This window comes from Betta splendens, chromosome 2 (genome assembly GCF_900634795.4).
Source record: "Betta splendens chromosome 2, fBetSpl5.4, whole genome shotgun sequence".
Taxonomy (NCBI): Eukaryota; Metazoa; Chordata; class Actinopteri; order Anabantiformes; family Osphronemidae; genus Betta; species Betta splendens.
This window is the reverse complement of record NC_040882.2, coordinates 26,246,005-26,378,920: the sequence shown is the minus strand read 5'-3', so window position 1 is coordinate 26,378,920 and position 132,916 is coordinate 26,246,005. Positions and strand designations below refer to the sequence as shown.

Genomic DNA, 132,916 nt, shown 5'->3' with positions numbered 1-132,916 from the left:
CCAGTCCATGCACTTTATCAGGCTTCACATTGTGGCTTTACATACAAGAACACGTCTCCTGTTGGTGGGTCACATATTTTAGACCCACTGACATTGATGATGTTGATGTTAGAAGCAAAAGCAGCAAAATGAGGCACTATGAAACTTGAGGGAACTTCAGTAAATGATTTTTGTGCTTGTTGCCACTTTGACGGATGACTTGTTGTCTCGCTCTGTTTCAGGCAGCAGCAGCAGCATCGGCCGCTGCCTGGTCTTCGTTCCCATGGCCGTCTGGGTGTTAGCATGATGGTCACAGTATGCCGTGGAAAAACGGGTGTTCTGATGAATCTGTGAACGGATTAAAGCTCATCCTGTTTAAAGTCTGGTCTGGTACTGAGCGTCACATACGCGATGACACAACACACCTGTGAGGCTGCGCTGGTCACTGGACAGAAAGAACCCAACCTACTTCCTGTCTGACACCCTAAAACACAAGGGTTCGGATACTTTCACAGTAAAAGTTTTATTAGAACCCGTCTGTGGTTCTGCGATATCGCTTCCTTAGTGTGTGACATGAGCATCACTTACACCCTGATAAATGCTAGTTGGCCAAACATCCTGTGCTTCTGCGGTGCATGAATCACTTCCTGACGACTGATTGGCAGCGAGAGGCTCAGGGTGAGGAGACGTAGAGGCAGTGGGCGGTAGAGAAGGGTCAAAGGTCACGGGAGCTGCAGCACAGCAAGCAGACATGTGGGAAGGATGTTCTGGTTCTGTGTGTTGAGCTTTATTACTTTATTTACATTAAGACGCACTTTGTGAAACGCGCTCCCTCAACCAGCGCTACGAGGCTGGACGCCACCGCTGTGCCAGACGTTAGCGAGCGGCCTGATGTGAAGGCACATTCAGATATAAAATATCAGAGCATCAACGTTTAGCTTCCTGTGGACTGTCCTTCATCATTTATGCACTTACTCACTGTCAGACATGAAACCACTAAAGCCCAGATGTATCTGAGCCTGACATCCAGCTGAAACAGCTCAGGCTAGCTAACGTTAGCCTGTTACCGTGACTACCGTGCCACGGTTACAGTGAAGGTGCAGTGACTCATCTGAAACCAAGATGGACGTGTAGATAAAGAAGGGAGAACCCCCAAAACATAAATAGATTAAGAAACAGCATCAAACTGACTACTAAATCTCAGGGAAACCTGATAAATGATAATCAATCAGCTGCAAATGTTTTTAACATTTTATTATTGAATCAGTTCGTGAATTAGCAGATAAGTTTAATAATCAACAGATTATTTCAGAAATTAAACTTGATAATACTGGCTTCCTTCAAATTAAAGAGGTCTTGCATGATAAAATTAAGTAAATCATCACAAACACGAGCAATTCCATGTCAAAAGTAAAAGGTGAGTAACTTATGAGTAACCAAAATAAATAAATAAATCAAACTAACAACAAAACTTGGAGCGAAGGAGCAGCAAACCTGTAAAGGTTGGTCGACTTTCCTCTGACTCTGACATGTTGGAGTCAAACTAAAGGAGCCCAGACTAAACATGAGACACGATGCAGCAACGAGAGCAGCGGAGGGAAAGTAAGAGAGAGCGAGGAGAGGAAGGTCGAGAGACACTGAGCAGCAGCAGGTGGAGAGAGGAAGTGAGAGAGCACAAGGCAGAGACCTCAGACGAGACGTGAGAGGAGGAAGGGGCGCGAGAAAAAAGAGACCGAGTCAGTGAATCAAGTCAGACCTGCTGATGAGCACACACCATATTTAAACCTCTAAATTTGAGAGCGAAAGAGGAGGAGAGAAGAAGAAGAAGCCCCGTCGTCAGGATGATGAAGCTGTGGAGCCGCGTCTGCTTCCTGGGTGAGTTCAGCCTCTCAGACCTTCACATCCGAACCCGACCGCGTTTCTAGACACACATTCATCTGAATCAGGTTCTGCACAAATGTTGCGATATACTGCTTTGATCTTTTTTACTGAATTCAAATCCACTTAAAAAACTCTAAAAGCTTCATTTAGTCCCGAATCTGCATTTATATTTGTTAAATTCATTTAAGTTCATTTAAGGATTGAGGACACGTACAGGAAGTAATACAGAGAACACACACACACACACACACACACACACACACACACACACACACACACACACACACACACACACACACACACACACACACACACACACACACACACACACACACACACACACACACAAACCTAACTTCCTGAATGACTACATATATACTGAATACTAATAGATTCATTTATAAGGAGATCCAAATATCAGTGATCAACAAGAACTTTATTATAAACTAAACGCTCATCGGTTGTTTGTTCTCAGGTTTCTAGTTCCGTGCGTCTGAGCTTTTTTCTGTTTCTGCCGCCTCGTTGCATCAAAGCTCACTGCTGCAGATGAAACTGACCTCTGACCTCTGATGTTCAGACCTGCTGCTCGGTGCTAACGTGCTCCTGTGATCTGTCAGTTCTAGTTATTTCCAGGACGTCCAGAGGACAGACCGTCACCATGACGACGGCACACAGCGATGAAGCTACAGGTACGGCGGCGACAGCGGGTCAGAGTTAGTCCAGAACAGGAGGCTCAGAACTGTGTGTGTGAGTCAGAACATGTGAACTAGTCAGACCTGAGCTGAGCCTCATGTTCCTTAGCCCAGTACTGTAACCCTCTGGCTCTGGGTTCTGTCAGAACCGAGTCCTGTCCATCAGCTGCTGTTTCTCACGTGTCCTGTACAGACGGTTCTGTCTGTGTTGGACCCGTGACCGTCCTACTGTGTGTGGTACCGACCTGCACCAGGGTCCAGTTTGCTCCTGTAATAAACAGTGTGCGGTACCACCTCAGCCTGTACTTTCCTGCGGTACCGACCTGCACCAGGGTCCAGTTTGCTCCTGTTAATAAACAGTGTGCGGTACCGACCTGCACCAGGGTCCAGTTTGCAGTGTGTGGTTGGTCGGGTCCTGAACCGAGCCCCGGCACCTGAACTCTTCTACTCCTTGAGGGTTGTGATGTGTTGTTCTGTACGTGCTGTGTTCTGGGTTCACCAACGTGGGCCTGGGTCAAATGTCTAGAAACATCTGGCTGATTCTGTTTTTCTCAGGCACAAACTCATCCATGAAAGCTTTCGATGAATCTGCGAATCAAACTGAAGCTCCCGCCACAGAGACTCCTCTACACGTTACAACTGATCTGGTAACAGCTGGCCCCAAACATCCTGGTCCCAGTAACTCAGGGTTCTGCATCTTCGGAACATGTCTAACCCTGCTGTCTCCAACAGAGTCGCACACTAGCAAAACATGTCACCTCCAACAGAACAGAGGAAGTCAGTGGCAGCACAGTGGCACCGAACACAACCTCACACACTGAGGCGGAGGCTGACACCAAGCCTGATGACGTCACAACGGTTTCCATGACGACAGGAAGCCCGTCAGCTAAGCCAGGTACTGCAGCCCGTGCGGCCTCGCATGCATCTTCCTGTGTGTTAACCACAGCGCTCACATGTTCTCGGGTGTCACACAACATGAACACCACCGTAGCGAACCATCGCCGCGGTTCAACCCATGGCTGCGCTCCAGCAGCTTGAGGGTTAAAGCTGCACAGCTCAGCTGTGGCCTCACGCAGGACACGCACCCCCTGCAGGGCCGACTGTAACGTAGGCCTCCATGTGATGGATCATCAGCATAGAACGAACAAAGATGTTTGTGCATCAGACAAATCAAACCTAAAACAAGAGCAGATGTTTGTGGGAGACAACGATCAGCCACAACCACTGAACTGGATGAAAGATCATCAAAGACAGGAAACGTGGTTACGCTATGCAAACATTATCCCCAGTCAGAGACCGTCCCGTCAGTCTGTGGTTAAAGGTTTACCTGTAGTGGCTGCTGTTGTCCACCAGAGGGCAGCACTGAGGTCAACACTGTCTAACAGCTCTGTGTCTTTCAGCGGCAGTGTCTTCATCCTGGGGTGAGTCCACTTATTTATATACAGATGCTGCTTCTTTGGCTTTTATTTGTGTCCAGCATGGGGAATATTGATTCTTTTGTCCGTGCTCTAAAACGACTGCGTGTCCGACTCCAGGTTACGTGATCCTGGTGTTGATCATCCTCGTGATCGTCGTCCTGTGTGTCATCCTCTACTTACTGCGACGCGTCTCCAGGGTGAGAGGAGAAACCGTCTCCGTTCTGTCCTTCCATCACCTGTGACTTCATGTTTCAGCTAATTGTTCGTTTGCAGACGTACTCGTTTGACCTTCAGCGCCCGAGTCCCAGTCACCACAACGAACCCACGGGCACCTTTGAGCCCGTTCACCTGGACGACCTCGGTGTGTGTCGCTCACATGAGGCCATCGACACGCGGCGCGTCCTGACTTCTAGCTTCTGTTTCATTTTCTCAGATCGTCCGGTCCCTAAAGACGAAATTCACGCCGATGACCTTTCACCTCCTCCAGTAGCCAACAGCACGAGTCCTCCATCAGAGGAGAAGGCGCCTAATGGAGAGACCGGTACAGAAGGAGCCTGTAGCTTTACACAACCCTATTAAACCACATCCTGGGCTCTCGATCCTTATAAACACGTTTGACCTTCAGTCCGTGCTGCTGTCGGACCGAACGCACCAGCTGATGGTTGCGGCTCGCTCACCTTCCTGTCGGCCTCCTCCACAGTGACTCCACCGGAGCAGCCTGATGGGAGCGGCGTGGAGCCTCCCCCGGTCGGTACCTCCAGCCCCGCGGCAGCAGAGGAGCCCGCGGACCCGGCCTCCGGTGCCTCTGACGGAACCCACGCGTTCTTTGATGATGTGGGAAAAGAGCAGCAGAATGAGAACAACAACAACCCCTGCACCAGTAAGAGCGAACAAACCAGCTGAAGCTGTGGGAGCTTTGGGTCGGACTGCAAACACAACACATAGAAAATAACAGCGACGCGTCAGTCGTCCACAAACGTTTCACATCGCGTTTAACCAAACATCTGCCGCAGCTGAATGAACACGTCTGTATTGGACTAAAGGCCTCTCCTCTCTCTGCAGCCGTCGGCTCCAGCGGTCCGTTTGTTGAGATAAACCTGGACGAGCCGGCGCTGTGTGACCAGCTGCTGACTTCAACTGCAGCTCCGTCCTCCGTCCTCCCGTTCTCACCGTTCTCCTTCTCGTCGTCTTCTTAGCACTAAGACCAGAACAAAGAGAACATCAGGACATCAGGACATCAGAACAGACTGAACATTAACCCTTTCATTTGTTTATCGGTGCTCAGTTTGACTCCTTTTCTTCAAACAGAGGCTGTTTATAAAAATTACAAATGTGTTGATTTACCAGTGTGACTGCTGACAGATGGTTTCATCATCAGCTGTTGTCTGATGCTTCTGTTGGGACCAACCTGCCTCTGATGGGAGTCGGTACTGAGCCTGAAGCCTCTGATGTAACAACGTCTGTGTGCAGCGTATATTTGCTGTGTACATACTGTAAACTCTGATTCAGTGATTCAGTCTCAGACCGTTTTACAGTCGTAGGTTTTTAGTTTTGTAAAATTGTTTTTATTAAGAAATTGATTTTTGTAGAAAAAGAAAATAAAAAAGAAATGATGACACATTTCATATAATTTCATATTGAATATATGGATCAAACAGAGGCTGAAAGAACAATGTCTATCGGCTGACGGTGAACTGGAGCTTCATATTATCGATGTTTTTGTCCCTAGTGGCCAAAATTAATGAACACGTTATAATACGGAGGATTTTAACTTAACTGTGTGTTTGTCACAGTTTGTTATGAGCTGAGCTTCTGCAGCTAAAACACCACGAACACATGAACTATCAGACAGTTAATAGAACAAATGTACTCATCTAAGCTCCTCCCATTACGTCTACTGTACATTCACTGGCCACGTTATTACATGAATAAGGCCAAACCTTCCACCATCTCCTCCATAATGCAGTGCAGTGTGTCCAGTACAGAGAGGCTCTGTGTTACAGACGTGGTTTATGCTTCAGTTACTCATGAAGTTAGGAATTTGCAGAGCAAGAAGAACATGCAGAGTCAAAAACACAAACATCTACCGTCAAAACCAGGATCTGGTGACTTTTTCATGATGCATCAATGTCTGACTGTCCTCCTCCTGCTCCTCCTCCTCCTCCTCCTCCTTCCTCTGCTTCTTCGTTGGTCTTACTGCCATCTACTGGGCTGAGATGTGAAACAGTTGTCAGCAAAACAAATGTTCATCAATTTTAAAATAAAAAGATGCTTAATAGCTTAAATATTTACTTGAGATACAGTAGAAGCACTTTCTTCATTCAATAAACAATGGAACATGTGTTATGTACAGTATGTGTTAGAAGTGAAGTTTAGAAGTGACTAGAAGTGAACCCTTCACAGCAACGTGATGAAATGTGATGTATGCAAAGGTTTCGTTCCACTTTGAATAAAGAGGGTGTGAGCAGAAATGAAAGAACAAGAAGAAAGAACAAAGAACACGTCTTTTTCCAGAGGAAGATAATTTAATGTCACAAATTGTTATTGACGGACTTTGGATGTTGGAGCTTGAACTCGCTTTCTAGCGTCTCTCTGCAGGAGCTCTAGTTCTGGCTGGACGGCTCAGGTTCTTCTTCACTACTAATGGACACTACAGGCTGCTGTGTAAGTGTTTTCAGTAATGTGATACTGAACGGAAAAACCCAGACATGCGAGACCAGCACAAATGCTATCAAACAGAGAAGAGCTGACAAAGGATAGCTGAACTCTAGGCTTATATTAGTGAGTGAAGGCTGAAAACATACAGTACAGACAAATATGGAGCTGCTGATGTGACTGACGACTCCAGGTAAAGTTTTTTTTTGCATAATTTTAATGAGAGACGAAATGCAAAGAAATAATGAACAATTCGAGTTTTCTGTGGCTGAAGCGTAGCTCATTCTTAACGACTGCTGTTGTTCTGAGAGAGGCTGCCAACAATCTCCAGTCACTGTCTGTGACAGAACCCACGTAAGTGTAGAACATAACAGATCTTCTGTTAAAAGTGTGCAGGAACAGATCCATTATCAGTTTTTTTTCTGGGCCCAGACTTGTTACTTTATTGAGGAATTATTTTTCTGATGTGTAATGTCCAAACAGACCCAACCAGGTTAACCAAGAACCTCACTTCACTGCGTCCATACAGTTCATACCAGTGGCAGTCCAATGTGGCGCCATGGGCAATATCACGATTTTATGCCCTCCACTCACTCACCTGTGTGTAGTTACTGCATGTGTATAGAAGCAATTAGGTGTCATAGTTTCTATGTGCATGTGTTTAGAGTTGTTAATGTCTTTTATTGCGTTAAGTGTTAGTAGCTTTGCTCCGCTTCTGTTCACTCAAGGCTCTTAAAATGAAAATAAATAAATAAATAAATAAATGCCACAAGGTGACACAAATATTACACAATTATTATATTGGTCAGGTGAACTGTTTGCCTTTCGTTCCTACTTCCCCTATTTTGATACTAATCTCTTTATGCCTGTGCTGTTCTGCTTTGCTGTCGTCAGGCTGCTAACTAAATCTTAATACTTGACTCCAGGTAAAATGTAATTTATTTGTGTTGGTTTTTTCACATGTTCTTGTCTGAAATGATTTGGCTTAACTTTTGTTTTCCTGTGTCATGTTTAGTAGTTAGTTTTAGTTCATTTGGGCATAAACGCACCTTTTTTAAATTCAGCAGGAGGAATTATCTAGACCACAAACTCTCAGCCTCTGCAGTTTTATCTCTAAACTCACTGACTGAAGATGAACCTCAGGATCCTGCTGCTCATCAGCTTCGTCTCATGCGTCTATGGTTGGTTGACTTTTATCTGTTTGTGTCTCTGCATTAACATGAAAAGATCTGAAAACACCTGAACCTGAGGTTCTGTCTCTGTGTTTGCTCCACAGGATCATTAGAAGTGGATGTGACCCAGACCCACTATCAGGCAGAGCAGAACCACAGCATCACACTGGAGTGGACCTTCACACCCAAACCTGACACCATCACCTCAGTTTACATCTACTGTCAGCTGCTCACTGGTCTCAGAGCCTCAGTCCTGCTTCATCTTCATGAAGGTGTTGAGGTCTCAGAGTCTCAGGATCAACAGTTTTCAGGACGAGTCCAGTTTGACAGAGACGAGCTCAGAGACGGACGGATCAGACTCCAGGTGTCCAGACTCAGGACTGAGGACTCAGGACTGTATGAGTGTAACATCAGGACATCTGATGGTTGGAACGATGGAAGATGTCAACTCAACGTCACTGGTGAGTTGATTCGTTGAAACAAAAAGCTGTATAATAAAGAAAAAATGATGTAGACTTATTATCATTTATTATATCATACTCCACTGTTCTTCTGGAAATATGTTTACTTCACGTTTCTTACCTCATTTCTTACAGAAATGTCTCAGATGTGTTCTGTGTCTCCAGCAGTGACTGATCTGTCTGAACCTGAGACAGAACCTGAACTAAACACCACAGTAAATAGAGGAAGGGTCAGTCTGGCTCTGGCAGCAGCAGCAGCAACAGCTCTTCTCTCTGTTTGTTGTTATTTATTAACTCGTTACAAAGTAAACAACGTTTCTGCTCAGACTCCGGTGATGGATCAGAGGAACCAGTTTGAGCAACAACAGAAAACAAACTGTTTTAATTTTCCACTTTTATATGATGGATTTAAAGACCCATCACACAAGCAGGTAACCGTGGCAACATGACCACACACTGTGTTCTTCAATAAACAACCATTGAGTTGTGCACATAATAATAATAATAATAAATTATGCTGGAGAAAAACTCAAATACTCATTCAGATGGTGGACTGAGGCTCAAAGGCTCGTATGACCTTTATTCCATACAACACAACAACAGATGATGGTAAGTATGGAAAGTGAATTTTTTTTTCACAGTTTCCAAAGCTGTGAGACCAAACCCAGGAATTTGAGGACATGTTGGACCTTCAGCAGCTCTACTTTTTTCTACTGTACATCTGGACTATGAAGATCTCACACTGTGAACATGAGGTTGAGGCTCTGAGCAGCATCAGACGGTTTATTTTGGTTTATTACCAGTAGCACCAATTCTTCATAACAGACACTTGAGAACAAAAGAAAACCCAACAAACTACATCTACTAAGTATAAACCCTGAGTTCACAGATAGAGGAGAAGGACGGATGATGCTTGGATCCACTGGATCCATTATATATAGCTTTCAACTGAAGTCTCTGCATGAAACACGACAAACGTATTGAGTTAAAGCTAAACTTTTGATGAAGTCTTAATGTGTGTTCACTATGTACAGTAAAAGAGAGTGTATTTATGTAATGTAAAACAATTCACTTTGTTCAAACATTTGCTTTGACTTGTTGAAATGTACATGTTAAGATGAAACACTAACAATAACAAGATCAATTTCTACTCATGACATTTAAAAAGTATGAAAGTATGAACACAAAGTGCCGTTAGTGTAGCATTAACGTAATTAAACACATTCACTTTACAGTCAGTGAACGGCACCCGCGTTTAGTTCTGTCTTCCACTAATGAACTACAGGTTCATTAAAGGCAGCAGAGCTGCAGAAACACAATGATGTCATCAGTCAAAGTTCTCATCAACTAGTTTCAAGGCCTCAAAGCTTTCATCAGGAAACAGTAAAGTCTGAGTTCTGGATAAATTCTGCTCATTGCTCACAATTTTGCAGTTTTTCTGAAAGCAGAAACATGATGATGTCATCAATAAAACATGTTTCCTGCACCAGAGGCTGAAGGAGACAAACGAACAGCCAGTCTGGTGATACGTTCTCATCACTACTGTCAAACAGTAAAGTTTGAATTCTGGAAAGATTCTGCTCATTATGCTCATTGTTACAGTTTTTGCAACATTAGACAATAAACTAACTTGTGTTTGCTAAAAAAGATCAGAGTGGATCCACCAACACATGAGGAGCGTCAGTAGGTTGGCTGGTTTTGTATGAAACTGATCGAAGACCTCAGGTTGCTATGGTTACCTGCTGTATGTGGATGGCTCCCATCAGCAAAACCAGGGATTTCTGTCCATCACATAAACTAGAATTTAAAACCGTTTGTTTTGTGTTTGTGTTGAAACCTCTTCCACCAGTTCATCACTGGGGTCTGAAGGTAAATGTGGTTTTCTGCACAAGGAGTTAATGAAGAAATAGAAACAAACAGTCAGAGCCACTTGTGCCATCAGTCCCATCCCAGTGTAGAGACTGATCCATCTTCTGGGTCTGTGGCTGTTGGTTTCAGTTTCTCTCTCAGCTTCAGGAGGATCAGTCACTGCTAGAGAAAAACAAACATCTGAGTCAGAAAAATAAAAATCGTAAAGGTTTAAACAGTTTCTAAGTTCTACATTTTTTTAAGTTCACGCTGTCTTCCCATTTATCAAAGCAGCTGCTGATGTGCTAAAGTTTCACTCACCAGTGACGTTGAGTCGACACTGGCCAGAACCCAAACCATCAGCTGTTCTGACTCCACACAGGTACAGTCCTGAGTCCTCAGTCCTGAGTCTGGACACCTGGAGTCTGATCCGTCCGTCTCTGAGCTCGTCTCTGTCAAACTGGACCCGTCCTGAAAACTGTTGATCCTGAGACTCTGAGACCTCAACACCTTCATGGAGATGAAGCAGGACTGAGGCTCTGAGACCAGTGAGCAGCTGACAGTAGATGTAAACTGAGGTGATGGTGTCAGGTTTGGGTGTGAAGGTCCACTCCAGTGTGATGCTGTGGTTCTGCTCTGCCTGATAGTGGGTCTGGGTCACATCCACTACTAATGATCCTGTGGAGCAACCACACAGGACTTTAACATGCGAGCTTTGTGGTTCATGTCTCATATAATACACAGATTATTTAATGACAGTTGCTCTAAAGATCTAAAAAATCACAAAACCCTAAAATCTAAACACTGGTTTTTCAGGCTGAAGTTAATTCAACTTTGTTTTAAGAGTGAACTTTTCTTTTACATCTTCTTACGTCGAGTTTTTGTCTGTGGACTTGTTAATAAGTTAAAACTTGATGACAGGAGGATCATATGTAAAATAACAGCTAGAAGTGTGACTTTGGCAGGTTGTAAAAGAGGACGACTCCAGTTTCCTTCCGGTCGTTTGGAGCCGCAGTCGTGTTTGTTCACATGCGTTTCACGTGCGCAGCGTAAAGAAGCAGCTCTCCTGTTAAACTTCTTACCCATTGATCCGGTTCGTGACCGAGAGCTTGATCGTGGGATCAGGCTGAGGAGCAGCATGACGATGGAGATCATGCTGTGACACAAGAGTCATCAACAGGAGCTCCACGCTGCAGCAGGACAGAAGAATCAGTGATTTACCACCACTGGAACAGACGATTCCATAGAGAAAGTAAAAGCTTCAGCTCCAGTTTAGACAAATAAAAGCCTTTTACATCATAGAACATTACCTGTTGTGTGTTCGGCTGAATGAGGATTGTTTTGCAGTTATTCATCAATGACACGTTACTGGACTGGGTGAAGATACGCACCTTATATAGAGTCTGTGCACGGCTCCACCCACGACCTGCACTTACTACACAGAATGTTTGGAGCCAAAGAGAAAGTGACGCTCTTTTGTTCAAAACCGGTGTCACTGGAAGATCCAGCCAGTTGCTGCGCATGCATCATTCACACACACTGTGTTTACCTGGACCCGCCTGCTCCGAGCAACAGCAGGTGCCTGTTCCTGCTACAGTCACACCGTCCACGCTTGATCCTTAGGTTCCTGCTGTTTCATCAGTGGAGATTCTTCACATCTCCAGACCACAGGATTCTGTCTCCTCCTTCACATTGGGTGTTTCCACCTGGTTTTCATTGACACAGCCTGTGGATCCCATCGTGGCCCCAGAGGAACCGGGCGGCACCACATACAGTATACTGTCCAGCAACCAGACGTTATCCCACAGACACCCACACACAGTGTCATCCACAGACACAGGGTGGAGACTGACAGGAAGCGTGAGCAGCCCAGTCAGTGAGCTCAGGCTCCAGGTGTCAACTTTAAATGACATGTTTATTTATTAGTCACTTAGTGATGTCACCTAAATGACACATCAGCAGCGTAAATAATAAATGACACATCAGCAGCGTAAATAATACAGCTTTACAGCTCAACGTTCAATTCAACGTTTCATTTTTTACTTGTTGAATATGAACCAAACATAACTTATAATTCATTCATTTTGTGATTATATTTAGTGTTTACTCTATAAACTCTATAAACTATAAAAACTATATTTGTTTTGTCCTTTCAGGCTGTTTGATCCTTGGTTTAAATACGTAGTGGCTGTGAAACGATCTCTGCAGCCCTTAATTGTTTTTTCTGTTGTACTGGGCAAACAACTCAAGTAACATTGGTTCTAATCTTATTCATTAAATTCACTGATCAGCTCGTGTTTTTGCCAGTTTCACATTGTTGTCACACATAAACAGTCACACAACTCTCCGTGTGGTGACCTTTGTAGAACTGGGAACCTAGAGAATGATTAGAGGAAATTGTTGCTACTTTAATGCTGTTCTACACAACAAATGTTTAACAGTACGTTTACCTGCACAAAGTTAAATACGATATAGTAACTTACACCCTAAAGTAACAGAGTGATGTTTTATCAGGTCAGATGTGAAACCATAAGCCAATTGAGCTGTTTTGTTCTGACAAGAATTCACTGGACCATTAGCAGCGTCTCAGCATCTTAAAGCCACTCTCCTCAACATCCTCTCAGATAGTTTATAGCAGCTTGGATAAAGAGTCCAGTTTAATCACATGAGGGAGTGAAGCTCTGCAGGTTTGTGTCACGAGTCTAAAATCAAACTGCTAAGGTTTATGCTCATTCAGAACCTTTAATGTTTATCAGCTGTGATCGTAATTAAAACAAGAGAGACCGTGACTGATGATGGTTTTGTTTTTAAATTGTTCAGTGATCAATGCTTAAACTTTGAATCCTGCTCAATAAAGATGAACAAAAAAATCTAAGTGTGGAATATGTATCTAAACAGACCGATGTCATGTGCGTTACTGAGACCTGTATGATGGGCAAGTGTGCTGCCTGCTGGTCTTACTATACACAACTAAGCATAGATTCAAATATGATCAATAACTGAACTGAAAACCGTACAATCCGAGTCACAGCTTTAGTTGTTAATATGATTTATGATTGTTCTGAGGCAACATCATCTGCATGAATAACAGACTTGTAGTAAACTGGAGCTGGTCGTGGGTGCAGTTATGACTTCTAAAGTAGGACAAAAAGCTAAACTGGACGATTTAATGATGACACTGATAAATACTTGAATCATACCCAGTTCAGCCACATTTTAGGAACACAAGTGTGGTCTGTTTACAGTGACTGCAAAAAATATGAACAATAAGAAACAAAAATTAAATTTGTGACAGAAAATTAAAGGGCCTGATACAGATGATATTATTGCAGTTGGAAAGTAGCAGCTCAACATACAACAGCCCAAGATCAAAGTCTTGGAATCACTGATTGACACAGTGATGACGTGCAACATCATGTGACTGTGCCATTCGCGGTTCTGTCCACAGGAGGTCGCCGTTTAGCTTTAGATTGTAAATTATGGAACACAAAGGCATGAGGTCAGTCGTTTCCTTTTACATACTGGAATCAGCAAAATGTTGGGAGACTTTACCTGATTGGAATTATTTATTAGTCTGACATCGATTTTTGTAGTACACATTGTTTTAACAATGTGCTCAAGGGCAGAGTGTTCAAACCCCCATTGGAGCAGCAACTGCGTCCTAGAGTAAGACACTTGTCAGCAGCTCCCCGGGCGCCTGCACGGCTCCCACTGCCCCCCACAGGGAGGGGTTACATGCAGAAGACCACTTTGTTGTTACATTGTATGTGACAACAACCAATAAATGATTTCATTCTTTCTTTCTTTAAAGGGTACATTTTAAAGATGAATATAAAACCTTTTGTTCAGAACATGGTAATGTTAAAACATGGAGGAAGGTTTACTTCATTCAGTTCAGTTTTTAACTTCACACCCGTCACATCCAACATTGAATCAAACTCCAGCTCTGATGCTCCAGCTGCTGTGAAACAGACCCTGTCAGCGTTCAGTGAAGGCTCCGTCAGACTCATTGTGTGAACATCTCACACACAGACTGAGTGTTTTGAGGCATCAGACCTCGATGTGGAGCTCGGCTCATCTGAACAGAGCGTCCACACCTGAAGACTGAAAACACAGTGATGTTAACATGCAGTCTTCTCCAGGAAGCAAAGCAGTGGAAGTAGTTTGTCTCCATCTGTCTGCAACAAACAGGAAACAACAGGAATGAACAGACAGTACAGGCAAAAGTAGATAAACAAATTAACTGATCAGCTAGCTAGCTGGTCTTGATAGCAGTACTGTTAGCATAGCATAGCTCTACTAGCTCCACTACCTTAACTTTCAAAAATATAAACACGACCGCGTCTCCGTCGTTACGGTGCGTTCTATTAGAGGCCACAGACCATTAAAAACCAAATACCGGTAAATGTGGGTTAGCCGTTAGCCATTAGCTATGATGCTAACGTCAACATACTGACCACGTGACAGCATCGGCCCTACTTCTCCTTCGTAGCATCCTGGACCTTCTTGATCTTGTCCTCCTCAGTTAAGGCGATGTTATTCCAGAACCGCTCCGGACCGTCCGGACCGTGTTTTCGGGCCTTCTCGTCCGCCTCGCCCCAGGTCGGAGTCGCGTCTTTGTGTTTACACTCGTGGAGCCGCCTCTTCACCGTGGACCTGGACAACGACACGCCGGCCTCCTGCAGCGTCTGCTTGATCTGACTGGACGTGGTGGACGGGTTCTTCTTGACCATCGACTGGATCCTGCGGTCATCCACCCTGGACGTCTTCCGCGGTCTTCCGGGCCGGTGGCTGTTGCTGAGTGTTCCCGTGGACTCCACCTTCTTCAAGATATTCCAGACGGTCGTGTTGGCCACTCCCAGGGCGACAGAGATCTCCCTGATGGTTTTCCGCTGGTTCTTGAGCCGGACGATGGCCTCCTTCACCTCCATGGACACCTCCTTGGACCTCATGATGAGAGACGCTTCCAAAACAAGCGTCAGGCTCACGCGTTGCTTCCAAAGAGTCAGAGGCGGTGACGTCATATTCATAGAACCAATCAGTGAGAACGTCTCGCTGCGTGCGCACGTAGATGAAGCTTCTTCAGGTAAGTTTAAGCAGCACAATGCGTGTGCTAGTTTTTAATGTTTCTATGACTTAAACGATCGAAGAAAAAAATCACATTAAACCTTCCCTCAGAAATACAGTCTTCATCTTTGCCGGTTGAATGTAAGGATGTCTGTCGAGCATGACTCTGCTTAGACAGGGTTCATCATCACAGAGCCACATGTACAGACTACAGTGTTATGTGATGTTAAAGACACAAAGAACAGCTGTTGGTTTCTCACGAGCTTTAATTAAAGTTAAAACAAATTTCCACATGAAGCTCAGATTACAAAGATGTAAATGTCACTGTCTGTGTTTTTTTCAAGTCCAAACAAGTTCAGGACTGTCAGCACGTAGGACATTTGAAAGAATTCATCACATGGTTTCATGGAAATGATGCAGCTCAGAGTCACGTGCTCTTGTTATTGTTCACACATTCCACATCAGCCTATGAACAGGTAAATGCTGTGTCCATGTGATCTTAGGTGGATCTCATTGCATCAGATTTCTGCTTTGCTTTTGCTTTTGTCCTCAGGTGAAATACTGCTGTTACTTCCTGGTGCAATGATTTAGACCAGGATCATGATTCTTGCATAAACAGTTTATCTCTGCAGCTCTCAATATACCACTTAATGAAACAGGTTGAAACGTCGCACTGTTCGATTGCCTGCAAACAAGTAAGTCTCAGATGTATTCAGTATATTATGTTCAGTACATGTGATTTTGACCGTTGTGTTTTGTTTGCAACACTAAATGTTGTTTGTTTATGAAGAACTGATGAGGCACTAGCTCACAATCATCAGATTAAAGATTAAAAAAACGAATCTATAGTAAACTCAGTGTTAATTTAGGTTTTGTCACAATTAAGAAAAAAACAAGTATTTTTAATAATGAAAATTATTTGAAGTGACATTACATTAGTAAGTGGTGAGACACTGGTGGCTGGATGTAGTGTTCATACTCTAAATCTCTACATACCTTTTTGCTTTATTTAAAACTAAATCACTGAAATGAACGTGTCTTTGTTGATCAAGTGCAAATAAAAGCTGTAATGATGTTACATGTTATGTTATGATTTTACATAATGATGTTTTTATTCACATGGCCCCACCCCCTGGACCTTCCTGCTTTTGTTTTGTTTGTTAGACCTGTATCTCCAGTTGTATTGTGTGTATCACATGAACCATTGTAGTAGTTTTGCTTATGTTGTCTGTCAGTAGTGACCCCCAGAGATCAAACAGACAATCAAGTCTCCACTAGTGCTTCAGTTTCAATAAACTCAATGAACTGTTTGTCTCACAGGGAGAAGATGCTCTGAATCCTTTTGCTTGTTGTTCCGACCTTCGCCATAATCTGTGGTTAGTACAGAACCATTCATTACTGATCCTACTGTTGATTTTGTTTTTCTAATGGTCATTTAGTTCATTTTACTCTAGTTTTTAAATAAAAAAATTAAACCTTAATCATAACTTCTCAAAGTGCAAAAGTGTAAACAAGGTAAAAAAAATATATTTATCATAATGTTTGTTATCAAACTTTTGTTATATTTAAACCTCTCAATATACTGAATTAAATGTAATGTAATGTAACTTTTCCCTCTCTCTCATCTGCAGTGATGACTGATGTGTCTCTGACTCTCTATCCGATAGAGGAGAACAACAATGTCACCGTTACATGGGACACTCAAACCCACATTGACTTGTCTCTCACCCACCTCACGTGCTATTTTGATACTACACCTCTTAAGGTTTTCTACAAGGTGATAAAGGTGACGAGGACTCAAACTCTCAGCATCAGCAGTTCTCAGGACGGGTTCAGTTGGACAAAGATGCTCTGAGAGACGGACGAATCCGACTCCACGTGTCCACAGTCACAGCTGAGGACTCTGGAACCTACAGGTGTTATGTGGCTGCCAATTATGACCAGAAGAAACAAAAATGGCAGCTCTTATACTCTGGTAAGTGAACGAGAGCAACACACAACTGTAACCATGACGATGTGAAGATGATTCATACAGTACCTTCACTTTTAGAAACGTTTGCTCTGAATGTGAGTCAGCTCAGAGATGGAAACAGCAGTCACCTGTCCCTCAACACGACATCTGGACCAACATCAGCTGAGGGTGAGTCAGAAATTCCAGATTTAGAACTGTCACAAGTATAGTTCTGTAAATTACAGAGTGTGATCAATAATGCAAAGCCTGAAACAGCAAACCTTCACTGTGATGTTATCTTTGACTTCATACAGGCTCTGGATATGAACAAAGGAATTCAGATGGCAGATTCATCATAGCGATCCTTGTTTTGGCTGTTCTTGTGGCTGCACTAGTTTACTCAGCGCTCAGAAAAAAACACCATGGACCAGTGATTCCCTGTGTGTCTACAGGTTTGATGCACCACTACCACAGAACGGTCATTCGTTGAAAACTAAAGAACTACAAGTTTCTGTCCACATTTACTCTTGTTCTGTATTAACAACAGTAAATATGGTAATTTTATATTTTACAGTATTCAGTATATTAACATGACTGAATTGTCATGTAGTGGGGTTGATCATTACTCTGTTTGCTTGCTTTGTTTTAACATTGATGAAATAACCTATAATCCATTTATAAACAATAATCACTATAATCAGCCTGAGAACCTTGTGCCTTTAAACCTGAATAAAGTCCAGCAGGAAACCAGACGGTTGTTTCCTCCAGTCTTTATGTCAACGCAGATTCTAAAGCAAGAGGTGATGAAAGAACTGAACAAAACTGAACCGGTAGTGTTTGCTTTTACAGTCAGCGTCACTATGAAGTAATAAGTACTAACAAAGACTGCTGCTTTGCTTTGTCCAGTTTGATACCAGAATATATATATTGATGTCATGTTTCACATCAGTGACGTGAATTCAAATCTAAGACAATTGGCTCATTCCTTTGTATATTTATCAGGTATATGTATTTAAATGACCCGGGTCCCACGGGATGGGTAAAAGTACATTTCCCCAATGTGGGATCAATAAAGCTCTATTATTTGTCAGTCTGTTGTGTTGTTGTTATTCTTGTAGAATATGTGGCTTTCAATAATTTACTTTGGTTTGCTTTCCTTCATTCTTGTCATTTAGACCTTTGGAGGTAATGAAGCAGGCTTTTGGTTTTTGTCATATCAATTGTCAAATATCAAACTGTAAGAGATCGACGGCAGCTCCTGATTTTATTCAGTCCACAGCTGATTCCATAGATGTTATGAAAACTCTTTTGTTTCTTTTGAAGCTCAGTCAGCTTTGACCTGCTCACATCAAGGTGTTGACTCACAATATGGACGCATGCTTCCATCAGACTCATATTGGCCACTCTGAAAAGCCTCTTGTCACCAGGTTCAGATTCTGATCCGTCCATCTCCGTGGTTTCAGAGCTGGTGCTGGAGTGTAGGAGTGGAGGCTGGTTCCCAGAGCCTGAGCTGCTGTGGCTGGACGCTGAGGGAAAGCTCCTCTCTGCTGGACCTACAGAGACAGTCAGAGGTTCTGATGACCTCTATACTGTCAGCAGCAGAGTGACTGTGGACAAGAGACACAGCAGCAGATACACATGCAGAGTCCAGCAGACCTTCAGCAGCCAGAAAACAGAGGCTCAAATGATAATCAAATATAATAATTATTGAACTTTATTGATCCCACATTGGGGAAATTACTGTCTGCACTCAACCCATTCCCCGGGGGAGCAGTGGTTCTGCCCTCTCTTGATTGCTCCGGGTCCACTGTTGTGGGTGCTTGTTGCAGGGCTGTTTTATGGGCATGTAGGTCAAATATTGGTTTTCCTTTTCTGTCAAGTTATTGTCACTGTTCACATTTAATACTTCATCTGTCACTGTCACGGAGTCAGGGCTCTTTATGTAGCGTTTGTTTAATACGAGGCGAGGTCCAAGATACAGGTGTAATACTCATGGAGAGTAGGATAAAAGTGTACAAATGGGTGGAGTGCATGGGTGATGTACATTATCGTGGTTGTAAATAACCTGTTTGAGCGATCGGCGGTTGCCGCAGGAACTTCACTTGTCATAAAGACGATGCAAGAGGAAGTCCACGTCGAACACGCTTCATTTTATTCCTCCCTCTTCAGGGTGTTACACAGGTGATGGTCAAAGAGGTAAGTCACAGGCAACAGAACAGGTGAGGAGCAGGCAGAGGTTCAACATGGGCTACTGTAGATGGTCAAAAACAGGAAGAAGCACTGACCCAAACACAAGGCAGCATCAGGAACAAAACGCTGGAAAGTGGTGAGTACACGCAACAATCTGGCAATGAGTCCGGTGTGTATTAGAGGTTAAACAGAGACCAATGACAAATAGGCTGCAGCTGATGAAGTCACGAGTGAGCGACAAGTGGAAACTAGACACAGGTGGACCAGAACCGGAAGTAAATACAAAATAAAACAGGAAGTTGCTAAGACAACAGTTCGTGGATGTGGAGCCGTGACACAAGGAAAATGAAGAGGATGTTAACTCAAGGTGCAGAGGAATCCAATCAGGATGAACTAAGGAAGTGGACGACCTAAGAATTTCACCAATTCAATGAGGAGACAAAAACAACATCAACTGATCCGCACCAGGACAAAACATCTGCTAAGACCAAACCACTGTAAGTTGAGACAATGAAATCAATCTACATACAAAAAATATGTAAAAAATACATTATAAACAATTTTGTTAAATCAATATAGTCACTAAATAATAAAAGAAAAACTGATTCACATGTGTGATCAGATTTTAGCCACAATACACAGTTCAGCAGTGGAAGGAAGGAAGTACCGAAGATGTATCACACCAGGTTATATATACAATATATATAATATAATAACTAAATAATCTGTCATTGTTTTTATTTATTTTTACTAATATTGATTCACCTGATGGGTTCTGTAAATCTTTAGACTTGGAAACATAATGAATAGGAAAAATCATGATCAAAAGAATGAAGACTGGTTTATTACTGTATATTTATTTGTTATAAGTTGTTTTTAAACAACACTGTTTTAATAGAAAAACAATAAAAAATACTAATCTGTCTTCAGTAGACTGCATCATTAGTACGTATCGTCACACAGTTCATACATACAGGGTGGTGATGACTGCTACGTACCGACTCCTGACCGACTGGGACCCACCTGCAGTGAGAACCAGACTGGACAAGTTGTTTCAAAATGATGGATTAACAAAACTGGTTTGTAACAAACAGTTCAGAAAAAAAAACAGCTGAAAATCTTCTACAGGCTACAATGAAAGGTCACTGCTCTGAGCAGGAACTAAACGATAAGGTTTTACAAACAGCACAACACAGAAACTAATCCTGGTTTGGTAAGAAACGAAAAGCACTGAAGCAGGTGATAAAAGAGACTCTGCACTGACTAACTTACACACAGCGACGGAGACAGGGACCGATCCACTACAGCGATGACTGCTGCTGATGTCAGTTTGTCCACAAAGGGTTTCAATTAACCATAGTTGAATACATTCTGTTTGTATTTGGAGGCATAAAAGGCGACTCATCGTGCAGTGAACAGTCGACCATGAGTTACTGGTTTATCGTTCGATCATTGTCTTTTTTCTTCTGTTTTTGCATTGTTTTTTATTAGTTTCTGTTTGTAGCATTACACCACAATCAGTTAGTAATATAGTTAGTAATATATGTAACTTTCAAGATAACTATAATAAAATACATTTCCAGCCTCAACTAACATTGGAACCTGTCAACATGTCGCCATTGGGGAGTGTTGCATCGACAACAATTCTGTACCTGCAGGGTTTAGATCATTATATGATGCGCTCATAACCAAGTGAAACTAAAAAACGTCTCAAAACCCACACACCTGTCAAACATTTTCATCAAAGCACAACAATGACTCACAGCAGGAATGAAGGAAGGAATGAAGAGAAACACAAACAACCTGCTGCTCTAAATGACATCAGCTTTTATGTTGAAGAATTTTCTGTACTACATGATTAGACATACATCAGTATAATGAAGTAATGTCTACATTTATTAATTCCAGGCTACGTTCTACATCACATATATCCAATCAGATATTATCATTACTGTATATATTACACAGAGTACAGAGTGAGCAGTTTTCTTTCTTTCTTCTTTCTTTTGTACAGTTATGCTTACAGCAAATGCATTTTTAAGTAATTTTACTTTATTTATTATAAATTGTAAAACTGTGTTTATTTTTTCTTCTTCAGTACATATACACAAAAAGTACATAACTGTAACTACAGTTTTTAAACATATGTCTCACCTCATGAAACCTTCCCACATATGGACTGTAAATAGCATGAAGTCGTGTGAACACCATTGTTATGCTTCAGTTCCTTGTTTATCCCCTTGTGCTGTTGTATAATAGGTCATGTTGTAGTTTTACGTTCACTCCTGCCTCCTCATAAACCGCCTTGCTTGTTGTCGTTCTTGTTCCTGTTGAAGGCACCACAGCCGTTGGACCTCTCCCTCAGAGAGGGAGAGGTCAAACGTCTGTATAAACGTCTGTATTAAGAAATGTGAATAAACACTTATCAGAACAGCTGTTTTATAGACTTTCATATAAATATTGTTTATATTGTTTAATCAGATTTTTTGTGGTTTGAAATGTTCACGTAATTTTAATCACATCCCTGTTTTATTGACACAAAAAAGCATTTTCCCGCTTAAATTATATTGAGAGATACAGATACAGAAACTAAAATAATGGAGCCAAGGTCAACAGAGACCTGTCTCAGCCAGTATCCTGATTTACAGGTTTGATTACTGCACCTGAGTCTTCTTTACACACAAACACTTGAATAGTAGAGTAGGACTTCATTTTAATCCTTCAACTACAGTATTTAGTTTATTCACTTGATCTGTTTAAGCTTTGACCTCTTACCATTTTTTTTTGCCTTTTACACGGTTAGAAGAAATGCAACCTTTAAAGCACTAAACTACACGTCTATGAGTCTTAATCGTTACAGACATCAGCAAAATATTTTACTACTCCATAAAATATGTACTAAAGCTTCTACTGAACAGATTTACAACACAGGTGATGTTTGTGTTAAAAACAATTAATAAAACCTGACCATATTTGTTTTAATAAAAGTGTTTCTCACAGGGAGAAGATGATTTTGATCTGTTTACTATTTGGCCTGACCGCCTCTGCCTTTGGTAAGTGTCATAACCGTAGGGGTCATTGTTAATCATGTTAATCATTGGCAAGCATTTTTGAAATGTAGTTATTAAAGAACCAGAGTTTTGATGAATATTGCATTTGGTCACTCAGTGCAGGTGCTCATGCTCGTCCTAAACAAACAATCAGTCCAGAGTTAAACTCTCACTCTACTTGATCTGACACACTCTCACATAAAACATTAAGTCTCTCATTTTATTTTTTTGAGAATTAGAATCTCAATTAAACCACAGTACGTTAAAAAACCCACCAAAGAAATGTCCAAAGTACAACCTCATTTACAGTTGTCAAGTTATCGCATCTTATCCAGCTCAACCCAACTTGAAATGTTCAGGTTCACTCCAAAGGACGCTCGGAACAACTCATTCATGTTCTTTATAGTTTATTTCCATCATCAGCAAAGTACCGAACAGGTGGATGGTTGAAAAGATGATTATATGAATAGCATAGCTGAATAGGTTGATAACCTTAAAGAAAAATAAGCACAATATGCTTAGTTTCAAACCAAAGTTAATAACAAAATTAATATTTTAAGCTTTAAACACATTTTAGTTAAATTGTTTAATGCTCAACTAATGGAACAAACATATTACTATATATAAAGTGCTTCTCTTAACAGTTCTCAACTTATCCTTATTTTTACAATACTTTTACATGTCAGTTTCATATTACCAGTGGCGTCTTTGGGTCAAACCTGGAGCTGGATTGCTTCCTCCTGCACTGTTCGTTGCAGTCTAAAGAACCAGATCCACAGGTGTCTGGGGTTTTTATTATAACAGGCCTGAGTATCTTGGAGGGAGTGCTTGGTTGCTCACTTGAACCTCTCTGGTGGGTGGTGCTAAGATGGACTGTGACATTTGAACACGACACCTCCCACTTGAGCTCCTGGTTCTTGAACCCAAGGAGCTCACACATTCACCTCATTTGTAGACTGTGTCCGCTGTTCTTCCACAGGCACTATGACAATCACACGTCTGACGTCTCTGTGAAGAATTGTGGCAGGTATTCTGGTGGCCGGCCTTTTCCCTTGTGTGACGCCTTTCACATGTGGAACAGGATAGCTGGGAAAGGTCCTCACGTTCACATCTCTGACAATTCCCTTCTTGTCACTGTTCGCACTGATGACTCTTGCAAGTCTGTACTGACCCCTCAGGGCATTTTGGTCTGCAAGCCAGACAACATCACCAACAGCTACATTACGTTCTCTAGTGTGCCACTTGCTTCTGATGAAAAGATTTGGGCCAGCCAATTGAATCCATTTTTTCCAGAATTTATCCACCTCTGTTTAAATAAATTTCAGTCTCTTGAATGGGTAGCCTTTGAAGTCAAAACTGCAGGTGTCACCTTTAGGGGCCGCTCTGCCCACCAGCAAGGAGTTTGGTGTAATATAACGTATGCAGTCTTCCCGACTCTGAGTTCTTGCATCAATGGGTCTCTCATTGGCCAGGTTAGCTGCCATATAGAGGAAGGTTTGAAATTCTCCCCATGTGAATGTCCCATCTCCTCCCAGATTATGCAAGGCTCTTTTCACAATCTGAACAGCTGCCTCAGCTGCTCCATTCCTGTGTGGCGAGTCTGCTGGATGGATCTTCCAGCTCCAGCCGGTTCCATGCTTGGTGGCTTCATTTTGAAGTTCTGACATTTCCAATTGATTTAGAAACTGATAAAGTTCTTTGAGGGCTGGCCTGGCTCCTACAAAGTTTTTCCCAGGATCAGACCACAATTTTCTTGGATGGCCTCGGATGGCTGTGAACCTTTTATAGGCCAACAGGAATCCTTCAGTTGACTGGTCACTCACAAGGTCTGTATGAATAGCTCTGGAAACCATTGTTATGGGAAAAATTGTCTCTTCCTTATTTCTATGTCTCTTCCTTATTTCTATGCAGTTATTATATGATTTATGACTTATGTTCTGCAATTAATATCTTATGTTTTGTCTTACTGTATGCATTTGACATTTGACCTACATTGTTCAATGGTTGTCTCTGCCTGATAGACTCTCAACTCTAGCTCCCAAACCCAAGGTCAGGGAGTTGTGTCTCTGTCTGTTGAGACTTGGTGCTCCTTTCTCACAGATAGTTGGACGTCAGCGATGCAGGTGTGAGAATGTAAACATCTTCACACACACTGCGACAGGGAGGAGATGGTGCATGTAATTTGATTGGGTTAGAAAGACATTCCACCCTAGTCGGACAGAGAAGCTAAAAGGCAGAAGCAACTTTAGGATCGTGGGCTCTTTGCATCACACCTTCGTGGTGTGTGCAATGATCTCCCCAGCTGGTTTTTGGTTTGTTGATGTGCACGATCAACATCCATGCTTTTTATTTGCTTTCCCCATTATTTTTATTTTCTTTATTATTTCAATAAATCGCACAAAAGGACAACTCTCTCTCATCTACTTCTTTATGGAAAATTTCCACCACAGAAATTGGCGTTGTCGGCAGGATCCCGCGGCAGGTCGTCTGGACGGTGTGACCAGGGACGATAGTCCTGAGGACTAGGGTCGCTCAGCCTCCAAACCTCTACAGACATTCAGAGCTGGGAGGACTGCTCACCCGTCTGGATCGCCTCTGACGAGATCCACGAACTCAGATTCAAACTCAAATCCTAATTTGGCTCGGCTCGGTGAGAGAGATTCCTTTTAATTTGGGAAAAAACAAAAAGAAAATATAATTAGGACTAGAGATGATAATATTTCTAAAACAACTATTTGGCTGAAAACATCCAAAATATAATATTAGAAAAAATTATAATTTTAAAATTTAATATTCGGGTAAAAAATTAATTAGGTCAAAGTCTGCCCTGGTGGTCGAGACGGTGGTTGCTAAGGGTTGGCTCGTGGGACCGAGCTTGTTTTGTCTGTACTGAGGATACAGACCAGTGTGCAGATCTGAGCGCAGTCCAAAGGGTGTGGACAAGGAAATAAAAGACGGCTTCTGTAAGACGGAGCGCGTTTGCAGGGGGAAGTGGTTTCGAGATACGAGGGACCCGGGTCTTAGAGGGGCCTGACGGTGAGGGACCACTTCCGAGAACCCTGTCGCTGATCTGAGCGGTTCCCTTTCTACGGAGACGTCCGTGGAAGAGAAATTTCGAAAAAAGGTTCCGGCCGGAACACATAAAAATCTAAGGCAGAAAACCGCCGGGACTCTGAAAGATGGGTTCGGGGCGATCTAAGTCTCCACCACCAGACTGCAGCATTACAAAAGTAAAAGTAATTAAAAGTAAAAAGTAAATATGGTTAGTAGTGCGTTTCATGTTTCCATGAGTGGGAAACTGGTTATGGGTTCAAAAGGAGAATCACTTAGTGTAAAAGGACATACGCACCTTAAAAGAAAAATTAGAGACAAAAGAAAATACTTGAAAAAGCAAAACTATCAAAACTAAAGCCCTAAAAGAAAAGAAAGATGAGAGTAACAGAAAAAAAAGGAGATAACAACTCTGGGGAAGAATTGTTTGCACTCTGCCACACACACACACCACACACACACATATCATGCCAAGAGCAAATGCTCCCATTCTTTCTGCTCTCTATTCTAATGCAGAACTGAGCGCGATGAGGGTAAATCCGGATCTGGACTCCTTTCCCACCATCAGCAGAAGAACCGAAGGAGAAGAAGCGCCAACCAACAACCAGAACAGGGTGGAAGCTCTGACACCACAGCAGCTGGAGGACACAGACCACAGCATGGACGCCTCAGCGACTCTCACAACGTCTGCAGCCATCACGTTCTGGGCTCATCAGATGAACCAGCTACTACAAGGCCTGCACCAGCATGAAAGGACTGTGTCTGAAGCTTCTGAAGCCGTGAAAGTGTCATACATGCGTGTGTGTCTGACAGACACCTGCTTATGACAATCAGCAAAGGAAAACAAGGACAGAGCAACAGCAGAGAAGACGTGCTCTAACAGAGACACTGGTTGAAACAACAGGAGAGGCTTCAGACGTGATCGGCCCAATAGAGCTGCATCTGAGGATCCAGGAAAGGTCTGTCATCGAGGAACAACTGTCCCATTGAAAGGCTTCACCCACTGGTGCTCACATCAGACTGATGGTTGGGGAAGGAGGAAGGTGACGGTTCCTTTTCACGTGACGTACAAGACGGTACCGCAAAAACACACACACATTCATACACGCAATTAAGAAACACGCTTACAGCTGATACACGCTCAAATTCATGTTCATGCTTATCTGCTCGCAATGAAGAATCGCTTTTTGCTCAAAAAAATCCCACAGAGTGATTTGAAAATGATGACAAACAGCTAAATGACAACTGCTGCATGACTTTACAGTCTGATGGGTTCAAACTATTTTAACTTGCAACAAATTCAGTAATAAAATCCTTCATGTTTCTAAAAATACTTGTGCACAATATAGGTTTGTCTGGCCAGACTATAGAAAAACAAAATCAGACTATAGGAAAACAAAACAGACTGTAGAAAAAAAAAAAACAGACCATAGGAAGACTGAAACCGACTGAAACAGACTATTAATGACTATTAAAGGGAAGACGACTATTAGAGAGAAGTAATAATAATTACTGTACGTACCAGACTATTAAAGAAAAACTTATTCTTTCACTGTCTTGTGCAACATCTGACAGCAAGACACCGTAACATTCATTTTTGCTTTCAACCTTATGCCCAGTTACATTTTTAGGAAGAGATCTCATCTGTAGTTTAGGTATTTGATTGATTTCCACTCCAGACGGAGTGCAGGTTACATCTACAGACATTCTAAATAATCCTTCTTTTGTTGGTGTTAACTTCAGCTCAGCTGTGCTCTTATCATTGGCTGCTGAGGGGGGGCTGTAACTGAGGCCCTCACACAGGCTGCATCACAGCTTGTTTATGATTTCACACACACACTCTGACAAACTGGCCTCAACTTCCCTCTTTTGGGATGAACACAGGTCTGCGCTTGCGATTTCTTTTACTAACGAACAAAAAGATTTTTACTTTTAACCTACAGTTCCACACGTCCCTCTGTGAAAACATGATGGAGACAGATGCAGGACGTGGGTCCTTTCGTGAACAGATGTCAACGGGGTGGAGACTGGTGAACGACTTCTGACCCCATGTGACGTATTTACCTACTTTGCATACTTTAGAAAACTTTTTTTTTATTCTGTCTGTCATGTGCAGCAAACAGTAAACTGGGTACCTCCACATTCTAATGACACACATTACACGCTTTTGTTTTTATTTTTATTTTTCAGAGGACGCTCTGACCCAACACTCAGCCTTACGGGAAGCCCTGCTTCCCTGTGGCTCACACACAGACATGATGTAGGTTTGATCAGAGGATGTGAACCAGTGGTCATCACACCTAAATCTGACCACAGACCATGTAAACAACAACACCCTCTTAAAGGAAGCCATAGATGGCGTTACTGCAGACACCACTAAGCTACTGAAACATTGGATGCTACAGGCCACAAAGAGAGCCTGTTTAAATTACACTTTGTTCAGACAAAGGTTATTTTCTGGGTCATTGTAATTACAGCTGATGGCAAATCCATCTCACCCAACAGAGTTAAAGCAATTTGAGACCTGCCTAAACCGTGCACGTAAAAACAGCTGATATCTTTTCTAGGTCTTTGTTCTTATTGTAGGACCTTCAGTCCTAACTTTACTGTCTTTGAGGCCCCACTCAGGGTTCTGATGCAGACGTCTTCATCGTCCACTTCTTGTCTCACGTGGACGTCTGAGGCTGAACAACGTTCACCGACCTCATGCTTGCTCTTCAGGCTCCTACTTTGGGTCTCCCTGATCTGACCCTATGCGACCTTTCACTCAAACAGTGGATGAGAAATCAGGTTGTACGACTTCTGTTCTTTTGTCCTCATACTGTGTCTTTGATTCTTTTGGAATAGATCACATCTTTCTACAGCCTGATGGCTTAGATACAACACCACCTTGCTCAACATGCTGAACATTATTATCAAGAGGTCGTCTTGAAGTCTGGCTCTTTGCTAAGACACTACTCTGCTCAGGCTGCAGAGTTGATTGTGTTGACTGAAGCTAGTAAACTAGCAGAAGGAGAGTCTGTTACCATCTACACAGACTCCACAGGTTCTCTGTGGAAGCATAGGAAGCTTTTGAAGTCTGATTGCAAACCTATCTCACATCATGATTAGTTTCTGCTTTGCTGGACGCTGTCCTGCTGCCTACAGCTAATGCTGTTTGTAACTGTCCAACATCAGTGACGACTTTGTTTCTGCCGACATGCAGCTGCAGACGCTGCTGCGAAGGTCGCTGCCCAACAACCCCTCCCTCTCCTGATCCTCGTTTCCTCTCCTGATCCTTGTTCCCTCTCCAACTCTCTCTATCCTTTCCTTCCTCATCTCCCTGTGCTTTAAACATTTTGTACCTCACAGGAACTCAGACTCTGGCTGACGAATGGTTCCACCTGTAGCCATGGAGTCTGGTTTGGGCCTGATGGCAGCCGTGCCGCCCAAACACCTTTTTCCCCACAATTCAGATTTCCCAACAGGTGAAAACAGGCGACAGGACCATTACACCATCCAACGAGGGGACTGGCGATCGTTAAGGAGTTCAGGAGGAAGCACTGGGACTCCAAACGGTGGCGAGGCCCCTTCCAGGTCCTTCTGACGACCAACACGGCTGTGAAGATCACAGAGAGTGACTTGGATCCACTCCATCTACTGCAGGAAGGTCCCGGATCCGACAGACGACCCTCCATCTACACCACACGAGAAAACCACCACTGACGAAAAGAACTAAGAAGGACGACCCTCGCTGTGCTCACACACGCACTGAGGCGAGGCTGCGTTGACCGTTCAGCTAAAGGTGTGAGCCAAGCGCCGCCTGAAGCTGCGCCGGTGAATCACACTATCAGACCATACATCTACACACACGCTCCTGAGAAAACACACACACGAGCAGCCTTGAGTTGCCGACGCTGGACGACGTGTAGACTCTTCACATCACGGGAGTGACAGTGACTCAGAGGACATTGGGAGGAAACCTGGCGGTGATAACAAATCCCAAGTGTCTCTGTGATCAGCTGATCACAACCTGAAGAACCCCAACGAACAATCAATACTTCAACACACAGGTTGGAAACAATCTAACGCTACTGTTCAACAGGAAGAAGCAGATTGTTACGAGACATCAATTGTAACCTTGTTGCGTTGGACATTTTATGTTACTCTGATTATTGCCTTGATCATATGATGTTTCCATGTAAGTTCGCACACTACTTTTGAATGAGAAAATTTCACATAATTTACAACACTGAGTTTAAATATCCTAAAGTTGACTTGGTGTTTAATTTGCTCACAATCACTTATTCACTGCTACAATTAGTTTTTATCCTTCATCTACAGATGACAGAGGTTATGAGACAAAACGCATCATCATTCTGGTTAAATCCCTGAATCTCCTATTCGCTCTAGACGCAAATGTACAATTAAAGATCCGAAAGCATTAAATCTATCTTAAGAATATATGAAACAGAACCCCACCGGAAACCTATGGCTATCATACATTAATTGTCTTTATTACATTACTATTGAATGGCCGTAGACACGTTGTTAGCAGAGAAAAGAGGCGTTTGTGTTATGTTTGGAGAGGCATGTTGTACTTACATCCTGAATAACACTGATTCTAATGGTATTGTGGCGAAGGCGCTACACGGCCTTCAGAATCTCAGCTAACTCTGGTATAGGTTCTTTCCCTTGGAATTGGCTAGACGAAATGTCTGGAAAATGGAAATCTGTGCATGTCCGCAGCTGTTTCCTTTATCACTGAGATGGCTGTGATTCTCTTGTTTGGTTTTTGCGTTATCCCACTGGTTAGAGGTCTCATCATGCGTGCGACCCCAGCAACACTCTCATATCAAATGACACAATGCACTATGTTCAAAAACCCCAACTCTAATTCACTTAATGACTTTGACGATGGTCTTAGGCTATCGGATCAAAAATATAACATGATACAAATATGATAATGAGCTTATTTTCTTCACATGCCAATACAGAAGTTATTCTTGTTTAACTACCCACCAAAACAGCTCCCAACCTTTTGTCCCTTAGTTACTTCCATTTTATGTGAAGGTGTATTTTGAATCTTGATGAGTTAATACCCTTATTGTTTCATTTGCAAGGGTCTTTTATTATTACAGAATGTGACGTTGACAATTTTTATTCTTTTATGGGTTGATTAATGTGTAATCAAAAGGGGGGAGTGTTATGGGAAAAATTGTCTCTTCCTTATTTCTATGTCTCTTCCTTATTTCTATGCAGTTATTATATGATTTATGACTTATGTTCTGCAATTAATATCTTATGTTTTGTCTTACTGTATGCATTTGACATTTGACCTACATTGTTCAATGGTTGTCTCTGCCTGATAGACTCTCAACTCTAGCTCCCAAACCCAAGGTCAGGGAGTTGTGTCTCTGTCTGTTGAGACTTGGTGCTCCTTTCTCACAGATAGTTGGACGTCAGCGATGCAGGTGTGAGAATGTAAACATCTTCACACACACTGCGACAGGGAGGAGATGGTGCATGTAATTTGATTGGGTTAGAAAGACATTCCACCCTAGTCGGACAGAGAAGCTAAAAGGCAGAAGCAACTTTAGGATCGTGGGCTCTTTGCATCACACCTTCGTGGTGTGTGCACTGATCTCCCCAGCTGGTTTTTGGTTTGTTGATGTGCACGATCAACATCCATGCTTTTTATTTGCTTTCCCCATTATTTTTATTTTCTTTATTATTTCAATAAATCGCACAAAAGGACAACTCTCTCTCATCTACTTCTTTATGGAAAATTTCCACCACAACCATGCAGGAAAAGATGATGCCCCAAACTTTGAGCCGCACCTTCTTTTTGACTTCATCCTTGACTTCATATGGGCCAAATAAGTCAACCGTGGTGTATTCAAAGGGTCGCGCCGGACGTGTCCTTTTTATAGGGAGGTAAGCCATGATTTGTCGACACCTCTTTGCCTTGGTCTTCCTGCATATCACGCAGCTGTCAACAACTTTTTTAGCCAGTCTTCTCCCTTTTACAACCCAGGCCTGTCCTCTCATTTCCATGAGTGTTCCAGCAATCCCATCGTGGTTTACCTTGTGAGTCTCTTGTGCCAGAAGTGTTGAGACCCAGGACTTATATGGGAGGATGGGAACAGCTGTTTTGTCTTCATTGAAGCTTTGAATCCTTCCACCACACATCAGAAGTCCCGATTCTTGATCTTTATACACAACAAGCCTGTTGAGAGTGGTATCATCAAATATTACACCCTCTTGTTCGGCAAGGAAAACATCCCTGAGTGCATCATCATACTCTTCCACAGTGAGTGTGAGTCTTTTGGCTGCAGATCTCACCTCTTCTTGTGTGAAAATCACTTTAATTTTCCTTCCATTTGTGTTCATGTTTCTCGCCTCCTGTTTCCACTTTGTGGCAGCCCTCCATACCCAGGCAATAACTCTGACTAGTCGGGTTAAATTGCTGAATTTTGTTGGGTCTATGAGATGTTTGACTGCTGATCCAGCTGGTGTTCTTCGGGCAGGAATGTTTGCTTGAAGGCCTCCTGGTTCCTTCTCTTTGCACAGAGTGTTCTCCCTCTTTGACTGAGCTCTTGTGACAGCACTGGAGAAGGCTTTCCTTTCAAACTTGTTGATTCCTTCTTTGGCAATAGCAGCAATTTCTTTTGCTGACTTTACTGGCCATTCTTCGACAGGTTGCTTTAGAAATCGTGGCCCTTTTTGCCACTCAGAGTCACTTGAAGATCTTCTGGTCCAGCACCTCTTGTTATGCAGTCAGCAATATTAAGATCACCTGATATCCACCACCAGTCTCCTATGTGTCCAGCCTTTTGGATTTCTCCAACTCTATTAGACAAAAATGTTTGATACCCATAACTGTCCCTCTGAATGGCTCCAAGTACAGTTTGACTGTCCACTAGGTGGTACCAGCAGTCTATTTCCATTTGGCTGTGCTTCTCAATGTATTTCCGAAGTCGAGCTGCAAAAACTGCACCACACATTTCTGCCTTAACTGGGTCTCCTTTTTGATCAAGTGGAGTGAGCTTTGCCTTTGACTCAACGAATCTAACTTGGACACCTTGGTGTGTTTCCCACCGGAAGTACGCCACAGCACCGTAGCTTTTGTCACTTCCATCCGAGAATGTTATTCCCCACGGCTTACCGATCCAACCAACTGGTGTGAGGCTTCTATGAAAGGTAATGTGACCAAGGCGTGCATACTCCTCAAACAGTTTGATCGCTTCCTCTCTGAGGCTGTCAGACAGTGGTTTGTCCCAAGTGTCTTTGGTCCTGCCCCCACCTCCACCTTCTTGGAAGGCTTTCCTTACCAGAATGGCTCCTTTTTGTTTAGTTGGTGTGACGAATCCCATTGGGTCATACAGGCTTGCCACTTGGCTTAGTAATTCTCTTCTGGTCAAGGGATTAGGAGTTTTCGTTTTTACCTCATCTTTAAGAAGATTCTGACCAAGTCTTATTTTCTTTTTCTTCCTTGAAAAATTAATGGCTGTCATTACATGGAGCTTGTCCTCTTCCACCAGGTAGCCGACACCAAGAGCCTTGTTGTCCTCCTCTCTCCTCTGATTCGGTAGTATGAAGACTTTCTCCTTTCCCAATTGTGCTTGTGTCTGCCTCCCACTTTGCCCTGATCGAATCCATTGCTTGAGGAAAAACCCTCCCGCATTCAGGATTTCTTCCACTCCTTTTGTCGTCTTGTCTAAACTTTTTAGATCATTGCTGGATGTTAGGATATCATCGACGTAACTGTCTTCCTCTATAACTCGTCGTTCCTCCTTTAGGTGGATGAACGTTGGTAACTTTGCACTCTCCCGCATTGCCAGTTGTGCAATACACCCTGCTGGTCGATCACCAATATTCACTCTGGTTATAGCGTACGCCATAATGTCCTCTTCTTGGTTGTCTCTCCAGAGAAACCGATGGAGATGCATCTCTCGGTCCTCCAACCACACTGAGTTGTACATCTTTTTTATGTCACCTAGAGCTGCATACACTCCTCTTCTAAATCTCAGCAGAACTGCCCGTATGGGATTCAGAACATCAGGCCCCTTCAGTAATAGGTCATTCATGCTCAGCCCCTGAAACTTTTGGCTGCTGTTCCACACAAGGCGCACTGGAGTCGACACAGAATGAGGATTTGGCGCCACCAAGTGGCTCACATACCATACAGGTCCTTTCCAACTGTTTAGGTCCTCATTTGTCAGTCTTATGGCAGCTCTCCTCTCCACCATCTCGTGGACTTGGGCAGTATAGGCTTCCCTCCACTCAGGTTCTCTGTTGAGTTGTCTCTCTGTTCTCAGGAAAGTTGCTTCCACTCCTTTCCTGTTATTAGGAAGACAGAATGGATCTGCAATCCAGGGGTATTTTGTGTCCCAGTGGGGAGCACTGCTATGGGAATCTGATGTGACATAGGTGAGGCCTTGTCTTATAACTTCAAGCTCCTTTTCCTCAACTAGTGACATTTCCTTCCCTCCTGGTGGACATTTACCACAGAGACATCCCCCACACTTGGGCTCACAGGCTGCTCCAATACTCTCCCATTTCCACCTGTCCAGGAACTCTCTGGCAGCAACTGCTGTCCTACTGTCAGGTGCACTGGGGATTTCCATGTACTTCACTGCAGTTGTTCTCATGGAGTGGGCAAAGTGTGTTTTGCAATTGTGAGCGGTGACATCAACACCTTCAAAGAGGTCAGGGTGAGCCCCACCCACAGTTTTCCCCAGAGGACTATCCCAGAGAACAAGATCTCCTACCATCTTCAGTCTTTGAGGGGCCAGTCTCCCTTCTCTGTGACTGATGAGAAGGTCTATGGTTTCTGGTCTTCTCAGATCCTCCAGTTCAGTATCCGGGAAGAACTTCCTCAGCTGCTCTGGTTGAATAACTTGATTTACTTTGGCAATCTCGTTAAGGCCGTAGCAGATGAGTTGATGAGCCTTCTGTGTTCCCTGGGGGGTTTTGACTCTGACTCTTAAAAGGTATCTTCTTGTCTTTACTTTTGTGGTCATCCCTCCATCTCCATGGACAACTAGTGTGATCTTCTCACTTTTCAGGTTTAGTCTCCTGGCAGCTTTATGAGTGATGTAATTAGTGTCAGATGCCAAGTCTATCAAGGTTCCAATTTTCTGGCCCGCTGGCAGTGATTTCCAACAACATCAGGATGACTGGTAATTCTCTGCTTTCAAGTCTTCTTTCCATGACGCTGCGTTGTCCACTGTCAATCTGGTTTGTTGCAGCAGCCACATTTGAGAAGGCTCTTTTGAACTTTTCTGCCATTTCAGGTGAGAGTTCAGACATAAGCTGTTCTTGCTCTTCTGTAAACGTTTTCTTCATCCTGTTCTCTCTAATGCTTTTATCTGCTTCACGTCTTCTGATTTCTCCTTTTGGACAGAGAAAGAAGTGATGATCTGGTGAGCTCCCTTTTCTGCAGTCCTTGTTTCTGCATAAGTAGTTAGTGGTTAGACACTCAACATCCTCCTTATGGCATTCCAAGCACTTTTTACATGCTCCTAGTTTTTTGACAGCATTTAATTTCTCAGATGGTTTGAGTGTTTTGAACTGCTTGCAGAAGAATAGTTTCTCTTTATGTTTTCCATCCCCACAGACAACACATCCGTCATCTCTCTTCGTGGAACGAGTGAAAGTGTGTTTCCTTTCAAGTCTTCTTTCCGCCTTCTCCGGCACCTCAAGCTGCTCCATCTTCTCAAAGATTTTCTCCTGTGTTTTAAGGAACTTGAGCAGACTGTCAAAATGGTTGTCGGGTGTTACTCCATTTGCAGGGTTGACCATAAAAACAAGCCAATCTTTCTTAACACTGTCCGGTAGCTTGCTCTCTATGGACTTGGTCACAAGGGGGTTCTTGAGGGCACTTGCGTTACCGAGCTCTGTGAGGTCAACAAGAGCTTTTTCTACATTTTGGATTAAGTCGATAATTTTCCTAGGTTGACTGCTTCTCAGGACGGGAGTCTTGTCCAAGTCCTCAATTATCTCTAGGGCGATAATTGACTTATTTCCATACCTATTTTCAAGAACTCTCAGGACATCGTCTGCTGTGTTGTAATTTGACAGGCGGAGCTCTCGACCAATCTTCTCATCCACACTTTCCAGCAACTGCAGCTTTTTAACTTCAGGTGAGCCAGTTGGTTCTCCCTGATGTTGTAGATTCTCCCAGTCTTGTCTCCAACGATGGAAGCTTCTCTTGCAACCATGGAATCTTGGCAAGCTGGTTGGCCTTATCTTCAAGGCAGGTGTGGCATGTGTCGTCCCAACACTTGCTGCTGCAATTGCCTCAGAAGCACGACTGCTTTCTTCCACTATTGCTTTAGCAGTAATGAACTCAGATCTTCTTGCTTGAAATGCGTTGCTTAAAGCTTTTAACTTCTTCACTCTGCCTTCAACATGACCTTTTTCTGACTCTGGTATCCACAGTTCCCAAACTGCTAGGCTGCAAATTGCATCTTGGACCAGTTTCTCCACAAGAGTCAGTCGTGCATCATATCCATCCTTATTCACAGCAGTGACTGGAATTGTGTTGATACTATCACAAGCTTTTTCAGCTTCCTCAATTGCAACATTTATCTCTTCATGACCATATCTTGACCAGAGGTTGGATTGGATGACTCTCCTTACACCTTCAAGTCTTGAATCACAGTCAGTCATGGTTCTCTCCAGCTCAGCTTCCTGCTGCTTGTCAAGCTCAACTTCATCTGTGATGTCCATTTCTGCTAGTAGTCCGGCTCTGTAATCATCAATCGCCTCACTGACATTCCTGGCTTCCAGAGTGAGCTTCTTAAACTCCTCCCGCAGTTCAATTTCTGCCATACTTCGGGCATTTCTGCTTAGAAGGTTGGCTTGTTTGGCAAAAGTATTCTTAGCCACGGTTCTTTCCCGCTTTAGTTGTTTTAATGTCTTCCCAAAAGCCTCTTCAGCCATGTTTGGAGAGTGTTATTTTTTATTTATGCTTCAGTAGCTTTCCAGCGTCAACAGGTGGTCTTCTGACCTCATCAGCTTTGGGTTTCACTGTCACACGTTGGTTATCAACTGTCAAGTTATCGCATCTTATCCAGCTCAACCCAACTTGAAATGTTCAGGTTCACTCCAAAGGACGCTCTGAACAACTCATTCATGTTCTTTATAGTTTATTTCCATCATCAGCAAAGTACCGAACAGGTGGATGGTTGAAAAGATGATTAGATGAATAGCATAGCTGAATAGGTTGATAACCTTAAAGAAAAATAAGCACAATATGCTTAGTTTCAAACCAAAGTTAATAACAAAATTAATATTTTAAGCTTTAAACACATTTTAGTTAAATTGTTTAATGCTCAACTAATGGAACAAACATATTACTATATATAAAGTGCTTCTCTTAACAGTTCTCAACTTATCCTTATTTTTACAATACTTTTACATGTCAGTTTCATATTACCAGTGGCGTCTTTGGGTCAAACCTGGAGCTGGATTGCTTCCTCCTGCACTGTTCGTTGCAGTCTAAAAAAAAAAACAGATCCACAGGTGTCTGGGGTTTTTATTATAGCAGGCCTGAGTATCTTGGAGGGAGTGCTTGGTTTGCCCACTTGAACCTCTCTGGTGGGTGGTGCTAAGATGGACTGTGACATTTGAACACGACAACAGTTTTTGTTTTGGTTTATCCTCAACTCTTTGTTTCTTCTGAAGGAACATTTGTCGTTAATGGGAACCACTATCAGGCAGAGCAGAACCACAGCATCACACTGGAGTGGACCTTCACACCCAAACCTGACACGTCCATCACCTCCTTGAACATCCTCTGTAACTTATTCACTGGTCTCAGAGCCTCAGTCCTGCTTCATCTCCATGAAGGTGTTGAGGTCTCAGAGTCTCAGGATCAACAGTTTTCAGGACGAGTCCAGTTTGACAGAGACGAGCTCAGAGACGGACGGATCAGACTCCAGGTGTCCAGACTCAGGACTGAGGACTCAGGACCGTACCTGTGTGTGGAGTCAGCACTGAATTTGGTCAGAGCTCCGGTGTTTGCAGAGTCAAGGTCACTGGTGAGATGATTCAATTGAACTGAGTAGTAAATCATTCTTTTATCATCAGGGTGATACAGGTTGTTTTAACTTGATGGGACTATAAATGTTCATGTTCCTACAGAAGCTGTTCATCAGATGCTTGAAGCTCTCAGTTCATCAGTGGGTCCACAACCAGAAAGTCCACAAAGAACCCATCCCATTGGAATTATACTTGTACTGGTACTGGCAGCAGCAGCAGCAGCAGCAGCAGCAGCAGTAGCAGCAGTAGCAGTGATAGGAGTCAGTAAACTAAGGATACACACTCAACACTGCTTTGAATACGTTATACTAATATAAAACAATCTGCCTCTACACTTGGAAAGGTTAATTTCATTAGAACCTTTAACCCAGTAGGACACGATATAAACGTTACTAAGATCACAATGCTCAAAATTTAAGACAGAGGAGGTCAGAGCAACAAGCAGACAGACCCAGATCATCTTCACCCGATGGAAAAACAAAGCTCAATGTGCATTATTGACATGAATGATGTCACAAATAAAAAATAAAGGAATAAACAGACTCTGTGTTCATGATTCATTACAAATAAGTGTTTTATACTCAAAGAAAAAATGTTTTTACATAATTTCTATGTTCAAATATTTTATCTAGATCAACAAAGTTAAGGTCAGTTTGAGGCTTTAGTCGAGTTATTAGTTGTCACAGACTTCACTGTCTTTATTAACACTTAAGCTGCTGATGGAATGTTTTCAGTGTCAAAAGCTTCAGTATTCAAGCAGAAATCATTTCCTGTATATTGTGACATGTGTAAATGTAAGTTTTTCACTTTTAGTTCCAAACCTACAGCACTCAACTTTTACCAAACCTTTAATTACAATTCTTTAATTGACCTCCTCTGTGTGTGAGGCCTGTGAAGATGAACCACTGGTTAAACTAACCTGAGGCTTCCTCAGCTGTTTACTTGTGTTACAGGCTGAACCGGTTTCATTACATGAAGGTGCAACTTAAGGTCAACTGAGACACAAAATGAAACCAAACACTGACGAGTCATTAAGCAACTCATGCTAAAACACAGACAGACTGAGAGACGCCGCCGTTAGTCCTCTTCACAGTCCTCTTTACTCTTATTAAAGTCAAATTCACTATCTTCACTTTTAGCGTATTTTTTGATAAAAAAGACGATGGTGCATTTACTGTTAAAACCAACAAAGGAAGAGTTTAGCATAGTTGATGTTGACAGGATATTTACACACAAACCTATGATTTAACCACAGAGTTAAACAAAAGTTAGACACAAGCGACTGTCACCATCGACAAGTGGTCATGTTCTGCACGTTCTCTGTGTTTATGAAGAAAACCCCATCACAACGTCACCATCTGCTACAGCTGCTTCAGCTGATCCATTAAACGAGGACCCCAGTGGCTCAAAATGAATGAAATTATAAAAACAATAACACTCATGTCAGTGGGGTCAGTCCGCTGCTACACAGTTTAACAGTAGTTTAACAAAGCTTCCTGTGTGAACCAAAAGACAGTCAGATTAGATGATTTACAGTCTTATTATGTTCTTACACAAACACAGACAGAAAACGTTACTCATTGACTTCACTTAATTAATCAGCCACTGTAACGTTTGAACGTTGCTGCCGTTCCTCTGCAGGATCGTTTCAGGCACCTGTTCCCTCTGATCTGTTAAAATGAGCAACAAGTAACTATCCCTCGTCAGGTCAGATTATTCCTGTCATCACAGTTAACCTGCACTAATAAACTGGATCATTGTACATACAGTATTACATAATGAAAACCTCACTTGCTAAAACCAGATATTCCAGATATTTGGACCCATCGTTGGCTCATAGCAGTAGTAGTTTTCCTTTCAAATGACTCTAAAGAACTATCTGTCTTTGTATCCTCATGTGACGTACACTTCACCTACACTATATAATCTGAGCTGAGCAGGTAAACTCTCACTGCTGAGCGCTGAGTCGTGAGGAAATCGTTTGACTAGGACAACCTCACTGCTGAAGTACAGTAAGTAAAATATGGAGTATGATTAATTATCAATTATTGTGATTGTGTTAAAAGTTTGTTTATGTGACTGAAGGCACAGAAGCAAATTCAGCATCTGAATAGATAATCAATAATTGTTTTGCTTTTATATGCTAATAATATACAGTACACTAATATTTTTTGAATGATAATTTTTTGCTGATACGAGTGATACAGAAATGATTTTCCTACACTTCGTTCACAGTATTTACTGTGTTGACACAGGTTGAGGCTGTGACAGTTTAGAAACACTTTTTAAATGAATATGTTTAATTATGTTATAAACTGTTCAATAGGCAAAATTTGTAATTTCTTTTCTCTCAGAGTGTGAGACCATGACTCCTGTAAAGTCATGTTTCCTGCTGCTCCTCAGCGTCCTGTTCATCGCTCCCACAGTATCTGAGGTGGTGACATCCATGTCAGACTGTGAAGGGTTTCTGCTTAACAACAAACCTCCTCAGGTTCCACACGTCGTGGAGGATGATAAAATACAGGACAACAACCGATACAAAGTCATCTGTCAGACTTACAAGGATGAGAGGAGGTTTGTGACGCTTTATGACACCAAGAACAGGATCCCTGTGTTTTCTGCTTATAAGTTCACAGGAGCAGAGACGGGAAGACCGGACGATAACTGGAAGATGGAGCCACAGATACAGTGGGTCTGAAATATCATCAAGAATCTCAGAAATTATGGTGGAAAAAGGCACTGCTGAGTGATTTTAATTTATTGCATCACACAGATTGAATGTAATCACAGTTCCGCTAACTGCCTCTTTCATCTTTTGCAGCTTGAAAACATGAACGATGACAAAAACATGAGGAACCGCAGAAATCAAGAATACAAAAACCAGGCTACTGACACTGATTATTCAACAAGCACATACATGTATGACAAAGGTCATTTGTTTCCATCTTCTTATGCAAAGACTCTAGTTGACAAAGAGACTACATTCACTCTGACAAACGCTGTTCCACAAGTTCCATCTTTCAACCAAGGCAGCTGGAACAAAATGGAGACCTCTGTCAAATGTGTCATGGAAATGTTCTGTATTAACAATAATGACGTCATTGAAGCCTACGTAATAACTGGAGCAAAGCCTAGTGACAAGACAATTAATAACAGGGTTAATGTACCTTCACTGCTCTGGTCGGCGTTCTGCTGTTACAGTGAGAACCTGAACCAGTGGATGGCGGGCGCGTACTGGGGAGACAATGTTCCAAATAGACCTGGTAGTCTGAAGCTAGTCACACTGAAACAACTCCATGATCAGCTGAAGAAGGGAAACAAACCTTTCCAAGCTTTTTCAGAACCAAATTGTCCACTAGACCAGATCCTTTCTGATTCTGACCCACAAATGAATCAGAAGCGCCCAAGGAGGGCCCGCTAACCCAGGTCATTCCTCTCCACAGCCATCAGACTGTACAATACAGCACTGCAGTGACACAATTGTCACATTCTCTTGTTGTGCAGTGTCTCAGGTCTTCACCATCCACATTACATTTTTTGTGTGTTTTTTTGTTTTTTTTGCGTTGGCAGAACTCTATGATCAGGTAAAGAAGGAAATTAAATCTTTCCAAGCTTTTTCAGAACTAAATTGTCCACTGAACCTTTCTTTTCTGATCTTTACCCGCAAATGAGTCAAAACAGCAAATGTGTTAAAAAGTTGACTACTTCTCCCAATAAATCCCTCATGTATTTATGTCATTTGATTACAAACCTACTGGTTGATATTTTTTTTCACTGTATTTATTATTTTACTTGTAATATGTGCAATTGAAATCACCTTTAGGAAGAAATGGGTTCATTTATTAAATTGAACTTCCTGATGTCCATTGTGTGTCTCTATCCTTATGCTCCACTTCATTCTCCTGCCCCTCACCAGCATCACCATTTCTCACACCAGGTCCTGTAAAATGACTGACTCTGTTCCTCCCTCTGTCTCCCACCAGTTTCATCACCTTAACACACTCACCTGTGCCTCAGTAATGTACAGTACATTTACACTGCTTGTTTCACTTATGTCCTGTCAGACCGTCAGTCCTCATGCTGCACATTCACCATCACAAGATGTTTAGGAATACCATGTTATTAAGAAGTGGAGCTACAAACGCCGATGGGGTCCATGGTCACTCGGCTGATGGAATTACACCAGAGAACGACCCGGATTGCAGAACTGACTAATAAGATCTCAGCTCGTTCAGAGGAAGACAAGAGACAGACGGATAACATCTGCAGACAGACTGAACACTTGGTTACTATGGTGACAGCCTTGTCTGACAGGCTTGAGGAGATGTCACGGGAGACCCATGGTCCCACAAGAGGCGATGAAGCCCTGAGTTCTGAACGATTAGAGTATTGATCTAGACAAATTAGTCATGGATTGTTAAAATGTATTAAATTTGGCTGTGTATTACTCTGTCCCTTCTCCCTCACCCCTCCCTTCCCGGGTCCAATCTAGCTCACCAGCTGTGCCTCTATCTATCCTCTTCCCCTTATTGTGACTCCCTTCAAGGACAACTGTTGGACTGACCTGTAAACATCTTGGTCGGCCTCGGTCATACTTCTATAAACAACACTTCACTACACTGATTCAGATACACCCCCCCCCCCCCCCCCCCCCCCCTCCCCTCCTTACAGTCTCACTGTCTGCTCTACGACCTTATCTATCTGTCCTGATGAACCCATGAAAAAATTCCAGCAAGGTTTCCACTTGTACTGTGTGCCACTGTATGTGCGTGTGTTTTTGTATTGTATTGTTTTGTCCTGCAGCTTGCTTCCTCTGTCAGATGGAACGTGTCACCATACGTGTGACACCACCAAACCATTTTAGCAAAGAAGTAAAGTCTGAACAAACAGAAACAGGTTTGAGTCTGTCTAAATATTCTCTGCAGGTGGTGCTGGATTCACCCAGGTACTGATGACATCATGTCATCTCTGCACTGTGATTGGCTGCTCTGTGACTGAGCTGAGCTGCTGCTGGATTTCATGTCAGTTTGACAGTTGTTCTCTCAGGTTCACACACGACTCACACGAAGCTGATGATGATGATGAGGATGAAGATGATGATGATGATGATGAAGTTGTCAGAGCTGGTCGTCGTTGTTTCCTCTGTTCTCTGTGTCTCTGCCGTTGGTAAGAGTCAGTTAGGTTTAAATTTGAGTTTGTTTAGTGTTTGATCACTGTCAGTAGGTTCATCAGCAGCTTCTCTCTGTTCAGTTGTACATGAGGACCTGGCCATTAAAATGTGGCCATGGTTCTTTCTTCTACATGTGGATCATAAATAAGATTCCTGCAGAAAACGTTTAAACAGTTTAATTTAGTAGCAGATTCAAAAATATGGTTTCTGAACATTTACTGTACTAAGAAAAAATATCAACACAAAAGAAGAAAATGTGAAACAAAACCAGCAGATTTAACCCTTTGTGATCTAGATGTTAGAACACAGTATTAAATCAAAGGGATAAAACATTACAGTAGTTCCTCCTCATTACAGCCAATAAGAAGAGGGAAACCACCCTCTGCTCCAACCACCAACACACTGCATGCCTGCTGTCCTTCACGCACGCACGCACGCACGCACGCACGCACGCACGCACGCACGCACGCACGCACGCACGCACGCACGCACGCACGCACGCACGCACGCACGCACGCACGCACGCACGCACGCACGCACACATCTCCACACAAACCTCCTCCCACATGTGTAAAGAGTTTGTTGCTATGACTTTTTGTTGCATTCACCTGTTGGTTTGTGTTGCAGGTGTGTAGTGGAACACGCCAGCCTGAAGCAGCCTCTGGTCGTGGACTGGGGTAAACACCTTTCTGTTTAACACCTGTGTATCTACACCGGTCTGTCGACTTCATCTCCATCTACTCTGTCTGTCCTCAGAGCCTTCGATGCCCGAGTCAGAGAGAAACCAAATCGCCATCGGAGCCTCTGGACTGATTCTGGGTCTGATCTTATCTCTGGCTGGATTCATCTACTACAAGAGGAAGGCCAGAGGTCAGAGTGGGACTAGTTTATATCAGCTTACAAACAGTGTGGAACCAGTGTATATGTGATGTGGAAACAGGTTAAAGTTCCCACACATGTCAAATCCACTCTTTGGGCTTTCTGACAGGAACCTGCTCCAGCAACACAGAGCTACTGCTGTGTTACAGGGTTCTGTGTGGGCTCAGGTTCTCTATAGCAGTGGTCTCAAACCCCTGGTACCAGTTCACGACCTGCTGCCAAAGAATTCTTAACTTACATCATTTCCCTTTTATTTATTGTGTGATTCCAAGCGACATTTTATTTTGGTGCATTAACGGAATCTCTACACTAAATCCGCCTGCGTCTCTTTACTCACGTTGGTCACGTGTCCCACCTACAACCACTACCTTCTTAAACAAGCTGCTCTGGCCGCTAACACATGACACGTTACTGCTAAACAGAAACCTCCAATCTAGCAAAAAAACGTCTTAGGAAAGTGTCACAATCCGGTTCCAGTTCTGCTTTTATTTTGTAAGGACTCATGGTCATCCATGTCATCATGTTTTGGTTCCAGTTTTCATTTCCTGTTTTATGAGCAGTTTACAGCAAAGGCAACTTCCTCTCACTGAAGAGAAGACAAGGATTCAGTTCATAATATGTATTGCATTCTGGGAGGTGCATAGTCACACAGTACGTGGGAAATATTCTCTGCACAAAGCAAGCATTGGGCTCATCAGATAAGGGTGCTACTTCAAAGCCATAGCACAGCTAACGAGGCTTCAGCAAAATATGTTTCAATGATTGAATGCAGTATTTTTCCAACAGAAGCTGATGCTAAAACCACATCTCTGTGATGATCTCTCGTTTCAAATGCTACAATAACATACAATAATTTTGTATAATAATGTACAACCAAAGACAAGGAACCAGGGCCAGGTTACAACTAGCTACGTTCCTCAAAACGTGTAGCAAATATGGCATAAATGAAAAAAATGACCAGGCAAAACATCCAACATATCAGATTCAGAAAATGCTCTACTGTCTGACTGTCTGTGTCTCCACAGCTTCCTCCTCTTCCTCTCCTGACTCCCTCCAATGACTCACTACACATCAGACCTACTTCTGCTTTAACTTCGGGTCTTCCGTGTTCCTGTCGTTCACTGGGCAGATGTTCTCCCACTGCCTGACCTGTGTGCAGCGCTGTCTGGCTGTCGTTCACCCCGTCACCTACCTGGTGCTGAGACGCTCCAGAGGTGATGGGATGAGGAACAGCAGCATCACCTGTGTCTGTGTGCTTGAGCTGGACGGGCATCCTGTCCCAGTACTACCCCTTTGATTTCATGACAATAACAGAAACAGATTTAAAGGCCGGTCTCTGAATTTCTTATTTCTATTCACACTCAATCTGTACGTTTATACAAATGTCTGCATTTGAATGTGTTTTGGTTGCATTTATTGACACTGGATGATGCATGCGTGGTTGACAAGCTGTTGAAACAGTTGCTTCACTGACTGATCAGTCGCATGAACTAAAGGACAGACGGCAGCAAGCAGCTGTTAAGTTTAATTTATTGTCTGAAAAGCATGAGACACAAAGGAGTTATGGAGCTAATGACCTAATGTGACTTTTGTGTGTGAATATGTCCAAGAACTCTTCCATCAGTGACTTAAACGCAGGCTTCACTGCAGGAGACACCATCTTCATCCTCTCTGCCATGACTGTCAGCCTCCTCTTCATCATCTTCATTCTGGCCTGTTACCTAGGTTACCAGCAGTGGAGCCAGACTTGGGCCTTTCCCTTTATTTTTGTGGTGAATACAAGGAGGCAGTTACCACCTGTTTGCTAAAGCCTTAGACTATTTACAGTCTCTGATCTCATTATTGTCTGAATGTTGTGATGGTCAACATGTGTGAAAACGAGTTTGTGTTGTAGATTAAGAACTGGATGTTTGTTACATTGGTAGAAGTCACTTCAGAGATTTCATGTTATTTAAGGGATGTAATATAATGTTGCACTATTTGAATGAAGCCAGAATCGTCCTACTGTTCATTTGAATGTGTCAGCATCTAAAATCAGAACACGGACAGAGGACGGGACTGGGCCCAGGTGGGTCAGAATACGCCTGTGTGTGATTGTTATTAGGACCACTGGTCCTCAATACGTGGAGACGGAGACACGTATCATTAACTCTGGTTTGAAGTCAGTATGAAACTTCAAAGGGCCTGACACAACATTGTGACATAGTGACTGTTCAATTTAATTAAAGAAACAAAGAAGTGTGGAACATTGGAAGCTCATTGTCCCTCCAAGTCAGGAGGCGTCCATCAAGGCAAATCTCTAAACCAGGTGACCCCAGCAGTCTTTCCATACATTTGCCTGCTTTCATGTAATGAACCGTAACATGTACCGTGAAGTGTGCGTCAGTCTTGTAACATGCAAACACGCCTCATGTTCCTCACGTCCAGTGTTTGTAGCAGTCGGAGACAGGAGAACATCCGACGACGCTCTGCTGAGGTGGGTCCCAGTCAAACCATTTGGTTCTGGATTTAAAATGAAGCACACGCTGGTTTGTGTTTGGTTTTTATCACACCACCAATGTAAATGTGAGGAGCATTGTTTTCACCAACATTGACTGACTCTCCTTTATTATGATGCAGAAATCTGTGATGAAACAGCTGAGCTCTACATAAAACGGTAAATCTGATTTTCCTCAATTTTTATCATAATTTCATGAAAATAAGGAACTAACAGCTGTTATTTTACCATAAATGACCTCATTCCTCTTCTTTGATGCCACAGAACCCCTCAGTGAAGATGTCCAGCTCTTCCTCCTTCAACTCTTCGCTGGAACCGCAGACTGAGCTGTGTTTGGCCTCTGAAGTCAGCGTGGTTCTCCTCTCTGCCATGACGCTCACCAACCTGCTGCTCCTCCCCGTCTTCATCCTCGTCCTCTTCCTCGGGTACCAGCAGTGGAGGCAGCGTCGCAGGGCGCCAGCGACCGCCCCCTCCAACGTCTTCACCTACCACGCCGTCGCCCTGCAGCTCCTCGCCTTCTTGGCCGTGGTCCTTGTATTTTACGGGAGTCGCAGCCGCCTGTGGAGCCTCACGTCGGTGGGCATTTGTTTGCTGTCCGTCACCTCTGCTGGACAGGCTCTGTTCCACATCCTCACCTGCGTGGAGCACTACCTGGCTGTGGTCCACGCTGTGACCTACCTGCGTGTGAAAGGCGCCGGCGAGGCCGGGATCCGCCGCGTCTGTGCTGGATGCGTGTGGCTGCTGAGCTTCGCGTGGCTGCTGCTCATTGCTTCCAGCAACCCTGACTTCAGTTTTATTTCCTATTGCGTTACTGTAGCCGTCAGTTTAGCTGTCATCTGTTTCTGCAGCATTTCGGTTCTGTGTGCTCTGAGGCGTCCGGGGCCGGGGGAGGGGGGCGGGACCAGGGCGCAGGCCGACCAATCAAAGCAAAGGGCCTTCTACACCATTCTCATCATACTGGGAGTCCTCCTGCTTGGGTTTGTGGGGAATGTGATTGTTAGGACACTACCCAGTTCACCTTTTAACGATTGTGCATTGTTCCTGTCCAGTATGTGGTTGAACTTTCCCAGCAACCTGCTGCTGCCTGTGTTGTTTCTACATCGAGCAGGAAAACTGAGATACTGCCAACAGAAGATCACAAGCTGCCTGGATGAGGCAGGAGCCACTGTCTAGGATGTGGCCTCATGGTTCCTGAGCTACTCCTTTGATTTGACTTTTAGCATCATGAATCGAGTTAATCAGCTGATCGTTGTTTGGGTAAATAAATTGACAAGAACTTAAACGAGGCAAAGCGTCTTCACTGAAGCTCTGCTCTAGTGTTAGTGGTCTGAAGTTAGTGTTGCCAGCATGTGTTTCTAGTATAGAGACATACGTGTGTGTATGATTTCTATATACGGTAATAAAACCATGTAACACCTGTTTATCATTTAAGGCACCATTATCATTGTCTGTACAAACTGCTAATTCAGCCTGAACACATTTAAGCTGTTAACACAACACACAAACACTGATGGGCAGTGAGCTGGATGGATGATATCCTGCTGAAACACATAGGAAGCGCTCACGAATAGAGTTCACGAAATTGTTTCACAAACCACGCAGGAGGTGCTGCGCTCATCATCTGTGTTTACCAGTGGCACCAAGCTCCAAGCTTTGGGACACAGCTCCTTTGTACAAACATAAGCACCAAGGCTCTAATTCCCGCCATTATATTATATTTCATGATTTATTTACATCATCAAGCTACAGACTATCATCATGACTATTAGTGGATCAGTACAACTTGTAAATGTACAAACTCACTTTTTCAACCACACAATCAAAAAGCAACAGTCCAGCAGAAACTGTCTGCGTGAATAACGTGAAGTTTTGCTCCAATGAGCGACCCGCTGAGGTCCCAGAACCGGACCATGATGGACCTCAACCACAGCTTTGAATGAAGCCGATATGCTGGAAGTTGAGCCCAATGTTTGCACCTGATGAAATGATTAATGTTCTACTCAAATACTGGTTCTGGACTTTGCTCTGACAAACACATTTACCTTTGAAATCGACCATAGACATTAGCATAAAATATGAATTGCAAAATGGAACGCTCACACAAAAAGTGACAAATGTCAGATTCACTCAACACCCAATGAACCTCCAGGTATTTACTGTATAGCTCACATATTAAACAACAAGCATTAAAATGTGGTACCAAACAAACATTCCATTAAATTAGTTTTTGGGATCAAAGAGCATTTGTTAAGCTAAACTGTAAACTTTTAAACTCCCGCAGCTTTAACATAAAGTTAAAGCTGCAGGACTTTGAAACGCCGCCTCTCGTGTTTATTGGGGGACGACTCTATAAAACCACAGCGTATCACCAATAAGATCTCACGTCTCTGATGTTAAATTTACAGCTGCTAGATTGAAATGGACAAACTCAAACCACCACTAGTTACATTCAAACAGATACATCTCAAATTTAGTACAAGTGGTGACATAATATTATCAGCAAGGAAGAAAGGACAGAGCAGCGGTGAGAGGTCGCCTGGTCTCCGGCAGGAGTGAGAACCCAACGTCCCAGACAGCAGGTCCTCCATCGGTCTGTGGGGCTCTGCCCCTTTAAGGCTGAGGCACGAGCTTATAGACCCTGATCCTACGTCAGCTACACATCTGGTTTCATTCTAACTTCTGGCCTGATACCAGTGAACAACAATAAGTGTTTACTCAAAGGTAATTGTCTGTTTTCTGGAGTCTATCCCAGACATTCCTTATACAACGACTCTGCCTAAATACAATTGATTGGACTCTCCATCGGCTCCAACGGCTCCTTTGGCTCCATTGTCTCCTCCAACTTCCATCACGGTTGTACTGGAAGCTGTGGCACTGCACCCTCTGCGTTGTCCTCGGAACCTCATCAATGCCCTGCCTTTCCGCTAGCGACCCAGTTGGCCCAGCTCGCTTGTGGCCTTCACATCATGTCCCTCGCTTCCAGAACGTCCAAAGATCCAGCTCTGCTCTGCGGCACCATCCTCTGTCCCCCTCGGACTGGTGCTCCAGCTGTGACCTGAGAGCTGATAGCTGAGAGGCAGAAAGATCTGCACCATAGTGCAGCATAAACCATCCTACAGAGCTAGGGTTAGGGTTAGGCTGAATAGAACATATAGTTTGCTTTTTGTTTCAGGCCGTCGCTGTAGAAATCAAATTCTCTTCATCAGAGAATATAAAAGAACCATTGTCGTAGCAGGTCAGAATACACACCTTCCTCTGATACTGATGTAACCTGTGGACAGAGGTTAAGGGTAGGAGAGAAATCAGTTAGGAGGGAAAATTAGTTTGAGTGAGATGTTTATGCTGACACAGTTTCTCCACTGCTGCTCTGTGTAGAGAGAAGGGTTGAAGTTGTTAATGTGAGCTTCCTGTGTGCAACAACACACTGAGATGCAGAATGAAAATGGTTAAACCCTCATTATATAAAATCAACAACAATTAAACATCATGTCATGAGGTCAGGGTTTTCGTCGTGCACGTGAGCTAAGAGATAAACGCTTGCTAATGAGAACTATAATTTAGAAATGCTAGCCTGTGACCTTGATCTGCTAAATGAGTCAGCAGTGTCACTCAGGCCCATCAATGATCCAGAGTTTGATCTTCTTTGTCCTCTTCTTTACTGCAACAGAACAGCACAGCACTCCTGCGTATGTTAATCATCTGTTTCACATAGAAACTTGGTTTATGCATTAACCCCTATTCTGTCGAGCAAAGCTCATGCAATGAGCTACACACTCAAATGCATTATTCACAGTATTTCTTCATTCTTTGATTGTCAACATTTACACTTTCCCTTTTATTCACTCCTTGATTTCCATTAACCCCTTTCCTCCCTCACACACCATGCTACCGTCTCTTTTTCTCTCACTCCTACGAATCCTGCTGTGAGATCATACTCTTCTCTGTAGCGCAAGCTATTTACACACCAAGTCAGGTTTTAAACCAACTCAACCACAAACTTGCCCCAACCGATCAAGTTCACCAACACAATAACTAATAAAACACAACCAGGGTAAAAATCCGCCCTTTCTGTCACAACTCCGGTGGGAGAGGTACAGGAGAGAGGGTGGATCTTTACCCTGGTGTGGGATGTGTTTTATTTCTGTTTATCAGAATAAACTGGAAACCATAAATCCTGACTGTGAGTCGATCCTTAAAGAGACTACACAACGCAGAAAGCCACCGGTCACATGAACACAGATGTGTCTCCCTCTGTGAGTGTTGGTTTGTTGGTGAGGACATCAAGTAAACAAAGAACTGACTCAAAGCATGATGATGCATGACACGAAAACCACACTTAACAAACACACGCGTGTCCGCTGATAAGGTCTGTTTGAGTTCAGTTCGGCAGCAGACAGGCTGGTGATGGATTCTGACAGCTGTAGGAGGAGGATGTGAGTTATTCTCAGGGAGCGTCCCTGGGGTTCAGCATCTGACCTTAGCAGCAGGTTACAGACATGTTTTCATTTAAAGGCTTCTTATTTTTGTGTAAACTTTGTTTTTCAGTGATGATGAACCCAAAACTAAATATCTGGTGCAGACACTCTATAAACTAATACTAAAGTATTTAGTGAAGCTGGGGCTCGATGGGTCTCACTGCCATAAGTACTGAGTTACGCTTCTTCCAACTAAGACAATGATCTACATCAGCATCATTGGTGCTGTTGTAGATCAGGCCTCAGCTCAAAGCCTGTTGTAGCTTTAAATGTTAAAACCAAATGAATGATGACAAAGAGCTGATCAGCAGCTGGTTGCAGGCAGAGGAACTTTAGTTGTCGGTTCAATTTTCACTACTGACAGAACCGGTCTCTGCTTCCTTTCACACACCTGACAAAGCTCCCACAGCCTATTGTCAAGTCCACATACTCGCTCAAAGCAACATCTACGGTTGATGAGTTCACAGTAAAATGTCTGTTTAGTCTCAATCTGCTGCTGAATGAGACAAAGTGGAGGAATTTACAAACCAGTAAGTAACTGACACTTCATTAATCTTTGTGTTTATACTGTTTTAACTCCATTTACTGTAAATTGTTCAGCCTGAAATCAGATGCTTTGCTTCCTTATAAATAACAATAGAATCTGAACTCAATGTGTGATGTGTCCTCGTCGTCAAAGCAGCTCAGACGTTTACAGCACAATGAAACAAGTCAAATGGAGAAGTCATTGGTGGAAAAGCATGTCAACATGTCTCTAAAGGCTCGTCTAAACAAACAAGACAAACAAGTTCAAAACAGGAGCAAAACGACTCATTGTAAAAGCTGAATGTGAGGATTCATGTCAACACATTAAAGGTGGTGTCTTCTTTGCTCCTCGCAGGGAGGACATGATCCGGGTCCTTCTGCTCGTCCTGACCTCTGTCTGTGGTCAGTCCAGCTCCAGCAGCAGATAAATACAGCGCGGCCTGAGCGGCTCTGGTGTGAATGATGTCATCATGTCTCTTCTCTGCTCCACAGGACGGTTCGCCATGGAAACAGCTCCAGTCTTCTACCAGATGGAGGAAAACGACCACATCACTGTCTCCTGGGACAGTCACACCAACACTGACCTGTCGCTAACCAGCCTCATTTGTCTTTCCCGGTTGGACGGCATTAAGGTCTTATACCAGATGGTCCGAGGTCTGGAGGACCCAAAGTCGGTTCACAAGCAGTTCTCCAGACGGGTCCTGTTGGACAGAAACGCTCTGAAGGAAGGACGACTCCGCCTCCACCTGTTCCTACTCACAGCTGAAGACTCAGGGGATTACTGGTGTGACCTCATCGCTCATTACAACAGGAAGACGAGGAAATGGGGGATCCAGGCCACCGGTAAGTGGAGAACAGGTTCAACCCAAATGTGTCATAGGCCTAATATTTGTGTTGTTTTTTCACAGTACATTTTATTCTGAACGTGACCCAGAACATTTGTGAAAAGATAAAATCAAGTGAAGGTGAGTAAAGCACCATGTGCCGTAGATAATCAATATGATGGTCAGTGATTATTGATACTGAACCTACAGACATGAGTCTTGAACCAGGCGCTACGTGGCAGCTGCCAGAACCACAGCAGACGCTCATTTGGGTCGTGATTTTACTACTGACAGCTGTAACTGGAGCAGTTGTGCTCAGGAGACAACGTGGCTCCAGAAGAGAAGTTCTCTACAAATGGAGGAGAGAGGCGCCGGTGTAACAAGTCTCATCAACGGAGCTGCTCCAGATGTTGGAGGGACTTTGTCTGAGTCACTGATCTGGGATCTGAAATCAAACAAGGACGTCGTAACAGTAAGAGATTTAGAGACATAAAAGTGTGATGTGGTCAGAGGACTCAGGCAGTTAACTAGTGTTTCATTAAGTGGATGTTTTCAGTTTTCCTCCATGCAGACAGTTACAGCAGTTGTACATGTTCATCATGTGCTGTGATGTATTTCTATCACAGGGTGGCGCCACCGAGCGTTGTTAGGTTAAACCAATGAGTCTTTACAGCCATGAAGCTCATTTCACTCCTGAATTTCACCGCAATTTGAATGTAAAAGTAGGTGCTCCAGACGCAGACTGGGACAGATGTTTACAGGTTTATCTTAAGTTGGCAGTTTGGGAAATGTTACACATTATTTTTATCTGATGTTTATTTGTTGTGATTTATTAATGTTACAATTGGCTTTGGTTTGTTCGACCTTGTTTTTGGCTCCAGTTTAAGGTCCAGACTTAATAAATGTTCTTTAACTGCTTCCTAAACACATGTGGTGCCCCAGAGTCAGTCATTTCTGGAAATGCACAGTTCGACTCAGTAGTTTTACAATTATTATTATCTATATTTCTTCTTTAATAACTAGACTCTGATCTGATTTCATCTGCACCCAATACATACACAACATATGAGATGTAGTTTTGTCTAAAAGCTTCTGATTCTGATTCCATGAGGAGATTTAATATCAAGACCCAAATATATTGGAATGACTATAAAAATAATTACATTAATTGTTGTACTACTTCAGTTTGGGATAATTGTGTTATTGATTACGTATAAATCTATGTTCAGCCTCACCCAGTTGTCACTGCATTGGGTCAAGATCGTAGCTTGAATCACATTTGTGTCTTTGCTTCTTTACAACTAAAACAGATTCTGTTTTTCCTTTTCTGTGATTCCAGAGTGATGTAGCTCTGATCTTTTAGGAACTAGAGCCATTTTTATCTTAGTATATATTTTAACTTGTGTCAAGTTTAAGCCAAGCAGTGAACAAGCAGGTTGGTTTTGGTTGATTAGCTGAAACCGGTTTCCTGCTGAACCTGTGACTGAGCAAAACTGTAAAACCTCTTAATGGCTCTTTCAATGTGCTGAACTTAAAAACATACATAGTATGTTTACATATACAAATATGAAGTTAACATGACAGAGTTTGTCAGAAATATTTGCTCCCTATGAAAGTGTGAGAGTTAAAAGCATCTGGGGCATCATGCATCATTAATGCAGGTGATGTCATTAGACTGATCCGTTGATGATGTCATTAACAGTAATGGGTCAGCACTCTTCCACCACCAACGCTGGGCTTTTTGTACTTATGAGCTAATTTACTTTGCTTTATCTCACTTATTCACAACCACACAAATCAAATAAAATAAAAAGGATGTGTTTGTTTTCATCAGCACAAGTAAAGACGAAGGAAACTGAAAAGGAAGTAAACATAAATCCATCTGAATTGACCAGAACTCATTGACCTTCCTGACCCGTCCTGCACCGAGGGCGTCCACGTCACAGTGCACACGTCCTGAGAAGTGCTGGTGCTGAGGCTCCTTCACACTTTGGTCCAGATGGTAGAAGACCTTCAGCTCCGGCGTCAGCAGACAGTGGATTTTAGGTGAAGGGACGAAACGTCCACTCTGGAGGAGAAGCACCACTCAACGGTGACGTTATGGTTTTCCTCCACCTCATAGGTTTGAGCCTTTATATGATGCACATGTTCCCTTGACAGGAGGAAATGAATTAAGTCGAATTATGATCAGATTCCAATGAATTACAAGAAAAGTATTCACTTTTGGTGAACAGATAACACTGTGTGACCTAGAGTTGAAATCGCCCACGTCACTCACTGGCCTCTGTTGTTTGTTTGATTTAAATGTGAACCTGTCTCTCTGCTTTTGCCTCAAACAGATGAGACTGATGACACCTTGTCACAGTGCGAAGTTGTTAGAGTGAACTAAAGCTCTAATTTACCACAAACACAGAGGGTCACAGAAACAATTAGCGGCTGAAATCATCTCTTATGGAAGAAAACATACAAAGCAGCGGCTTTGAGAACAGAAACAGTGTTATACATGATTCAAACTTGCTCAGAAGAGAAAACAAACAGCAGCCTGTGATGAACTCACTGTCAAACAGGAAAACGATTAGCTCTGACTGACACAGCAAACACAAACACAACAAACTCAAGCTCTACTTCATTGGGAGAAAACCGGAACCTCGCTGGTGTATCTTAAGAACATGGTTCAACAAAAAGTCATCCTGCTCCTCACCCCAGACTGATAAAAGTATAGGTGCGAAGACAACAGGAAGCAAAAGCAGGTCTGGGCCTCGTACTCACACATCTTATGAGAGACACATTTGAGGTGGCAGCTGCTGATAAGAGCATTTAGATCATATGTAGATATATGATATATAGATGTAATTTTACTGTGAACTGACAGCTTTAAAGGTCTTGGCAGCAGTGATGAATATATCAGGATCAACCATCAAACACCATTCTTTAGATCATACTGATGTTGTATTTAAAGTGTGAGACAGAACTATACCTGGATACGTTCTCTTAAGTTAAACTTGTCTTTTAAAGGTAATATTGGTCATTAAGTGTGAAACAACCAGCCAAAACATTTGAATAACTTTAATATTCATGTAGAAATAAGCACAGGGTCCGTTACACTTTGGCAACAGAATGTTCACAGTATTCATCTCGATCTCCACCTTTGAAGCAGATGTGAGCGTTGCCACAGATGTTACTAAATGCTCAGCTCAAAGCTGGTGGATCACTGCTGCTGGGAGTTCAGTGACCCCAGCTCCACCTCCATGTCTCTGATTGGCTGTGGAGGAGCAGTCAGGTTGTGCTGGGCAGAGCAGCATGTTGTTGACCACATGATCCATCACTGCTTCCTTTGTCACACGCTGTCCAGTGGTCTCCCAGCACCTTGGCCTTGCTGACGCTGACGTAGGTTTGAGGCAGAGCGCCTCCTGCTGCATGTGGCTCAGGAGGTCACAGTAGTAGTTTGTGGCTCAGTAGATCGAAGCTTGGCTCCTTCTTATCAAAGCCTTTAACGGTTTTTGCCTCCAGCTCTGACAGAAAGGAGCAAAACATGAAACATCAAAACAGAGGAAAACCACAACATGGATGCAGTGACTTTGAGTCAGGGATGAAGGTATTTTAACACTGACAGAACTTATTGCTCTGGGCGTCTGAGACACAGTGTCAGTGTCTTTGTAAAGGACTCGGTCCAAGCTATAAACTGACGTACAGCACCTTTAAACACGTGTCTGTCACCACTGAGGCTTGTCTCAAACTCAAGGCCTCTCTGCTGCTGCTGCTCTGTGATCGCTGGATTATTGCTTCCGCTGAGCTTTTCTGATCATATCTGGCAGAAACAGAGGAAGAAGGAATCAACATCTACAGCGTGATACAGAGCAGCACGACCACAAAGACAGAAATGACATGAAGATAAATAACATGAGGCTGTTTGAGGCGTTTCTGTGTGGTTAAGTGTTAAATGCTCATTTACACTGGGGAACGGCCTGCGTTTCACAGTTCAAATGCTGATCCAGGTCAAGTTCAAGCAACAGCAAACGTATGTGGAGCTGCGTGAAACTGAGGGAAGGTTGGATTCAGCTCATAATATGTATTTCATTCTGGGAGGTGCATAGTCACACAGTACGTTATTCGTACGTAATATTTTTTGCACAAAGCATTGGGCTCATTAGATAATGATGCTACACACCGGTATTCTTTCTTGCAGAGCAGAATGGAGGAAACTGCAAGGCCACAGCACAGTTAATGAGGCTTGAGCAGATCAGGAAAATAAATTCCAACAATGTTTCAATGATTAAATGCAACATTTTTCCAACAGTTACATCCAAGGATTCAGGGACAGGGACAAGACAACATTCTGTTGGTTTCTGCCAGTTTGTGCTGATCACCAACATGTTTTTTTTCTGACAACTTGTCAAACATTGCTAAGACGTTTGAATTAAGCTGCAGCTCCAGTGTTCAAGACAGTTATCTCTGATTAACACTGTCCTGCAGCTACTGATGTGCTGACAAGAGCTCATCTGTAACTGTGACGTCACTCAGGCTGTCGTGGGACGTGATAAAGTGAAGCTGGCACTAATGAACCAACTAAGAACTTCCTGTTCTTAGTTGAAGCAACTAAAAACATCCACCTTTGACAAAACAGCAGAAAAGCAAAAATCATTTTTGCAGCATGGCCTTGTTTCAGACTTGACATATTTTTACACAGAGCAGAATATTTCAGGTTTATTTTTTTGTAGGTAGTAACACTGTGGTTTAGGGTTCACTTCTTTACTTTAAATGTTGCTACTGCCCGTGACCTGAACTTTGCTTTGACTTAACGATGGTCGTGTTTAAGTGGTTTCTTGTTAACAGATCTTTATGAACAGCTTGTTCTCTGAATAAACCTCATAGTTGTTTTCCTGCCTCCGTTCTGGTGAAATCGTTTTTCCACTCGCTTTTCACTGTGTCTAGCTGATAACTAGATATTAATCACATGTGGGCTGAACCTGGCTAAGACGGGTCAGGGTTATAGCTAGAGATGTCGAAATCAAAGCCTCATGAATCACTGAGCAACTATGACACAGTTGGGCTGAAATCGACACATTGCTCGACACCATTTGACACATTCAGAACAGCGACGTCTGCTGGTTGTGCGTGAGAACTGCATCAGAGCAGATGGACGATCAAACCCTCGCTGATACGTGGTTGTTCAGGATCACAGTCCATGTTTTATTGTCAAATAAAAGTTATTTAATCAAAGGTGCGTAATTGTGTTTCTCTGTGGATAATAATATATCAGTAGCCTTGATGTGGTGAATATTTTTGACAGTCAGATGTTATTAGAGCTGTATTTGGTTCTACTGCAACTCTGTTTTTTACTACATTGAGGAGACATGTTTGTCATTTAGTTAAATCAAATACTTTTTTTTTATTTTCCACAGAACATGACTTTAATCAGCTTCTCACCACCTCTCCAGCTTTGGAGAAGAGCCGTTTGCACTGACGTCTGACTAATAAAGATATCATATTGAAATTGCGACTTGTCAAAATGTAGTTCTAGTCTTTAATTACATTTTGAACTTGTCATAAATACATTACAGATATCCGTAATGTGAAACATGTCGATCTTAAAGATCGTCTATCATCTTATAGATCATCGGTCCGTTGCCACGTTTATAAAGCTCTGACATATTAAAACAACCGTCCGTTCAAACTGCACATAAGCCGCTCGGCAGTCACGACGTATCGACGCCTCTCGCTCTCATTGGTCACGTGATTAGGGACGCGCTGAAGATTCTGCTTGACGACACTTCCGCTTCAAAAGAGCGACGCTGAGTCGAGTGGGAGGTCTCGACTTGGACATCTCTAGTTAAACCTGGAACCACCAAGCTGTCACTGATCAGGGGCGGGTTCACCTGGACAGGTCGCCGTCCGTCACGTACTGTACCTGTGGAGACACAACTGTTCAGTCGTACTTGTGGTTTTGAGTCGCCACTGATCTGAGCATCGTGACTGAGGGAGGAACCAGAGAGAAGCCACAGTGATAAACATCAGCACCAGAGTCTGACAGCAGCTTCTTATCAGATCCACTGTCAGATACACACTCAGATCCAGGACCTCAGACCTGCTGCTTTAGTTTCTGCTGTCTGAGCTTTTATGAGGATAGTGTTGACAGAAGTACTGTCCTTGACCTGCTGGTAGGAGTCTGTTCATGCAGTACTTTTAGTGGTACCAGAGTATGTGTCAACTATAGAACTGCTTCACTAGAGTTGAGCCTCAGAAAGACTCAGACGTGTTGGAGTGAAGCTTTACCTGGTTCTGGTCCAGATCTACTCTGAAGACACGAGGGTCCGACAGGCTGAGACTGAGCTGGACATGGACCACCTGCTGCTGCTGCTGCTGCTGTGGAGCTCAGGTACAGTTACTGCTCTGCTCCAACCATGAATGAAGTAAAGACACATTCAGGCTTTGACCCAGCAGATTTTCAGTTAAACCCGTTTTATTTGTACTTGTTGACCGTTTTCATGTTTGTGAAAGCTAACATAAGGTTCGATTCCTGGGTTTCGCATGGGCTCATCCCACAGACACACACAGACTGACATTAGGTTCATTGGTCACTCTGAATCACGATGCTCTGCCTCTGTGCCCTGCGATAGACTGGTGACGTGTGCAGGGATAGGCCTGGCTGGGTCAGAGTGTGTTTAACGTGGAGCAGCTGAGACTGTTCTTTGGGAGAATGTGTCTTTAAATATTTAGATTCCGTGTCTCTCAGGTCCACTCTGCTTTGTGTGTCCTCTAGTACGTCAGTGTTTGAAAACTTATCATGTGCGACACACATTAAAATGAGTTGGTTCCAATCAGGTCGCTGCTCTACACTGAGGTTTATTCTGTGATTCCCTCCTCAGGAGCTCAGGCTGAAGGAAATCACACGTCAACAGGTGATAAAGAAAGAATCACAAATGCAGACGATCACAGTTCACTTTCATATTTTAATGATGAATCTCTGCTTTCTGTTCAGAACCTGATGAGTTCAGGTTGGTGGAAGGAGACAGTCGCTGTGCAGGTAGACTGGAGCTGAGACATGAAGGAGACTGGAGACCAGTGGAAGGATATCACTTCACCCTGAAAGAAGCAGCTCTTGTCTGTAGAGAGCTGGACTGTGGTTCTGCTGTTTCTATACAAAAGAGATACGATTCCTCAGGCAGACCTGGATGGGGGATCAAGACAGACTGTGTACGGTCGAAATCTGCACTGAGAGGGTGCGTAGAATCAGATTATGCTCACCACACCCTGAACCTCACCTGCTCAGGTAAGATCATCAGTGACATCATCAGGTGACAAAGAAACACACATTCAGACATTTGATTTTAGGACTGAAACATTTGTAGAGATATTATTTCAGGAATCTGATCCTGGATCAGGTCAGAGTGTGGTTTTTCCCATCAGACCTGTGTTTGTGCAGCAGGCAGAGACAAAGTGCACCTTTGGTCTTACAATATGAGATTATTGTTTACAGCCTGTTAGATGTAAGAAGTCTCACTTTCAGCATCACAGCCGTCTCTAGGTGCTAAAGCTGTTTAGCCAGTAGCATCTACTGCAGGCAGAATGGTTCAGGTTAGTTCACCTGACAAATTACACTACTCTAACCTTACAAAAGCATAAGGTCAATGACAAATAATAACAGTATAAACAGTAATCATGTATTTTTTTGTATTTTGAAATCAACATTTAACAATAAGGTTTAATTAAATGTGTAGTAAACGGTTTTAAAGTGTAAATCTTAGTAGTAGTAAAATTGTCAGTGTAAATGACAGCAAAGAACTGTTAAACAGCAACATTTATTTCATCATTTTTACAGGCAAAACATTACAACACCTTAATAACTACACTTTATTACTGTTAATTAAACATAGTATGTAGTAGTAGTTTTTACTGTAATTATGTAAAAAAAAGTTTTACCATTAAAACAAATATTTAGCTAACAATACTGTAAGACCACAAAGAAGTAGATACTGTACATTTAAAATTATTATTTGGTTTTAATTACAGATTTTGTTGACGTATTTTGTTGATATTTACCGTTCTGACCAGAGCTACAGAAAACTCACACAACCAGAACTACATGCTGTGATAATCAGAACCATCCTTGTACATTAACCTGCCGATGCTGCTTTTAGTGAACCTTTAGCATCATCAGACAAATTAAATGTAAATGTGCTGTTAAAGTGCTGCTGCAGATGATGAATTGATTCTACGTCCATTTGGATTCAGTACATCTCTTTACTGAACATCTGCTGTCTATTCTTTTTGTCTAATGTCTTTAGACTCTGTCAGGCTGCTGAATGTTATGTTAGCACTAAAACTATTTGTTTTTTTTTTACTTCACAGGAAAGTAATAGTTACAGTGTCACTGCCAAAACAGTGTTTTGCAGTTGCTCTGATGGACATTTTGTCCAGAGTCAAGAAATGTTCAGACATCACTGTGGACACTAAACACCACCTGGTCCAATGTGTCCCTTCTGATCAGAGCTATGAAAAAACTACACAACTACAAACTACACCAAAAACACATGCTGTGATAGTCAGAACCATTCTTGGGGGTTTTCCTGTGGATGATATACTGATATTGCTTCTGAGCCTATTTGGTTTCAGGTTAGTTTTTGACCTTCCGTCTGTTCTTTTCTCTCTTTGTTTCATGTCTCCAGACTCTGTCAGGCTGCTGAATGGGACCAGCCTGTGTTCAGGCAGACTGGAGGTCAGGTCCAACCAGGGGTGGTCCTCAGTGTGTGAAGCTGACTTTGACCAGCAGGATGCAGAGGTGGTCTGTAGGGAGCTTGGCTGTGGGGCTCCTTCAGCCCTCCAGGGGGCGCTCTATGGAGAAGTGGAGGCTCCAGTGTGGTCCAAAGAGTTCCAGTGTGGAGGCCACGAGTCTGCTCTGCTGGACTGTAGGAGCTCAGACTCAGCTAGAACCACCTGCTCACCTGGAAAAGCTGTTGGACTCACCTGCTCAGGTAGACGAGGAGCTGCAGCTCGTAATTGCTTTATTTCTGCTCTACAGGTTCCTTCTTTTTTGTTTTAATGATGACTCTGCTTTCTGCACAGAACCAGTCAGGTTGGTGGAAGGAGGCAGTCGCTGTGCAGGTACTCTGGAGGTGAAACATGAAGGAGACTGGAGACCACTGGGAGAATTAGGCTGGACCCTGAGGGAAGCAGCTGTTGTCTGTAGAGACCTGGACTGTGGGTCTGCTGTTTCTATAGGACACAGAAGAAGGGCCTCAGAAAGACCTGTGTGGCAGATCATGGCAGACTGTGTACGGTCTGGATCTGCTGCGAGGGAGTGCGTAAAATCACCTCAACCATTCCCCACCCTAACCCTCACCTGCTCAGGTAGGATCATCAGTGACATCATCAGGTCACATAGAAACACAGTCAGACATTTGCTTTCAAGACAGAAACATTGTAGAGATATTATTTTAGGGATCTGATCTTGGATCAGGTCAGAGTGTGGTGTTTCCCCTTGAGGCCTGTGGTTGTAGCATGTAGCCTGTTGCATGAAAGCAGTCTCATTTTCATCACCACTGCTGCCTCTAAGTCTTAAAGCTTTTTAGCCAGTAGCATCTACTGCAGGCAGAATGGTTCGGCTTAGGCACAGTTTAGTGCTGTTCTGCCCCATTTGCCACAGTGACTCAGGCTAGTTTTAAAGACAGTATCTTCTTTTCATCAGTAATGAACTATTGCTGCCATCAAACACATACTGTACACAACATTTGACATCACTGTGGACACTAAACACCACCTGGTCCAATGTGTCCCTTCTGATCAGAGCTATGAAAAAACTACACAACCAAAAACACATGCTGTGACAGTCAGAACCATTCTTGGGGGTTTTCCTGTGGATGATATACTGATATTGCTGCTGAGCCTATTTGGTTTCAGGTTAGTTTTTGACCTTCCGTCTGTTCTTTTCTCTCTTTGTTTCATGTCTCCAGACTCTGTCAGGCTGGTGAATGGGACCAGCCTGTGTTCAGGCAGACTGGAGGTCAGGTCCAACCAGGGGTGGTCCTCAGTGTGTGAAGCTGACTTTGACCAGCAGGATGCAGAGGTGGTCTGTAGGGAGCTTGGCTGTGGGGCTCCTTCAGCCCTCCAGGGGGCGCTCTATGGAGACGTGGAGGCTCCAGTGGGGTCCAAAGAGTTCCAGTGTGGAGGCCACGAGTCTGTTCTGCTGGACTGTAGGAGCTCAGACTCAGCTACAACCACCTGCTCACCTGGAAAAGCTGTTGGACTCACCTGCTCAGGTAGATGAGGAGCTGCAGCTTGGATCTGATTCATTTCTGTTCTAGAAGGTAATTCTGTTGTTTCTCTCTGCTTTTTGTTCAGAACCTGATGAGTTCAGGTTGGTGAGAGGAGACGCTGTGCAGGTAGACTGGAGCTGAGACATGGAGGAGACTGGAGACCAGTGACTGCATCTGAATGGACCCTAAAAGAAGCAACTGTTGCCTGTAGAGAGCTGGACTGTGGCTCTGCAGTTTCTATAGGACGAAGAGAAGAGTCCAGAAACAGACCTGTGTGGTGGATGATCCCTGAATGTGTTCAGTCTGGATCTGTTCTAAGGGAGTGTGTATCAGCCTTCACTTTACCTTCCTCTAACCTGGGATTTACCTGCTCAGGTACGCAATCAGTTACAGTTACAGTTACATTGTTACAGATTTGACTGGTACCAGAAATCAGATTAGTTGTAAACTGTAAAACAGTTTGGAAAAAGATGAGACAAACAATGATGTGGTTTTCTCTGCCCTCACCTTTATCAGTCTAAAGACACCAAATATATCCAGTCGCTGCATACATGCATTTTAGACTCCTGTTACCATTTTCCATACCAATCAAAAACACACATTTCTGCTTATCTGTTACCTCTACTTCTTAAAAACATGTTCCTTATTCTCCCGTAACTGACACCACCAGAGGTGTTCCGCTGTCTGGCACGTGAACTGTTGCACACACAGTACTGCATTCTGCAGAGGCAGCTAGTCTAACCAAAACCCCTCAGACCTCCTTCCCCAGCTTTTAGGGGAAGATCCCACTCCAGACTGGAGACAGAGGAGTTTTTCATTCTTTTTTATGTATTGTTCTTTGCTTATTCATAATCAGAATCAGTTCAGTGTGTTTTCACACAACTGCAGGTTGTTTATGTGCTATGATCCTCTGATGGCTCATGACCACAGACTCCAACCCAGAAATGTGAACATATCACCAGTTGTTCCAGTGTTAAAATGTTAAAGTGTGTGGTTTTGCTGTAGATGATGAAATGATATTGGTTCAGTTCAGTCCAGTTGGTTTCACTACATACTGAGCGTCTGCTGTCTTTTCTCTCTTTGTTTCATGTCTCCAGACTCTGTCAGGCTGCTGAATGGGACCAGCCTGTGTTCAGGCAGACTGGAGGTCAGGTCCAACCAGTCCAACCAGGGGTGGTCCTCAGTGTGTGAAGCTGACTTTGACCAGCAGGATGCAGAGGTGGTCTGTAGGGAGCTTGGCTGTGGGGCTCCTTCAGCCCTCCAGGGGGCGCTCTATGGAGAAGTGGAGGCTCCAGTGGGGTCCAAAGAGTTCCAGTGTGGAGGCCACGAGTCTGCTCTGCTGGACTGTAGGAGCTCAGACTCAGCTAGAACCACATGCTCACCTGGAAAAGCTGTTGGACTCACCTGCTCAGGTAGACGAGGAGCTGCAGCTTGGATCTGGTTTATTTATCTATTGAAGTTTTTTTTGTTGTTCTTGTTTTACTGTAGAGTCTCTGCTTTCCTTCCAGAATCTGATGGGATCAGGTTGGTGGGAGGAGGCAGCCGGTGTGCAGGTAGACTGGAGATAAAACTTGGAGACTGGAGACCAGTGGATGGAACTGACTGGAGGGTGAATGATGCAGCTGTTGTCTGTAGAGAGCTGGACTGTGGATCTGCTGTTTCTATAGGATGGAGAGAGGAGTTCTCAGACAGACCTGTGTGGTGGATCTGGTCAGAATGTGTTCAGTCTGGATCTGCTCTCAGGGAATGTTTAGGAGCATACACATCCTCGTCATTCATCCAGGATCTCATCTGCTCAGGTGAAACTAAACAACAACTCGATTTTACAAATGTTCTGGGAATCAGTAAGATCTGATGTAATCTGGATGCACTCAGTAGCAAAAGGAGATCAGATTTAAACACATAATAGACTTTACTGATTTATGTCCACTGACGTTACAGTATTTAATTCAGTCGCTCAGTGACTAGACCAGAGAAAGTCGGGAAGTGGAGAGAGGATACAGTGCCATAGGAGAAGATTTCAGAATAAAAGAGAAAGAATAAATCTGTCTGCCAATCAGCGGAATAAAGACCCAGACAACTGAGACATTGGTGCTGGTTCCAGCTGTGTCCTGAAAGCAGAGGAGGATGTGATAGCTTATCGTGTTAAGGCTCAGATTTTCAAAATAAAAACAGTCAACCAAGATTTAAAGTCTCCAAGAAGTTAATCTCAAAACTGAAAAGAGATTTAGCTCACAAAGTGAACATAACAGTCAGAAGGATAAAATCTCATAGTGCATCAAAGCAAGGAGCTGCTCCAGCACAATGCATCATGGGAACTAACACTTTTACGCAAGAATGCAGCTCTATCCGTTAGTTTCCTTTTCTTTGAGTTTTTTTAACGTTTCTTTCCACCTTATTTGTGTTTTTGTTTCATGCGACTAAGGGCACAAACTTCATTAGTCTTGCACTTTGTTTTATTATCTTTCTACAACTTTTTGAGCTGGTGTTCCTTATTAAGTCGCAACCACATTAACTGATGACTGTGTCATCAGTTAATGTATGTCAACGTTTTGTTGTAATGTGTTGTTGTTTACAAGTTTGAACGCTGCTCGTGTTATAGTTACGTAAGTAGCTAAAAGAAAGTGCAGACTGAGTGAGTCTGCTCCTGAATTGCTACACTCTGCTCTCAATAAAGGATCAAATGTCAAACCCCTGCTTTTTGTCTTCGGATCCTTCATTGAGTTTAATATTCATCAATTATCAAAAAGATTCACAAATACTTTTCTATGTTGGTGCCAGCAGCTGTTATCGTGTGTCTGTTGTTACTGTGTTGTCGGATCACACTTTAACTCGTCTTTTGGATTGTGTTTGTGACAAAGTCAAGGTCGCTTCAATGTTGTGCAGAAGCGGAGCAGCTTCTCATTCATACGTTTGATCTAGTTCTACATATAAACAACTCGAGCTCGCTATTGGTTTTCTTGTCCATCAGCACCACCGAATAGTTTGATGTAATACAGAAATGCTCACGGAAAAAGTTAACGTGGTCGCGACTTAATTCCAGGGGCGCAGAGCGGCGAGAGTAAAGATGGTTTTTCTGTGGATGATATACTGATATTGCTTCTGAGCCCATTTGGTTTCAGGTTAGTTTTTGACCTTCCATCTGTTCTTTTCTCTCTTTTTTTCATGTCTCCAGACTCTGTCAGGCTGCTGAATGGGACTGGTCTGTGTTCAGGCAGACTGGAGGTCAGGTCCAACCAGGGGTGGTCCTCAGTGTGTGAAGCTGACTTTGACCAGCAGGATGCAGAGGTGGTCTGTAGGGAGCTTGGCTGTGGGGCTCCTTCAGCCCTCCAGGGGGCGCTCTATGGAGAAGTGGAGGCTCCAGTGGGGTCCAAAGAGTTCCAGTGTGGAGGCCACGAGTCTGCTCTGCTGGACTGTAGGAGCTCAGACTCAGCTAGAACCACCTGCTCACCTGGAAAAGCTGTTGGACTCACCTGCTCAGGTAGACGAGGAGCTGCAGCTTTTTTCTTTCCACTTCTGTTCTAGTGAAGGTCATTCTGTTCTTTTACCGATACCCCTGCTTTCTGTTCAGAACCTGTCAGGCTGGTGGGAGGAAACAGTCGATGTGCAGGTAGACTGGAGGTAAAACATGGAGGAGAATGGAGATTGGTGGGTGGATTTGACTGGACCCTGAGGGAAGCAGCCGTTGTCTGTAGAAAACTACACTGTGGTTCTGCCATTTCTATAGAACTGAGAAAAGGCATAAATGTGTTGGGGATCCTTTCTAACTGTGTTGAGTCTGGATCTGCCCTAAGGGAGTGTCTAAGATCATACCACTCCTCTACCTACTTTCTGAATCTCACCTGCTCAGGTAAATCTCATTAGCGACATCATGTCTTTTTCAGAAGGATTATTCCTCTGTTACAGTGAAAGTTTTGTTATTTCTTTGGATTGTAAAGATTCTAGACCAGGGGTGCTCAATCCTGGTGGTGGTCCTCGAGAGCTACAGTACCGTCCCGCTTTTTTTCCAACTCTCCCGGCTGATTACCTAGATCAGGTGTCCCAGTAAGCTGCTGACTGCGTAAACACACCTGGTCAAGGTAATCAATATTTACCTGGGGCAGGGAACAGGACCGTAGCTCTCGAGGACCAGGATTATGCACGCCTGTTCTAGACCAATTTTGGTCTGGAAGCTTCAGACATCAGGTGAAGGTCAGCATCGATACCTTCACCTAAGGCAGCAACATCTTATCTCTTTTAGTGACATCCCGCCAGTGGTACTGTATAACCTGACACAGTTACTTTTCATCATCTCATTGTTTACAGACCTGCTGCTTCAGCCAATCATCTCTGTTTCCTCCATGAACGGGGTTTCCCAGTCCCATCAGCAGGGGTTTCAGGTGTTCAGAGGTTTCAGCTTCACAATCAGCTGCTCCATCCAGCCCCAGTACCCAGGAGGCTCCTTCCATCTCACCTTTACCTCCTCCTCCTCCACTGCAGAACACAACTACACCCAGCCAGCTGTCAATGATTCTACCCACTTCCCGTTTCCTGTTGCAGAGCCCGCCCACCAAGGAACCTACACCTGTGTTTATCAGGTGTACGTTTTTTCCCAAAACTTCTCCTTTGAGAGCGGTCGACTGCCTGTCATTGTCTCAGGTAAAATGAAGCAAAGAACCTTCCATGTCACTGACCATTTTAACTGTAGCTTTAGATCAACTTTAGATTGACTGAAGAACAGACAGTAAACACCTGAAGTAACATGAAACTACAGGGTTAAGAGGTCAGACCATATAGGAGCATCAAGTCAATCCAGTTTCATGAAGCTTTTTGACTCATGATGACTGTGAACATGTTTGATCAGATCCACCAGAGTTTCCCCTCAAAGTCGTCATCCTGCCTTTTACTTTGCTGCTGCTCAGCGCTACCCTTTACTTCTACTGTAAGGTACTGGACACACCTGCAATTATGTGAACGATCAGAGGAGCCATGAAGAAAGTCACATTTGTGCTGTCATGTCTCTCCAGACGACCAGGGGGCAGACGTCCAACAGACAGGAGGACACGGAGCCAGGTGTTGGTGCAGCTGAAGAGGAAGTAGACGTCCAAGGAGTTCAGGCCACACCCTCAGGAATCTGAGACTCTTTTGATCCTGATGTTGTCCTTTTAATCGTTCGCTTTCTTTACTTCATGGTTTCTTTATTCATCTGCCTTTGGTGGGTTGTTGTTAATAAAAGGGCTGCAGTGAAAAATGAAACATGGACATAAAGTAGAGTAGATGTGAGTGTGTGTAGATGTGTTAGCATTCTTATTTTTTTCTCCCTACCATCTTTTGTGTACCTCTGACACAATCAAAGTGTGCAAAAATAATTTCCTTTTGGGATTAATAAAGTTTTTTGAATCTGGAAAACATACATATAATACTAGAAGCAATAAATAGATATTTTCAGAAAACAATCATGTTTGCTGGCGCGGTGCTGTGAGAGAACGTGAGACTCTGCAAGAACAGTACAGAGGAATTCAACAAGGCGGTGCGCAACCGGCCTTAAACAACAGCTCGATATAAATTGCTACCACATCCTGATGTAGCCGGCGTCACCTGGTGAGTGACGTGAGTGACTGATTGGGAAGGAAGGGGATAAAAGCTTGCAGGTGTTCCCCGTACTGGTGATTCTCGAAGGAAAGGACGCTGGTTTCAATCGGAGTGTGAGTGAAAGCTGCACGAGGTGAGGGATTGATGGATTTGAGTGCTAGCAGTGCTATGGTTTTAGCAAATTGAAGTCTTGTTGTTTTTATGTTGCAGAAGCTTGCGAGGCGGCCACGCAGTCATGCATATGATAATTGACAGGGCAGGTGGTTATAACTACTGTGGTTTTACAGTAAAATATTAAAATTGGTAAATTTATTAAGGTTTGAATAAATGTTGATTTCAGGTTGTGTTGCAGGGATTGCTGGTGCGGCATATCGCTGTTTCCTGCTGTACGTTTGGGTTTATTTAAGGTTTTTTCTTTGGTTAGTCCACTCGGCCTTGCACGGCCTGTTGTCATATGCGGGAGCATATTCTGTAAGGGATAATTTTAATTTTTTTCTTTTATTATTTTTGTGTGTCGTTCAGTTTGTTTTCAGTTAGTGACACCACTGTTCAGTTTTCAGTTTGCCATTTCCCTAGCCGTCCCCTGAGGGTATCCGTTGCCTGGCCCATTGATCGTGCTTATTTGTAGTGAGTGGGGTCAATTGAGCTGCGGGCATTGGGCCCTGGCGGAGGCTGGCCCTCAATGCACAACCGCAGAGTATGTGTGTGGGTTTGAGTGTCACACTACACGGGGCGAGCATGGGCATACTTGAGCGAGAGAATGGGTAAGTGTGAAAGAAGGGTGAGGATGGCTCTGGCTGTGCTGCGTGTGGCGCCTGGGCAGTAGTACTGCGGTCCCTGGGTCTCGGCTGTCCCTTCCTGGCTGGGGGTTGTGGGGGGTGGTGGGATAGGTAGCAGAGCCAGTCGGGAACCTGGCTCTGCGGACCCTGGAGCTCTGGTTCCCAACTACATTTCTCCGCATTCATCCACTTAGGTCTGCAAGGGGCGTCCTGCTGATGGAGGGACCAGGGCTACTGGGAAGTGGTTCCGTCCCTTCCAAGTGGGATGCTCTGCAGTTTTAATTGCATTAGTCATACACACTTGTCCAGGAATCTGGGGGCTCCTTCCGGGGGGGCCAGTAGACTTCCCATTGATGGCTCTGTCTGCTGGACCCGCCGGAGAATTGGGTATCTCCCAAAGTTCCTCATACTTAGCTACATACACATACATTTAGGGCCGGGGGTGGGCTCTTTCACTGGGGCCTGGGGCTGAGGCCAGTTGTGGCCTTGGCCACTGGCCCTGATGGAGAGATCACCACCCAGTTTTAACTGCAAAAAGACATTTAGGGCGAGGGGGGGCACTGTCCGGGGGACACACCGTCAGCCAGCGGTTGTGCTCCTGGAGGTGTCACCCACCTTCAGTGCACTTTAGTTCCACACACTCAGGTCCAAGCTGGGTTGCAGGGTTCTGGGGTGTCTTTTTCTACTGCCCTCTGCCTCCCCCGGGTGGGGGGGTTGGTCGGGGCTCGGGAGGAGCTGCGGTCCCTGCCTGGGGCCACATGGACGGCAGGCCGGAGACCTACCCTCCCCACGAATGTGATCAAGCGAATGGTGTGGGTGGGAGAATGTATCTGAGAGTGCATTGGTTCACGTATGATTGACTAGTTTGTTGTGAGAGAGTCTATGGTGTGTGTGTGTGTTGATGTGATGATGTGTGTTGCACATGTGGGTGGGTGTATGCGTCTGTGTTTGTGTGAGTTGGTATGCGTGTGGTGCGGTTGAAGTGTGGGGGGTCCGGTTTTTCGCCCGGGGTACGGTGATCGTCTGCCTGGGTGGTCTCTTTTCTGCTGACCCCACCAATTGCTGGCCTTGTGCTGCAGGCCGCTGTAGCGCCAGGGGATGAGGTCGGGCCGATGGGGTAGGCCCCGCTCCGCCCGTGCGGGGGTGGTGGACTGGGGGCGGGCCCCACTCTGGGCGCGGGGGCATCTTCTGGCGGGCTCCCTACGGACCGTGGGTCCTCGGGCTCTACTCTTTCAGGCCGACCCTCCCGCCGGGGGGAGTGTTTGCCCCTGGTTCTCATGGGGCGGACAGCGTTGACCCCCGGTGGCCCACTCTGGCCTCGGGTGCTGTCTCTGTGGCTGCTGCAGCTCTGCCTGGGGGGCTCTGTGTGGGCGGCTTGGGTCGCAACACCTGCCCTCCTGGAGCTGAAGGTGTGTGTGCTCCCTGGCTGCTGGGATTCCTTCCTCTGCTTGCTGGATGGGCGTAGTGGCCGAGCCCCTCACATCACCCTGGCTTCCACAAGTGGCATTGTTCATGCACCAACGTCTGCCTCACCCTTTGGGTGAATAATGTTAAGCTACAGCCTTACTAACCTTGTAGTGGGACACTTTCCAAATCCAACTGTAAGTATTATTGATACTTATCACTACCAATATGAATAATGTGTGAATATGGAATTTGTGGTGTTGTATGTCATGACCTTTATTAAGTAGTATGGGATATGTATAATAATGCACATATGTATGTATATTGTATGTATATGTTTGTATTAGTATGTGCACATACCTTAGCACTATTATTGGTATTAGTATTAATCTCCAAGGTAAACCACAGCACAAAAATTGTTTAGTTATGAATGTGTTAGCCTAAGGTACATCCATGCTTCTTATTTATTTATTCTATTTATTTATTATTTTTTTTTTGCTCCGATTGTTTACTTAACAGATTTGCTTGGTTTCAGCAGCTGGTTGCACCCCTTACCCCCCCCCCCCCCCCCCCACCCTCCCGCATACACACCCTAAAGCAGAAACCTAACCTGTCCACCAACACAGCAACATCACACACATTTTGGATTAGCTAGAAAAAAAAAAAAAAAATTGAGCTGCGGGCAACACTATCTTACCACACTGGATAACGTCTGGTAATGGGGGAAAAAAGACACGGCTCCGAACAGAAGGTTCCGTCCGTCTGACTCCCTGTTACTAAAATCCCTTCTACCCCACTCTGCTCAGGGGACATTAGATACTTCTTTTTATTAGATAGACCGTCAAGGCTATCAGAGCCTATTGATCTACACCTGTGTGTAAGTGGTGCGCTGTATGAGCTAAGCAGACACACACCAACACCCCCTCATCCCTTTTGCTTCGAGATCTCACGTGACTCAGCGACTCGGGCCAGCGAAGAAAAGCAGGGGGACACAGACAAAGGATGGAAGCAGGAAAGAGTAGCAGTGTGTGGTTATATTTTCAAGCCGAAAATGAAACAATTATGCAATCTGCAAAAAGTACATGTTAATGTTAAATACAAAATGGTAAATACAGTGGCAACACCACCAATATATATTATATATTTATATAGTCGTAGCACTTAAAGGTGTTAGCCTTTACTGTACCACAATCTGTTTGCATTTACAGCGCGGTATCATCGGGTTTTTAGCGCGTTGGAGCTGTGTTACGTCTTTTTGGCCTATAGATGGCGATCAGCCCCCAGATTCACAAAATGCTCGGTATAAGAAGGGCCAAAGTCGCCTCCACCTGCTGAGGAGACTGAGATCTTTTGGAGTGTGCAGGATGGGGAGCAGCACAGACAGAAAAAGGCCAAAAAGCTGGTGAGGAAGGCCAGCTCTGCCTTGGGCTGTCCATTGGATTCTGTGGAGGAAGTGGGAGACAGGAGGATGTTGGCAAAGCTGACATCCATTATTGACAATTCCTTTTATCCACTGCACCAGACTTTGGGAACTCTGAGCACCTTCAGTGGCTGACTGATCCACCCCCAGTGTAGAAAGGAACGGTACCACCACTGTTAGACTAGACAATGTAATGGTCTGACAGACACAAATCTACGCTCAGTTTTTTCTTTGGACACTTTATCCTGGACACTTCAAAGCGATACTTAAAAGCAAGTTGTGTTATAAAAATTTTACATTTTATTAGGAAGAATATGCAACAGCATCTAACATTGATGGTCCAGAGAAAACAGAAAATTGCAATTGTGGATGAAAATGCTAATGCTCTGACGAATCTCCCAAATCTGAGTGCCCCTTCATTCTTAAATACTACTCAATATTGTTTTGGTCAACCCCCTATTGAAAATCATTTCCTTTAACTGTTTTATTGTACTGTATGTGAGTTGGAGATCTGTTCATGTTTCTTTACGTGCTACATGTCGTTACCAAGCACAAAGTTAAGTACACCACATGACTGAGCTGTAAATATGTTTTATGTTTTCATGTTCTATTTTGGCACATGTCTCTCCACTCTTGCTGTTTTCCTGCGGCTGCTCTAGCAATCAAATTTCCCCACTGTTGGATGACCAAAGTTTATTTGTCGATGATCTCAGTAGGTGTAATTAATGTCATCTTCATCATCGTCTTCATCATCATCACTGCTGCCCCTGGTGCAGTCAGAACAACATGAAAGGGATGTCAGCAGAGGATTACTGTGCTGTGACTGGCCTCTACTCTCCATCAGAGGTCTCTATGGAACTGCAGGCTCCGGACACTACACCTGCTCATCCAGCGGTAGCTCCTAATTAACTGTGATTGCTTAAACTCCACCTGGACTTCTGCTTGTTGCTTGTGTGTCATCCCCTGTTCATAGGTTCATAGGTTGTGTCACTAAATGTTTCTCTCATGTTTTCATTGGGGGCGGCACGGTGGTGCGGTGGGTAGCACTGTCGCCTCACAGCAAGAAGGTTCTGGGTTCGATTCCCGGAGGCGGACCTCGTGCCTTTCTGTGTGGAGTTTGCACGTTCTCCCCGTGTTTGCGTGGGTTCTCTCCGGGTTCTCCGGCTTCCTCCCACAGTCCAAAGACGTGCGTTAGGTTGATTGGCCTCTCTCCATTGCCCGTAGGTGTGAGTGTGTGAGTGAATGGTTGTCTGTCTATGTGTTGCCCTGCGATGGACTGGCGACCCATCCAGGGTGTACCCTGCCTCTCGCCCGTAGCCAGCTGGGATAGGCTCCAGCACCCCGTGACCCCGCACTAGGGAGTAAGCGGTTAAGAAAATGGATGGATGGATGTTTTCATTGGGTACATTCCAAAAAATACAGACAACATGACCTGATGCCCCATTTTGAAGTTGAAATGTATTTCATTCTTTATTATTTACAAATATGTGAAACTGTTTCTTGTACTGTTATAAATCTCAACTAAGGGAAAAACCCATGTGCGCTGAAACTACTTCTCTCCGAAATGGGGCACCAGGCCATGTTCTCAGCCCTTTTTAGTTTCTTTGTGGTGTCTAGTTCTGCTAGCCAGGTTTTAAAACTAAAATCTTTGTAACCTTCTTCAGCTTCATTCTATCTATTTTTGCGTCACATTTGAGCTAGTGAATATTAGAGCAGCTTCAGTAGCAGACTGATCCACCCTCGCTGTGTGAAGGAGAGATATCGTAGATCCTTCCTACCTGCTGCTGTCAGACTGTACAATCAGAACTGTTGACCACGTCCCACCACAGTCACTCACCCACTGCATCAGTGGTTTATATAGCAACCTGCTCTGCACAATATTTGTGTAAATCTGTGAACAATCATGTATATTGTTACCGGTACAAATCTTATACCCATTACTGTGCAATAACCCTGCAATGACCTCATACTCACTCTAACTGTACTGTACTGCTTTGTACTGTGCCAACACAAACTGTTCTGTACCTGTATTCTTGCTCATCTGTACTGCTGTTGTGAGAGGTAATTTCCCCACTGCGGGACTATTAAAGGTTTTTCTTATCTTATCTTATCTTATTAAAATCAGTTGGTTGATGTGTCTGTGTAGAGTTTTCTGTGTGAGCAGATGTTTTTTGTCAATAAAGTCATCACTTAGTGGTTGTGTCTGGTTCATACAGGGCTATAACATGTTTACACTTATAATTTAAGGGGTTAAAATTACGCACATCGTGGCTAAATTTACAAGTAAAATAACGTGACCTTAATTTGCCTACACGCTCTGATTGGCTAATGAACAAGGAAGTTGTCTCAGTCCTGTGACGTGGCACAGCAGATCCTGAAAGCTCCACAAGCAGCAACAAGCGAGTCCACTGACTGATGACTTTAATTATATTTAATGATCAGACATGACGGCTCATATTCATGTATATGAAGTGTGACGTTACTCTTGTGATTTGCGCAGTTGATGCAGTTGCGCAACATAGCACAGAGTTTGCACAAATATTGCACAGAGGAGATTACTACTTTACATAACCACTAATGCAGTGGGTGAGTGACTGTGGTGGGATGTGGTCAACAGTTCTGATTGTACAGTCTGACAGCAGCAGGTAGGAAGGATCTACGATATCTCTCCTTCACACAGCGAGGGTGGATCAGTCTGCTACCGAAGCTGCTCTCCAGAGCAGACAGTGAGTCCTCCAGTGGGTGAGAGTCCTGGTCCATGATGGATGTCAGTTTAGCCAGGACCCTTGTCTCACCCACCTCCTGCACCAGAGTGCAGGAGGTGGGTGAGTCCAGTGTCCAGAGTGCAGCCCAGGACAGAGCTGGACCTCTTGATGATCCTGTCCAGTCTCTTCCTGTCCCTCACTGTGATGCTGCTGCTCCAGCAGACCACACATACCCTTCCTGTACAGTGCATCCATGTTATGAGTCCAGTCCAGTTTATTGGTCAGATGCACACCCAGGTATTTATAAGAGTCCACTTTCTCAATCCCTCCCCTGAATGAACATCAGGAGCAAAGATGTGAGCAGCAGCCAACTCGACCAGCGCTGGAAAAAAACCTCTGGGTTTGTTGATTTTATCTGCCGACAAGTGGAACTGTAGACTGAACATTCATCAGAAATACCTGCTGAACATTTCATTCATTTATTCTTTTCAAACTCACATTCATCTACTAGTTTCAACGTAGACAGAAGTAGGACCACTACTTTATTTGAATCAGTTATAGAGTCGTGTCTTGAGCTGTATTAGGATCAGTTGTAATGACTGAATGAAGCCAGATGTAGCTTTTCTCATGACTCCTCTAACAGGAAGAAGATGAACTCCTCCTCCTGCTGCTCATCACATTCATCACATTCATCTCATTCGTCTGAATGAAGGTGTTGAGGCCTCAGAATCTCAGGATCAACAGTTTTCAGGACGAGTCCAGTTTGACAGAGACGAGCTCAGAGACGGAAATCTCTTACTGTACATCTCTTTCAGCCGCTGATCGGTCTGAAAGTCAGAGACCACCTACAGAACAAGTCCACAAACAGCGGAGCCACAAGAAGAAATCATATTCCTCAATGGACTGGGACTGATACTGGGACTGCTACTGGTGGGACTGGTAGCAGCTGTGCTGGCTGTTTGTACTAACAACTGATTTAGGATTTTAAGATATGCATAAAAATGTCATAAAATGAGCAGAATTTTTCCAGAACTTATGTGGCTCCTCATATGAAGAGAGAAACGATCTGATGCATTATTTGACCAAACTGTTTGTTTCTCCACATTCAAAGATCAGCTGAGTCCAGACTGAACATGTCTCATCTCCTTTCACTGCTCACACACTGAATAGGATGCTGAGGATCCAGTGAACCACACATAGAGAATCGCCTTCTTCTGAGCTGTTCACACAGTGACCGTTTACATCATGTCAAATGTGCTGCACAAACACACAAATACACACAAATATTTTAAAATAGTTACAAATACTTTACTTATATCTAACTTTGTTTTAATGCAGGCTGGAGAGGACCTTCCCGTCCGTGTGCACAGCCTGGGTTCAGTTTACAGGTTCACTTTCACTTTTAGGTCTGAGGTAATTTGCTGTTGTGTCATGTGACTGTCACGCGTTTAGCTCTCGCACAGTTTAAAGCACTTCCTGCTTTGTTATAGTTCGCAGACTTTCGATCAGTACGTTCAGAAAGTAATTAGTAAATACAGTCATGTAAACGTAGACGACTTGTTGCTCAGTCGACTGCGGACAAGTAAGTAATAAAGTTAAATGTTCGCTTGATGCTTCTGTTCTGTTGACGTTCGTGAACGTGAACGTGCTCGTTTCACTGTCTACAAACAAGCGATGACGCAGTTGATAGATCTTGTGCAGGTAGAAATAAGTTCAATCCTGACTCAAGTTTTAAGCTACTGTAAATATTCTTCTCGTATGGTTGAAATCTTTTTGATCCCTCAAAATAACAAATCGATTGGTTATAAGTAGATAAAAAAGTAGATTTTGACCCGATTTTTGACACTTTTGCAGTTAATTCTGAAGATTTCTTCTTTTACCTAAAAGTAGTTTTTCTGTTTGAAGCTGCTGAGACCTTCACACAAACACCAGCACTGATCCGGTCCCTTTAAAATGTAAACGTCTGCATGTAACTTTCACTGTGATTGTTCTCTGTTCATGTCTGTGTTACTCTGCATTGGTAACTTAGTTTTCACGTAGTGTTTAAGAAACCTAAACGAATTGTGTAAATATTTTCTAGATCAACGAACATAAAACAAAGTGTAAAGAAAAGACAGTTAAAGCCATTAAATAATGTTCTGTGGCTTCGCGTTTTTACATATGACGTGTGACGCACTCCTTTTCTGCAGATTGTCACAGACTTACTAAGAAACCGTCTTTCTATCATTTTATGTGATTTACATGCATTACTACAGAGTTTCACAGAAAATCTACTTAAATAGAAAAGGGTTTCACTTGTATGTACAGCATGAGAGGTTGAGAGGTAATTTGTCATTTGTGAAAAGGTAATTCTTCAGAACTCAGATCAGTCTCTTCAGCTACAATATGAAGATACTTTTCTCTTCTTATGAGACTTTATTTTCTTTTCTCACAGGGTGATGATGATGATGATGATGATGATGATGATGATGATGATGATGTGGCTCCTTCTCCCTCTCAGCCTGATCTCCTCTGTCTGTGGGTACAAGTCCTGCTCCTGTAGTTCATGCAGCTCTTTTAGCTCTGTATTAACCTCATGTCGACCTCTCTCCTTCAGGGACGTTTCCTCTGGTCGTGTCTCCGACCTATCAGACAGTAGAGGACGACAACGTCACCATCAGCTGGGACTTTGACACAAAAACCGACCTGTCCTTCACCAACCTCAAGTGTCGTTTACTGTCAGAACCTCCCAAGGTTTTATATCAGATGACAAGCGGTGCTGAGGGAGCAGAGTCTCATCAACAGTTTTCAGGACGGGTTCAGTTGGACAAAGAAGCTCTGAGAGGAGGACGATTCAGACTCATTCTGTCCAACGTTGCAGCTGAAGACTCTGGAACCTACAGGTGTGACGTGGCTGCCAATTATGATGAGACCATGAGGACATGGGAATTTACCACCTCAGGTAAGTTGACCGTAGCCCCGCAGCAGGACAAGGCTGTTACCATGGCAACACGTTAACCTGACTCCCATCCTTAGAAACGTTTGTGCTGAATGTGAGTCAGATCTCTGACGGAGACGGCGTCGTGTCTCCCAATACAGCGACGAGGCCTGAAGGTGAGTCTGATCAGTTCAGGTGCCCAAAGAATCGCTCACAGAAACACCGATGTTCTGTCTCTCACAGGTTCCAGGACCACACGAGGAGATCAGCTCTACGACTACATGGTTGTGGCTACGCTCATAGGAGCTCTGCTTTTAATGGTTGTGGCAGCTGTTGGGAAGTTGCTCCATGACAATCCTCCACACAAAGGTACCGTTGTTGACGTTGTTTGGACAAAGCTGCATCACTGTTTTATACCTGCTTACTGTGGTTGCCTTTCACCACGTAGGTCCAGATTGAGCTGAAGCAGCACCAGCGTGAGCAAACTGGAAGCAAACGCTGACATTGTGGCTGCAGAAGCTAAGAGGAGGCAGTGCAGTGTGTTTATACTGGTGACGCATCATCTGTCATCCTGCTCCCTGTGTGGGTATGATGGGATCTAAGCATTGTGGCCTGAGGAGGCATCAGATGAGTTCAGAGCTAAACTCACTCCTTCTCCACCTGTTTCTACCTCTTATTTACATTAAGCTGGGCCACCTTCAATACAAAGTGCCTTCAATCTGCTCTCAGATCAGTGAGTAGCAGCTCAGTGTCCATTAGTTTCATTGAATAATACTCCAGAAAAGCTGTGTTAATGTGTCTTCACAAACCTTTCAACTCTGTTTTATAATAAATAGCATTAACGTTAGGAGCCGTAGATCAAATCTGCTTCAAGGCAGCAACAGCAAAACAAAAGGCTTCAGTTCTACACGTGTGAGCGAGTTCAAGTTATTTCAGACATTATATTTATCTGTGCACTTTAACTGTTCTCTCTATGAGGAACGTCTATTTTTCTCAAGGATGTTGAAAGTGATTCTACTTGTTAATTTCATCATATGGTGAAATCAAAGCAAACCAGCAGGAATAAGGAACAACCATTCACACACTCATACAGAATGTTTAAGATAAGCTCAGTCTCAACACTGTTAATTTGATGGGACTTAATGTTAATTTATTTATATCTTCTCTTACAACTTGATTTACTGTATGAGGCCACTTCACAACAAGTGACATTTCATTACAGAATTTAAAGACACATAACATTTAATCCATGTGTTACCATTTAAATTTCTGTGAAAAGCATCCGTCTTATCGGATTTGTATGTTGTTTTTATAAATTAATACAAGAATTCAGTGACTGTAAATAAAACAGAATGTGTTTAAAAACTGTCTTCATTGTATATCAATACATTTGAAATTGTGAGTGTTGTCTGTGTCTAAACTGACTTAGGGTGTGGCACAAGCAACATTAATTTGATGCTGCTCTGATCAGATGTGTACAAAGCTGCATTATACAGTGAATGTGAATGACTTGGATGACATCATTCAAATTTGGTTATTGAAGTTGTGTCATTTAGTGTTTACAGAGTCTTTCTTTTATTGTCTCAGCCAAAACCTCGACTCCATGCACAGTAACATGTCTGAGCTCACAGGGAAAGTCCTCAGGCCTCATCTCTGATCTCTGGGCACCGTCATCAGCCAGGACCTCAAGTGGAGCAGTTCCACCTTCCTGTGAAGATGCTGGACAACTTCTCCATCACAGTCTGTTTGCTGCAGCCACGGCCAGAGACGAGGCCAAGCTGCAGAGAAGGTGAGCGGCTGCCACCTCCCGTCTCTCCAGGACCCGCAGACGTGCAGCCAGGACTGTAGTCGACCCGTCTCACCCAGGACATGAACACTTTGAGCCCCTCCCCTCTGGCAAGAGGCTCCGGTCCATCAGGACCAGGACCTCGCGCCACAAGAACAGCTTCTTCCCAGGCAGTCAGTCTATTGAGCTGTGCTCCCTACAGGACCTGGCAATAAAGCTTTTTCTGATTCTGATTCCAAGAGTGGGAACACAAACCTACCACAAGGGGGCGGAAGAGTTAGATGAGCAAATTTAAGGAAGAAAATCAGACACAAAAGATCATGAATATGATAAGTGGTGCTGAGTTTCAGTATATAGTCACATATTTCATTTCATTGATTTGTTGCATTATGAAATTAGACAGTTTCACACTTTATAGACTTGACACATTCTTACACATCTTTCAGCTTCTTTAAGTTGTAAACATGGGATTTGTTCATTTGCAGAATCACTGGAGTCATTAAAACTTGCAGACGTTCTGTACCTGCTGAGGGAACTGTCCTTTGGTGTGTGCTAAATATTTTAGAGGCATTTTAGGCCTCAGCAGCCCTCTATGTCACCGTGTGCTGGCAGGGACAGACCCCGCTTCTGTCCTGGACTGACTGTACTGAGCACCATCCAGGATGCGGTGGCCAAACTACCGTCCATCATAGACAACCCCTCCACCACTGTGGAGACTAAGTGTCCTCCCCACAGCCATCAGACTGTGCAGTGTGTAAATAATGAGACCATGTGTACACACAGTGAATACAAGTCTAGATTCAAGAGTTCTATTTGTCACAAACATGTACTGAAATGAAATTACACAATGATGCAGACAGTGCAGGATTTAAAGAGAATAAATCCAATGAAAGTAAATGGAAATAAATGTAAAGCAAGGATGTACAGAAACAACTGTATACGACACACGACAGTTATGGAGACATACAGTAGTGTTTAATTCTCTGATAGCTTGATGATAGAGGCTCCTGTTCAGACTTTAAGTTTGTGCTCTGAGTGGATTGTTTTGCTAGATGTCAGTTTCTGAAACTGATCATGGTTGGTTGGTTAATGTCTGTCATTATGTGCTGTCACCTGGACCTGCACCTCCTGATGTCTAGAAGGCGTGCCATAACTTTTATTCTATACAGTCATCTGCATATTGTCATCTCTTAATAAAACTTTAATAAACCTTACAGTATTTGCTGAACCAAAGGAATTTCATCACTATCGGGTGAGTAATGTTTTATTGTTCTTCATTACTCATTATTCACTCATTATTATTCATTACTCCACACTTGAGTTGATTGGAGACTCATAGAACATAAGTATGAGTGTGAATCAGCTCACCTGCTGTTTGCTGCTTCTAAGAGTTTCTAAACAAGACAAACTAAAAAAAAGCACCCTCTGGTGTTACGGTTCATGGCCTGGTTTATTTCACTGTTGCACCGGGAACAGGTCTGATTTACTGCCACAATGTGAACCAAGCTCCTGCTGTTGTTGTACAGAGACGAATGCATACTCCTGGAGCACCCCCCACAGAGAAAACAGCCCTGGAGCTGCTCTACAGAACCAACCTTTTGTAGAGGTTTAATCAACACAGACTCATGTCATTTGTACTGTACAAAGCAAAGGTATAAAATGACAGACGTGCCGAGCAGAGCTGCTGCTATCAGTCCAACTGTACAATAAACTGTACTTTCCCAAGGTTCTGCTTCAGGTTCAGGCCGATCTGTTGCTGCTGTGAATACGTGAAGAACAATGATACAATTACCTGCTGATTAAAATGTGTTAATAAGGGTTCAGTCAACTCACCAGTGACGTTGAGTCGACATCTGCCAATGCTCCAACCATCAGCTGTTCTGACTCCACACAGGTACAGTCCTGAGTCCTCAGTCCTGAGTCTGGACACCTGGAGTCTGATCCGTCCGTCTCTGAGCTCGTCTCTGTCAAACTGGACCCGTCCTGAAAACTGTTGATCCTGAGACTCTGAGACCTCAACACCTTCATGGAGATGAAGCAGGACTGAGGCTCTGAGACCAGTGAGCAGCTGACAGTAGATGTAAACTGAGGTGATGGTGTCAGGTTTGGGTGTGAAGGTCCACTCCAGTGTGATGCTGTGGTTCTGTGTCACGGTCACTACTAATGATCCTGTGGAGCAAACAGAGAGAACATTCATTATTTATTCATTAATTATTGCTTAGATTGCGACAAACAAAGATGTGGACGAACCAGAGACACATGAGATGAGGCTGATGAGTGTCAGGATCCTGAAGCTCATCACATGAGGAGGATGTTGATTGTTGTTGTTGACTAATTGTATGACGACAAACAGCCGCTGTTTGTCAGAGAAACAGATGTTTATTCTAAATGCCATTCATATAAATACCAACCACATTAAACGCTGCTTTTCTTTCACTTTTCATACATAGATTTGCTTCTGATTTGCTGATTATGCTAATTTCATTTTTATTTGTTCTCTTCTGATATTTCACATTTTTCTCTTCCTTTATTATTTGCCCTCCACTTCAAAACCTCCTGTTTTTCAGTTTTATCTCCACGTCTTTAAGTCTTATAATTTGATGAGGATGGATCTATTCATAGTCTTCATTTCATCAGAAACCACTTTGCCAATGGTCATATCTTTACTCAGAAACACGTCACTGGCTTCAGAGCATCTGTCCTGTCCTGTTACTTCTGATGTTATTTCATTCATCACTATAATTTTATAAACAGTGCAGTAAAAACATTGAAGTATAGAAAGATTAAACAGATTAAAATGTCACCAACCTTCATGACGATGAGTTTGTTGTTGTCTGAGCAGGAGACTGAGAACAGGAGTCACAGTGTGAAACCACAGATCATGATGACGTCTCCCTGTTTCTCATGACCACAGCACGTCGTTGTCTCTTTACTGAACCAGCTTCAGTTTCTCTTTCATTGGGAAGTTGAACTTTAATTTAGCTGTTTCTTTTGTGCTGTAAAACACACTTAAACACAAGTTTGAATTGTTGAATTCTTCCAGACACTGGCTCAGTCAAATAGATTTAACCCTGTAGAAAGGCTCCGCATGTGTCTTCCACCTCCACTGCTCTGCTTCTTTTCCCATCTGTGCTCTAGAGACAGGTCTCAGTCCTTTAGAAGCTAAAGGTTCGCTTTGGTCCCATCATCCATCCAATATTTTATATTCATTCTTCCACCGGAAGTATTTGTGTTATGTCACTATGCAATAACAAAAATTCCAAATGTGCAGTATTATCATTATACAGTAGCTTCTATCAGATGGCGTCTCACCTACTCTACCTATTTACTATGGGTCCGTCGGTGGGTTTCCTGAGCTATAAAGATGTGTAAAGTCCAGCCCTAATACCTCATGAACGTTACACACCGTTGGAAAGCTGCGACTCTCAGCTTTCTGTCCATTTCCAGCTGTGTGTTGTTCAGCTGCTGAGCTGTACATTTCCAAAACTCCATCAGTGGCGTCTAAAGATAAAGATCGTCTGCTGATTGAAATAATAAGAGAAGATAGATGACAGATAATAAAGTTTCTAGTCATTTTACCAGTGACGCTGAGTCGACGTTTGCCATCGCTCCAACCATCACATGTTGTGATGTTACACTCTTACAGTCCTGAGCTTTTTCTTTCTCTCTTGCTGCTGATCATATTTATTATTATACACTTTGTTTAGTTTTCGTCTGATGGAATAAAACAAATTAGAATCTAAGTACAAGCAAAACAGTTCACATGGTTTTTGGATGATGTGGTCACTTGTGTTCCTCCCACAGTAGTTTTTTTCATGGTTCGTCCAAATGCAACAGGAACTAACTCACATGTCTACATTCACTGTAGAGCGCAGGAGGAACTTAGTGTTAGATTTACAGTTGTTTGTTGTGGTTTTGCACTGGGTTTATTTAACCTACTGTCAGTCGACTAGAAGCTGGGAGACACTGCTCCCTTTGTCTTCACTTCACACAATACTTCTTTATTTTCAGATTGTGTTGTTTCTGTCAGTGTGTAAACTCTGGTCCTGGTCCAACGCTGGGCAACACTCTGGACTGACAAGATGAGACTACTTCAGTAGCCGTGATTATGTCACAAGGCTCAAGGCGACGGATCCACATCCACAAGACTCGACTGGTGTTTCAAGCTGTCTTAATCAGATCGTGGTCAGACAGGCAAGTGTCGCTACACAGCAGGTAGCAAACAGATACAGGCGCAGGCAGTATGAAGTTGTTGTGCTTTTTTGAATGATATTTGATGCACATACAAAGTAGCTTGTTGACTGTTTTAACTGTCAATTCATCCAGATAGAGAGAAAAAGGCGAATCACCAACGTCAGAAATTAGCTCCTCTGAAATGTGGAGCGAGCACAGATTTAATGACTGCTGTGCATTTGGTTCTGTGCATTTTAAATGCTCCCATCTCAAGTCATCAACTGCATTAATTGGGGAATGGCATGCAACATATGCAGCTATCCTTATTTCTCGTCGCTTTTGGTCATTTTTGATTGTCGTCACTTTGCTTGTAGAGGCTACGGCATAACGTTTCATACTCGGCACACAGAGGGCTTTGTGTTTGTTCCTTCAGATCCGTCAAATGAGCCCTAATTTCAATACTGCAGCACTTACAGCAATCTACCGGGACAGGTACAATCCACGGTTTGAGCTCAGGCTCACTCTCCCACTCCTTTCAATATGTTCTCTTATGTTTTCCCCACTTTTGCATTTTTTTATTCCTTTTATTAACTCAGCCAGCAAAATCTCTAATGGCAAAATGCAGTACGCGCAACGGCAGGTGATGTTTTGAAATCAGAACACGATAGGCTACCTTAATTGTAGAGTAACCAATGGGATTCTTCTGCAGTGTTGTGTTTAATAACCATAAAACTTTCAGGTTGAGGTGTGTGTGGATAGAGTAACCATTCAGGTTCTGCACAGTGTGACATATAATGACCACACATCGCTGTGTTTAAATACTTTCAAATCCAGCCACGTTAGACAAAAAAAACAGCCTAAACTATTAATACCCACCCGATAATTGTTTTTCCCGCCCGAGACCATAAAAAGTATCCCAACTGGGTGGAAAACCGCCCAATCTGGCAACACTGCATCCAAACGGTGCCGGTTATAAACTTGATTGCTTCAGCCAATTGTTATGTTTAATTCCTCTGTGAATGGGGTTTCCCAGGCCCATCAGCAGGGGTTTCAGCTTCACAATCAGCTGCTTCATCCAGCCACAGTACCCAGGAGGCTCCTTCCATCTCACCTTCACCTCCTCCTCCTTCAATGCAGAACACAACTACACCCAGCCAGCTGTCAGTCATTCTGCCCACTTCCTGTTTCCTGTTGCAGAGCCCGCCCACCAAGGGAACTACACCTGTGTTTATCAGGTGTATGTTTTTTCCCATAACTTCTCTGAGAGCCTTCGACTGTTTGTCAGTGTCTCAGGTAAAATGAAGCGGAGAACCTTCTATGTCACTGACTGTTTTACTGCAGCGTTAGATCAGCTTTGGATAGAACAAAGATTCACTGATTAACAGGCACACCAGTAAACACCGAAATAACAGGAAGATAAAGAGTTAAGAGGGTCAGACCACACAGGAGCATCAGGATTGTTTAGTCTGTGTGAAGCAGTTAGCCTATTGTGTTTAATCAAATCCACCAGAGTTTCCCTTTTAAAGTCGTCATCCTGACTCTGGCTCACACTTTACTTAAATACCTGTGTTTATGTGAATAAGCAGAGGAGCCATGAAGAAAAAGCACATCTGTGCTGTTGTGTCTCTCCAGGCCACCAGGGGGCAGACGTCCAGCAGACAGGAGGACACGGAGCTGGTGGTTTCTGAGGGTCTTTAGTTTGTTCCATTTGAGGGTCTGATGATGTCGCTGCCTCTCATTTTGGTATTTGACATGCAGCCATTCAGACATTCCGATTCAGATACAGTATGGTGGAGTGATGTTCACTATATCAAGGTCATCTTTGAATCTGATAAGAAACTGCTTTCAGATGACGCATGAGGGCTGTTACCATGACAACCAATCATATTATTTAGCTACAGCAGATAACAGTCAGTAACAGGAAAACAACATCCTCTCAGTTTAAGGTGTGAAAGGGGCACCTCCTCCCTTTTCATTCCTCCCAACATTTCGATTATATTTTTGTGACTTCTTCTTAATAAATGGAATATTTTTTTCATCATTCCTGGCTTAAAAAAATAAAACAGACAAAGCCATTTCACATTGTTATGGGAAAAATTGTCTCTTCCTTATTTCTATGTGTCTTCCTTACTTCTATGCAGTTATTATATGATTTATGACTTATGTTCTGCAATTAATATCTTATGTTTTGTCTTACTGTATGCATTTGACATTTCACCTAGATTGTTCAATGCTTGTCTCTGCCTGATAGACTCTCAACTCTAGCTCCCAAACCCAAGGTCGGGGAGTTGTGTCTCTGTCTGTTGAGACTTGGTGCTCCTTTCTCACAGATAGTTGGACGTCAGCGATGCAGGTGTGAGAATGTAAATATCTTCACACACACTGCGACAGGGAGGAGATGGTGCATGTAATTTGATTGGGTTAGAAAGACATTCCACCCTAGTCGGACAGAGAAGCTAAAAGGCAGAAGCAACTTGAGGATCGTGGGCTCTTTGCATCACACCTTCGTGGTGTGTGCACTGATCTCCCCAGCTGGTTTTTGGTTTGTTGATGTGCACGATCAACATCCATGCTTTTTATTTGCTTTCCCCATTATTTTTATTTTCTTTATTATTTCAATAAATCGCACAAAAGGACAACTCTCTCATCTACTTCTTTATGGAAAATTTCCACCACACACATAAACTAGCTTTAACAGTAATATGAGCTGATAAATAGCTTCATCTGATCCAACGTATCACATGTTTGCCCTCTGATAATCAATAAACATTTACAGTTTTTATTGGTTGCTTTGATGCAGCCGTCCAATTAAACAACACATTTTCTTAACAGTTCACACACAGGTCTAAACAGCTGCTACACGCTTTGTTTGGCAAAGGCCCTAACAGTGTCAAATCATTGAAAATATGCAGCAAAAACTCATTTTGCCTTCAAACAATACAGTTTGCAGCCAAGTACATGAACACATCCAATCAGTCATAACACAACGAAATACAAACCAATAATCTCAGTTTGAATCAGTGCTTCATTGATCGTCATTGGAGCCTGTTGCTTTTTGTTGTCTTTGTAGTTTATGTGAAATTTACTTTTTATGCAAAGAATTGGATCCAGATGAAAAAATGCTTTGATTTATTGAATCCATGACATTCATTTTTCAGAATTTTTCAGAAAGTTCAGATGTAAAAGGAGCACCTATAAGTAGTTTTCTCACATTTAACTAAATGACACAACATGTTTTCTCACATTTAGTTAAATGTGCAAAAGTCTAAATGTAAATGTTAAATCTAAATGTAAAGTTTGATGTTAAATGACCGCTTGGTGCAAAACTGAATATTTAAGTAGACTCCACCCCCTTTGATCCTAGATCAGTGACACGGACTCAAACACGTCAAACAGTACGCATAGCTCCGCCCACATCTGACTCTGGATCGGTGCACGAAAATACTGGAGAGAAGCCTGAAGTCGAAGCCATCATGGCCGCCAGCTCCGACTCCCTCCCGTTGGGGGAGATTGAATAGGCTGTAACGGCAGGTGTGCGGGCTGAGGCTCCGCTTCAAACTGCCGTTCTGTCGTAAACACCATTAATGAGTAGTCAAGTAGGTTTAAAAAGAATATTTCTGTGGCGCCGGTGGAGAATTAGTTGGCTAACTATACTAGCTAGCCGAAGTTACGTCCAGGCTAAAAAAGTTTCCAGATCAGATGTGGGCGGGGTTTGCGCGCACTGATTGAGGTGATTGAGTTCGCGTCTCTGATCTAAGACCAGCGCTGTTTGAGGGTAGGGGTGGAGTCTACTTGCCCAATCATGAATATTCAGTTTACACTCGGCCAACATTTAACATTTACATTTAACATTTAACATTTACATTTAACATTTACATTTAACATTTACATTTAGACTTTTGCACATTTAACTAATGTGCAAAGGGAGGTAACTTAAACCTGTGAAAGCAGGGGATGTTAAACCCGTTTCAAGAAGAGAGGTAATTGAAACTCATTTACTATGTGTTACGACTCCCCCCGTACGGTTTCGAACCGCCGGGACTCGACAGGGAACGCGGCCCAGAGAGGAGATGCAGTGGAGGACGGAAACCACGCCCGCTCTGAGCGGGAGCTACGGCTCTCATGGAGCCTGGAGGAAACACGGCCTTTGTGCACACGGCACCACGCTGCTAAAAACACTTGGTTCTCTACTGAACCGTTACGCTCACCTGGCCGTATCCGCTGACCAGGAGTTTGTCTTAGTCAGTGATTAGATCAGACTATTAAAGGAAGTGTCTCTGACAAAAACTGCTGCCAAAATCTTAAATACATGAATAAATAAACCATATTATGACTTGATCTGATGATGTTTCTTCTAACACAGTTGTTGTTGGAAAAACATTTTTACCACAGGGCATGGATTCAAATTAGGGTCAGATTAGATTTGTGCATGCTTAATCTGTACGTGTGTAACCAGATTTGTACCTGTAGACTTAGTGAGGCAATACCATGCTTACACTTATAATTTGGGACGTGTAAAATTACACACAAATTGTAGTTCACAAGTAAAATAAAGTAACTTCAATTTGCCTCCACGATCTGATTGGCTAATCAACAAGGAAGTTGTCGCAGTCCTTTGACATTGTCTTCGTTTTATTTTTGCACCTGCATGTGAACACCAGCCAATGCACTCACCCATGGGTGGAGACAGGAAAAAGTCATCCTGCTCCTCACCCCGGACTGATAAAAGTATAGGTGCGAAGACAACAGGAAGCAAAAGCAGGTCTGGGCCTCCTACTGACACATCTTATGAGAGACACATTTGAGGTGGCAGCTGCTGATAAGAGCATTTAGATCATATATAGATATATGATATATAGATGTGCTTTTACTGTGAACTAACAGCTTCAGCTTTAAATGTCTTGGCGGCAGTGATGAGAATATCAGTATCAACCATCAAACAACATTAATAAAAGGGAAAGTTTTATTTAGAACATACAGATTTTATATATAGTGTGACAGAGAGTCTCTTAAGGTAAATTTATCTTTTAAAGGTAATATTGGTCATTAAGTATGAATCAAGCAGACAAAATATATGAATAACTTTAACCTTCATGTAGAAATAAGCACAGGGTCCGATTTTACACTTTGGCAACAGAATGTTCACAGTATTCATCTCGATCTCCACCTTTGAAGCAGGCGCGAGTGTTGCCACAGATGTTACTAAATGCTGGATGCAGCTTAGGAGGTCATAGTAGTAGTTTGTAGCTTCATAGATTCTAGCTAGGCTCATTCTTATTAAATCCTTTAACGGTGTTTGCCTCCAGTTAGGTCACAAGGGTACAAAACATGAAACATCCAATCAGAACAGAGGGAACGGTCCGTGTACCTTTCAAGCAGGCATGAAAAAACAAGCAGTTTTGTGAAATGTGACGCATTTAATGAGCCGAGCGGAAAGAAATCCAATTACATTTACAAACATTTTAATTCGTAAATTGAACGAAAAAAATCAAAAGGACCGAAAAAATCAAAAGGACGGAAAACCATGACATGGATGCACAGAATACCTTCATCACTGACTTTGAGTCAGTGATGAAGGTTTTTTAACACTGACAGAACTTATTGCTCTGGACATGTGAGATACATGAGCTCAGTGTCTTTGTAAAGGACTCAGTCCAAGCTATAAACTGACGTACAGCACCTTTAAACACGTGTCTGTCACCACTGAGGCTTCTCTCAAACCCAAGGCCTCTCTGCTGCTGCTGCTCTGTGATCACTGGATTATTGCTTCCACTGAGCTTTTCTGATCATATCTGGCAGAAACAGAGGAAGAAGGAATCAACATCTACAGCGTGATACAGAGCAGCACGACCACAAAGACAGAAATGACATGAAGATAAATAACATGAGGCTGTTTCTATCTGGTTAAGTGTCAAATGCTCATTTACACAGGGAAACAATCCTGCGTTTCACAGTTCAAATGCTGATCCAGGTCAAGTTCAAGCAACAGCAAACGTATGTGGAGCTGCGTGAAACTGAAGGAAGGTTGGACTTTCTGCAGGTCCATGAAGAAGGTTTGTTGTGTTTTACTCACAGCCTTGTTCTGCAGGCGTCAGTGATGTGGAATGACTTTTACATCAGCATTTGCTTCAGGTGTTAAATGGTAAAATGTTTTAGTAAAATGAGCCACGTCTCACTCTGTGTCTTTTTTTCTGACAACTTGTCAAATATTACTGAGACGTCTGAATTAAGCTGCAGCTCAAGTGTTCGACTCTGATCCATGTCCCATAAAAGGCTAAGTAACAGCTACTGTGACTCTTTTTTGGCTCTTTCATGTCATGACATGAAGTTGTTTGTATGTCTTAATAAGTCTAAATGAATCCAACTGTCATTCCAGGAACATTCCATGATGCCACGAGCAGCACAGGACACATCACCCTGTTCTCCATGGTTCTAAGGGCCCAGATGCCAGAGAGTGACTGATTTAGAAGAATAAGGCAGCTTGTTGTAATGGAATGTTCTATTATATGAAGGCATTTTCTATTGTGACAGGACCTTGATACATGTTTATATTATTCTGTGATGTGCTCAGGAAAGGTTTGATGCTGTTTAATGTTTTGTGACTTCTCTGATCATTGAATATATAAGCACCCTTTCTCCCAGCAGCTCTTCAGGTCATCACCACTTCTCCACAGACACTCTCCTCCTGCATCCTCTCCAGCCTTCACCAGGTCTCTAACCTGCCATTCTCTCCATCACTTGAGTTTTTTTTCCTTTTCCCCCTCACTCACATAACTTCACTAATCCAAGTCATGTACATGACAGATTTGACCTATCAATATTATTCAAAGAAATACTACTCCCTTCTCACCCTCCGCGGGTGGTCTTGTCCACTTTTTTTCCAAGCTCGGGTCCTCTACCAGAGGCCAGGGAGCTTGAGGGTTCTGCGCAGTATCCTTGCTGTTCCTAGGACTGCACTTTTCTGGACTGAGATGTCGGATGTTATTCCAGGGATCTGTCGTAGCCACTCCTCCAGTTTGGGGGTCACTGCCCCCAGTGCTCCAATCACCACAGGCACCACTGTGGCCTTCACCTTCCAAGCCTTCTCCAGTTCTTCTCTGAGCCCTTGGTATTTCTCTAGTTTCTCATGTTCCTTTTTCCTGATGTTGCCATCGCTTGGTATTGCCACATCCACCACTACGGCTTTCCTCTGCTCTTTGTCCACCACCACAATGTCTGGTTGGTTCGCCATTACCATTCTGTCAGTCTGGATCTGGAAGTCCCACAGGATCTTGGCTCGCTCGTTCTCTACCAGCTTGGGAGGTGTTTCCCACTTTGATCTTGGGGTTTCCAGTCCATACTCTGCGCAGATGTTCCTGTATACTATGCCAGCCACTTGGTTATGGCGTTCCATGTATGCTTTGCCTGCCAGCATCTTACACCCTGCAGTTATGTGCTGGATCGTCTCAGGGGCCTCTTTGCACAGTCTACACCTTGGGTCTTGTCTTGTGTGGTAGATATGGGCCTCTATGGCTCTGGTGCTCAGGGCCTGCTCCTGTGCGGCCAGGATGAGTGCCTCTGTGCTGTCCTTCAGCCCAGCCCTTTCAAGCCATTGGTAGGATTTGTTGAATTCAATTCAATTCAATTCAATTTTATTTATATAGCGCCAAATCACAACAAAGTTATTTCAAGGCACTTTACAAAGTAAGGTTTAAAACCTCACACAACTAAACCCAACAAATCCCACATACAGCAAGCATTTAATTTGACAGCAACAGTGGAGAGGAAAAACTCCCTCTCTAACGAGGAAGAAACCTCCAGCAGAACCAGACTGGATGTGGGCGGCCATCTGCCTCGACCGGTTGGGGTGAGAGGATAGAGAGATAGAAAAGCACAGCAACAAGCAACAACAAGCAACAACAGAGCACAGGCAGGATGGTAGGACCAGGGACTGGACGCAGGCAGAATGGTTGGATCCGCAGCTGCCCATCACAGACACCAAACTTTGAGTCCAATGATACCTGTAGGTGAGGACAGAGAGGGAGAAAGAGTGGGGGTGGGGGGGGGGGGGGGGGTGGAGAGAGGAGAGAAGCACAACTACTGGACAGAAAGAGACAAGGTTAGTTAAACATGGGACAATGATGGGAGGTTATGGGACAGAGGAGGTAGAAGGAAACAGAGGAGCTCAGTGTATAAATTAAGTCCCCCAGCAGTCTATGTCTATTGCAGCTTAACTAAGAGATGGTTCCTGTGACTAACAATAATTGCCAGTGACCTGAACCATCTCTAACTATAAGCTTTATCAAAGAGGAAGGTTTTAAGCCTAATCTTAAAGGTGGAGAGTGTGTCAGCTTCTCGAACCTGAAGAGGGAGCTGGTTCCAGAGGAGAGGAGCTTGGTAGCTAAAAGCTCTGCCCCCTGTTCTACATTTAAACACTCTAGGAACCACAAGTAGCCCAGCGCTCTGAGAACGAAGTGTTCTGCTGGGAGCATAAGGAACTATAAGGTCTTTAAGATAAGAAGGAGCTTTATCATTGAGTACTTTGTATGTGAGTAGGAGAATTTTAAATTCTATCCTACATTTTACAGGCAGCCAGTGCAGAGAAGCTAATGTAGGAGAAATGTGATCTCTCTTTCTAAGTCCTGTCAGAACTCTGGCTGCAGCATTTTGAATGAGCTGTAGGCTTTTTAAGGAGCTGTTAGGACATCCTATGAGTAAGGAGTTACAGTAGTCCAGCCTAGAGGTAACAAATGCATGGATCAGTTTCTCTGCATCGCTCTGAGAGAGGATGCTTCTGATTTTAACTATATTTCTAAGGTGGAAGTAGGCGGTTCTGGAGATTTGTTTAATGTATGATGTAAAAGAGAGATCTTGGTCAAACATGACACCAAGGTTCCTCACAGTAGAATCTGAAGCTAATGTTATGCCATCCAGGGTGGCTATCTGACCCAATAGTGTCTCTCTTAGATTTTTAGGCCCAACAATAAGAATCTCGGTTTTATCTGAGTTTAGTTGAAGGAAGTTTTGGGACATCCAGGATTTGATGTCTTTTAAACAACCCTGAATTTTGACTAGTTGATCTGTTTCATTTGGTTCCAAGGACATGTATAGCTGAGTATCATCTGCGTAAAAATGAAAATTAATAGAATGCTTTCTAATAATCTCACCTAGAGGAGACATGTATAGGCTAAACAGAATTGGACCCAGCACAGAACCCTGTGGAACTCCATAGCTAATCCTTGTGCGTGTGGAGAATTTATCATTAACATGAACAAACTGGAATCTGTTCAACAAATAGGATTTAAACCATCCCAATGCTGTTCCATTAATCCCGATTCTATGTTCTAGTGTCTGTAATAGAATGTTATGATCAATTGTATCAAATGCAGCACTAAGATCTAACAGGACAAGGACAGAAACTAGACCATTGTCCGAAGCTAATAGAAGATCATTAGTGACTCTAACCAGAGCTGTTTCTGTGCTATGATGTTTTCTAAATCCTGACTGAAAAACTTCGTACAGGTTATTCCCACTAAGGTGGTCAGATAATTGTTTAGCCACGATTTTTTCCAGAATCTTGGAAATAAAGGGTAAATTTGAAATGGGCCTATAGTTGGCTAGTTGTCCAGGGTCAAGGGTTGGTTGAGATCAGCCACTTCAGTTATGTTCCGGTGGTACATCCCGTGCAAGGGCTTGTCCTCCCATGATGGTCCCTCTTCCAGCATCTCATCCTCTGTTCTCCACTGCCTGAGACATTCACTCAACACGTCATCTGTCTGGGCCTTATCCTTGATGTACTTATGGATCTTGGATGTTTCATCCTGGATAGTGGCTCTGACACTCACTAGTCCTTAGCCTCCTTCCTTGCGGCTAGCGTACAGTCTCAGGGTGCTGGATTTGGGGTGGAACCCTCCATGCATGGTGAGGAGCTTCTGTGTCTTAACATCTGTGGTCTGTATCTCTTCCTTTGGCCACCTTATTATTCCCGCAGGGTATCTGATCACTGGCAGGGCGTAGCTGTTTATTGCCCGGGATTTGTTTTTGCCATTGAGCTGGCTTCTTAGGACTTGCCTTACTCGTTGGAGGTATTTGGCTGTTGCCGCATTCCTTGTTGCCTGTTCAAGGTTGCCGTTTGCCTGTGGTATTCCAAGGTACTTGTAATTGTCCTCAATGTCTGCTATTGTTCCTTCTGGGAGTGAGACCCCTTCTGTGTGGATTACCTTGCCTCTCTTTGTCACCATCCTCCCACATTTCTCGAGCCCGAATGACATCCCGATGTCCGAGCTGTAGATCCTGGTGGTGTGGATCAGCGAGTCGATGTCTCGCTCACTCTTGGTGTACAGCTTGATGTCATCCATGTAGAGGAGGTGACTTATGGTGGCCCCGTTCCGGAGTCGGTATCCATAGCCAGTCTTGTTTATTATTTGGCTGAGTGGGTTCAGACCTATGCAGAACAGCAGTGGGGACAGTGCATCTCCTTGGTATATGCCACATTTGATGGATACTTGGGCAAGTGGCTTCCCATTGGCTTCAAGGGTGGTTTTCCACATTCTCATTGAGTTTGCAATGAAGGCCCTTAGAGTTCTGTTGATGTTGTACAGCTCCAAGTATTCAGTGATCCATGTGTGTGGCATTGAGTCATAGGCTTTCTCGTAGTCGATCCAGGCTGTGCACAGGTTGGTGTGTCGCACTCTGCAGTCTTGGGCAATTGTTCTGTCAACCAAGAGTTGGTGTTTGGCTCCTTCTGTGCTTCGCTCATGTATTGACCCATGTGTCCACTTATCTTAGCCGCTATGATGCCTGACATGAGCTTCCATGTTGTGGAGAGACAGGTTATTGGCCGGTAGTTGGATGGGACTGTACCCTTTGAGGGATCCTTCATTATCAGGATCGTTCGCCCTTCGGTCAGCCATTCAGGGTGAGTCCCATCCCTTAGCAGCTGGTTCATTTGTGCTGCCAGGCGCTCATGGATTGCACTGAGCTTTTTCAGCCAGTAGGTGTGGATCACGTCAGGGCCAGGTGCTGTCCAGTTTTTCATACCTGAGACTCTTTGTTGGATGTCTGCCACTATGATAGTCACTGGGTTCTGTTCAGGGAGGTTGCTGTGGTCTTCCCTCAGATCCACCAGCCACTGTGCATCGCTGTTGTGTGACGCCTCCCTTTCCCATATACCTTTCCAGTACTGTTCAGTTTCCAGCCTTGGTGGGTCTGCTCGGTTGTTATTACCCTACCATTGAGAGTACACTTTCGCAGGTTGTGTTGCGAACAGCCGGTTGATTCGTCTGGCTTTGTTGTCTCTGGTGTATCTCTGGTGTATCTCTCAAAGGCTTGTAGCCTTTGCTTGGCAGTTTCGAGTGCTTCAGGTATGGTCATCTGGCTGTACCTCTTGGGCATCGGTCTTTTCATTGCACCTCTCTGCGCCTCTGTCATTTGGCTCACTTCCCTCCGAGCTGCCATGATTTTTGCCTCCAACCTTCGTTTCCATGGTGGGTATTGTTTCTCATGGCTCCCATGGTTGCTCTTATAGCCAAGCACCTCTAGGATCACTGATGCTGAAGCGAATATCAGCTCATTGGTTTCTGTGATTGTTGTGGTAGGGATCACTCTCAATGCTGCATTCACATCTTCCATGAGACTTTCTGATGGTACTTCATTTAATCGTTGTAGTGGGGTTCGGGGTTGCCTGTTCAATCTCGCCATGATCTTATCTTCCAGGTCAGTCGCTCATTGGGGCACAGATATATATATATATACTAAAACTATATTATAGTTAAGTTAAAAATAGAAAACACCGTATGGCTGTAAATCAGTTGTGACAGCTTCTCAGATATTTCAGAAGGAGGAGTTATAAAGATTGATGGCCACAGGAAGAAAGGACTTCAAGCACTACAATATTTGGCTTAAAGAGAGTGAACTGGTGCATTAAAGCCACAAAAGCAGACTTTACATGTTATACTTTGTCTAGCTGTGCTTCTTAAAGTAACACCACATCTTAGTATCAGCAAACAGGTGGATGTAATTAACACATTGTGACATTTCGTTAAACATCACACAACACTAAACATCTTTACTCTAAGATGAAGTCACTGTCAAACAGAAACAGTTCTGACTGACACTGACCTACAACCCCTGACGTGCAATAGCTCATCTGTAACTATGACGTCAGGCTGACATGTGTGATGTGATGAGGTTCATTAAAAGTGAAGCTGTGAGACACAGATGAACCAAAACTCTCCCTGTTGAACCGAGGTGAAACAACTCAAAACATCCAATTTTGACAGAACAGCACAAAAGTAAAAACCTTTTTGCTTTTGCTCTTAACTGTGTCAGTAGCAGATATCCATCCCATGTGGGCTGAACCTGGCTAAGACGGGTCAGGGTTATACCTGGAACCACCAAGCTGTCACTGATCAGGGGCGGGTTCACCTGGACAGGTCGCCGTCCGTCACGTATCTGTGGAGACAGAACTGTTCAGTCGTACTTGTGGTTTTGAGTCGCCACTGATCTGAGCATCGTGACTGAGGGAGGAACCAGAGAGAAGCCACAGTGATAAACATCAGCACCAGAGTCTGACAGCAGCTTCTTATCAGATCCACGTTGCACTTAAACAAGCTGCTAAATTTAATGCTCACTTCAGTCAAGATATACTCAGGAGTATTTGTCAACTATAGAACTGATTCACTAGAGTTGAGCCTCAGAAAGACTCAGACGTGTTGGAGTGAAGCTTTACCTGGTTCTGGTCCAGATCTACTCTGAGGACACGAGGGTGCGACAGGCTGAGACTGAGCTGGACATGGACCACCTGCTGCTGCTGCTGCTGCTGTGGAGCTCAGGTACAGTTACTGCTCTGCTCCAACCATGAATAAAGTAAAGACACATTCTTCAGGCTTTGACCCAGCAGATTTCCAGTTAAACTTGTTTTATTTGTACTTATTGACAGTTTGTCATGTTTGTGAAAATTAGAAGCTGAGTCAGCGTCTGTCAGAGCAGCCAAACGCTGCCTGTTGCAAACAGAGACATACAGTGACTCACCAACGCTGAAGTCAGTGTGTTTAACATGTGGAGCAGCTGCAGCCTGAGAGCAGACGGCTGCTGTTCTCTAGGAGAACATGTCTTTACATATTGAGGATGATCTGCCAGAATGTGGATGATCCACACGCATCACAGGTCCACTCTGCTGCTCACACACATGCTTCAGCAGTGATCAGCTGTCAGGCATCAGGTTCAGCTGATCCTTGTTTGTGTAATGTCCTCTAGTACGTCAGTGTTTGATCCTCATAGGACCTGTTGAAAACCAAACATGTGAGACACACACATTAAAATGTGTTGGTTCCAATTAGGTCGCTGCTCTACACTGAGGTTTATTCTGTGATTCCCTCCTCAGGAGCCCAGGCTGAAGGAAATCACACGTCAACAGGTGATAAAGAAAGAATCACAAATGCAGACGATCACAGTTCACTTTCAGCTTTTACTGATGACTCTGCTTTCTGCACAGACACTGTCAGGTTGGTGGGAGGAGACAGTCGCTGTGCAGGTAGACTGGAGCTGAAACATGAAGGAGACTGGAGACTAGTGACTGATAATGGCTGGACCCTGAGGGATGCAGCTGTTGCCTGTAAAGAGCTGGACTGTGGTTCTGTTGTTTCTATACAACAGAGATACGAGTCCTCACACATACCTCAGTGGAGGATCAGACTAGACTGTATACGGTTTGAATCTGCTTGGAGGGGGTGCGTAGAATCATTTTTTGATTATCTCAACCTGAACCTCACCTGCTCAGGTAAGATCATCAGTGACATCATCAGTTCACAAAGAAACACACATTCAGACATTTGTTTTTAGGACTGGAACATTTGTAGAAATAATATTTTAGGAATCTGATCCTGGATCAGGTCAGACTGTGTTTTTTTCCGATCAGACCTGTGTTTGTGCAGCAGAGACAAAGTGCACCTTTGGTCTTACAATATGAGATTATTGTTTACAGCCTGTTAGATGTAAGAAGTCTCACTTTCAGCATCACAGCCGTCTCTAGGTGCTAAAGCTGTTTAGCCAGTAGCATCTGCTGCAGGCAGAATGGTTCAGGTTAGTTCACCTGACGCACCCGATTAGTTATAAGAAACATGTGTAAACAGTAAACATGTGTTTTAGGTTTGAAGTCAACATTTAACATTAAGGTTTTTGTAAATGTGTAGTAAACGGTTTAAACATGCAAATTTTAATAAAATACTAAAAATGTTGGCGTAAATGACAGCAAAAAACTGTTAAACAGCAACAGGTCATCACTTTTACAGGCAAAACAGTACCACCCCTTAATAATAACTACACTTTATTACTGTTGATTAAAACATGGTACGTAACTCTAGTTTTACTGTAAAAAAACTCTCACAGGAGGCAGAGACAGACAGGCTGCAGCTGGTGATTAATGAGACCGGGAGTAAAGCAGTAACTGATGCAGACAGGCAGGAAATAACAAAATAAAACTAGAACTAGAACTAAAACACAACTAAGAAGCAGGATCTGTGACAAAAACACAGTTTTACTGTTAAAAGATAAATATTTAGCTAAAAATACTGTAAGACCATAAGGAAGTAAATACTGTACATTTAATACTATTTTTTGGTCTTAATTACAGATTTTGCTCATGTATTTTTTTAAATGCTTTTCAAAAAGCATTTTTTGTTAAATTCATTTACATGCATTGAATACAAGTGGGCGTGCTCTCCTTTCTGTAACAGAAACACACAAGATTCTGTGCTTCCTTCTGACAGACCTCAGACCTATTGGGCCCCACAGTACCAGTGTTGGTTCTGTGTGTTTTCATGTCTCCATGAGAGAACCACAGCCTCTGTCAGGCCTGTGTCAGGACTGATGAACACACACTCACACAGGTTTTGTTGAAGTGGCTCAGCGTGCCTCCCCCCTGTGGTGCGCAGGTAACGGCCCTGGTAATAGAACAAAGCTACAGTATAGCAAGGTACGAATCGACTGCCTTCTAGGCGGTCCTCCAAAAGTGAGTTTTGACTGCTCTGTAGGAATGGTAGTGGTAAATGTGAAACGCTGTTAAAGTGTTCTGCTGTAGGTGATGAACTGATTCTGAGTCCAGTTGGTTTCACTACATACTGAGCGTCTGCTGTCTTTTCTCTCTTTGTTTCATGTCTCCAGACTCTGTCAGGCTGCTGGATGGGACCAGCCTGTGTTCAGGCAGACTGGAGGTCAGGTCCAACCAGGGGTGGTCCTCAGTGTGTGAAGCTGACTTTGACCAGCAGGATGCAGAGGTGGTCTGTAGGGAGCTTGGCTGTGGGGCTCCTTCAGCCCTCCAGGGGGCGCTCTATGGAGAAGTGGAGGCTCCAGTGTGGTCCAAAGAGTTCCAGTGTGGAGGCCACGAGTCTGCTCTGCTGGACTGTAGGAGCTCAGACTCAGCTAGAACCACCTGCTCACCTGGAAAAGCTGTTGGACTCACCTGCTCAGGTAGAGCTTTCTTTCTTTCTTTCTTTCTTTCTTTCTTTCTTTCTTTCTTTCTTTCTTTCTTTCTTTCTTTCTTTCTTTCTTTCTTTCTTTCTTTCTTTCTTTCTTTCTTTCTTTCTTTCTTTCTTTCTTTCTTTCTTTCTTTCTTTCTTTCCTTCTTTATTCCTACTGCTGTTTTACTAATGACTCTCTGCTTTCTATTCAGAACCTGATGAGTTAAGGTTGGTTGGAGGCGACAGTCGCTGTGCAGGTAGACTGGAGCTGAAACATGAAGGAGACTGGAGACCAGCTAATGGACGTGTCTGGAACCTGAAAGAAGCAGCTATTTTTTGTAGAGAGCTGGACTGTGGTTCTGCTGTTTCTATAGGACGGAGAGAAGAGTCCTCAGACAAACCTGGGTGGCAGTTAAATCCTGAATGTGTTCAGTCTGGAACTGTTTTGAGGGAGTGTGTGTCAAGCACCTACTTCTTCTCCTCTCAGGGTTTTACCTGCTCAAGTAAGCTCATCAGTGACATTGTTGCAGGCTTTCCTGGAAGATTCATTATCAATTGAAAAAGTCCATTGCTCACTGGCGCTGAGTGCTCATACAGACAATTGATGGGTTTTAGGAGGGAGCGTACTGTTAATTAGGAATGATCTAAGATACGCTTCTCAGCCAATCAGAGCCTTTGGGGGCAGGGTCTAACACTGCTGCAGCACTCAGTGAACTGGAAGCGAATAGAATACAGGTGTCTTACATGGACATTATCAGTAAATCTCCTTCGAATGGCAGATTTGGAGTTTGTGGAAACAAGTCATTCATGGTAAAGCAGAATTTGAATCAGCTGAATCACCGTAGTAATTTGAGTCTAAAGTATCACTTACTGTAAATGCAATACACACCGTTGATGCCAGCAAAGCACCCACATAAACAAACAGTGGAGGGAGACTTCAGCAAAGTACATTGGATGTAACATGTGGGAGAAGTATAAACAAAAGCAAGGCAAGCTAGCACATGCCATAGCTAAGCAGTAGCTACAAACTGCAGGCCGATTAGTGTTGGAAGATGTCAGTCTGAGGAACATAAATAGAATCGCATTGAATGACGGCACTTGTGAGTCTCTACCATGATGCACCATCACAGGAAGAATACACAAGTTGTATGAAAAGGAGAGGACTATAAATTTTACGGCGTTACAATGTGCACCAACTGTTGCTCTCACCGGAGAATAGTAGTTTTAAAGTAAAAATGTGCAATATACTACAGTACGTTACTGAATGCTTTTCATATTAATGCGTCAATCACAAATAATCGCAGAAAACTCAAAAGTTAATGTGATTAAGAATTTTAATTGCTGCCCAGCGCTGATACTGTATCTGCATATCTGTTATATGTACTTCTTAGAAAACATGTTACATATTCTCCCATTACTGATACCACCAAAGGTGTTCTGCTGTCTGTATGAACTTCTGCACACATACAGTCCTGCATTCTGCAGAGAGCAGACCTGCCCCCACTTTCATGGGAATGTCCTGGTAAAACTGGTTCATGCTTCATGCCTGATGGCAGAGGCATCTAAAACATGCCTGAGCAAATGTTGGTTCCGAGTCCAGTTGGTTTTACTACATACTGAGCGTCTGCTGTCTTTTCTCTCTTTGTTTCATGTCTCCAGACTCTGTCAGGCTGCTGGATGGGACCAGCCTGTGTTCAGGCAGACTGGAGGTCAGGTCCAACCAGGGGTGGTCCTCAGTGTGTGAAGCTGACTTTGACCAGCAGGATGCAGAGGTGGTCTGTAGGGAGCTTGGCTGTGGGGCTCCTTCAGCCCTCCAGGGGGCGCTCTATGGAGAAGTGGAGGCTCCAGTGGGGTCCAAAGAGTTCCAGTGTGGAGGCCACGAGTCTGCTCTGCTGGACTGTAGGAGCTCAGACTCAGCTAGAACCACCTGCTCACCTGGAAAAGCAGTTGGACTCACCTGCTCAGGTAGACGAGGAGCTGCAGCTTGGATTTGATTCATTTCTGTTTTAGAAGGTAATTCTGTTGTTTCTCTCTGCTTTCTGTTCAGAACCTGATGAGTTCAGGTTGGTGAGAGGAGACAGTCGCTGTGCAGGTAGACTGGAGCTGAGACATGAAGGAGACTGGAGACCAGTGGTAGGCCATGAATGGACCCTGAGGGAAGCAGCTGTTTTTTGTAGAGAGCTGGATTGTGGTTCTGCTGTTTATATACGACAGAGATACGAGTCCTCAGACAGACAAGGGTGGGGGATCAGACGAGACAGTGTACGGTCTGGATCTGCTTGGAGGGAGTGTGTAGAATCAGATGATGGTTTCAACCCCCTTAACCTCACCTGCTCAGGTAGGATCATCAGTGACATCATCAGGTCACAAAGAAACACACATTCAGACATTTGCTTTCAGGACTTAAACATTTGTAGAAATATTATTTTAGAAATCTGATCCCAGATCAGGTCAGAGTGTGGTGTTTCCCATGAGGCCTGTGGTTGTAGCATGTAGAGAGAAAGTGCAGCCCTAGTCTTACAGTATGAGATTATTGTTTACAGCCTGTTGCATGTAAGCAGTCTCATTTTCATCACCACTGCTGCCTCTAAGTCTTAAAGCTTTTTAGCCAGTAGCATCTACTGCAGGCAGAATGGTTCGACTTAGGCACAGTTTAGTGCTTTTCTGCCCCATTTGCCAAAGTGACTCAGGCTAGTTTTAAAGACAGTATCTTCTTTTCATCAGTAATGAACTATTGCTGCCATCAAACACATACTGTACACAACATTTGACATAATTACAGGACCACCACTACACAGGTCACTCCCACACACAACAGTCTTCCTTAAGACTCTGCACACATTTACCCACAGTGAACAAACCAACCAACAAGAGCACGTTCTTACATAATTTCACACTAAAGCAGTAGGACCCCAGGAGGACACCGGATGTGCAGATGAGGAGAGGGTGGGTGGGGGTCAAGTGGGACCCCAATAAGCCAGGAACGGTCCCACCTTCATTGGCTGGATGATGCCAGGTTGCATGAATCAGGGAATGGTCCAACTACCCTTGTCTAGTGCACAGAGCTAACCGTGCTTAGTCTGTGCCATGATAAAGTGCCAATTTATTGTCTCCTCTTCTCTTGACTTGAAAGTGTGGTAAAACAGCCATAACACAATCTTAGAAATCTGTCTTAGAATGACAACATAAAAAATCAATCAAACAAAACATTGTCCGCTCGTTTTCAACACCACTTTCGTATAAATATTACTTTATAATGTAAACCAATAATAACATAAACTTACGGTATTGCGTCTGTGGTGTTTCTTATCAGACACACACACACACACACACACACACACACACACACACACACACACACACACACACACACACACACACACACACACACACACACACACACACACACACACGATGGATTCACATGGCGCCTGCATGTGTCTACTGTAGGTTCTTTCGTATTTAAGGTATACAGAAAGAAACCAGAGGTAGCGTTGCATATGTCACAAGACATCTAAAGAGAAACTATTTAAAAATTGTTTTACACCCAATTGTAAATGTTTCAGCACCTTGAATTAAAGTGTGAGTTCATGGTGGCTTTGTGGTTTGTGGTTTGGGGAGTGGAAGGTCAGGTTCAAATCCCCACCAGAGCACCAAGTGTCATGGTTCCTGGGACTTTTTGTATTTCCTGTTTTATTTTAGCTTTGCCCTGGGATGGACTGGCGACCCGTCCAGGGTGTACCCTGCCTCTCGCCCGTAGCCAGCTGGGTTAGGCTCCAGCACCCCCACGACCCGCATATGGGAATAAGCGGTTTGGAAAATGGATGGATGTTTTATTTTGTTGGAACGTTCAGGTTTCCTGTCTCAGTGTTCTGGTTCCATTGTCACTCCTAGTCACATGACCTCACAGCCGGCTTCTATTTTGTAATCAATTAGGGTATAAAGGGTCTGGCACTCACCTTACTCCCTTGCCAAATTGTTGCGAGTGTTACTCCTCTGTCCAGCATTGTTATTGATGAAGTCTGCCTGTGTGACGCCGATTGCCTGCCTGTGTATAGACCTCTGCCTGTTGTACGATTTTGGAATTTGCCTTGACCATTAAAACTGACGATTTGTACCTCCTGGTGTCCGACGCTGTGCATGTGGGTCCGTCATATCAAACAACATAGTGTGTACCTGTGTAAGTCACTTTGCACTACCTCGGGACAGTAGTATGTATCACATACATTGTATGTGATAATGACTAATAAAGGATTTCTTTCTTATAAACTAAACAGAAATTAAAGATTGGTTGGATGATCCCAGGTTGGATGAATCAGGGAAAGGTCAAACTTATTTTTAAATAACGTTTTTTTATTACATATTACAATTTGTTGTAAATGTAATGTAAATAGCATTGGAGTGACAACAACAAAACTACATGCGTGTAGTAAAATGTCCCATGTATGTGGTTTATTTATTTATTATTATTTTTTTTTATGAATTAATTACTGTAACTGAAGCAGGGCGTGCAGTCTGGGCAACAAGAGAGTAAATTCCTATTATGGCCCTCTTGCACGGACCAATTTGACACCTATTCCTTTTGCCTTTCTTCGCTTGGTCGCTAGCAGAGGCAGAAGCGTTGTTGTCGCCATTATTGTCACCACTGTTGTCGCCACCTTTGTCCTCGTCCTCCCAGACGAGTTGGGCACAGAGGGAGCATTGCTGCTGTTGCTGCTGCTGCTGCTGCTGTTGTTGCTGTTGCTGGTGCTGCTGCTGTTGCTGTTGCTGTTGCAGTTGCTGTTGCTCTTGCTGTTGCACTTGCTGTTGCTGTTGCTGCTGGGCCGGGTCCGGACGAGGAGGACCCCTACAGTGAATCCCCCAGTCTGCACGATTGAGGCGAAGGCTTTGCTACAAGATGGATGGTGCGTTCTTTGTATGAGAGGAGTCACAAGCGCCTTGCCCAGCTACTCTAGGAGCAACCTACTCGTGCTCTGGTTGCCAGCCATGCGACAAAAGCGTTGTAGCAAGACATGTCGAGGACAATGTGGAGCACTGCCTCGGGTCAGCGCTCCATCTTTCTCCTGCAACTGTAGGTTCTTATCGCCTTGTCCAGGTTGTCCACCTTTCTCTTGGTGGCTTCGTAATCTAGAATGATGAAGGGCTCCTTGTCTCACCTGTCGGCGTCAACAAGGAGGACCTTGGTGGTTTCAGCGTGCTCATGAGCATTACGTTCTTGTTTTTCTTGAGCATGGAGGACACCAGGGCGGTGCTGGGAGTGAAGGCAAACATGGAGGACAAGGTGCTCCTGTCATTGATTGAGAGCTTCAGTGACATCTAAGACAACCCACTCACCCTAATTTTTCTCAGGACCTTTTGTGAGTCAGCTTTAATGCCATCAGAGGGCACTCTGACTTCCTTTGTGTTAGTAAGCTCTTGGTTGGTTCTTTGTCTTTTCATTTCCTGGTATGCCACTTCCCGTGATTAGTTTGTCTGTTTGAGTGTTTGTCTTTGTCTTTACTCATATGTTTATTTCCCTTTGTTTCAGCTTGCCTGCTTATGCAGGCATTTGCTTTTAGGACTTAAACATTTGAACAGATATTATTTTAGGGAATCTGATCCTGGATCAGGTCAGTGTGTGGTGTTTCCTATCAGTTTGTGGTTGTAGCAGGTAGAGAGAAAGTGCAGCCTTAGTCTTACAGTATGAGATTATTGTTTACAGCCTGTTAGATGTAAGCAGTCCCATTTTCATCATCACAGCTGTCTCTAAATGCTAAAGCTATTTAGCCAGTAGCATCTACTGCAGGCAGAATGGTTTAGCTGACAGTTCACCTGACGCACCTGATTGTTTAACCTTACAAAAGCATAGGGTCAATGACAAATAATAACTGTATAAACAGTAAACATGTATTTTGGTTTGAAATTACATTTAATAATAAAGTTTAAGTAAATGCTTAGTAAACAATTTCAAATAGTAAATGTTATTATAATTAATAAATACACTTTATTACTGTTACTCAAAATATAGTACGTAACTCTACTTCCATCCATCCATCCATTTTCTTGTCCGCTTACTCCCTAGTGCGGGGTCACGGGGTGCTGGAGCCTATCCCAGCTGGCTATGGGCGAGAGGCAGGGTACACCCTGGACGGGTCGCCAGTCCATCGCAGGGCAGTAACTCTACTTTTTATTGTAATTATATGTATGTCATTCATTACACACAGACTGATATATTTGATTACATTTTTATTTAATTGTAATAATTATATAAATAAATGTGAAAAGGTTCATTATTGAGGACACTTGGTGCCACACTCTAATCAGCTGTTTAACTCAACACCTGCATAGGCCAGAATCGTCTCTGTCTAGTTCTGTAGGCTACACAATCATGGAGAAGACTGCTGACTTGGCAGTTGTCCAAAAGACGATCATTGACACCTTGAATAAAGAGGTCAGGACACAAAAGCTCTAAAAAAGGCTGGCTGTTCACTGAGCTGTGTCCAATTATTAGAGAGGTTAAGGGCAGCAAAAGATGTGTTACAAAAAAGTGGACAAGCAATGTGTGGTGTATTTGCTGCTTCAACCTTGTCAGAGATTTCACACAGACGTAACTCTGAAGTTTAAATCAATAGCACGTGGATTTATTATATATGATAAATTAACACAATCAGAGAATAATTGCAAGAGAGGCAGAGACCGAATTCACCTGCTTGTTCCTCTGCAGAGAGAACTCAGAGGACGAAGAAGGTCCGCTGTGTGCTACCAGCGGACCCTCTGCGAAGCGCTCTAAAAAACCCCAGCCTGTGAAGGCCTGTTTTTAACCACTACTGTACCTAAGATCTCTCCTCATGTCCAAATAATGCGTGCATGAAGTGTAGATGTTTACTCGGAGGGAGAAAAGAGTCTACGTGGCTACTCAGAAAAGTCCTGGCAATTGGCCGTGTTATTTGTTCAGTTCCCGGATCCTTCTGGACCTCCATCAACCTCCCATCTCCTTCCCGAGGTCGGCGTGAGATTTTGAACGTTTCTTTAAGAACAGCCTGGATCAGCATCATTAGTCTCACCAGATTCTGCAACCCCAGATGAAGCAAACTCTTTAACCCCAGTAACTAAGGACACACATGAACACATGCACTTTCTTTACTCATATAATAAGCAATGACCAAATTTACTACAAAGAGCATCTCGTCTGGGCTTAAGACAAAAAGGACTGGACTGCTGCTGAGTGCTCCAAAGTTATGTGCTCTGGTGAAAGGAAATTTTGCATTTCCTTTAGAAATCAGGGTCCAGAGTCTGGAGGAAGAGAGGAGAGGCACAGAACCCACGTTGATTGAGGTCCAGTGTAAAGTTCCCACAGTCAGTGATGGTTTGGTGCTGTGTCATCTGCTGGTGTTGGTCCACTGTGTTTTCTGAGGTCAAAGGTCAATGCAGCCGCAGACCAGGACGTTTTAGAGCACTTCATGCTTCCTGCTGCTGACAAACTTCATGCAGATGCAGATTTTATTTTCCAACAGGTCTTGACACCTACACACAGTCCCAGAGCTCCCAATGCCTGGTTTAGGGACCATGGGATCCCTGTTGTTAATTAGCCAGCAAACAGGTCTGTTGAGTAAAAAATAATTGTTTTTTAAATATAATTACAGTAAAGCAATAGCTACAGTGTCACTGCCAAAACAGTTTTTACCGTTACTCTCACTGATTTCTTTGACAATACAAACCCAGAGTCAGGAAGTGTTCAGTGGAAATCACTGCGGACACTAAACACCACCTCGTCCAATGTGTCCCTTCTGATCAGAGCTATGAAAAAACTACACAACCAGAGCAACATTCTGTGAGGGTCAGAACCATCCTTGTAACTAAACTTGCCATTAGGGGTGGGGAGATCGGTCCTAATATCGATAATACCGATACCAATTTGAGTATTGATACCTGTGCCTGTGTAAGTGCTGTGCCTGCGCCTGTTTGCCATAAGTAAAGTAGATACACACAACCCCCCCACCCCCTCTTACTTTGAAAGTCATGAAAATGTATTTACATTTGATAATGCATTCATTGTCAAAATGTATCACTATTGATATCGATTTTGGCCATACTGCTCCAGTATTTACTTCATCAGATTGACACCAAAGCTGCAGTATTGCCCACCACTACTTGCCATTGATTCTCCCAGTGAAAGTTCGAGGTATCAGCGCATCATCAGATATATTAAATTTGAAGATGCTGTTAAAGGATGTGGTTTTGATGTAGATGATGAACTGATGTTGCTTCTGAATGCATTCAGTTTCAGGTAAGTTCTTTACTTAATGTCTGCTGTTTTTTCTCTCTTTGTTTCATGTCTCCAGACTCTGTCAGGCTGCTGGATGGGACCAGCCTGTGTTCAGGCAGACTGGAGGTCAGGTCCAACCAGGGGTGGTCCTCAGTGTGTGGAGCTGACTTTGACCAGCAGGATGCAGAGGTGGTCTGTAGGGAGCTTGGCTGTGGGGCTCCTTCAGCCCTCCAGGGGGCGCTCTATGGAGAAGTGGAGGCTCCAGTGTGGTCCAAAGAGTTCCAGTGTGGAGGCCACGAGTCTGCTCTGCTGGACTGTAGGAGCTCAGACTCAGCTAGAACCACCTGCTCACCTGGAAAAGCTGTTGGACTCACCTGCTCAGGTAGACGAGGAGCTGCAGCTTTTCTTCTTCCATTTCTGTTTTATAGTGAAGGTCACTCTGTTCTTGTTACTGCTTTCTGTTCAGAACCTGTCAGGCTGGTGGGAGGAAACAGTCGCTGTGCAGGTACACTGGAGGTAAAACATGGAGGAGAATGGAGATTGGTGGGTGGATTTGACTGGACCCTGAGGGAAGCAGCCGTTGTCTGTAGAAAACTACACTGCGGTTCTGCCATTGCTATGGAACAGAGAGCAGGCGGACCTGTGCCTAACATCCCCTCTAACTGTGTACAGTCTGGATCTGCCCTAAGGGAGTGTCTAGGATCATACAGCTTAGCTATCGATGCCCTGAATCTCACCTGCTCAGGTAAAGCTCATCAGCGACATCATGTCTGACTAGAGAGATTCCTCTCTGTTACAGTAAAACTTTGTAATTTCTTTGGATTGTAAAGTTTCTAGAACAATCTTGTTTCTGGATGCTTCAGACCTTTATAAATGCTGGCCTTCACCTGAAGGAGCAACATCTTGTCTTTTAGTGACATCACACCAGTAACTTGACACAGTTACTTTTCATCATCTCCTTGTTTACAGACCTGCTGCTTCAGCCAATCATCTCTGTTTCCTCCATGGACGGGGTTTCCCAGGCCCATCAGCAGGGGTTTCAAGTGTTCAGAGGTTTCAACTTCACAATCAGCTGCTCCATCCAGCCCCAGTACCCAGGAGGCTCCTTCCATCTCACCTTCACCTCCTCCTCCTCCAATGCAGAACACAACTACACCCAGCCAGCTGTCAGTCATTCCTCCCACTTCCTGTTTCCTGTTGCAGAGCCCGCCCAACAAGGAAACTACACCTGTGTTTATGAGGTGTACATTTTTTCCCATAACTTCTCCTCTGGAAGCCATCGCCTGTCTGTCAGTGTCTCAGGTAAAATGAAGCAGAGAACCTTCTATGTCACTGACTGTTTTACTGCAGCGTTAGATCAGCTTTAGATAGAAGAAAGACTGATTGGAGAACAGACAGTGAACACCTAAAGTAACATGAAGCTAAAGGGTTAAGAGGGTCAGACCATGCAGGAGCACCAAGTCAGTCCAGTCAGCGTTTAATGAAGCTGTTGGACTCATGATGACTGTAAACATGTTTAATTAGATCCACCAGAGTTTCCCGTCAAAGTGGTCCTCCTGCCTCTGACTCTGCTGCTGCTCAGCACGGCCCTTTACTTCTACTGTAAGGTACTGAACACACCTGTGTGTATGTGAATGAGCAGAGGAGCCATGAAGAAAGTCACATCTGTGCTGTCATGTCTCTCCAGGCCACCAGGGGGCAGACGTCCAGTAGAGAAGAGGATACTAAGCAAGATGTTGGTGCAGCTGAAAATGAAGTAGACGTCCAAGCAGTTCACCTCACACCGTCAGGGATCTGAGTCTCATTTCATATGGACATAAAGACATAAAGTAGAGTAGGTGTGAGTGTGTGTAGATGTGTTAGCATTTTTATTTTTAATCTCCCTACCATCTTGTGTGTACCTCCAACTGTGACAGCATTCAAAGTGTGCAAAATAATTCCTTAATTTTATTAGTTTTTGAATCTTGAATCATGAAAACATGTATAATACTGATGACGATGTCATTGCCCTGTTTCTCCACGATTGTTCTTATTTTAACTGGTGAAGTTTTCAATTTAGTTGGTGTGTTTGTGTGTAGTGTTTCTTGTCAATAAAATTCTCACTTAGTGTTTGTGTCTGGTTCATTGTGATGTTTGACATGTTTCCCTCAGGATCAGACTCAAGACCAGTAGTGGGTCTTGGTTGTTCTACTGCAGGTTGTACAGTACCAACAAGTCACCATATAAATGAATGGAGTTCAATGAGGTCATACAGTAGTTGTTTCCACTGATACCAGTGAAATTTATCATGTAACCTGTAATTCACAGACTCTGATGTCTGATTCAGACATGGAGGAATAATATGGTTTTGCTATTTATGTATTTTATTTTATTTTTATTCTTTCAAACATGTAAAAGCAATTGATATCAACACACATAATTTCCCCCTATCACTTCACATCACGTTTTATTATGATTATTATGTTTCTAAGGTCGTCTCTGAAGAAGCTGCTGTCAGATGACATATAAGGAATCTTACCGTGACAACGAATCACCTCATTTAGCTACAGTTCATAAGTTAGTAACAGGAAAACTACATTGTCTCAGTTTAATTAGTTGTGAAAATTGCACCTCCTCCTTTTCGTTTCACCCTCATCCTTCACATGTGGATTTACGTGTGTAAATATATTTTACGAAATATAGGTCGCAGGGGCAGCAGTCTGAGCAGAGAGTTCCAGACTTCCTTCTCCCTGGACACTTCCTCCAGCCCCCAAGACGTTCCCAGGCCAGCCGAGAGACATAGTCTCTCCAGCGTGTCCTGGGTCTTCCTCATTCCACATCGTCTGCAAAAAGCAGAGATGCTATCATGTGGTCCCCAAACCAGACCCCCTCCGGCCCCTGGCTGCGCCTAGAAATTCTGTCCATAAAAATAATGAACAGAACCGGTGACAAAGGGCAGCCCTGCCGAAGTCCAACATGCACCGGGAACAGGTCTGACTTATTGCTGGCAATGCGAACCAAGCTCCGGCTCCAGTTGTACAGAGACCGAACAGCCCTTAGCAAAGGGCCCTGGACTCCATACTCTCGGAGCACCCCCCACAGGATGTCACAAGGGATGCGGATGAATGCCTTCTCCAGATCCACAAAACACATGTAGACTGGTTGGGCAAACTCCCACAAACCCTCAAGCACTCTGCTGAGGGTATAAAGCTGGTCCAGCGTTCCACGACCAGGCCGAAAACCACATTGTCCCTCCTGTATCCGAGGTTCGACTATCGACCGAATTCTCCTCTCCAGTACCCTGGCATAGACTTTCCCAGGGAGGCTGAGAAGTGTGTAATGGAAAAAACACGATGATGCAGAAGTGAGAATGTAAACATTCTCATTCACGGCGAGATAAAGTGGCACAAACAATTCTATTGCTGCAGAGAGACATTCCACCAGATCCAGAGAAAGGGGTTAAAAGGCAGAAGCAACTTGAGGATCGTGGGCTCTTTGCATCACACCTCCGTGGTGTGTGCACTGATCTCCCCAGCTGGTTTTTCGTTTGTTGATGTGCACGATCAACATCCATGCTTTTATTTGCTTTCCCCATTATTTTTATTTTTATTTATTATTTCAATAAATCGCACAAAAGGACAACTCTCTCTCATCTACTTCTTTATGGAAAATTTCCACCACAAAGTGTGATCACCCTATAGTTGGAACACACTCTCCTGTCCCCCTTTTTGCGAAGAGGGACAACCACCCTTTTTGGTCCAGAGGAACTGTCCCCCTCATCCACGCAATGTTGCAGAGGCGTGTCACCCAAGACAGCCCCACAACATCCAGAGACTTGAGGTACTCAGGACGGATTTCATCCACCCCCGCTGCTTTGCCACCGAGAAGCTTACTAACTACCTCAGTGACCTCAGCCTGGGTGATGGGCGAGTCCTCAGACGTACTGCACACACACACTTTCCATTTCAGAGTTTCCAAATGTGATTGGGTGCATCGATAGCACCCACATTCCTATTAAAGCTCCTTCATGTTAATAGGAAGTAATTTCATAGTATCAATGTGCAGGTAGCTATTATTTCCTGTCCAGAATCTTTTAGTTTAAAGACCATTAAACTAATTTCTGTTTCCATTAATTAGGTAATATTTGATGCAACCCATCTCATCACTAATGTTGAAGCCAAATGATCAGGGTCAGTGCATGATTCCAGAATCAGGGAGTCATCACAATGCCACACATTTCAACAGAGTATGTTGTAATTTACACAAGTTCTTGTTTTTACTGTATAGTTTTATTGTTTACACACCTAAATCATTACAGGACACTACATTGGCTACTTGCTGGAGGACAGAGGGTTCCCTTGTCTGCCCTATTTAATGACACCCTATCCTGAACCTGAACCTGGACCACAGACACGGTTCAACCAGGCCACAGCAGAACACAGGTCAAAGTGGAGACGACCACAGGCGTCCTGAAGGCGAGGTTCCAGTGTCTACGTGGCCTCAGGGTCAGTCCAGAGAGGGCATGTGACACTATAGTGGATTGTGTTGTTATTCACAACATTGTTACAAAACAAGGAGCGCCACCCTCCTTGTCCTGCTGAAGAGGACCAAGAGGATCCAGTAGTGAACCAAGTAGACCACAGAGATGGAAGACTCTTAGGACAGATGCTTTTTTTATTAAAATTTTTCTGCACCAACAGTGATGTTCATTTCTTCATGCCCTGCAACAGAAAATGGACTATAATTACATTGCAAGCCTACATACCACTGTTAAGCAGATTCAAAAATCCTAGTGACAGAGATAGTAGAAAAAAACACAAATTAGTACTACTGTGGTGAAACATACATTTCACTAAATTACTTGTGTTGTGGTGTCAGGTTTGGGGTTAATTTCCTGTTTTATTTTGTAACATTTCCGGTTTCCGTTCTCACCCTGTTGGTTCCAGCCTCCGTTTCTCATTACACACACCTGTCTTGGATTAGTCTTTAATCACCTGTGTATTTAACCACCACCAGTCGCCATAGTCTTTGCCAGATAGTTGAATCCATGACTTCACTTTCCAGCATTCGCTCCTTCAGCTTATCCCGTTGCAGATCCTGTTGTTCCTGACTACCGCTTCTCGTCTGATCCTGACCGGTACTGTAAACCCCTGGTCTCTGTTGCTGAACTCTGCCTGTTACTGGAACTGTCTTAGCCTGTCGATTCGAACTTGGAAATCTGAGCCTCCTGTTTTTGACCCACGCCTGCTATTGGAACCAATCACGCCTGTCCCTCAATCCTGCGTTTATCCGTGCATGACCTGGACTGTCTGTGATTACGAAAACTGCATTAAAACCCTTGAACTTTACCACCTGTCTGCCGTCTCAGCACTGTGCATTTGGATGCGCTCTCTGCCGTTTCCTGACATGTGGGAGGTGGTGTGGGATGAAGTGCCCCCAGGAATGCCCTCGACCACTGGTCGCCCTTTATTCAGGGACAGAGCCAGCTCCTCAGATGGGGTGAGGGGAGGTGGTGGTGCCATTTGCCATTTCAATAAAAGGAGGAGAGGGCAACATTATGTTATTAATTACATGAACTCACGCATTTACTCTGTCGGTTATTTTTTGCCTGATGCAGCTGTGTTACTTTTCTAATAATAATCGGCTTGAATTCCTCGTACGCCAGCATTAAGAGCTCCAACTCCGCCTCTGTGAAATACGCTGCCCTTCTCGTGTCACTTTTTTCTAAGGTAAAATCCGCGATCCCTTGACAGTGTCTTTATATATACGCCGTGCACGTGCGTTAAGTGTGAGTCACCGACAGGAAGTAGATCAACCTAACTCTTCTCAGGTGTTTTAGAAGCGACATTCTCAGGGTTCGCAGGTTCTGGGTTAATCAGAGGGTTCAGGGTTCAGCAGGAGGTTCATCAACCCTGCTTTCTGGATCACACCCCTGGTTTCTTTAAAATTTAAACGTCTACATCTAACTTCCGCTTTAATTGGTTTCTGCTCGTGTTTGTGTTACGCAACACTGCGCATTAGTCACTTTGTTTTCAAGGAGCCTGGAAATGTACAGCTTAAACTATTTTCTCGATCAGAACAAAGAGTGAAGAATAGACTTTAAAAGTCAGTGAATTTCAACATTGACAGATGCGGCACAGTCGAATGACGACGTCAGTCACGTTTTTTCTCCTGTGCTTTAATTGACTGCGGTCAAATAAACCGTCGTTCGTTCATCAGTCGTTCAGCCGCGCTTCAAAAACGTCTTGCGCCCGTATTACGTGCTATACAGCAGCGCACAAAACACCCTTGTTCTACTAGAAGTGTACTATCACCCCACAAAGATCTGTGTATTTTTACTGTATAGTTTACGATATAGCAGTATTTGAAAGTGCCATGTCATACTCTAATACAGTCAACTTTGAATAACTGATGAATGAATAACAGCTTTAATCTTACTGTTGGTTGTGTTTTGAAATCCGCAGCTTTTTCATCACTTTCCTTTTTTGATTGAATGCCCTTAATTGTTCCTGAAAAACCTGCTTTCACACAAACACTACTGAAGGATTTCACTTGTATGTACGAGAGGTAATTTTCCCATGTATTATGAGAGGATTCCTCTGAAAATTGTTTCTAACTGAACATCATAAATAAGTCTCTTTGGCTTTTTGAGACGTTTAGGCATTTCTTTTTAATCTCTCCTCACAGGGTGATGATGATGATGATGATGATGATGATGTGGCTCCTTCTCCCTCTCAGCCTGATCTCCTCTGTCTGTGGGTACACGTCCTGCTCCTGTAGTTCATGCAGCTCTTTTAGCTCTGTATTAACCTCATGTCGACCTCTCTTCTTCAGGGACGTTTCCTCTGGTCGTGTCTCCGACCTATCAGACAGTAGAGGACGACAACATCACCATCAGCTGGGACTGTGACACAAAAACCGACCTGTCCTTCACCAACCTCAAGTGTCGTTTACTGTCAGAACCTCCCAAGGTTTTATATCAGATGACAGATGGTGCTGAGGGAGCAGAGTCTCATCAACAGTTTTCAGGACGGGTTCAGTTGGACAAAGAAGCTCTGAGAGGAGGACGATTCAGACTCAGTCTGTCCAACGTCGCAGCTGAAGACTCTGGAACCTACAGGTGTGACGTGGCTGCCAATTATGATGAGACCATGAGGACATGGGAGTTTACCACCTCAGGTAAGTTGACCGTAGCCCCGCAGCAGGACAAGGCTGTTACCATGGCAACACGTTAACCTGACTCCCATCCTTAGAAACGTTTGTGCTGAATGTGAGTCAGATCTCTGACGGAGACGGCGTCGTGTCTCCCAACACAGCGACGAGGCCTGAAGGTGAGTCCGATCAGTTCAGGTGCCCAAAGAATCGCTCACAGAAACACTGATGTTCTGTCTCTCACAGGTTCCAAGACCACACGAGGAGATCAGCTCTACGACTACATGGTTCTGGCTACGCTCATAGGAGCTCTGCTTTTAATGGTTGTGGCAGCTGTTGGGAAGTTGCTCCGTGACAATCCTCCACACAAAGGTACCGTTGTTGACGTTGTTTGGACAAAGCTGCATCACTGTTTTATACCTGCTTACTGTGGTTGCCTTTCACCACGTAGGTCCAGATTGAGCTGAAGCAGCACCAGCGTGAGCAAACTGGAAGCAAACGCTGACATTGTGGCTGCAGAAGCTAAGAGGAGGCAGTGCAGTGTGTTTATGCTGGTGACGCATCATCTGTCATCCTGCTCCCTGTGTGGGTATGATGGGATCTAAGCATTGTGGCCTGAGGAGGCATCAGATGAGTTCAGAGCTAAACTCACTCCTTCTCCACCTGTTTCTACCTCTTATTTACATTAAGCTGGGCCACCTTCAATACAAAGTGCCTTAGATCTGCTCTCAGATCAGTGAGTAGCAGCTCAGTGTCCATTAGTTTCAATGAATACTCCAGAAAAGCTGTGTTAATGTGTCTTCACAAACCTTTCAACTCTGTTTTGTAATAAATAGCATTAACGTTAGGAGCCGTAGATCAAATCTGCTTCAAGGCAGCAACAGCAAAACAAAAGGCTTCAGTTCTACACGTGTGAGCGAGTTCAAGTTATTTCAGACATTATATTTATCTGTGCACTTTAACTGTTCTCTCTATGAGGAACGTCTATTTTTCTCAAGGATGTTAAAAGTGATTTTACTTGTTGATTTCATCATATCGTGAAATCAAAGCAAACCAGCAGGAATAAGAAACAACCATTCACACACTCATACAGAATGTTTAAGATAAGCTCAGTCCCAATGATGGGACTTCTGTTAGTGTTAGTAGTGAGGCCACTACACAAAAAGAAACATTACGTTATGGACACATAGACAATGGGAATCCATCTATTTTCATCCATATATTGTATTACTATTTTATTACTATTTATCTATGGTTATCCAGTAGATTAGAGAGAGTAGAGTCGTTGCTCCTCCACATCGAGAGGAGCCAGCTGAGGTGGCTCGGGCATCTAGTTCGGATGCCTCCTGGACGCCTCCCTGGGGAGGTGTTCCGGGCATGTCCCACCGGTAGGAGGCCCCGAGGAGACCCAGGACTCGCTGGAGAGACTACGTCTCTCGGCTGACCTGGGAACGTCTTGGGGTCCCACCGGAAGAGCTGGAGGAAGTGTCTGGGGAGAAGGAAGTCTGGAACTCTCTGCTCAGACTACTTCCCCCGCGACCCGGCCCCGGATAAGCGGATGAAATGGATATCTTTTATCTTATCTAAACTGACTTAGTGTGTTTCACAGTTTGATGCTGCTCTGATCAGATGCGTATAGTTTCTTTAGACTGTAGTAAAACTCTTGAAATGCTGATGTGAATGTGTTGAACGACAACATTAAAACTTAATTTTTTAAGTTGTGTCATTCAGTGTTTAGTGTCTTTCTTTGTCTCAGCTGAAACACCAACTACATGTACATGTACAGTAACATGTCTGCGCTCACAGGGAAAGTCCTGGAAACTAGATTAACCTGCTTCCAGCGTTTCATATCTCATTTCTTATTCTTATGTCTATTGGTTCAGACTCATGGGGCCATCGGCACGACGTCTTATACAACTAGGATTGGCTGATACAAGTGAGGGAGACAGGAAAGGTGGTTTTACTGCTAAAATAGCAGATCCAAAATGTTGTTTTTTTCATACCACACAACGAGGTCCTTAGCTTCAGGCAACACAAAATGATTTGCTGAGCTTCATCTGAATGAGATACGATTTTAAATGATAAACGGTCAATTTGCAGTAACACACTTAGTTTATTCTGTGCATAAAACCTACAAAATAATATCTTTATTCTCATCTTGTCGCCTCAGCTCAACTCCTTCAGAGAAGCTGAACTAAAGAAACCGGACTGGATCTATAGGAGTCACCAAAATAAAATGCTGGGCTGCTGCTACTGTGCCCAATCACTTAACCACAGAACATGTACAACATGTTCACACGTGTTCATACTACAAATTAATGATCATCATTTTGTTTTTTTATCAGATCACTGCTGCAGGCGTCTATTGTCTAAGTGCGTCACACTGACACCTGTCTACAGAACCCGTTTTGTTCATTTCTTGAGCCTGTAATGCAAAAAACCTTAAAAAACAGCAGCATCACATCTAAATGGACATTCAGCCAAACAAAAAGAAGCAGCCTGTACACCTGTCACAACAAACACAACAACAGACCTTGGAACGTTCAGGCAACACATATTCTGTCCAGTTCAGGCACTAATCGCCAGCAAACGGAGGAGAATTTGGGGGAGTTTTACTGATCCGGCCTATTCTGGACAAGGTGATGACAGTGAAGATCATGATTTTTGTGAGGTAAAATGATGTAAACATAAGGTTTGTTAAGATTCTTTGGAATTATTCAATTGTATTGAACATTGTGTTTATGTAAAAATGATTTGCTTAGTTTCATCTGAGTGAGAAACTATTCCAGATTCCAGCAATAACAATACAGACCTATATTGTGTCTTTTGTGGATAAAACAAAATCAAAATATTTTTTGTTAAATCTTATTTTGTTCGCAGCTCGATAGAGAAGCTGAACAAAAGAGATTGGATTGGATCTTTAAGAGTCGCCAAAATAAAATGCAGGGCTGCTGCTATTATGCCCAACTCACTTACTTATCCACAGAACAAGTAAAACACATTCATACTACAAATTAATAATCATTGTTATGTCTTTAATCTGATCACATCAAACTAAAAGCCAAGTGTCAGTTGTCAGTTGAAGTGCATGACGCTGACACCTCTTTACAAAACTCATTCTTAAAAAAAAACAGCAGCAAAACGTCCGTGAGTAAACATTCAGCCAAACACAGAGGAGCAGCCGGCTCCATGTTAATAACAAATCACAACAACAGAGCTCGGAACTTCCAGCCAACATTCCAGATATTCCCTCCAGTTCAGGCCAGATTTCTATCAGCTCACATACAGCAGGAATATTTGGGGAAGGTTTACTGGTTCAACCTGTTCTGAGCGTGACAACGGGACTTATTGAATGTGATGCATTAACAGCATGTGTGGACAAGGAACGTTCATCTTTACATGTGGTGCAAGACATTGTTTTTGAATGGACAAACAGTTTTGTAGTATTTCATCCAAGTGTAGAAAACCTGCAGATTATGTAGCTTGGTCAAGCATTATTATTGTTTAGTATTAGTAAAAAATAAAATAATACAATAAGGAATAATAAAACAAATCTGCTGTTACAAGAAAAATACCATCCACAAGCTCTGACATGAGTGCAACCATTATTTACTGGCCACTAAAACCTCTGTGGTGAGTGTTCTTCATTATGAGCTGTCAATCACACGACAAAGCTGGTTGTGCTTGTGTGATAACATCAGATCCAACCCAGATGAGAAACCACGGCCATTCTGGTTGGAGTCAGAATCAGCAACACCCCCCGCAGAGAAAACTGGTTTGGACTTCCCCACATTTGTTCAGCATTAGAACCAATGAGCGGAACCAGGTCTGTGGTCCTGGAGGCGTCTTCATACCAACAGGCAGTGGAAGCTGACAGACACTCTGATGTAGTGCTTTAAGGAGAATCTGATGAACAACAGAGGCGGCTGACGAGCACCACGACCGCTGCTACCGGCAGAACCAGACAAAGGCAGAGGAAGATCCTGTGCCGACCCGATGGTTGTGGAGGAGGCAGCACGGGTTTGAGTCTATCAGCAGCTGCTGTCATGACATGAAAGGAGACAGTTGGTTCTGCTGCTGCATAAGAACATGTGACTGAACTCAGAGTGGACTCACCTGTGACGTTGAGCCAGAACTCATTGACCTTCCTGCCAAAGCCGGTGCTCATCCTGCAGAGGTACTGGCCCGAGTCCTCGGTCCTGGCTCTGGACAGGTGCAGCCTGACCCGTCCTGCACCAAGGGCGTCCACGTCACAGTGCACACGTCCTGAGAACTGCTGGTGCTGAGGCTCCTTCACGCTTTGGTCCAGATGGTAGAAGACCTTCAGCTCCGGCGTCAGCAGACAGTGGATTTTAAGTGAAGCGACCGAAACGTCCACTCTGGAGGAGAAGCACCACTCAACGGTGACGTTATGGTTTTCCTCCACCTCATAGGTTTGAGCCTTTTTATGATGTTTCTCTGACAAGGAAATGAATAAGAATAAGAATAAGAATAAGAATAAGAATAAGAATAAGAATAAGAATAAGAATAAGAATAAGAATAAGAATAAGAATAAGAATAAGAATAAGAATAAGAATAAGAATAAGAAAACCTTTAATAGTCCCGCAGTGGGGAAATTACTTCTTACAACAGCAGTACAGATGAGCGAGAATACAGGTACAGAACAGTTTGTGTTTGTGTTGGCACAGTACAGAGCAGTACAGCAGAATGAAGAGGAATTACGGTCAGATTCCAATATATTAGAAGAAAACGATTAACTAATGGTAAACAGAAAACACTGCGTAAGCTACATGTCAAACTAAGTCACCAAAAGAGAACCTGTTTCTCTACTTTGGCTTCAAACAGATGAGACTGACGTCACAGTGTGAAGTTGTTTAGGTGAACTGAAGCTCTGAATTACCAGGAGCGCAGAGGGTCACAGGAACGATTAGCAGGAAGCTGACGATCATCTTCTGTGGAAGCAAAGAAGAACAGAGGACAATGTTATAAAAACTCAAGTCTTACAGAGCTGAGAAAACGAACGGCCTGTGATGAAGTCACTGTCAAACAGGAGGTAGTTCTGATTGACACTGACCTGCAGCTACTGACGACAACAGCTCGTCTGTAACAATTACGTCTGGCGTTACTACTGTACTGTACTGTATGTGTGATGTGATGAGGTTCATTTTAAGCGCAAAACACAAATGGACCAAAACTCAAAACATCTCATGAAATGGCATGAAAGCAAATATCTTTTTTGCAGCATTTGGAATTGATATTATTTTGACATGACATACGTTTATGGAGGTCAAAATAATGGAGGTTTACATTTATTTATTTGGACGTAGTAACATGTGCTGTGTGGTTTAGGGTTTAGGTCTTTTCTATAAATGTTTATCCTGCCCTCGACCCAAACAATGTTAAGTTTACTGCCTTAGAGACTATTGTTTTTAAGTTGCTTTCTTTTGAATAGACATCGTCTTTCATTCTGTGTCTCTGTTCTGGTGAAATCAAATCTATAGGCCCCACTCACTTTTTACTGCACGTGTCTAAAACTAGGTTACGTTAAAAGAGTCTTACCTGTAGCTGATATCTACTGAATCTCTGCCCGTCACATGTGAAATCCTTCACTTCAACATGTACAATGTTTTTTAAACTCTCAGCGTCAGCTCACTCAGCCTGAGAGTGACGCTTATGTACTGTAAATCTGACTGGGAGGGCGGAGGAGGAGGAGGAGGAGGAGGAGGAGGGAGGAACCAACGTGAACGGAGGTGAAAAACAATGCAGTAAACAGCTTTTTTAGAGCCAACATTGAATAAAATCTGTAAAAGTATTTGTTTAAATAAATAAGGTTTTGTAAAATAAGTCTCCTCAACGGTGAATGCCAGCAAATGACCACTGACCTTGAGGATTATCATGGATCATCATCATTATCATTTAAACAAACAACTCAGAGCTGATGTTTATCTCATCCCATGTTGTGTAGTTAGTGGTAACACAAAGTATTGAATTCTTTAAGATGATGATCTCGCTTCTGTCCCCATTAAATAAAACTCACCATTACAGTTTTTTTAGAGGAAATGCTCCATAATAAGTCTACAACACTCAGTGCCTTCAGACACTGAATGACCTCTGACCTCAAGAAAAACTAACTCTCTGTAAACTGTCTGTAAATGTTGTCTTCAATACAGTCACACTAGAATCTCAAACAGTGATATGTGTTTATTCAGCGTAGCTGTAATCACATACAGTGTTATACAGTATTATACAGTTCTACTATTTGAGAGTCTGAACTCTCCCACAGTCGGTTATCAACAATAACAGTGGCTTCCTCCTTCACAACTAGGACTTTCTCTTCTCTGAAGTGCTACTGAACCGAAAAATCATTTTGGATAAATCATTTCAGAGGCTTCTGGTTAATATGGGATAAACTCCCGAAGCCTGTGGTGCCATTTTCTGAAAATATGAGTTCATGGTTAAACTATTTTAACACTGAACCTTTTCCTTTCAACCTGTCTGTGGCACTAACCTGCATGTTTGATTAATTCACGTTCTTGAAAAACAGTAATGACATGACTTCCTTATAATGTGGATCAGGTGAGTTGTCACTATGACACTGACACAGATAAAGATCCAATCACTGGACATTAAGATCCAATTACTGATATTAGAGACAGCTTATGTTACAGAACTGTTTGTTTAAAGCTGATAAGATGTGGCACGATTTGAAAACAGTGTGGACAAACCTGATCTCATCAGAGCATCAGATCAGTGAGTCACTCTTCATTCCACACTGACGCACAACACGATCCTGCTCATTTACAGGCCGCCCTCCTTTTCTCACAAACGCTGGAGCCATTATTACGTCAAGCTGTGCATGTGTGAACATATTTAGTGAATTATTTACCTTTAAACCAAGATCAGCCTTCACACAGACACAATGACACATCTAAAGATACAGTGGGACATTTCTTTTTTTCTGTGATAGAACCCACACATACTGTAACTTGTGAAGCACATCTCAGCTTTGCTGTATTTGGTGACAGCTGTGTCCCCGTCTTCTTCTTGACTAGTATCACATACTGTTGTGTTTTCCGGTACCAGCGAGCAGCTTTTCTGAACCGACTCAGCATTTCTCCTTCTCCGCTGACATCCTCCCATCATGCCACGCTTCTCTGGTGTTCCTCAGGGCCCGGGTCCTCTTGGGGTCCACCACCACATAGTCCACACGTGCACGCTCACCATGTGCGCGCTCGTCTCCCGCTCTGCTTTGCTCTGCACTGCCACCACACCCCTCTCCCATACAGTGTTTCTGGTTTAAAGACACAAACAGCCAATTATATATGAATATTTATAGACTTTATTATTAGCATTAATTTGGAATTAATCAACCATCATCATTATTAGTATTTAAAATATTATGTACGATTTGAACAGAAAGAGTTTTAAATATGGTATGAATGAAATGCAATCGTGTGTTTTGGCTTCATCTAGTGGCACAATAATTATTTTTATCGAACAATTACTGATATTTAAAGACCTTCACATGACATATGAATTAGACAAATTTATTTGAGTGACATGAGAGAGAGGCGTACCTGCCGGGTAGGTGTCGACCGCCCCGTGTGAAGGTCCAGGTCCAAGTATTCTACCTGCTTCTGGTCTCTGGTTCGCTGGAGCAACGGGCTGCTCACCCCCCCCTCTGAACCACGGTGCAGCATGAGCCTCAGAGACTGTGGACACACATGACGCAAGGAAAATTATTATTATACGGGAGAGAGAAAAAACTAAAACAAGCAAAAAGGAGCAGTGAAAGAGGACAGAGAAGGAGAAGTTGTCATTTTAGCTACAGTAGTAATCACACAAAACACAAAAGTACAAGCAGCACAAGATTCTTGCATATCTTTGTTTTAGCTTTATTAGTATTTGTGTTGTTTCCCCATAAATTAAGTTCCTTGACTGGTTGGTCGACGTTTAAACTTCTCTTTGCCACCTGGGGGCGACAAAGTGCATTCTTCTTACCTGCTCTGCGGTCAGGCAAATGTGAATGAAAGCAGCCACACAAAAGGAAAACAGGAAAACCCTCTGAGAAGAGTCTTTCACCTGCTCCCCAGCACTGCAGCTGAGGCCGGGCTTCGTCATGGCAACATAGCTTTCATCAGGGTCATCGGAGTCGGAGGAAGGAGACGAACTGTGAGAAGACCTGGGTGTGACTGTGCGACGGCAGGACGGACTGTCACAGAGAAAAACAGAGTGGTTGATCACCTTCCACAAAAACTGCTGACTCGTGTTGGACATGCTGAGGTCCCACTCTATGCTTTCACCCACACAGAGCAGTGCAACACAACTCAGTGCAGCTGACCTGTTCTGTTTTCACTTACTCTCGTGTGAAGGTTCTGGTGACAGGCGAGCGCACAGGGGGCGGGACTTCCTCCCAGTCCTGTTGCACCACACTGATGTCCAAAGGAGCTGGTTTCACTGGGAGACAGACGGCAGAGACTCTTTACTTTGATAGAGGTGTGATAAATTCTGTTCCTTGTCCGTGTCTCAGTACAGATACTGTACAAACCCAGAGGATGCAGAACACTGGGTAATGAATGGGACATTCACATTTACAAGTGTGGACGTCATTGTTGCTCCTCTTTAATGAAGATGATGACACACTACCATGCACATTGCTATAGTATAGTCAGATGTGAGTGTGTGTAGTTGTGTTAGCATTCTTATTTTAAATCCTCTACCTTTGTACAGCTGTACCTTCAACTTTGACAACAATCAAAGTGTGCAAAATAATTTGAAGCTTTATTAAAGTTTTATGTGCATGTTTCTATGTGTCACATGCGCCACATACTAGACCTGGACCTGAATGAACAAAGTGGAAGCAGGTGAATAATTTAAACTCGACTGGAGATGACAACACGACTAAACTAAAGGAGAAAGGCTCTGCAGGAACATGGAGAAAGAATAGAAGAGCAAAAAGACGCACGAAAGGAAAAACAATGATCTATCTCTAGTTCTGGAACAAAAAAAGAAAAGGAGACGTGACTACAAACAGTAGTTAGTCTGCAGTGGGAAGTACTGTACATCACAACCCTTCTGAGGAACTGAATCTCATCTAACTGTGAAGCTTCAAGGCAGGTCGTTTCTTGCCCTGGTGACAGATTGTGGGTTGTTTTGAAGAGTCTGGACACATTTACCAGCTCCACTCTTGTGTATGTTGTGTTTGTGACGTACAACATGTAACTGTGGAGCCTCGGCTCGTACCTCTCGGTTTATGTCGCACTTCTTCTGAGTTTTGTTCGTCTTTTTGCTCTGCGGGTTGAGTGACACAAACGCCTACAGGGATAAAATCAGAAATGAAAAACAACACTGAGATGCAGTAACTGAATCACTACAACAGCTGATGGAAAACACTGCATCAGCAAATAAAAACCCAGATTCTTGAAAACCACAAGTAAAAGGGAACTTCGCTGACACAGCATGTTTAGATTTTTTCCAGTCTATAGAAATGTTTGTGTCACAGCTGTACAAATGTACCAAACATGAGCTGTAAAAAAGATGAGTTGTAAAAAAAAATACTATACTAGGGTGGAGAAATGATTGAAGCCACTCCCCTCGAACCACCCAGGAACGATTGAGATGACTTTGTCTTTTTCCAAAGCAATTTCAGAGTCATAACCAATGTCCTCCTCCAACATCCCATAAACTGTTCATTCAGACTCTAGACTTCCGTTGTTTCATTCACATTTACCCTTGCGTTGCGGCTTCAGGTTGCGGTGGACAGGAGGCGGCATGGCTTCAGCCTCCATCTCAGCGGAGCGGTACGCGGGCGTCCTGAGTGGGGGTGTCTGAGGAGCAGCAGCGCTCATGGGGCTACGGAACCCCATGTGGGCCGGCGGAGGCACCTGCCGCCCTAGAAAGGCCATGTCACTGATGGGGTGAGAGCCCACGGATGAGCTGAGGGGAGTCATTGGGACGTAGTGTCCATGGGCGTGAGTAGACGGATCAGAGGTTTCTGGAGGTTCTCTGGAGAAGAGAAGAGAACACACGGTTATCTGTATACAACTACTCTGAACTACTAGCAAATGTAGGAATATGCTGCAAAGTCCAACACAGAAATAATTACATTTCAACTTGTTCTGTATTTAATTTTGATCTTTTGATTCCTTCCTACGTATTAATATAGTATGTCATTAAAAACATGCCTTAGTACAATATGTCAGTGTGAACTAACTTACATTTATTCATGTATGTCTGTGTTCTGCTCGTTAGACGCTGGTAAGAAGCTCTAGATCTAAACAGGAAGTGTAGCTGGAGCCTGATTGGATGAGTTCTTCTGCCTCTGCCTCACACACAACTAAATACTGGTCCTGGAGTCTTCCCTCATTTACAAAACTTTTTGTTTTCTCCAAGGGTTTTACAGAACATTATTTCTGACTCAGCAAAAATGGTAAAATTAAAACAGAATAAAAGCATTTACAGTAGACTTTTATTAGGGCAAAGATGAAGACCCATCTACAGTAGAAGTAGTTCAGTCCTTCATGGACAATATAAATAAAACACCGCCTCATAGTGTTATATAGCGCTCTGTCTGTCTAACCTTGGTGCAACAGGAGGCTCTGTGACGGCCGCACTCATGGGAACATAGTTTTCGTGGACATCATCGTCTTCAGAGCAAACGCTACCGAGTGGTACCATCCCTTTACTGAACTGGAGGAGAGAAAAGACGGCTGAAAATGATTCGCCTCAAATGAATCCAAAATAGAAAAAAAACAAGCACGTTCAACTTACAAAGTAGCTGTTGAAGCTCTCGCTGAACTCCAGTACACTCGCTCGCTCTGAGAAGGCGCGAGGGAAGTATAAGGACTCGCCGCCTGAAACAGAAGGAGGCAGTGACGACCGATACATGAAGACACAGAGCACAGTTTACTGTGGCCTGTGAGAGCAGAGTGGCTCAGTTAGAACAGTTAAAGACCCAGCGGTGGCTTCTTTCTTCGCTTTATAAAACACACACATTAAGGCCTCGATGTGTCACCTGCTTCCAGCTCCTGCTGTTGGTCAGAAACCATTTACGTGAGTTTAAGAGGTCAAACATTAAAAAGTTGCTCAGTGTTCCATGGTAACGTTGTGCTCCACTGAGCACTAATTCCACTGGAAAAAACATATGTGAGCCATTTACAGAACATTTGTGCAGCTTTCACGCTTAACAGTGTTACCAGAAGACAAGCTGCTCCTCAGACACGTTCACTGGGAGAGTGAGTCGCTTTCAGCACATCAAGTCTGTGCTTGTGTGAACGAGGCTGCAGTTGTGTAAGAACCGCTTTCCCAACGTGTACATCTTTATTAAGTAGCTTTAATCAGAGATTGGGCTCTTTGTGCTCTGATGGCCACACTTCACGTCCAGCTAATGAAACTAATACGTTCATTGTGTTGATTACACAGAAGCAGCAGTGAAGGAGCCTGACGTTAGCGCAGGCCCAGTGCACACATTCATTATTTATCCGTCCTCAGTCTCCCAGCGGGTGAGAAGTACTCACTGAAATACTCAGCATTAGTATTACATTTACACTTAAACACGGGCCTTTGTATTCAGCTGTAACCTGATGGGAACAAAGCGCTGGTTTATGCAGACGATGAAAAATAGATGAGTGAGGTCGACTCACGGTCATTTATAGAAGCTGGCGGTTATCGTCGTACTTTGAAGTATTACATAAAGTGGACATTCGAGGTCCGCTGACAGATGAAGCAGGACTCACCCGTCTGCGTGCGCCCGGCTGCAGCCGCCGCGTTGCTCCTCAGAGGACCTCCTGCTCCATCCTCCTCCACCGCCCCCCTTCGCTCCGACTCGCGTGGAAGCGTGGCGGCCTCAGCTCGGCCCGCGGCGGCCGGGGGCTTGGGGGGGCGTGGAGGAGGCGCTGCGGTGCAGGCGTGGAGCTCTGCCTGCGTTAGGGAGTCCACACTCGGGGTGGAGGATGGGCGGCGAGGGGCTCGAGACAGAGGCGTGGACGCCGGGCGCGGGACCTGATAGCTGCTGGAGATGTGAGGGGGCACGTGCGCATGCTTGTCATCGCTGAGTGATATCGCCACGGGGCGCAGGTGATAATCTAAAGAGTGTTTCCTGGGATGCGGAGAAGGGTGGCAGCGGGGCCTGCCGGCTCGGCTGTGGAGGTCAGAGGTCACAGTGGCATCCAGAGACTGGCTGAGCGGGCTCATCATGGCCGCAACTGTCCACGGGACCGTTCTGAAGCCAGAGGACGACGATGCGGGAGGGAGGCTGTCGGGAAGGAGGGAGGGGGAGGAGGAAGACGAGGAGGAGGAGGAGGTGATGGAGGGAGGGGGGTAGAGGTTGTCGTTGTAGTCAGTGTCGAGAGAGATGGAGGATCCCAGAGGAGGTCTGGAGACGAGGAGGAGGAAGATCAGCATTTAAAACAGTGGGGGGTATAAAGAGGTTCTTTAACAACCATATTTAATTCAGTAAAGTACGTTTCTTGGTTAATGTCTCTGTGGGCTTCATCCTCTTCAGCACCAACCAGAGCTAATGTTTAAGGTGATTTTTCCAACTGAGGAATCAAACAGGCCTTCGTGTGTCACTGTCCCATGAAAAGTCAACAGTTCAGGAATCATGTGGGTGTGATCCAGGGGAAGATAAACCTTCCTCAGATTAAACACGTCTCAACCTGTGACCGTGACTGTGACTCGTTTTACCTTCAGCTTTTAGTCTGAACCAGTGATAAACACGTGATCTTCACATGATTGTGTTTATACTTGTTTACCGTGTACGACAAATCTGCATTGTGGTAAAGCTGTGATGGAGGCGTTTCTACCTGGTGTGACTGTCACACTGTGATAACCACATGTAGTCTTCCTCTGCGCTGCCGTCGGGGTCGCAGGTCGGCGGCGCTGAGCCCGTGACCGTGTTGATGGCGGCTGTGCTGCTCACGGAGCTCATGGCAGTGATGGAGGACGAGCCCGACAGTGCCGCTCTGTCTGGACCTGCAGTTCAAGTAAAACAGGAGCAGAAACACTGAGAAACCAGAGGATCAGGGGTGTCTTAAAGATGAACCGACTGAAAACATAGGTTTGACTCATTGTGTTGATGAATGTCCAGCTTTGGATGAACATCACACAGTGATTTGGTTTTGCTTCCTCTCGTCCTTCCAGACGTTTACACACACATTGGAGGCGTTTTGTCCGCGCTATTTCTCCTCCCACAGCGTTTCACACTGACTCAACCACAGCCCACACATGCAACCAACAGGTGCGAGATAATATTTGGACAAATCTCTGCTGTACCGTCGTCAGTGGGGTTGAAACCACAGAGCAGGCAGATGGACGTCACCCAGCGGTTCATGTCCTGCTCGGACTCGGCCACCAGATACCAGGTCCGCTCCTCGGTCCTCAGGTCGAAAACAAAACTGCTCTCCAGCTCTTTCTTGGTGAATGACAGGCCAGCGTCCACCTGGGGGGAAACAGAGCAATGCTAGAAGGCAACATTTAGCCCCAAACGTGCCCCTCACACAGAACCCACTGAACAGGGTAGAATTAACCATTTGTGTGTCTGGCGTGAAGTGTTGTCTTGTTCACAGACAACGAGGCCTCAGTCGTGTGACCACCCACCTGTTCACACAGGTTCAGGTTGATGGTTCTGATGGGCCGGCGGGACTGCGGGTTCTTGTAGTACTGCAGAACATCCGGTTCCCCGGTCAGCCGACCGCTCCGCAGCACAAACCAACGTCTCTTCCACGCCTGGGGGGAGAGAGAGAGAGAAAGAGAGAGAGAGAGAGAGAGGAAGAGAGAGAGAGAGAGACAGAGAGAGAGAGAGGACGAAAAGCAGAAGAGATACATTAACAGGTATAGAGCTATCTTACTCTATCCCTCTATATCGCTCTCTCTTCTCTTCCTCTCTTCTCTCTCCTCTCCCCTCTATTCTCTCTCCCTCTATCTTTTCTTGATGTCCAAACCCATCCCCCTCATCACCATGAAGAAATGTCCTCATCCACCAGCATGAAAATGATGCAGAGAAAGAAAGTGCCTGGCTGCATAAACTACACAGACATGATGCGCCCGGCCTGACGTCCATCAGAGTCAGCGCTTCGTCACCGTCCAAACACATGCAGACTCAGCTGCAAACGAGTGGCTGCCTGGAATGTGGATGTGACAGTAACAATCCAACACACAACGTGCTGCCACAACATCACAAACAGTCTGAGGAGAGCACAGCTGGGAGCAGCGGGTTCCAGCTCCCCAGAGGAAGAACCACATACATTTTTACTGCCACCACTATAGTTGTGTCTTTATTCTTTACACAAATGCATGGATGAGTGAGGTTCCTGTTTCTTCATGGTTCTCACTCTCTCTCTCTGGTTCTGGTGTCTCTCTCCCATATGGGCCGTTCTGAACGTTAGCGCAACGTCCCAGATGTACTGCACCTGAACGGTTCACGCCGTGTCTCGTGTACAGAGCTCTGTGGGTTGGGCCCACCTCCCAGAGGGAGTCACACATGACTCACCAGTGTGTGTGTGTGTGTGTGTGTGTGAGTGTGTATGTGTGTGTGTGTGTGTGTGTGTGTGTGTGTGTGTGTGTGTGTGTGTGTGTGAAAGCCTGCCACCATTTGTGTTTGAAGTGAAAAGATGTTGTCTGATGCCTGAAAGTGTGAATCTGAGCATGGAGCAGGCTTTTAAATTAACAGTAACATGTGGACAAACACACACTCGCACTGTATTTTCTCCTCATAAGCACAAAAACAAAGCAGAGTCCTGTGTTTCCTCTTGTTTTGCCACATTATGGAGCAAATCTAAGCCTTTTATTCCTTTACACAGATAAAACCTTAAACCGCTGCTGAGTGGCTGCGTGCGCCTCCAGAACCCGTGCAACAACCAAATCCACCACTTCTGATCGGTTTATTAGCGTTTCTCAACACGACACGCGTCCATGTGAGTGTGTGGGGGTGAGTGTGTGGGTGTGAGTGTGTGGGGGTGAGCGTGTGGGTGTGTGTGTGTAGGGGTGAGCGTGTGAGCGTGTGGGGGTGAGCGTGTGGGGGTGAGCGTGTGAGCGTGTGGGGGTGAGCGTGTGAGCGTGTGGGGGTGAGTGTGTGGGGGTGAGCGTGTGGGGGTGAGCTTGTGAGCGTGTGGGGGTGAGCGTGTGGGGGTGAGCGTGTGAGCGTGTGGGGGTGAGGGTGTGGTGAGCGTGAGGGGGTGAGCGTGAGGGGGTGAGCGTGTGGGGGTGAGCGTGTGGGGGTGAGCGTGTGAGCGTGTGGGGGTGAGCGTGTGGGGGTGAGCGTGTGGGGGTGAGCGTGTGGGGGTGAGCGTGTGGGGGTGAGTGTGTGGGGGTGAGCGTGTGAGCGTGTGGGGGTGAGCGTGTGGGGGTGAGCGTGTGAGCGTGTGGGGGTGAGCGTGTGGGGGTGAGCGTGTGAGCGTGTGGGGGTGAGCGTGTGAGCGTGTGGGGGTGAGCGTGTGGGGGTGAGGGTGTGGTGAGCGTGAGGGGGGTGAGCGTGAGGGGGTGAGCGTGTGGGGGTGAGCGTGTGGGGGTGAGTGTGTGAGCGTGTGGGGGGTGAGCGTGTGGGGGTGAGCGTGTGAGCGTGTGGGGGTGAGCGTGTGGGGGTGAGCGTGTGAGCGTGTGGGGGTGAGCGTGAGGGGGTGAACGTGTGGGGGTGAGCGTGTGGGGGTGAGGGTGTGGGGGTGAGCGTGTGGGGGTGAGGGTGTGGGGGTGAGCGTGTGTGGGGTGAGTGTGTGGGGGTGAGTGTGTGTGTGTGGGGGGGGTGCTCACAGCGATTAAAGGCTGCACAGGACGTTTCCTCCGTTCTCCCCAAACACGGACAGGAAGGGGAAGTGGCCGAACAGGAAACGCCCGCGAGGGATGGCAGGAGATGTGTGTGTGTGTGTGTGTGTGTGTGTGTGTGTGTGTGTTGACTCCCGCTCCCCGCGTTGTGTTTGATGCCCGGGCGTCTTCAGGCCGCAGCACAAATAAAAGCAGTGAGTGGAAGCAAGAACATGAAAATATTTTCCTACTTCTTCTAAATAAAGACACAGGACAAAGTTACACCAGCTGTTTGTAAATCTATTCATAATTGTGTGTAAAGACGTTGTAGACTGAAATAGTTGCTGAAGGTATTATAGTAGAATGGATGTAACGTTTACGTATGTTTAACATTCTTTATTCTGTAAGGTACTGTAACAATTCCACCTGACCTGGGTTCTTGATTCCTTTTAGTTTTTATTTTGCAAACATTGTTCAGGAAGAGGAACCGTGTCCTCAGATACTTGGCTTCAGGTTCTACTTTCACTTCTTTTTATTTGACTGCCTCAGTGTCATCGATTTAAAAGTAATAGCGATAACCCTGTTTTCCTGTGGCAGGGAACACTTTTGCCTTTTACACTCCTTTCATTTCGCTTCCACTTTTAACCTTTGACCCCAACAGGAACAGGACACAATAGAGCTGAAATAACGCGTGTGCAGTAACCACATTTATTCCAGACATGATCACAGTCACAGTCTGCCCCCTCAGCCCAGTTCCTCATTCACCGATCTATCATTCCTCCTTTTCCCTTTTCTCAGAAGAACAGGCTCCAGTTTCAGTTCATGAGAACCAGACTCACTACATGCTCTGGCTCAGTGTAAACAAACCTACAGGTCTAATGTCCAGTTCTGTCTGAGGTCATGAGACCTTACACAGGAAGCACATAAACGCACCATCCAGTAAAGCAGCAGGTGTGAAACCATACAATCTTATTCTGAGCCTGTTTAACATTGAACCATCTGCAGATGATGGATGTTTTCTGGGTTTCCTGTTCACATTTAAGTCATCTCCCATTTAAGTCTTAGCAAATCCTGCTTTGCCTTCCACTTGAAGTAATTTGCACGTTTGTCTGTATCACTAACAATCAGCATTCCTTGTTCCTTGTTGTTCTTAAAGTGGGAGAATTCACCTCATCATTCCGTCTGGTTCTGGTCCAGGTCTTGTGTGCGTGTTCTAAGCCTTCTACGTCTTCAGGGAGGCCCATGTTCCAACCAGGACCAGCTGAGAGCGATTAGTTCATTACATAACTCCACAGAACGACGACGTAAACCTGAGCACAGCTTAACGTGAACACATGAACTCTGGTCTAAACAGAGACGTGCACGTGTGTGTGTGTGTGTGTGTGTGTGTGTGTGTGTGTGTGTGTGTGTGTGTGTGTGTGTGTGTGTGTGTGTCATGTCTCTTTTCCTTATTTCATTTCTGTGCTTTCACCATTTAAAACAGAAAATGTCAAGGTCCCTTTTAACTGTAGCAGAGTGTGTTGCATTGAGAGGTTGCTGGTTCACATGTAAACTATCAGGCCTTCAGTAAAATCAGCAGGAGCCTCAGCGTTTCCTCAGCTCTGCTTTAATAAAGGCTATTTTCACTTTGTTCCTCCTTGTTTTTCTTACTTCTAAGGGAAGTGTTTCACTAGAGATAAAGAAAGTAAATAATTGAAAGGCAAAGAATCAAAGAGCTTCAGTGAACTACGAAAATGACAACTGAGATATTTAGATAGAATGAAAGTCAGGCAAAGTGGAGGGAGGTGGGATAAGCTCAACTCACTGGTAAGGCATGTCAGCAATGCAGCGTGTGTGTGTGTGTGTGTGTGTGTGTGTGTGTGTGTGTGTGTGTGTGTGTGTGTGTGTGTGTGTGTGTGTGTGTGTGTGTGTGTGTGTGTTCGGCTGCAGCTGCTTTACTGGAACAACATCCTTTACACTTTCACTTTAATGATACATATTGTTCACTTTCTACATTTTATAGAGAAGTCTGTCTGACTGTCTGTCTGTCTGTCTGTCTGTCTGTCTGTCTGTCTGTCTGTCTGTCTGTCTGTCTGTCTGTCTGTCTGTCTGTCTGTCTGTCTGCATACTGTATGTTCTGATGTTCTGTTGAAAGTTTGATAAGTTTCAGATTATTACTGACACGCTCACTGTGTGAACAGTTTTACAGAATTAGAAGCTAATTGACCAACTGGATTAAAACCACAGAGCAGAATGTCTATAAACATCAGATAATCAGATAATCAGATAGCACACGTTTGTCTCAGCTCAAGATAAGAACCTTTAAATACAACTCATCCGAGGAAAACAGTGATGCGTCACCTGGACTACTCACATAGCGGCGCAGCTTTTTCTCCGGAGGTGACTTTCGCAGCCATCCTTCACACACCACGTCTCCAGCACCACTCATGCTGGGCCCAGTGAAGCAGCCTCCAGTGCTTCTGATCAGACCAGTCAATCACCTAGCCTCCAGTCAGTTCCCAGCAAAAAGTCAGACCCCAGCGATTAAACGGCCAGTCAATCTGGCCACAGATCAGTTGATCAGGTGCGAAACTGACAGCTTAAACTGGATCAGGCTTGAATTAAGTTGGTTTGGTCCAGAGGAAGCAGCAGGTCGTCCACGCCTGTGATCGGATCAGTCCTCCAGCTTGTTGGTTGGAGTCCAAGCTTTTCCCAAGTCTTTCACTTGTTCCTCACTGAGTTTCAGGACAGAAGTTTCCATGCTTCTGTGATGTCACTGCTCCGTATGACAGACTTTCTACCTCCCAGCAGCCTCACTCGTCCCTCTCTCTCCCTGCTTGTGTCATAAACGAACACAATGCCTGGATCTGACATTCCTTTCTTCTCTCCTCCCACTTTCCCTCCTCCTGTGACTCTTTTCTCTCCTCGCTCCTCCCTCTCTGCTCCTGCTCTGTGTGTGTGTGTGTGTGTGTGTGTGTGTGTGTGTGTGTGTGTGTGTGTGTGTGTGTGTGTGTGTGTGTGTGTGTGTGTGTGTGTGTGTGTGTGTTTAGGTTTTATCATGCTGGAAAAAGACAAGAAGAGATGAGAAGACTCACCTTTACAGTAAAAACAAACTGAAATATGAGATCTTTGGTAAAACAGGTCATGGTGAGGCAGTAAAAATAACAATAAGGATGTGAGCGTGTGAGCGTGTGGGGGTGAGTGTGAGGGGGTGAACGTAATATACAATAATAAATATGTAATGTTAGCACTAAACTCTGATTAGTGTGGAAGGCAGGTTCAGCTCTGTTAGATCATTCCAATATTATTTATTCTACATCATAAAAACACAGAGAGGCCTGAGCTCTAAATATCTGGAAGCTTCAGTTCATGAAACGCACAGGAAATGCTGCTCCCCAGCTGATGTGTCCTCATTCATCCATACTGGTAGAAAATCATACCAATGTTCAGGTGGATCATTAAGTTAAGATAGAACATTAGAGAATAAAACCTAGAGATCAATACTGGTCTCTAGTGGAATCTTTGTGTACTACAAGTTAAACTTCATGAGCAAACAAACAGTAATT

At 44.0% G+C, this 132,916-nt stretch overlaps 9 protein-coding genes and 3 long non-coding RNA genes across 23 annotated transcripts; 8 read left to right on the top strand and 4 right to left on the bottom strand.

Moving 5' to 3' along the window:
• The first annotated feature begins 1,645 nt into the window (after positions 1–1,645).
• Positions 1,646–5,590, top strand: LOC114868875 (uncharacterized). 2 transcript variants are annotated; one of them, XM_029172580.3, is made up of 10 exons: positions 1,647–1,854; positions 2,478–2,549; positions 3,108–3,199; positions 3,285–3,447; positions 3,953–3,973; positions 4,088–4,167; positions 4,244–4,331; positions 4,404–4,511; positions 4,671–4,850; positions 5,033–5,590. In XM_029172580.3, the coding sequence occupies exons 1-10, from the start codon at positions 1,821–1,823 to the stop codon at positions 5,164–5,166; spliced, it is 972 nt and encodes a 323-aa protein (XP_029028413.2). In that variant the 5' UTR covers positions 1,647–1,820; the 3' UTR covers positions 5,167–5,590. The 2 variants fall into 2 exon arrangements, with proteins under 2 accessions (XP_029028412.2, XP_029028413.2); XM_029172579.3 differs by having other exon boundaries at positions 1,646–1,854; positions 4,244–4,511.
• A 3,420-nt stretch (positions 5,591–9,010) lies between these two features.
• LOC114869278 (uncharacterized) lies at positions 9,011–11,909 on the bottom strand. Of its 3 annotated transcripts, XM_055514119.1 has the most exons (4): positions 11,656–11,909; positions 11,189–11,296; positions 10,428–10,784; positions 9,011–10,289 (listed from the first exon to the last, which is right to left on the bottom strand). In XM_055514119.1, exons 2-4 carry the CDS (start codon positions 11,259–11,261, stop codon positions 10,063–10,065), a joined length of 657 nt encoding a protein of 218 aa, XP_055370094.1. In that variant the 5' UTR covers positions 11,262–11,296; positions 11,656–11,909; the 3' UTR covers positions 9,011–10,062. The 3 variants fall into 3 exon arrangements, with proteins under 3 accessions (XP_055370094.1, XP_055370096.1, XP_055370092.1); XM_055514121.1 differs by lacking the exon at positions 11,656–11,909 and having other exon boundaries at positions 9,011–10,286; positions 11,189–11,623; XM_055514117.1 differs by lacking the exon at positions 11,656–11,909 and having other exon boundaries at positions 11,189–11,615.
• A 3,143-nt stretch (positions 11,910–15,052) lies between these two features.
• LOC114869634 (uncharacterized) lies at positions 15,053–20,292 on the top strand. 3 transcript variants are annotated; one of them, XR_008696535.1, is made up of 7 exons: positions 15,053–15,192; positions 15,518–15,649; positions 15,727–15,868; positions 16,494–16,549; positions 16,805–17,148; positions 17,224–17,313; positions 17,439–18,214. It is a non-coding gene; the product is annotated as an uncharacterized LOC114869634 (long non-coding RNA). The 3 variants fall into 3 exon arrangements; XR_003788183.3 differs by having other exon boundaries at positions 15,518–15,868; XR_008696534.1 differs by lacking the exon at positions 15,053–15,192 and adding an exon at positions 20,278–20,292 and having other exon boundaries at positions 15,336–15,868; positions 17,439–20,000.
• A 3,929-nt stretch (positions 20,293–24,221) lies between these two features.
• Positions 24,222–31,154, top strand: LOC129605056 (uncharacterized). Its single transcript, XR_008696545.1, has 2 exons — positions 24,222–25,600; positions 25,932–31,154. It is a non-coding gene; the product is annotated as an uncharacterized LOC129605056 (long non-coding RNA).
• A 7,881-nt stretch (positions 31,155–39,035) lies between these two features.
• On the top strand, positions 39,036–40,636 carry LOC114869775 (uncharacterized). 2 transcript variants are annotated; one of them, XR_008696540.1, is made up of 3 exons: positions 39,273–39,457; positions 39,800–40,133; positions 40,267–40,636. It is a non-coding gene; the product is annotated as an uncharacterized LOC114869775 (long non-coding RNA). The 2 variants fall into 2 exon arrangements; XR_008696539.1 differs by lacking the exon at positions 40,267–40,636 and having other exon boundaries at positions 39,036–39,457; positions 39,800–40,100.
• A 10,227-nt stretch (positions 40,637–50,863) lies between these two features.
• LOC114869368 (uncharacterized) lies at positions 50,864–52,744 on the top strand. Of its 3 annotated transcripts, XM_029173564.3 has the most exons (5): positions 50,864–50,996; positions 51,347–51,393; positions 51,484–51,834; positions 51,900–51,956; positions 52,026–52,744. In XM_029173564.3, the coding sequence occupies exons 2-5, from the start codon at positions 51,354–51,356 to the stop codon at positions 52,193–52,195; spliced, it is 618 nt and encodes a 205-aa protein (XP_029029397.1). In that variant the 5' UTR covers positions 50,864–50,996; positions 51,347–51,353; the 3' UTR covers positions 52,196–52,744. The 3 variants fall into 3 exon arrangements, with proteins under 3 accessions (XP_029029397.1, XP_029029414.1, XP_029029406.1); XM_029173581.3 differs by lacking the exon at positions 50,864–50,996 and having other exon boundaries at positions 51,195–51,393; positions 52,110–52,744; XM_029173573.3 differs by lacking the exon at positions 50,864–50,996 and having other exon boundaries at positions 51,201–51,393.
• Positions 52,745–57,567: 4,823 nt separating this feature from the next.
• On the top strand, positions 57,568–108,613 carry LOC114867856 (scavenger receptor cysteine-rich type 1 protein M130-like). The gene is given in 21 exon segments (XM_055513310.1): positions 57,568–58,191; positions 58,682–58,714; positions 58,795–59,085; positions 60,482–60,787; positions 60,879–61,163; positions 61,766–62,071; positions 62,154–62,183; positions 62,186–62,443; positions 63,166–63,480; positions 63,577–63,867; positions 65,244–65,549; positions 96,298–96,582; positions 97,965–98,270; positions 98,473–98,763; positions 99,920–100,225; positions 100,308–100,598; positions 106,582–106,887; positions 106,972–107,250; positions 107,475–107,807; positions 108,030–108,112; positions 108,193–108,613. Coding segments are annotated over 21 exon segments (5,052 nt in total). The 5' UTR covers positions 57,568–58,151; the 3' UTR covers positions 108,304–108,613.
• Positions 65,931–67,303, top strand: LOC129605026 (uncharacterized). Its single transcript, XM_055514100.1, has 3 exons — positions 65,931–66,706; positions 66,912–66,994; positions 67,075–67,303. The coding sequence occupies exons 1-3, from the start codon at positions 66,205–66,207 to the stop codon at positions 67,183–67,185; spliced, it is 696 nt and encodes a 231-aa protein (XP_055370075.1). The 5' UTR covers positions 65,931–66,204; the 3' UTR covers positions 67,186–67,303.
• On the top strand, positions 75,370–115,366 carry LOC114869341 (uncharacterized). Of its 2 annotated transcripts, none has more exons than XM_029173514.2 (6): positions 75,370–75,529; positions 76,382–76,464; positions 76,544–76,888; positions 76,963–77,040; positions 77,108–77,233; positions 77,313–79,459. In XM_029173514.2, exons 2-6 carry the CDS (start codon positions 76,386–76,388, stop codon positions 77,321–77,323), a joined length of 639 nt encoding a protein of 212 aa, XP_029029347.1. In that variant the 5' UTR covers positions 75,370–75,529; positions 76,382–76,385; the 3' UTR covers positions 77,324–79,459. The 2 variants fall into 2 exon arrangements, with proteins under 2 accessions (XP_029029347.1, XP_055370120.1); XM_055514145.1 differs by lacking the exons at positions 76,382–76,464; positions 76,544–76,888; positions 76,963–77,040; positions 77,108–77,233; positions 77,313–79,459 and adding exons at positions 113,172–113,239; positions 113,319–113,663; positions 113,738–113,815; positions 113,883–114,008; positions 114,088–115,366 and having other exon boundaries at positions 75,376–75,529.
• Positions 79,806–83,269, bottom strand: LOC129605043 (uncharacterized). 2 transcript variants are annotated; one of them, XM_055514168.1, is made up of 3 exons: positions 81,459–83,269; positions 80,901–81,006; positions 79,806–80,819 (listed from the first exon to the last, which is right to left on the bottom strand). In XM_055514168.1, exons 1-3 carry the CDS (start codon positions 81,462–81,464, stop codon positions 80,341–80,343), a joined length of 591 nt encoding a protein of 196 aa, XP_055370143.1. In that variant the 5' UTR covers positions 81,465–83,269; the 3' UTR covers positions 79,806–80,340. The 2 variants fall into 2 exon arrangements, with proteins under 2 accessions (XP_055370143.1, XP_055370141.1); XM_055514166.1 differs by lacking the exon at positions 81,459–83,269 and having other exon boundaries at positions 79,807–80,409; positions 80,484–80,819; positions 80,901–81,444.
• A 1,284-nt stretch (positions 115,367–116,650) lies between the features above and the next one.
• On the bottom strand, positions 116,651–119,686 carry LOC114869452 (programmed cell death 1 ligand 1-like). Of its 2 annotated transcripts, none has more exons than XM_029173723.3 (4): positions 119,196–119,686; positions 118,537–118,588; positions 117,753–118,094; positions 116,651–117,677 (listed from the first exon to the last, which is right to left on the bottom strand). In XM_029173723.3, the coding sequence occupies exons 2-4, from the start codon at positions 118,583–118,585 to the stop codon at positions 117,532–117,534; spliced, it is 537 nt and encodes a 178-aa protein (XP_029029556.2). In that variant the 5' UTR covers positions 118,586–118,588; positions 119,196–119,686; the 3' UTR covers positions 116,651–117,531. The 2 variants fall into 2 exon arrangements, with proteins under 2 accessions (XP_029029556.2, XP_029029574.2); XM_029173741.3 differs by having other exon boundaries at positions 116,651–117,674.
• A 133-nt stretch (positions 119,687–119,819) lies between these two features.
• Positions 119,820–132,203, bottom strand: LOC114868112 (GRB2-associated-binding protein 1-like). Its single transcript, XM_029171490.3, has 13 exons — positions 131,725–132,203; positions 127,233–127,361; positions 126,909–127,074; positions 126,440–126,608; positions 125,372–126,009; positions 124,407–124,489; positions 124,216–124,325; positions 123,367–123,641; positions 122,880–122,951; positions 121,997–122,093; positions 121,719–121,848; positions 121,214–121,348; positions 119,820–120,927 (listed from the first exon to the last, which is right to left on the bottom strand). The coding sequence occupies exons 1-13, from the start codon at positions 131,797–131,799 to the stop codon at positions 120,742–120,744; spliced, it is 2,265 nt and encodes a 754-aa protein (XP_029027323.2). The 5' UTR covers positions 131,800–132,203; the 3' UTR covers positions 119,820–120,741.
• Between the last annotated feature and the right edge of the window lie 713 nt (positions 132,204–132,916).

Bases quoted from the DNA above. Each gene is read 5' to 3' on its own strand.
- LOC114868875 (XM_029172579.3), top strand. From the start codon at position 1,821: ATGATGAAGCTGTGGAGCCGCGTCTGCTTCCTGG. The intron at 3,200-3,284 runs GTAACAGCTGGC...TGTCTCCAACAG, and splicing joins TACACGTTACAACTGATCTG to AGTCGCACACTAGCAAAACA. The intron at 4,168-4,243 runs GTGAGAGGAGAA...GTTCGTTTGCAG, and splicing joins TACTGCGACGCGTCTCCAGG to ACGTACTCGTTTGACCTTCA.
- LOC114869278 (XM_055514119.1), bottom strand. From the start codon at position 11,261: ATGATCTCCATCGTCATGCTGCTCCTCAGCCTGATCCCACGATCAAGC. The intron at 10,785-11,188 runs GTAAGAAGTTTA...GTTGCTCCACAG, and splicing joins GTCACGAACCGGATCAATGG to GATCATTAGTAGTGGATGTG. The intron at 10,290-10,427 runs GTGAGTGAAACT...GTTTTTCTCTAG, and splicing joins GTGTCGACTCAACGTCACTG to CAGTGACTGATCCTCCTGAA.
- LOC114869368 (XM_029173564.3), top strand. From the start codon at position 51,354: ATGATCCGGGTCCTTCTGCTCGTCCTGACCTCTGTCTGTG. The intron at 51,835-51,899 runs GTAAGTGGAGAA...GTTTTTTCACAG, and splicing joins ATGGGGGATCCAGGCCACCG to TACATTTTATTCTGAACGTG. The intron at 51,957-52,025 runs GTGAGTAAAGCA...CTGAACCTACAG, and splicing joins AAAGATAAAATCAAGTGAAG to ACATGAGTCTTGAACCAGGC.
- LOC129605026 (XM_055514100.1), top strand. From the start codon at position 66,205: ATGCACGCCTGTTCTAGACCAATTTTGGTCTGGAAGCTTCAGACATCA. The intron at 66,707-66,911 runs GTAAAATGAAGC...ATGTTTGATCAG, and splicing joins ACTGCCTGTCATTGTCTCAG to ATCCACCAGAGTTTCCCCTC. The intron at 66,995-67,074 runs GTACTGGACACA...ATGTCTCTCCAG, and splicing joins CCCTTTACTTCTACTGTAAG to ACGACCAGGGGGCAGACGTC.
- LOC114869341 (XM_029173514.2), top strand. From the start codon at position 76,386: ATGATGATGATGATGATGATGATGATGATGATGATGATGATGTGGCTC. The intron at 76,465-76,543 runs GTGGGTACAAGT...TCTCTCCTTCAG, and splicing joins CAGCCTGATCTCCTCTGTCT to GGACGTTTCCTCTGGTCGTG. The intron at 77,041-77,107 runs GTGAGTCTGATC...TGTCTCTCACAG, and splicing joins TACAGCGACGAGGCCTGAAG to GTTCCAGGACCACACGAGGA.
- LOC129605043 (XM_055514166.1), bottom strand. From the start codon at position 81,045: ATGGCATTTAGAATAAACATCTGTTTCTCTGACAAACAGCGGCTGTTT. The intron at 80,820-80,900 runs GTTCGTCCACAT...TTTGCTCCACAG, and splicing joins CCTCATCTCATGTGTCTCTG to GATCATTAGTAGTGACCGTG. The intron at 80,410-80,483 runs GTGAGTTGACTG...ACGTATTCACAG, and splicing joins ATGTCGACTCAACGTCACTG to CAGCAACAGATCGGCCTGAA.
- LOC114869452 (XM_029173723.3), bottom strand. From the start codon at position 118,585: ATGATCGTCAGCTTCCTGCTAATCGTTCCTGTGACCCTCTGCGCTCCT. The intron at 118,095-118,536 runs GTAATTCAGAGC...TTTCCTTGTCAG, and splicing joins TGTGACCCTCTGCGCTCCTG to AGAAACATCATAAAAAGGCT. The intron at 117,678-117,752 runs GTGAGTCCACTC...ATGTCATGACAG, and splicing joins GTTCTGGCTCAACGTCACAG to CAGCTGCTGATAGACTCAAA.
- LOC114868112 (XM_029171490.3), bottom strand. From the start codon at position 131,799: ATGAGTGGTGCTGGAGACGTGGTGTGTGAAGGATGGCTGCGAAAGTCA. The intron at 121,349-121,718 runs GTGAAAGACTCT...GTGTGTCCACAG, and splicing joins GCTGCAGTGCTGGGGAGCAG to TCTCTGAGGCTCATGCTGCA. The intron at 120,928-121,213 runs GTACGCCTCTCT...TCTTTAAACCAG, and splicing joins GGTCGACACCTACCCGGCAG to AAACACTGTATGGGAGAGGG.